Source organism: Pinus tabuliformis, chromosome 3_2 (genome assembly GCF_031772625.1).
Source record: "Pinus tabuliformis cultivar Carrire ecotype Pingquan chromosome 3_2, CPIR1, whole genome shotgun sequence".
In the NCBI taxonomy this organism is placed as follows: Eukaryota; Viridiplantae; Streptophyta; class Pinopsida; order Pinales; family Pinaceae; genus Pinus; species Pinus tabuliformis.
In genome coordinates, this window is record NC_142302.1 from 372,046,866 (window position 1) to 372,191,044 (window position 144,179).

General features: G+C 39.4%; 1 protein-coding gene across 1 annotated transcript; it reads left to right on the top strand.

Annotated features, from left to right (window-relative positions):
* The first annotated feature begins 14,071 nt into the window (after positions 1-14,071).
* On the top strand, positions 14,072-90,269 carry LOC149180969 (reticulon-like protein B21). The gene is made up of 2 exons (XM_089414044.1): positions 14,072-14,336; positions 89,629-90,269. The coding sequence occupies exons 1-2, from the start codon at positions 14,072-14,074 to the stop codon at positions 90,267-90,269; spliced, it is 906 nt and encodes a 301-aa protein (XP_089270170.1).
* Positions 90,270-144,179: the final 53,910 nt, after the last annotated feature.

The following is a 144,179-nucleotide window of genomic DNA, read 5'->3' on the forward strand; positions in this document are numbered from 1 at the left end:
GACCCTTCCTTAATGGGTACTTTTGCCCTCCTACCTCCAAGTAATCTAGCGAAAGTGGCCACAGTGAAAACCTGTCATATGATACCTTCTACATCATAAAATATTAAGAAGAACTCTGACCATTTTGATACTATGGGTAACTGAGGATGATTCTTATATTGTGTCAACCTCGTTACAAAATGAAACAAGGGTTATGAGGATAGTTTGTTTACTATGTCAACTTCATTAAAAAATGAAACAACTCCCTTTCCATATCAAGTCTTTGACTACAATCTCGTAAAATCCAAGTCGAGTCTTTCAAATATCTCGAAAGTAAACCTTCATTCCAACCCCCACATTGAATGAAATGAAGCTTGGGGGGCATGCACCTCAATTTGCGTCATTATGCTGGGGGCATGCGAACTTGTAACAAGCATAGTTTTTCGTTTTAAGCTTGTGTAAACATGAAACTGAACCTGAGCATAGTTTCTTCCAATTCAAGCTCATTAAAAAATGAATCCACCCTCAGTAAATAACTTTTGTGATTGCTATTCTATCTGCCTTTCGAACCTTGGTTGTGCTCTTTCCATCACCTCCATCCGTTTGTCTGATCATATGCTTCCACTTGATTATTTACCACTTTGAGGAACAATAGCGATGAGTGGTCCTGTTAGCCAACCTCTTCACAACACCATGTTTTGAGAAGTTCCAAGGTTACCCAGAACTAGTTCCAAGATTACCCAGAACTCATTTGCTACCCTAAACACCACTTGTTCCTCAAAAAACGGAGTCTCCTTTAAACCCTTTTTAGACTCATTAAATATTAAAAGATTGTTGAGCATTCCAGCTCATTAAAGTGTTTGCAAATAACGAGTCTACTTTAAACTCTTTTCGGACTCGTTAAATATGAAAATATTGTCAAGCAATTGGCCTCTCCAACTCGTTAAAGTGATTGGAAGTTCCATCCCTGCTATATTTTAATCTTTTTGGACCTGAGGGATTATCACACAAAAAGATCAAGCATTTGTCTTTTTCGGCTTGCTAAAGTGATCACAAAAGTCATCCCTTTCGTATTATTTTAATCTTTTTCAGAATCAAGGGACTATAATATGAAAAAGAACTACTGGAGTTTCCTTTTTGTCCCTTTTAAAACTCTCTAAACATGAAAAGGACAGAGTTATCCTTGTCGTTAAACTTGTTAAAACAATAGCGACAAACTTGTCCATCTAGACAAGAACGAGTTTCACTGTCGCTAGGCTCACTAAAACATAGCGACAGGTTTGCCCGAAGGGCAAATTATAGAACGAGCATATGTTATCCTCCTCAGGCTTGACAAAAGTAAGGGGTACTAGTCAGCAATGACTGGGGAAAAAGGGAAGAAAACTTGAAGAACTACATTGGTAGCAGGTTTCTCTTCAACATGACACTTTCACTCCATCACCATGATTGAGTCATGTTGGGTTATTCTTTTCACCGGTCACATCACCATTGGTCCTCCGTACCATCCATGGGGTTAGTGCTACCGATCCATGATAGTGTCACTGATATGTTTAAGAGAAGTCACTCAGAGAATTCACCAACCCAGCTAACGCCTCATCCACTGCAATACCTTCACTCTCCATTTTTCATGGCCTCCATTCCTGAACCTTGTATCATCAGATCGTTCTCACCTCCAGAAAATCATTTGTTTCATTTCATGTTGTAGATGTGGGATGCATTAAGGACCTCCTACGATGGGTCACTTCTTGTCGACATCAGCTCATTATCCAAGAAGTTGACTTAGAAATAACCCTTTCAGTACTTTGAAGCTTGCATGCCTCAATGGCAAGTTTGTCACTTCCGCTGACAGGTTTACATCAATGGCCTTCGACCGAAAGATTTTATGTGGTGTTTGACATCGAATCATATATTCACACCACGCGAACTGTACTGTAGTACCTTGAGGGTCATTATCATTATCGGTGATTCCTCTCATGCTTGTTAACAACTTACATCATTCGCTGGTAATCAGGTGATGTCTTTCCATGTTCGACGCCATAAAAACTTTTCACATGGATCGACTTGTACATTGAGTGAATATTGAATGAGTTTGAAGACCCCAAATTTAGTTTCATCCATTCGGGCTGTGATATATTCAGGAAAATAAATACATAAAATGTACACAGAAGCTGCACAGATGATCATCCAAGCTAAGGGATGATGACTCTACATATAAAGAATCACCAATTTGCAATAACAAACGATTATCTGTCTTATGTACATTAAAATGAATTTATAAAGCTAAGCATGGGAATGCCCACCTCAGCTAGATCATGAAAATATTATGATGATGATGTATTGTATTGTATCTTATACAGGTCACCTTCCAGTTTGAATAACTCGTATCCTCATGATAAAGCATTTCACCCGACATCAAAAGATTTATGACCTCATGCTTTAGGGGGCAACTGTTATAGAAATATTTGGGCACTTCAACCCCAGTCATATATGTCGATAAACCAAGGGCTCTTTAACCCCTAAAAGTGTTGTTTCATACCCTAAAGGATCATGGTCAACTGATTACATCATTTCCCAGAAGTTCCACCTGAAAAATCACTCAGAACTGACCGAAATTGGACAATAATAACTGCTCCATGGTCAGGGTGCGATGCATCTCACCTGCTATGCATGGGAAGTGTGATGCATACTGAAAAGGCCTTTTGTAGGGTGCGATGAGCGAGAATAGACAAATGGCAGAGACAATTTGCTAAATGGATGATCAAGGAATCTTCTAGAAACTTCTCATATGACACTTGCCTCTCAGAATTCGCCCAGGGATGAGTAAGAGATAAATAAAATCTCCAAGTGGAACCAAGAACTATCAGTGGCATGACACTAATCAAAAATCTAGAGTTGACTCACACCTCTATAAATATCTATATATGGATCCCTCATTTGAGAGATCTAGAGGCTGGAATTTTGTAATTTGTAAGGAAATGTTGTTGGTTTCTCTTTGAGACATTGTATTGTTGGGTGATCTCGCTTTTCATGAGGTGAAGAGGGCTTTCATGCTGGGAGGATGATGTTGGATCAAACAGCTGGGTTGTAATCCTCTCTTCTACTTCTACTATCAATAAATTTATTTGAGTTTTCCTCCATATACTTGCATACTTGTAAATATTGTAATGGTGAATGCAATTGTATGGTTAATGTACGTCTGATTCTGCATTGTTTATGGTATTATAGATCTCTATGCTTTGATGGTATTTTGTTGCTTTTCCTCTACGTGTGTTATTTGAAGTGGGACAAGTGAGAAAGGAGCGGCAAGCTCTATGAAAGGGGAGAGGAAACAAGCAAGGAGCCGAGCGAAAGATTGAGGTAGGGGCTCTCTACTTCTCCCTTATCTATCATCCATAAAGGAAAACAAAAGTTACTTTTAATTTTTTGTTTCTAAGATAGCTACCCATCTTAGTGGCACTACCAAATCAAATAGCAACACTAGTTTTCCCGGAAGCAATACCGCTCGCCATGTGGTGGAAATTCAGTGCTCAAAGGATAGATTGGTCTTTGATACTGGTATGCAGGATCAATTTGCTAAGTTTCAACATAAGAAATGCTAGATGGTATCCCAGATGAACAAATAGGAATAGAACATGTTGTCTTAACAGTCCCTGGGTGGACTCCATCTAATGATTGATAACTAGTTGGGATAGATGGTATACTGGCAAACATCATAGGAATAGCAGCAGGAAGTTGTATTGTGGCTGTATCAGATGACACAGTACTAGATGTTGATGGTTGCTCAGACATATTTAGTCTATCCAAAAGATTTCCTAGCTATTCGACAAGAAGTTGCGATGAAGGATGATTAAAGGAACTAACTTCAGGAGTAGAAAGATATAAGTGGATCCCAGTTCCAAAATGTAATGGGGTACTGGATTGAAGATCCTCTACTATCTCTTCTATAGAAATCAGTCCAGGTGGAAGAGGTAGACCATTAGGTCTGTTAGAGTCGGTCTAGTAGCCCTCCACCAGAGATCAAAACTCTTTGCATTTCATAATTAAGTGTCTCATCAGTGTGATCATGTTGCATCCCGTTAGGCATGCCATAACCCTGGTGGAGAAGCTTATGTCTTTTATTCCCCTCTTGTTTGGCATTGCTGGATCATGTTTTCTTGAGTAAATAAAATCTTCACAAGGTCATTTCCTTGTTTTAAATGTCAAGGTCTTAGGTCTAGGGTTGAGTCAAGATTTGTCTTGAGATGTCATAAAGGACCAGCAGGCCAGAGGGATGTCCGTCATAAAGCATCATTTTAATAACTCTTATCATTGTACAGCTAATTTTTACCTTGTTTTCAAAAACCCTGTTTTTGAAGACAAAGGTCACTATCTCATTTTTGTAAAAATTTGTAAAAAGTTCAAATTCTCCGAAAGTTGGCATGCAGCCTTGGTCTCCTTTGCCAAGACATCTCAGAAGCTATCCCTGCAAAAAATTTCAAGAGAAATCATCATTTCAACCAATTTATTTTGAAAAAAGGAAACCAGAAGTCAGCATCAATTAATTCAAAAAATTGTCATTTCAAAAACATTATAAAGTGGGTTTTGGGCAAATTAAATTCAAAAGTGAGCCTATAAAAGCCCCTCCCTCCTCATTGGTAACTCATTTGCCTCTCAACACTTCAAGAGAATACTTGTCAAGTCGATTTCAAAGTTCATTGGGCGAATTGGGCAATTACAGCGGCGCACTACGCATCAGAGGAGGCGCGCTACACGTTGGGGGCGCGCTACACATCACCGCGCATTTTCCAGTGCAAATTAACTCAGGCGCTACGCGTAGGGTTTCTTGCTCAGGAAATCGCCAGCAAGCCACCAAAACTACTTCTCTCTCAAAATCTTTTCAGCATTTAAACAAGTCAAAACAACAGTTCATTGGGTGCACAGTCAGCATTATTTTTCAGTCACTTGCCTCCAAAACCATGTCAGAAACCGAAACAGATTATGAGCAAAGTGATGACCGTGAATCAACACCAGAGGTAGAGGTGCCAAGGAGGCATCACAGGGGTGGTAAAGGTGGTCAGCATGTCAGGGAGGAGCCCACCTCTTTGGCTTATCTACAAGCTTGTCCACTTGCAGTGACATGTTTCCGATACCAATCATGTTATGAATATTGCGAGAGAATCTCCCAAATTCAACACCACAGGGAATTGATCCGCTTGTTTTTCCTACATTTGCACAATGGGCATGTGAATCTTGCAGGAGTGGACTTCACATTGTCACCCGAGATTGTTGCTCAAGCAACAGGGATACCCAATATTGGAGAAGAGTTGAACAATCGCCAACAGTTGGACAGATTTCATTATGAGCCATATATCAAACCTGTATATATGAGGCACCTAACTACTGTTTTTCCCTTCAGATTCTTAAGAGACGAGTATGCACCTTTGATGAGGATCATCATTCGCTATTTCACTTGCGAGGGCAGATTTTCACGTTTATATTCGTACCATATCCGTTTGTTGATGCATTTCACACGGGTACGAATGATGAACATTCCATTCTTCATGTGCCGAAATATAGAGAGGATGGTGCCCTTGGTGCAAAGAAAGAGCCCAGCACAACAACACAAGAGCATCTATCATTATGCACTGATCAAGATTGTGGTCATGCATCCGTTGGCACAACAGGGTATTCCATGGGAGGATTTCATTTCTCGTGACTTGTTCACAGTGCCACAGCCACCTCCTGAGGTTGTCCGTGATGAGGGAGGGCCTTCACATCAGTTTGACATTCCAGATCCCGAGCATGTCAGCTCCCCTCCATTTGTTACATATCAGAGAGGCCACAGGGCCTTATTTGCATCTACACGGCGAGTATTATCTTCACACCAGGTGAAAGGGGTCTCGCCTTCTTCATCAGCACAGCGAGTGTTATCTCCACCTCATGTGGAAGGGGCCTCGCTTTCGACAGCAGCACAGGTACTGGAGAGAGGCAAGCAGCCCATGATTGAGGAGGGACTGTCAGGTGATCCAGACATTGACATTATTGACCTTGACATCAGTTCTCTTAGCTCGGAGCTAAAGGAGATCATTCAGCGACAAAAGGCTGAAAATCGCTTGTTGCAGCAGAAGTTGGAAATGGAAAATTGGACAATCACCTACTTAGAGCAGTGCAACAAGCAACTAGAGGATGAGCACACTCTTGATGAGTTGCGAAGGATCCATGAAGACCGCAACTTGGCTCGCAAGAGACCCGGTGATTTGACACCCATTGAGCGAGAGGCTATGCTGATCCGGGTCAATACTCATTTGGAGAAGTTGCTGGCCAAGGCAAGCAGGGAAAAGGACATGCTTCGACACATGAAGAATCACTATTGGGCTCGAATGCATGTGTGTAAAGCAAGAATGAAGGTACTCAAAGGACGGTTGGCCAAGGCACTAAAACGGAGGAAAAGGCCCGATCCCCTTCATATTTTAGCTGAGGCTTCCTTGAAGGAGCATGGCACTAAATGACACACCTTTAGCTCAAATTTCAGAGAATTTGGAGCAATTTTGGTCCTTTTTGAATTTTTTTGGTCAAAAAACAGGTTTTTGCCTTCAACGCGTAGCGCGCCGCGCGCTACCCTGAAGATGGGCAAGTCCATTTCTCAAAAACTCAGCATTTTCAGATTTTTCATGAAAAATTACACTTTCTCAGCAATTTCCAAGACATTTCATCAGGTTTTGAGCACTCAAAAGGTCAAAAAACATGCAAAAAATGACTTTCTGCCACTTTTTGGACACACAGGAAGCAGTCTTGGGAGATTGCAATTTTGGAGGGGCAAATGGACACCAAATTGAGAAAATCCACTTGGGTTGGAAAGTAGACATCCAGACCTTTCCAACAAGCGCACCTAAGCCTCATTTTTATGCTGGAACGTGCCCCAAAAGTGGGCTGAAAGGCGCGCTACGCGTTGAGAAATGGCGCGCTACGCATCAGGACATTTTCTCAATTTTTCACCTTCAGCTCAGGAAAACGCAACATTTGACCAGTTTTGACTTTTTGGTGGGATTTTTCATCCTCCTTGATGTAAGTGATGTAATTTCATGTTGACATGACACTTATTTACCTATTCTAGAAGATTCATTCATAAAATGGCAAACATTTAATGAATGAATTGGTTTCCTAGCTTATAGAGGCAAGTTGTTTTGACTGCCTAGATTGTAGTGCTTTGTTTAGAATTGGTTGAAACAGCTCCTAAGATGATGAGCTCGACCCCTAGAGGCTATGGAATGGGTTGGCATGGTCTATATTATGTATTTTCTAAATCATTTTCATGGTTGGAGAGGTTGGACTCTTGAGGGATAAGCTTCTATTGTATTACACTTTGTATCTCTGCAATTTTGGTAAAGGAAAGACCAGGGTTTTGCAACCCTCTTTGGGATTCCTGTGGTTACTTGTGTTGATGGTGTGCTTCTCTTATGTACTTTTAAGTTTTATTATGTGTATCATTTTCTCACTTTTCCTTCTGCAAATTAGGCAAATGAAGTGATAAGGTAGAATTCATGATTGCTATGCTCTGCCTTTAAGTTTGCTTAATATCAATGTTTTCATCTATTTAAGGAGAACTCATGGTGATTTCTTGCTCTCCTTAGCTCCTCACCAGTCATTCCTATCCACCCAACTCTTTCAAAGGCATCAAGACAATCTCCTACCTTGCCCCAAAAAGACCTCTGCAAAATCTGTGTCCCATCCCCGCACCCAAAATTGCTTTCCCCTGTTTTCCACCAAAACCCTAAAAATCTGAAATCAAACCTTCTCTATCAGTTTACTAGCCTAAAATCAGTGTTCTTTATTGGTTATCTCTGCCCTTTGAAGATCTTTGCCGAGATAGACCCGGAGAGAGCCCTCTCCTGTCCTCGTAGGGCTAGCTACGAGGCTAAGTGGTTTGATGTTGCCTTGGATTTTGCCTTCTTCAGCCTGAGGCCATATTCGAACGCTAACAAGGTCCGTAGAATATTTCTGGAGCCGAAGAAGGAATAGATTCTGCAGTGACAAATACTTGAGGGGTGACACCTTCTGAATTCTAGAACTCAACTTCTAGATGTTTAAGTAAATGAACTTCAGTTTCTGGATCAGCCCTAGATGGAGTTGTTTCAGGTATAGAAGTGTCTACCATTACACTAGGATCAGTATTAATGTCCTCCTGTAACTGCGGAACTTCTATTTTGTCTCTCTCCTTTGTAAATCATGTCCTGATGATGAGTCTGGTCTAGACTCGAAACGTCGACAAAGCAAAAATGGAAATTGTGAAATATCTAAGTATAAATTCTAAAAAAATATTGTAGTCTCTGATGATGTTGAAACCCAAGTTTCAAATAAACCAAGAGATTTGGACTTAGTTAAATGAGATCGTTTTGCTCGGAATGGCTTCGTTTCTGGAGTCAAAGATAGTTGACTTTCTAGTCTCCACGAATGATGGGGTTTTGATTGACTTTCTTCCACGATTGCAGATTACTTGATCAACTAAAAATTAAAGGGAAAATGATGTTGTTCCAAATTAGATAAATTTTAATGACGGTTTGACACAACTTTGCTTTTTCAATTTTTAAGAGTCGAGAAGAAGCTAAAGATGACTCTAGTCCCCTTCGATTTTTAATGAGCCTGAAGTGACAAGTGCTTAGATGGACCTTTTCTTTTAAGGAGTTGAAAAGGAATGAAAGTGACTACTCTGGAAATCTAGACAGAGGGATTACCAAACCAATTGCAAAACTGCAATATACACCTTGGTGATAAATTAAAGAGAAATTACCAAGGACTTATGTATGGTAGTCAATCTTCCTGAATGTTGTGTTCAGTGCATTTCGATCGATAGGGTGGAAAACATGGCTTCCTATGGATAAAGGATATAAGCCTATTATGGTCTCCCAATATATACTCGACGGTATGGGGAGCACAAGTCCGCGCTAGCACTTATCGTATCAAAGAAGAGGAATCACCCAACCATTGATGAAAATGATAGTTACTAGATTTTATGATGTCGGAACACGTCTCTGGCCTAGAGCTCTAGATGTGTTGCGTTAGGTTCCAAAGAGTTGTTAAGTTCATTGAGATTTATTTTAGAGTTGATCTTATTTAGAAGTTTGCCTTTCAAGGTTCACCGCGTGATGTAGATGTAAAATTCATAAATATGCAATCTAAAATGATAAAAAAATCATTGTTTTCTTTTAGCAATGAAAATCCTAGCTACTAAGGAAAGAATATTACAATTATTTCAAACATAGAGCAAAGAGCACACACTAAATGCACTTTTCCTAAATCATTTTTCACACATAGTCTAAATGCAACTGCAAATGCATGTATTTGTTTTTCATTCCCTTAATGTGAATAATGCCAAAAAGGAAAACTAAGCATAGATCTGAACTATTTTCTTCAAAGCGACATTTCAACAATTTCTTTTCAAAATGAAAGGAAGACAAAATGACACTTTTCAATTTTGAATAGAAACTATTTTCTTCAAAGCCACATTTCGAAAATTTATTTTCAAAATGAAAGGAAGACTAAACGAAACTTTTCAATTTCGAATAGAAAGATTCTTTCGACACTTCAAATATTAACAATTCGAATCAAATGCATGACAAAAAGTCTAATCGACTATCTAGAGAAGGAAGACTTTATGACACTCCTCTTTTTTGACACAAAATGACAGCTATGACACTTTTGCACCAAAATGATAGTTCGATTTAAGAAACGTTTTGAAGAAGGATTGTAAATGATGGAAAGATACATAAAAACATTTACTAATCCTAATCAATGGAGGCTGAACAATGTAAAGGAAGGAGGCTTCAGCAATGAGATACTAATCATAAGTAGCTAAACAATTGAGTAGAGCTGAAAACAAAGACAAAAAACCAAAATTTCAAGAAAAGAAATAGGATTACTCAGTCATCGCACCTGTGCTTCACAAAAACAGGGATGCATCTCACCTACTGCACACAAGAGGTGTGATGCATATTGGCTTCCAGTGATAGACAGTGCGATGGGCCAGGGAGTGAAACTTAGGTGGGTTTTTGCTCAAATTTGCGGCTAAGTTCAGTGATTAAGGTTGAGATATTATGGACAGTAAAGAACAAAGTACAGGGGTATGACCTTAGGAGGTTATTGAGCTACCACAAGGGTGTTTATAATGCTTGTAATTCAAATTTTCAGTTCATAAACCAACCAAAAGATTGATTGAAACAACATTCATCTACTTTGCAATTGCATAGCAAGAGCAGTTCAAAGGCTATCTGGCTAACTTTAGGCTCTGTCTGTAGTTTATAAAGAAAACAAGAATAACAAACAAACAAACTATTCATTCGCTAGTGGAGTCACCATTTTGTTTCCAGGAAAACTAGTGTCTTTTCGATCTATTAATCCCACTAATATTGGTAGCTATCTTAGAAACAAACAATCAAAGGAATTTGTGATTTCCTTTATGTATGATAGATAAGGGAGAAGCAAAGGGACCAACCTGGATCTTCTTCTTGACTCCTTTCTTGATTCCTCTCTCTCTTGATAGAGCTTCCAACTCCTCTCCTACTATAAAGTGAGAGAACCCTTCATTCAGCATTGGTCAACCCCTTTTCCCTTGATGTTAAAGGGAGAGAGAAGCTTGGTGTTTGTAGAATGCTTGGTGACTTTGTATATCTATAGATGTGTTTACAAGTATCTACAAGTGGTGGTAACCAAACACCAAAGTGGTGGTTTCCATCAAGTCCAAAGGGGGAGATTGTTGGCATTATGACAAATGTGTTGTCCTTGATGGAAACCTACTTAATAAATTTCTCAACATGATAATAGAAAGATAAGTATGCAGGACATTACAAATGTGACAGACAAATTGGAGAAAGTAATATGACTTCAGAGATAGAGGAATGATAAATATAATGTTTCAAGTAGTATACATGGGTCCTGTGAATAGAGGCTGCATACATACATGATTATGGTGAATAAAAGTCGCATAAAATTTCTACACAATGGTGTTATAAATACGAGGGGTCTTTACCATGGTATCAAACCATAGCAATGAGTGCGACAATGGATATTTGATTTTGTCAAAGAATACCATTTCCATAACTATGGAATTGGCATAAGGTATTGGCTAAGGCCTAAGCTATATAAGGAGATGGAGATCAAAGTGCTAAGTGTGCATGCTTTTGTTTATTAATGAATTGTTTGATCTAAAATAAGTGTGCACCCAAGAGTATGATGATGGATCAAGTAGTATATATCTAAAATGACTACACATTGAATAATCTGCTTATGGGTTGATAGATTTGTGGTGATCATGTTATGATATGTGTCTTTTATACTGTGTGTCGATATTTGGGCTTGATTGATGATCTTTTTTGAATCAAAGGTATCATTTAGTACTTATTAGATTTATACACAGTTTTTCTTCACAAAGGTCGTGTACATACACGAACCAACTTTTGGTTAGGCATGTATTGATTTTGCAGTATGGATAGATCTGTACGCAGGTAATATTCTTGAAATTTTCGTACATACAATAAAGTGTCTTCTATGGGTTGCATACATAAGATAGGGTTTTTCTGTATGTGATTTCTCATCAATATTTTTTGTGTTTTCTACTATCTATCGATGAAGTCTTCCATGATGATATATGTTTGAAAGTGATGATTTATGTTGAACTGATTATGTTATGAATGATGCGACTATGAGATTATATATATTTGGTTCAAAGATATGTGATGAGGTCAGTATGCATTTTAGTGATTGATTTCATTAATACAATAATTCAGTTTCAAGGTTCAGTATTTTGAGATCAGTATGCGGGTTAGCTGAAGAGAAAGTGCATATATACACATATATGTATTATAATAATAGCATATATATTCTAACATAAGGTTAACCAGGGTTTGCAATGACAATATCTGGTTTATGTGATGAACAATAGGTGATCTAATATTCTGATGAAGAGTGTATAGTGAATTGAAATGATCTAGCTACTTTAGTTGTTTTAATTCAGTATTTGGTTTATTTAATGATTTGGTGATGAAGTTGGTTCAGTGATTTGATATAGTGTTCATTTCACTATTGTTTTCTGATATTTGGAATGGATCCATTTTGAAATATTCTGAAAAGTGATCCACAAAGAAAAAAGGGTGAGGTGAGTTGTAGCTCACTTCCAATAGAAGTTGGTGATGCAGGAGCATCTGGTTGATAGGGCAAACACAGAAGCGAGGTTGTTATGGTTTCTGAAGAGGACGAAAAAATTAATTCACTGGATGGATAGTAAACTTTTTTTTTTTTTCTTTTTTTTTTACTTTTCTTTCATTAAAGTTCCCTAAGATTAATGTAATACATTTTAATTAGGAGAAGTAGTAATTAGTTAGAGTCGTTGTTTCCAGACAGTTACGTTACTGTTGTAAAAGCATGAAAAGAAAATGTACTAGACAACCATGAAAAGTTCTGCATGAGAAATAAATGATGTAACCAACTGAATAAAGTAACAGCAGTTAGGACAGTTTGTAAACAGTGCTATTAAGAAGAGATAAAAAGAACATTAGGAGGTTAGACTGTATAAGAAAAAACAGAGAGAGAAATATAGTTTTTTTTTTCCTGTGCACACACACTCCTATAGCATCCTCAATACTGTGTAACTTTTGGTAATATTTTATCATGTGAAGATTGTCAATGTACTGCTACAGGTTCTAAGTCAAAAGAAGAAGATAACCAAAGTCGGACGAGAAGTAACAACGCCAGTTACAAGCGGCACAAATAAAAATAACCAGACATTAAATAATCGTATCAGGTATGTGAATTTATGAATGCAATCCAAATCTATTCCAGCACTAAATTTATAGAGTTACAAAATACAGTCATCCAAAATTCATTGTTCATTTACACTTTGTTCAAAGTAAAAGACCGAACCCAGTTCACAGACGTGGGGATTAAAACTAATTGCAAACAGAAGCCAAACCCCATAAGACCCCACCTCATTTCCATAACCAACGACGGTGCCTAATGACCAGAGAACCAAATACAGATAGCGGCTCAAGGCCAGCAAGAAAAGACCAACCCTACAAGTCGTAATAATCAAGCCAAGCAAACCACAAACGAACAGAGTGACACTACCCGTGTTTTGCTCGGGACAGCTGAGAGTCCAAGCGCTGAAACCCTCGAGTGGCTCCACCTGTGAAGAAAACAAACAGAACAAGATTAGAGTCCAAGGAACATGATACAGAGAACTGAAAATGAAAATGAACGAATAAAACACAGTGCATTATTTACCTGACAGGCAAGCCATAGCCGCAACTACACCTCGAATGACCCTCCTACTCACGAAAGATCCGAAGATGTTAGACTCAGGTAGAAGAGGAGTACAAGTGTCCAGCATAGAACAGGAACTTACCAGGTGAGTTGGCGGAGAAACCGACGAAGAATGCCACCATAACTCTACCGAGTTTGTGGAGGAATCAAACCAGCGCTAAAGAAAATGTCACCAAGGATCATACAGCCATCAATCAATTACAAACACTCGTGAAACACAGACAGCAAACCGATAAAAGACGCACAGAGGCGGAGACCCACTAAGGCAGACTCCAAACACACAGTAACAGTTGACATACAAGCAGAAGAACATAATAACGCAAACCTTACCAGGGTTTCAACAAATCACTGGGTGAACAGAAGATTTCCAAGCCGAGTCCCAAATGACCGAGGCTGAGAAGGCTACTAGGAGCGCATAGCTCAGGAAACCAGGCGGACAAGCCTCAGAAAAATACAAAGAAAACCACAGAAGCTACAAGGGGTCACCGAGAGCTCACAGAGCAAATGACCGGGAGAAAAAACGAATAACCAAATGAGCGTGAAGGTGTGAAACCCTATACCAAGGCAGGTTCCTAGAATTCTGAGGAGGGACAGATGTCCACCAGACAAACAACCAGCATACAATCACCGTAGCCCCACTCAATTCAATGTAGATTGAAAATCAAATAACATATATCCAAAATCTTTTTGATTATTATATTCATTTGTTGGTACACACCAAAGTAAGCGCATTGATGGCGGGACCACGTGGGCTAGCCCCATCAAGTGGTATCAGAGAAGAATTTGAAGGAAATAGAGGGAGATGGAAGTTCAAAGACGAGGACGTGGAAGAGGTGCATGCAGAGTAGCAGATGAGGGCTTGAGGGAACAGTTGAGAATCCTTACTGCTCGCTTAGAAGCGGTAGAGGCAGGTAGGAGAAGAGACCCAAAACTTGGGGATGATAGTGAAGAAGAGTCAACAACTGCTACAGACGAATCAGAGGAAGAAGCCCCGGAGTTAAGACTATTGAGTTCGATACCGTTAGCTAGCAGCAAACCCAAACCTGAGATCCCTAACTATGATGGCAGTCTGTCCGCAGATGTCTTGCTGGATTGGGTAAGTGAGTTAGATAAGTATTTTGAAAATGAAGAGATCAGTGAGGACAAAAGAGTTAGATTTGCTGCGACTAAGTTAAAAGGACACACCGCTTTATGGTGGGATAGTGTCCAAGCGGACAAGAGACGAATGAACAAGCTACCAATAAGAAAGTGGCCAAGGATGGTGGCAAAACTGAAGGGCAGATTTTTGCCTAAAGACTATCAGGTCGAACTTTATCGACGAGTGCAGAATTTAAGGCAGAAAGGTATGACCGTGAAGGAATACACAGAGGAGTTTTATCGTGTAAATTTGCGGGCTGGTTATACTGATGATACTCCAGAAAAAACAGCGAGATACGTGAATGGCTTGAGACTGGAAATACTAGATGAGATCAGTATTCTCTCTCCACGAAATATAGAAGAGGCCTTTCAGAGTGTTGTAAAGGCTGAAGAAAAAATTAACAGGAAACATAATAATAGGAGAGGGCGAGGAAATGGCAGAGGATGAGGACAGTCCTACGGCAGAGGGAGAACTGCCACTAACAGCGAAGAAGGCAACAGTTCCAGAGCTTCAGGGACAACAGAGAAGGGGGATAGCACCAGAGGAGGTCAGCCATATCAGCGGGGAAGAGGAAATGGTCATGGAAGGGGGACTAATGTCCAGTGCTACAGGTGCCATAAGTGGGGGCACAGATCCTTCAAATGCCCGGAAGGTGAGCACGCTGGCCAGAGGTGTTATAGACATTTTTGTGCCCTATAACCCCAAGCATGAAATGTCCATAAACCAAGGGCTCCTAAGTCCCTAAAAGTGTTGTTCTAATCCCTAAAGGAATAAGGTCATCAGATTACAGCTTCTCCCAGAAGTTCTCCATGAGAAACTACTCAGAATTGGTTAAAACAGGATCATTGCAGCTGCTCCACTGGCTAAGTGCATTTCATCTCACCTAAATACACTGTGACAGTGCGTTGCATTTCAAAAATCCCTTCTATGGGGTGCGATGGGCGAGAACTGACAAATGGCAGTGTCATTCCGCGAGGTGGAGAGGCAATGGAAGCTTTCAAAATCTTCTCCTGTGACACTTGCCTCACTGAATTCGACCAAGGATGAGTAAGAGGCCCTCAGTCTCCAATTGGAAGCAAGAACTATCAGAGAGAAGACACTAATCAAATCACAAGCTGACTCATCCCCCTTACAGATATCTATATATGGATCCCTCATCCCAGAGATCCAGAGGCTGGAATTTTGCATATTGTAAGGAATTGCTGTTGGTTTCTAGAGACAAACATCAGATTGTTGTGTGATCTAAGCTTTTTTTGAGGTGAAGAGGGGCTTCTTTGCTGGGAGGTTGATGCTGGGTCGGAACAACTGGTTGTAACTCCTCCTGGCTCTTTTCTTGTTTATCAATAAAAGCTATTTGAGTTTTCCTCCATGCTTTTGTATCATTGATGCTTGTTACATTTGTATGGTCAATTTACATCTGATCCTAGATTTTCTATGACTATAGATCCATGTCTTTGTATAGTGCTATGCTTCTGTGATCTTACAGGTACTTTGTGAAGCTGGGCGTGCCGGGGAGTAGGTAGCTGAGGACTATCAAAGAAGAGAGGGATCGAATCAAGGGATTAGCGCAAGACAGGGGTTGGTCTTTCTGTTCCTCTCTATCTATAATTCATAAAGGAAAAACATAAGTAGTTTTTCTCTATTTGTTTCTATGGTAGCTATCACACCTTAGTGGGATAGAGCAGTTCTTTATAGACACTTTTCCCTGTAACAAAATGGCGACCATACTGGTGAGATAATTAGTTTGTTTGTTTATCATTCTTTGTTGTTTGTTTCATAAACTTACAAGTAGCATTCGAACTTCATTTGCCATAACAAATGCAAAGTAGACAACTGCTACTTCAATCCATCTATTGGATCTGTTTATGATTTAAACAACTGATTCACAAACTATCTGATTGCCCTTGTGATATCTCTTAGATCCTCCTTAGATCTACCCCTGATTGTTGCATTACTGATTGCTTTTTACTCGGCCAAAAACCAAGAACTGAACTGCAAACTGTGACCCAAAAACCGAACAGAGTCTTGTTTCTGGCCCAGCGCAGGTACTGTTCAGAGATTTTGAATTTCAGCGCACTTCCCAAGTGGACAAGCTATGTTGCATTTCAGATTCTCTGTGTTACAGGTGCGCTGATCAGACTAGCTCTGTGCAGTTGTGGTTTCTGTGGATCATTCTTTCAGTTCTATTCCTGAATCTTGCTGCCTGTGATCAGTATATGTCTGTTTGAAACCCCTTTTCCTTACTGTTATTCTGCCTCCTTTGTACAAAAGAACTGTAGATGTTTTTGTGTGTTTGTTGAGTCGTTTACAGTTCTCCTTTGTAAAAGTAGCATAATCGTATTGTCGCCCTTTGATTTGAAACTTTCGCAAGTGTAAATTTCAGTCCTAGGAAAGAGTTTGATTGCTGTTGATGGCCAATTATCCTGTTACCGTTGCTTTTGGTCTGAATTTGTAATTTTCTAGTGTCAAGAACGAGTATTCATTTCAAAATCGTAAGGTGTTGTGATCGTCTCCATTTTTGATTTCAAAAAGAAACTTGTTTATATTTTTCGCTTGAAAAGAAATTTAGATTTGTGCATCAGCTTTCTTTTTAGCATCCATATACTAAGAAAGTCGAAAAACAAATACATGCATGTGCATTTTCATATATACAGTCTGATTGGCTTGATTTAGGAAAGTGCATTTAGAGTGTGCTCTTTGCTCTTTGTGAAAAGATTCTGTCTTTCTTTTCCCTAGTAGCTAGGATTTTCATTGCATAAAGAAGATAAAAAGTTTGTTTATCATCTTAGATTGCATTTTAGGAATTACGTCTACATCTCGTGGTGAACCCGAAAGGCAAACTTCATAAACAAGATCAACTTAAAATAAATTCAATGAATCTAACAACGCTTTGGAACTTAACGCACAACATCTAGAAGTCTAGGCTAGAGATGTATTCCGGCGTCGTAAAGCCTGGTAACTATTGTTATCACTGATGGTTGGGTGATTCCTCCACTTTGAGGCGATAAGTGCCAGTACGGACTTGTGCTCCCACATACCGTCGAGTATATTTTGGGAGACCCCAATAGGCTTAAATCCTTTATCCATAGGAAGCCGTGTCTGCCGCCCTATCGATCACAATGCACTGAACACAGCATTCGGGAAGATTGACTGCCATATCGTAAAAAATATTCTGCAGTTTTGCAATTGGTTTGGTACTCCCTCTACCTATATTTCCAGAGCAGTCCCTTTCGTTCCTTTTCAGACTCCTTAATGGAAAAGGTCCATCTGAGCACTTGTCACTTCAGGCTCATTAAAAATCGAAGGAGACTAGAGTCATCTTTTGTTTTTTCTTGACTCTTAAAAACTGAAAAAACAATTTGTGTCAAAGCGTCTAAAATTCATTTAATTCGTAAACATACTTCCCCCTTATTTTAGTTGATCAAGTAATCCACAATTGTGGAAGAAAGTCAATTGAAACCCCGTCGTTCACGGAGGCTTATGAGTCGACCGTCTTTGTCTCCAGAATCGAAGCCAGTACGGACAAAGCGAACTCGTTTAACAAGTTCGAAATATCCTATTAAAGTTAGAACAAGTGTTCCAACGACATCATAGACTCCAGTTACTCCAAACATTTCTGGAATCCCTGCCTCTACAGAAGAAGTTCAACAGCCACAAAAGGACAGTAATATTGATCCTAGTCTGAGAGTAAACACTTGTGTTACCAAACAAGTTCCACTTTCGACTGGTTCGGAGAGTCTTGCTCTTCAAACATTTGTCGCTGTCGATTCCATACCTTCTTTGGCACCAAAAATATTCTACGGACATAACGGTCTTCCCCTTCCACCTGGTTTGATTGCCATAGACGAAATTATAGAAGATCCTCCAACAAGTACTCTGTCGCAATTTGGAGTCGGGATCACTTTATATCCTTCTTCGTCAAAAGTTAGTCTACCACCAGCGGAAGCTCTTGTAGAATCGCTAGGTAATATTTTGGATAGACTACAAATCTCTAAACAACCATCAACATCTAGGACTGTGTCGTCTGACACAGCGATGGCAGAACTCCCTGCTATCACTCCGACAATGTTCGCCGGTATACCATCTGTCTCGACTAGCTCTCAACCGCTAGAAGGATCCCACTCAGGGGCCATTTCGACAGTATGGTCGGTTCCTGTTTGTTCATCCAGAATAACATCCGGAAACTCTTATGTTGAGTCTCAACAAATTGATCCATTTGGAGGTCAATTTGGGCAGTCCGGTCCCCAAGGGCAAACAATTCCCTTGAGTTCTGGATTACCACCGTATGGGGGGCAGTATACCCTTTCATTATCCCCTCTGGGAGGATTTCCATACGGGAGTTCACAACAACATTCAGGTTATACTGGAATTACCTCAAGCGGTTGGGTACCAATACTACCTCAACAACCAAGAGTTGTATACTCGATGCAACATTGCTTACCTATGTCAAATATCCCAACTACGCCAGCTATTGTGACGGTGTCGCAAGTTCAAGCGCTACCTATTGTATGCCAACCTCAGGTTTCTTAGGTTGTAATGCAACAACCCCTTGACCCTGCGACTCAACCACAATCGCCGACCGGTGGAACAACACAGGTTCAGACAGGTACAATTACCCCTCATCTTGGTCAAACTGTTAGTATCGGGCAACAGCACATGGCTTCACAACCATGGCTGGTGCAATACCAACAACCGTAATTCCAACAAGTATACCAAGGTTCTGAGCAACAAATCTTTGCTAATAGTGGACAACCGTACATTCAAAACGGTCAAAATCAACCATTTTACAATGGTCATGCCCACCAACCTTACCAAACATACCAGCATCAAATGCATTATGCCGATATGCAAAGACCAACTGCTCAGGCAATCCCATCTTATCCTGGGTATGCTTCACCTAACCTGAATCAACAGTTACCCTTTGTGGAAACTTTGGAGTTACCTGATTTAAACCGTTTAACAAATGATCCAATCGCTTATGCCCCTTGGTGGCCAGCGATTCCGCATAAACTTCCTTCAGATATTCCTAAATTTAATCGAAATCCGAGTGAAGATCCATCGAATCACATGATGACCTTTCATCTATGGTGTTCATCAAACACCCTAAATGATGATTCGTTAAGACTTCGCCTCTTTCAGAGGACGTTAATGGGTCCGGCGGCAAAATGGTACATCGAATTGCTTAGAGCTTCGTTCGACAACTTCAGCACCTTAGCCACAACCTTTTTAACCCATTTTTAGTTACCAATAAGGTACGAAACGGGAACAGAACTTCTTACCAACTTCAAACAGACAACGACCACTCACATATCTGATCATATACATGAATGGCAACGTCGTCGTAGAATGGTAAAAACGTATGTCCCCAATCAGCTCTTAGCTGAATGGTTTATCAAGTCATTACTACCTTCCATCACGAAAGATGTGGCAAAGGGGGGAGTTGTAATAGAAGAGCAAGTTATCGCTCATGCGCAATATTTGGACTTGATTTACACTCAGTCTGGCACGCTCCATGATAAAATACCTGACGCACCTAGTCCAGAATTCTCAATTCCTCCTCCTCCTAAATCGAACAATGACTCTCATGCCGACGATGGTGTGATTGGCACAACAGACACGAAATTGACAAAGGCTATATCCAAAAAGGCCCGTAAGATTTCAAGTCAAAATGAAAAAGATGAACTTCTTGCTTCAGAAGTAAATGTTGTATCGACAGATAAAGGCAAAGAAACCAAACAACCAGGAAGCAAGAAGAAAGGCAAAGGGAAGAAGAAGAAATAGGAGGAATCAATCACCTGAGAAATCTTCTTCAAACCCTCCTCGAGATAGGAAACTAAAATTTCCATGCATGATATGCGATGAGGACCATCGGACCGCAGATTGTCCACACAGAGCTGAGCTTAAAAAATTGTTCAAGAATTCAAAAACCTCCGCAGTGTTAACTGATCCGTTTCCAAATCCAGGAACAAATCTGGTTGAAAGTGGAAATGCTTCCCCATCTCAAGTGCTAATGTTATCGGTTTCAAAACAGCTAAATGATGCTTTGACATCGACAAGGAACAAATATTATGGGAATCCACAGCTGTCGAACAACAAGGATAAAGATCAACCTAGTAGTTCGACAACAACTTCGACAGAAATTGCGCCACCCATCATTCCTGAATTGACAATAAAGCCGCAAAAGGGAGTAGTACAAAAGTCGACGTTTAATCCCCCTGCTACAGCGGCATAACATTATAATATAGTGGAAGATTTGGCCCAATCACTATCCTCTATGTCGACTCTTGAAGTACTACAGAATTGCCCATCCCAAAGGTAGGCTTTATTATCAGCCATTGGTGGCGTAGACCCAAAGGATTCCAATCTTGTATCCTTCGACCATAAAGGATACGATCCTAAATTACCAGCTCAACTAGCTTTCCTTGTTCAAGTGAAAGCCCTCAACAAAAGTGTTCATCAAACAATTATCAATGAGGGAGCATCTACATGCATTATGTCGATGAGTTGCTGGAAAACTTTAGGATCTCCAACCTTGTCGCGATCTTCAACGACATTAAAAGCATTCGACGGAAGGACATATACCCCATATGGTATCCTAAGTAACTTGAAAGTTGAACTAGGAGGGAAAACGGTAGAAATAGATGTTGAAGTCATCGATGGGAATCTTGATTACAACAACCTACTAGGAAGACCATGGATATATGCTATGGCGGCTGTTGTGTCGACCTATTTTAGGAAGATTGTATTTCCCTTTCAAGGAGAGATTACAAGCGTCGATCAACAAAACCTCCTCCCCAATGGTTCTCAAGTTACAGGAAGCATTCCCATGATCCATGGAAGCCCCCATTCGCTTCAAAATATCGGAGTAGGCCTACTAAAAGATCCTATACTAATGGGAACTTTCGCCCTTCCACCTCCAATCAACCTGGCGGAAGTAGCATCGGTAGGAACCTGTAATATGATATCTTCTAAAAAGATCTCACAAAAAGATATCGACATGGATCATGCAGTGGTTTTATCCCCAAGCCCAACAAAAATATTGTAGCAATCAATGTTCTATCATGGGAGGCAAACCCAAATCAACGCTCATCAAGTGTTTGGATAGATAGGTCTAAAGAATATGGTACCCCTTCAGATCCTTGGTCGCGAGTGCATGTCACCAACGAAGGAATTTTCCACTGAATGGTAATTGAAGGGGCACCATGGAATGATTCCCACCATCGTTCCCTTCTTTCGGATTGTGAAGAAGATGCTCAAGATGACCTTTATCATCCTTCAGTCTTTGATTTCCTATCAAATACTGTAAACACGGTGGATTCAAAGCGAAACTTGTCCAACATTGAAGAGACTATCGCCATAAATATCTCGACCAAAACAGATGTTGTAGAGAATATTTATGTTGGCAAATGTTGTTCTCCTTCAGAACTGGAGATATACAATGCTCTTTTTCACGAATTCAGAGATGTCTTTGCTTGGTCATACAGTGAAATGCCAAGCATCGACTCGAGTATCGTTGAACATGAAATTAAGATGTATCCAGATGTCAAACCAGTACGACAACGGCTAAGGCAGGTGCACCCCAAGAAAGCCACTGCCATTAAGGCAGAAGTTGAAAAACGTCTCCATGCTGGTTTCATCTACCCCGTTCCTCTAACCGATTGGGTATCGAATATTGCCCCTGTTATGAAAAAAAACAAGGGACGATTAGAGTGTGCGTCGATTATAGGGATGTACATCAAGCTTGTCCAAAAGACAACTACCCTACACCCTTCATCAACCAGATAATTGATGAATGCGCCAGATGCGAAATCCTTTCATTCATGGATGGATTCTCTAGGTATAATCAAATAAATATCCGCCCACAGGACCAGTCAAAGACTGCATTTATTTGTCCATGGGGCATGTTCGCATATCGAAAATTACCCTTTGGTTTAAAGAATGCAGGGGCGACGTTTCGGAGGGCAATGAATTATGCCTTCCATGGCATCAAAAACATCGTTCAACCATACCTCGACGACCTTTCGGCTCATTCGCGAAAGCGGACTGATCACCCACAACATTTAAGAGAAATATTTCTACATTGCCGACACTACAAGATACGACTCAATCCACACAAATGTGTATTTTGCGTCAGTTCTGGTCGTTTGCTTGGCTTTGTAGTCTCGAAGGACGGGATTCGTCTCGACCCATGTAAGGTCCAGGCAATCATAAATTTGCGTCCACCTTCGAATTTGCTTCAGATTCAGAAACTCCAAGGGAAAGCGAACTTTCTAAGGAGGTTCATTCCAAATTACGCCGAACTTGCTAAAGGTTATACACGTATTTTGAAAAAGGAAGTTCCCTTTGTTTGGGATCAGGTTGTGCAAGCTTCCTTTGATGCTTTAAAAGAATCACTAGTGAAAGCATCATTAATGTACGCTCCTAATTATCAAAAATATTTTAACCTGTATCTGGCTGCAGCGGATACAACCATCGCAATGGTTTTAGTTCAAGAATTCGATGGAATAGAACATCCCATATATTATTTAAGTAAAAACTTAAATGATACAGAAAGCAAATATTCTTAAGTTGAAAAGCTAGCACTCGCAACTGTTCAAGCGATACAGAGATTTTGACACTATGTCCTCTTTCGGAAAACTACCATTCTGTCAGATTGCAACCCCATGACTTATATATTGTCGCGATAGTTGCTGGGAGGCAAATATTCAAAATGGATAGCAATCCTACAAGAGTTCGATCTAGAATTTGTAAAATCCAAATCAAAGAAAGCTCTAGTCTTCGCAGAATTATTGTGCGATCTCCCATCGTCGTCCAACGATGAAACGTCCGAAGAAACAATTATGGATGAAAGTTTGTTTCTGATATCTTCAAGCAATGAGTGGTATGGGGATATAATAATTTATCTCCAAACCCAAAAATACAGGCCAAACACCTCACACTCTGAACAAAAACGTATTCGATACCAAGCAAAAGACTACATGATCGTCGGTGAGACACTTTACCGTCGTGGTATCGATACAGTTCTGAGAAGGTGCCTCACCCATGAGGAGGCCGAAAAGTCTTGAATGATTTTCATTCAAGCGCGTGTGGGGGGCATCAGTCTGGATATGCTACAGCGCAAAAAATCTTACGAGCAGGATACTTCTGGCCAACAATGTTCAAAGATTGCATAACCGTAGTCAGATGTTGCCATGCTTGTCAAATTTCCGATAGCAAAACCAGAAGACCACCCGCACCTCTGCAGCCAATAGTTGTTTTTGGGCCATTCGCCAAATGGGGCATCGATTTCATGACATGTAACCCCACCTCGACCGGGGGGCATGGGTATATCATAGTCGCAGTTGACTATTTTACCAAATGGGCCGAGGTGATGCCTACATTAGATAATACTGGTGAAACAACTGCCCTCTTCTTTTTCAATCATGTAGTCGCTAGATTCGGCGTACCACAGACTATAGTCACAGATCATGGATTGCATTTTCGCAATCACATGATGGTTGAATTAGCTGCCAAAATAGGGTTGTCTCACGACAGCTCTACTCCATATTATCCGCAAGCCAACAGACAAGCTGAAGCAATCAACAAGGTCCTAAAGCGCATGCTGTAAAGGATGATTGGAGTTCACAAGAGAAAATGGCACCTAATCCTGTACTCAGCTTTGTGGGCTTACCGAACATCGGTAAGGAATGCAATTGGGTTTACACCTTTCCAACTGGTATACGGCCTGGAAGCAGTCTTACCAATCCAGTGTGAAATCTCGTCTCTCAAACTCACAATTGATCTCCTCCCCGGAACATCAGAAGAAGAAGCTCGTTTCTTGGAATTAATCCAATTGGATGAAACCCGTCGTGATGCCACTTTGGCTAACGAAGCCCATAAGAAATGAGTCAAGGCGCAGTTCGACAAAAATGTCAAATCCCGTGTCTTCTCAGAAGGTGACTTGGTCTTGCTTTACGACCAAGAATCCGATAAATTGGGAGCAGGTAAATTTAAGTCTTTATGGATGGGCCCCTATATTGTTAAACGAGTGTTAGCAAAAGGAGACTACAAGTTAATGGATTATGACAGAATTCCACTGGCGCAACCTTGTAATGGGTTGTACCTCAAGCGTTACTATGCGTAATGGTAACGTGTATGCTTTTGTTATGTTTTTGTTTTCGCTAAAGTGTTTATTTTGGTCAAGTAATCCACTTTTTACATTTATTGCAGATGTCAAACCTATTGGAGTCATGTGTTGGATATGCCGACGGAGCTATTCGTAGTTCGCGGAACTTATCTTCCACAGCTTGGGCCATTTTTGATCCGAGCGGTGAGTTAGTAAGTTTCAGAGGGGTATGTATTGGTCGATCAACAAATAATATCGCTGAATATAGCGTGTTGATAGAACTTCTCTCTGATGCCATCACACATGGTATACGCCGACTAATTGTCAGGCTAGACTCACAGCTCGTAATACTACAACTCAATGGTATATATTCCATCCGAAACCCAGCTATTTATCGCATGTTACTAAGGGTTAAGATTTTGGAAAGACAATTTGATTTTATTCAATATCAACATATTTCCAGAAACTTAAACACATTAACTGAATCATTAGCAAATTATGTGTTAGATAGACATTTGAAACATTTATAAAAAGAAAACATACCATCAATGTTTGCATTTGGATCATGTAACTTAACCAAAGTAAAACTCTGAAAATCAAAAATATATATAACTGTTTATGGTTTACTCATAATGTTCTGTAACCAAGACAAAATCGGTCAAATGACCCAAAAACTCAAAATGCTAGGGGGCACCCTAGTCTAGTGATGCTCGTGATAGCAAGTCACAGCCTGTGCGATCATGCGTAAGAGATGAGTCCATCGTCTGGGTACACCAGTAGTATGCCGCTGTAAGCTCAAAGGGAGCTCGTCAGTCCTCACATCTAGAATACCAAGAGTGAGGCCCTCAACCTACTCCTGTAATGCTGTGAGAGTCTCGGCCACATCGAGGTCGCGAAGGATAGCCCTTCTGACGGCCTGTCCTGCTGGGGCAGCAGCTGGTACTCTCAGGCGAACTACTAGACGAACAAGACCAACATCTGCATGTACACATGAGTTTGATTAAAGTCTTGATAGAATAAAGCACAAGGACATTATAAATGAAAAACGATAAACAAAAATATGGTCAAAGATTTTACCAATGGCGCCCCACTGTTCGCCATCCAGCAGTACTAAATCTGGATCACCCTGGAAGTCCATGCCAGCATATGGATACTCGGAATAAATCATCTCCTGATGATCAAACCACCTGAAGAAGGTATCAGAAAATGAAATCTGAGACTGACCAGCATGCTTAGACATATGGTCAACCCATCTCTGCATGCGTGGTTTAGTAGGTGAAAGTAAATCGAGTGCAATATACTGCGGCTACATCAGTGGTATCTTCTCCAAGGCAAAGGCGGTTAAAATAGAACCATACCCAAAGTTCTTCAACCTCCCGCTCTTTATCTTGGTCAACTGTTCTTTCATCACAAGAAGTACTGCGTCGCACCAGTTGAACACCTTCTGTTGGAGGCATTCCAAGGCATACTGCATATAAGATCGGTTGGCTACATGAAGAGCTGCACCACCGGCCATCCTACCAAAAGTAAACAGAATAGTCTTCAGGGACCTGTCAGTGACATCACGAATGATGATCTTGCCGTCTTTACTCGGCTGAGATCCTTCTCTGCAGTACCGGCGAACATAATCTCTCACAGAGTCGCCTCCTCGGGCCGAACCTGATAAAGAGATGGGGGCACGCCGCCTCGACAAGCCAGTCAAGAAATAGATGTCTACTACAGTCAAGGGGATAGATTTTCCCCTCATCTGGAAAACCTGGTTGGTAGGATCCCAAGCATCAAGCAAATATTGTAGTAAGTTGATCTGCTGTCTCATGCTAGAAATGCGAAAGAACTTCAGCAAGCCACAGTTCCGCAGTGCGTTCACTGTAACCGGATCATGTAGGGAAAGCATGTCCTCCTCTTCATGCTCACGTTCTCGCCGTGTAATGGTAATCTTACTCCAAAGATCTCTGAAAAGCAAACAAAAGAAGAGTTAGATCCTGATTTTGGTAAGAAACAGGCAAAATTTCCATCAAAAATTGTGCATTAAATTCCTTTTCTGCGCCCAATGCATCTGCAACAGTGTTCTAGGTGCATTGAATGTCAGATCGCCTTTAGACAGGTCAACATTCAATGCACCTTTCGATACACAGAGGGTGCGTTGAAGGCAGAACGAGTTCTTCAAACCCCAGGGGCTCAGAAAAGCTAGGAATCAAGCTCAAAATGCAAAATGGAAACCATGAAATGAAAGAGCTCAGGTTTAGCTCCTACCTGGTCCAGACTGCGCCGAGAATCGTCCATAGAATCTCCCGAAATTAGCTGATGAAAATCAAGGAGGAAAAGCACCTCCAAAGCTCCAACAAACCAAAGTTCAAATGAAATGGTAAAATGAGAGGTAAAAACGCTTTTTTCATTACTTTTTACGTAGTTCAAAGTAAAATATTAGTGTTCTAACTCGTTTTCAAACATATATTGTTCATTTCTGACTAGTTTGATGAAGCAGTTGAAGATGCAGTACAATCTTTGAAAGAACAGAGCTATTTATGGTCAAATAAAAAAGGGACCATTCAATTGAGCAGTTTTAGCACATAGTTCAAGCTCGTTAAAAAATAAACCTAAGACATGAGAAAATGTTTCCCCCCGCGTTTAAGCTCGTTAAAAAATGAACTATTCCCCGGTAAATAACCATTGTGAATGTAGTACTTCAGTCGTTAAAGCCTTGGTCGTGTTTGCACCGTCACTTCCACTTTTTCATTGGCCGATCATTCACCTCCATTTGATTGTTTATCCATTTTGAGGAACAGCTGCGAAGAGTGATTTCACTAGCCATCCTTGTGACACTGCTGTGATTGGAAAATTCCAAACCTTACCTGGAATCTACTGCTACTCGTTTTATCACTCGTTCCTCAAAAGACGAGTCTCCTTTAAGCTCTTTTCAACTGACTCGTAAAATATGAAAGGATTGTCGAGCCATTGGCCTCTCCATCTCATTAAAGGGACAGGAAGTTCTATCCCTCCTCTAGATTTTAATCTTTTTGGACCTGAGGGATTATTACACAAAAAGATCGAGCGCTTGTTTTGTTCGGCTCGTTAACAATATCAAAAATTCATCCCTTCTGTATTGTTTTATACTTTTTCGGACTTAAGGGATTAGATGACGAAAAAGGAATTTTGGAGTTACCTTTATGTTCCTTTTCAGACTCTCTAAAATTGAAAAGGACCGAGTTATCTTTGTCATTAAACTCATTAAAAAGATTAATAGCGACAAACTTGTCTATAGACGAGAACGCATTTCACTATCGCTAGGCTCGTTAAAACATAGCGATGGGTTTGCCTGAAGGGCAAATTATAGAACAAGCATATGTTATCCTCCTCAAGCTTGACAAAAATAAAGAGGTACTGGTCAGCAATGACTGGGGAAAAATTGGGAAGAAAACTCAAAGAAACTTTGTTGGTAGCAAGTCGCTCTTGAACATGACACTTTCGCTCCGTGTCCGAGTCGGGTTGGGTTGTTTCATTCACCGGTCACATCACCATGGTCACAGCATGCCATCCACATTTGGGGTTAATGCTACCAATCCATCACATCAGTGTCGCCGATATGTTTAAGAGAAGTCATTCAGAGAATTCACCTATGTCTCACCCACTACCATACATTATACTCCATTCTTTCATGACCGCCACCCTGAACCTTATATCACCAGATCGTTTTCACCTCCATTAAAATCATTTGCCCCGTTCTGTGTCATTGATGTGGGATTCATTAAGGCCCTCCTGTGACGGATCACTTCTTATCGACATCAGCTCATTATCCAAGAAGTTGATCTAGGAACACCCCACTCAGTACTTTGAAGCTTGCATGCCTCAATGGAAAGTTTCTCACTTCCGGCGACAGGTTTACATCAATGGCCTTCGACCGAAAGATTTTGTGTGGTGTTTGATGCCAAGTCCTTTATTCGCACCACGTGAATTGTACTGCAGTACCTTGAGGATCATTATCATTATCGGTGATTCCTCTCGCGCTTGTTAACATTTTACATCATTGACTTGTAATCAAGCGATGCCTTTCCATGTTCGACTTCAGAACATTTCTCACATGGATCGACTTGTACTTCGAGTGAAGATTGGACGAGATTGAAGACCCCAGATCTAGTTTCATCCATCTGGGCTGCGATATATATTCAGGGAAATAAAGACATTAAATGTACATCATTGCCGCACAGATAATCATCCACTCAAAAGGATGATGGCTCTATCAGAATCATCAGTCTACACTCAGACGATTGTCTGTCCTATGTACATGAAAATGAATTTATAAAGCTGAGCATGGGAATGCCCGCCTCAGCTAGATCATGAAAATATTATGAAGATAATGTATTGTATTGTATCTTATTACAGGTCTCCTCCCAGCATTCAAAGAACTTCGGATCCTCATAATAAAGCATTCCACCCGACACCAAAAGGTTAACGGCCTCATACTTTAGGGGGCAACTGTTATAGACATTTTTGTGCCCTATAACCCCAAGCATGAAATGTCCATAAACCAAGGGCTCCTAAGTCCCTAAATGTGTTGTTCTAACCCCTAAAGGAACAAGGTCATCAAATTACAGCTTCTCCCAGAAGTTCTCCATGAGAAACTACTCAGAATTGGTCAAAACAGGATCATTGCAGCTGCTCCACTGGCTAAGTGCGTTGCATCTCACCTAAATACACTGTGAGGGTGCATTGCATTTCAAAAATCCCTTCTGTGGGGTGCAATGGGTGAGAAATGACAAATGGCAGTGTCATTCCGTGAGGTGGAGAGGCAATGGAAGCTTCCAGAATCTTCTCCTGTAACACTTGCCTCACTGAATTTGACCAAGGATGAGTAAGAGGCCCTCAGTCTCCAAGTGGAAGCAAGAACTATCAGAGAGAAGACACTAATCAAATCACAAGCTGACTCATCCCCCTTACAGATATCTATATATGGATCCCTCATCCCAAAGATCCAGAGGCTGAAATTTTGCATATTGTAAGGAATTGCTATTGGTTTCTAGAGACAAACATCAGATTGTTGGGTGATCTAAGCTTTGTTTGAGGTGAATAGGGGCTTCTTTGCTGGGAGGTTGATGCTGGGTCGGAACAACTAGTTGTAACTCCTCTTGGCTCTTTTCTTGTTAATCAATAAAAGCTATTTGAGTTTTCCTCCATGCTTTTGTATCATTGATGCTTGTTACATTTGTATCATCAATTTACATCTGATCCTAGATTGTTTATGATTATAGATCCATGTCTTTGTATAGTGCTATGCTTTTGTGATCTTACAGGTACTTTGTGAAGCCAGGCGTGCCAGGGAGGAGGTAGCTGAGGACTATCAAAGAAGAGAGGGATCAAATCAAGGGATTAGCGCAAGACAGAGGTTGGTCTTTCTGTTCCTCTCTATCTATAATTCATAAAGGAAAAACATAAGTAGTTTTTCTCTGTTTGTTTCTAAGGCAGCTGTCACACCTTAGTGGGATAGAGCAGTTCTATATAGACACTTTTCCCTGTAACAAGAGGGGAGCATTTGTTGTGCAGCCTGAGGAAGCTGAAGCATAGCCTCGAGAGATAGAAAATGTGGCAGAAATAGGAGAGGCTTTAGTTTTAAACAAAGTATTGTTGAAGCCGGCCAAGGAGATGGATGAACAGACCCAACGGAAGGCACTATTCCGAACAGTTTGCAAATCACAAGGAAAGTGCTGTAAATTGATCATAGACAGTGGAAGCACAGACAATTTAGTTGCCACCGATATGGTGGAAGAGCTGGGATTCAAACAACTTAAGCATCCCACACCTTACAAGGTGTCGTGGCTACAGAAAGGCCACCAACTATTAGTTGATGAACAATGCGAGGTTGAATTTCACATTGGCAAATACCAAGACACGGTGGTCTGCGATATTATGCCAATGGATGTATGCCATATACTGCTAGGGAGACCGTGGTAGTATGATCAGAAGGTGACACACGATGGGAAGACGAATTGTTACAAATTTGTGAAAGATGGGATTAAACATACGCTTGTACCCATCAAAGAGGAGGATGCAGTAGAATCAAGTGGAACAAAAGCATTGTTAATAGGATGAAAACAGTTTGTGAAGCAGATTGAGGAAAACGAGGTCAATTATGCGATTGTGAGGAGGACAAAGATGATGTTGCTGAACACAGAAAATTCAGAATTGCCTACCGAGATTTAGGAGCTGTTGGAAGAATTTAAAGACATTGTAGTTGATGATCTACCAGATAAGTTGCCTTCCAAGAGGAGCATTAGCCATCATATCGATTTTATACTTGGAGCAAGCCTACTGAATAAGGCAGCATATAGAATGAGCCCAAAAGATAATGAATAAATCCGTAAACAGGTGCAAGAGTTGCTAGGTAAGGGACTGATCAGAGAAAGTTTGAGCCCTTGTGCGGTACCAACAGTACTCGCACCGAAGAAGGGTGGACAATGGCGGATGTGCACAGATTCACGAGCTATCATAAAATCACTATTCGATACAGATTTCCCTTACCGAGAATGGATGACATGATGGATTGTCTTTGCGGAGCAGCTTATTTCACGAAGATTGATCTGAAGAGTGGGTATCATCAGATTAGGATTAGAGAAGGAGATGAGTGGAAGACAACTTTCAAGACCAATGAAGGGCTGTACGAATGGCTAGTCATGCCATTTGGATTAAGCAAGGCTCCTAGTACTTTTATGAGATTGATGAATGAGATGTTAAAAGAATTTATTGGCAAGTTTGTGATAGTTTATCTTGATGATATCTTGATTTTCAGCAGAACGAAAGGAGAACATCTTCAACATGTTCGAAGGGTGTTAGAGAAGTTACATCAGAACAAACTGCTGATAAACTTAAAGAAATGCACTTTCCCGCAAAAGAAACTGGTCTATCTGGGGTTTGTAGTTGCAGAAAATGAATTGAAGATGGACCCAGAAAAGATTAAAGTAATCATAAATTGGCCGTCGCCGAAGAGCTTATTTGAGGTATGCAGTTTTCACAGACTGGCAAGTTTTTATCAGAAATTTATTAGGAATTTCAATGAAATCTGCGCGCCGATGCTAGACACCATCAAAAAGGCCAGTCAGCCTTTTTGTTGGACCAGGGCGGCAGAAGACAGTTTTCAGCTTTTAAAGCGGAAGATTACGGAGAGGCCAATCTTGAGGCTGTCCGACTTTAATAAACTCTTTCAGGTTCGGTGTGACGCAAGTGGGACAACTATTGGCACTGTGCTCAGTCAGGAAGACAGACCGGTGGCATTCTTTAGTGAGAAATTAAATGAGAGCCGGCAGAAATACTCCTCATATGACAAGGAATTTTATGCCGTGGTCCAAGCTTTAAAACATTGGAGGCACTACCTACTGGCAATGAGTTTGTATTATTTTCTGATAATTCAGCGTTGCAATATGTAATGTAGCAACACAAATTAAACCACAAGCACGCCAAATGGGTAGAATACTTGGAGAGTTTCACTTTCATGTTAAAACACATAAGTGGGCAAGCCAATAAAGTGGCAGATGCCTTGAGCAGAAGAGCTTTGCTCTTACAAGAAAGTAGCATACAGGTGATTGGATTCAAACATCTGAAGGATTTGTACCAAACCAACACAGATTTCAAAGAAGCTTTTGAAGCCTGCCAAAATCCCGTGTTGAGGAATGCATGTCCATGGTTAGACTACAATTTGCAGGAAGGATTATTCTTCAGAGGTGGACAGTTATGTATCCCAGACTGTTCGATGAGGGAAAATATTGTACGGGATAAGCATAGTGGTGGACTAGCGGGTCATTTTGGCATCAATAAAACTTTGGAGTAACTCGGACATTTTTATTACTGGCCCAAAATGAGCAGGGACGTACAAATATATGTGAACAGGTGTAAAGTCTGCCAACTAGCGAAAGGACAAAGTCAGAATACTGGACTTTACACACCACTACCTGTTCCGAGTAGGCCATGGGACTCAGTTAGCATTGACTTTGTCTTAGGACTGCCTAGAATGCAACGGGGATATGATTCAATGATGGTGGTGGTAGATAGATTTTCAAAAATGGCTCATTTTATTCCTTGCCGGAAAACTAGCGATGCCACGTACGTAGCTCACCTTTTTTTCACGGAGGTTGTTAGATTACATGGCCTACCTAGATCTATTGTTTCAGACAGGGATGTAAAATTCACAGGACACTTTTGGCGCACCCTGTGGAAAAAGTTGGGCACGCAATTGAATTTCAGCTTTGCGTATCATTCGCAGACTGATGGACAAACGGAAGTGGTGAATAGGAGCTTGGGGAATTTATTATGAAGTTTGACTAGAGAAAATTCACGGTTATGGGATCGTGCTCTCGCTGAGGCAGAATTCGCTTATAACAATTCGCCCAATCGTAGCACCGGACACAGCCCATTCCAGATTTTGTACGACATGCATCCTCGGGGAATACATGAACTGTGAGATTTGGGAAAGTTGGAGCGGAGAAGCACAGATGGGGAAGATTTTGCCAAAGCAATGAGTGAGCTACTTGAACAGGTCAAATTAAAATTGCAGGACAGCATACAGAAGTATAAGCAAAAAGCATATTCAAAGCAAAGAGAAGTACACTTTAATGTTGGAGATGAGGTCCTCGCGAACCTGCGCAAGGAACGATTTCCTAAGGGCACGTATAATAAACTAAAATTTAAGAAAATTGGTCCCTGCAAGATCTTACGTAAATTTTCAGCCAACGCCTATGAAATTCAACTGCCACCTGATATAGGCATATCACCTATTTTCAATGTGGCAGATCTGTTCCCATATACTGCCCAAGCAGAGGAAGACAGTGTGGTACGGCCAGAATGGGACACCCAAATTGGAGATAGTTCTTGGAAGAAGAATATGCCTTCGGCTCAGTCCCATGAGATTGAAAGGATCCTCAATACCCAAGTAGCCAAGAAGACACGTAGGAAAGAATATCTACAATATCTCGTCAAGTGGAGACACCATCCAATGGAGGACAGCTCGTGGCTCGACGCAGCGCAGATATAGAAGGCTCGCTATTCGTTGGAGGAACTCATGGAACGAAGCCATGATTTTCTTTTACCCCGGGAGCCTGATGAAGGAGCATCTGGCTGATAGGGCAAAGACATAAGTGGGGTTATTATGGTTTCTGAAGAGGACGGAGAAATTAATTCATTGGATGGATAGTAAACTTGTTTTTTTTATTTTACTTTTCTTTCATTAAAGTTGCCTAAGATTAATGTAATACATTTTAATTAGGAGCAGTAGTAATTAGTTAGAGTCATTGTTTCTAGACAGTTACATTACTGTTGTAAAAGCATGAAAAGAAAATGTACTAGACAACCATGAAAAGTTCCGCATGAGGAATAACTGATGTAACCAACTGAATAAACTAACAGCAGTTAGGACAGTTTGTAAACAATGCTATTAAAAAGAGAGAAAAAGCACATTAGGAGGTTCGACTGTATAAGAAAAAAGAGAGAGAGAGAAATATAGTTTTTTTTTTCCTGTGGACACACACTCCTATAGCGTCTTCAATACTGTCTAACATTTGGTAATATTTTATCATGTGAAGATTGTCAATGTATTGCTATAGGTTCTAAGTCAAAAGAAGAAGATAACCAAAGTCGGACGAGAAGTAACAGCGCCAGTTACAAGCGGCACAAACAAAAATAACCAGACATTAAATAATCGTATCAGGTATGTGAATTTACGAATGCAATCCAAATCTATTCCAGCACTGAATTCATAGAGTTACAAAATACAGTCATCCAAAATTCATTGTTCATTTACACTTTGTTCAAAGTAAAAGACCGAACCCAGTTCACAGATGTGGGGATTAAAACTAATTGCAAACAGAAGCCAAACCCCATAAGACCCCAACTCATTTCCATAACCAACGACGGTGCCTAACGACCAGAGAACCAAATATAGACAGTGGCTCAAGGCCAGCAAGAAAAGACCAACCCTACAAGTCGTAATAATCAAGCCAAGAAAACCACAAACGAACAGAGCGACGCTACCCATGTTTTTCTCGGGACAATTGAGAGTCCAAGCGCCGAAACCCTCGAGTGGCTCCACCTGTGAAGAAAACAAACAGAACGAGATTAGACTCCAAGGAACAGAATACAGAGAACTAGAAATGGAAATGAACGAATAAAACACAGTGCATTATTTACCTGACAGGCAAGCCATAGCCGCAACTACACCTCGAATGACCCTCTTGCTCACGAAGGAGCCGAAGACGTTAGACTCAGGTAGAAGAGGAGTACAAGTGTCCAGCATAGAACAGGAACTTACCAGGTGAGTTGGCGGAGAAACCGACGAAGAACGCCACCATAACCCTGCCGAGTTTGTGGAGGAATCGAACCAGCGCTGAAGAAAATGTCACCAAGGATCATACGGCCATCAACCAACTGTAAACACTCGTGAAACACAGACAGCGAACCGATAAAAGACGCACAGAGGCGGAGACCCACTAAGGCAGACTCCAAACACACAGTAACAGTCGACATACAAGCAGAAGAACATAATAACGCAAACCTTACCAGGGTTTCAACAAATCGCCGGGTGAACAGAAGATTTCCAGGCCGAGTCCCAAACGACCGAGGCTGAGAAGGCTACCAGGAGCACGTAGCTCAGGAAACCAGGCGGACAAGCCTCAGAACAATACAAAGAAAACCACAGAAGCTGCAAGGGGTCGCCGAGAGCTCACAGAGCAAATGACCGGGAGAAACAACGAATAACCAAATGAGCGCGAAGGTGTGAAACCCTATACCAAGGCGGGTTCGTAGAATTCCGAGGAGGGACAGATGTCCACCAGACAAACAACCAACGTACAATCACCGTAACCCCACTCAATTCAGCGCAGATTGAAAATCAATTAACATATATCCAAAATCTTTTTGATTATTATATTCATTTGTTGGTACACACCAAAGTAAGCGCATTGACGGCAGGACCACGTGGGCTGGCCCCATCAACTGGAAAATGACAGAAGGTTTTAGCCTTCAACAGGTGGGTGCCTACGTACTGGTATGAGTCTGCACTAGTACCATTATTGTAATAAGTTTTTCTTTATAACAAAGGAAGAAGACAGAGATGACAACAACGATGGTTTTTCCCCACATTAGGTTTCCACCTAAAAATCTTGGTGTTCATGTGTTTATTGTGTGCGATGACTTTTTATATTATTACTATACATTAATGTTTATTGAAGTACTGATATACTAGTTCAATTTAAACATATGATGAATTAACTAAAATAGTTAGTGAACTGGATATATGTTATTTGTCTTCATCACAGTTTGTACATACGCAGGTTTACTTCATAATAGTTGCATACAAAAATATGAATAAGAAAAGAAAATTTTAAGTAGTTTAAAATATTGATTCACCCCCCTCAATGTAGTTTTCTAACAATAGGTATAGTTAAGTTATTTAAGGAGTGGACTTATCATTAGCATGTTGTGTTATTGGAAATGTAAATTTTGATCAACTGTAAACTTTTTTTTATATCAATAGATATCCAATGAGGAATTTAAAAAATATATATATTTGATAGAAAAATAAGTAATTTTTTATGTCATGTATTAAATTAAAGGTTATCATAATTAGATATAATTTAAATATGTTTCATCAAAAATACCAAAACACGTGTATTATTTTATAAGCATTTATTCCCAATTTTGATGTGATTAAATCTTGAATACAATACTTATATGCAACATGATTTTAGTACCATTATTAGTGATTCAACTATGCCTTTCTAAAGTAATCATTTAAATTACCTCCCCTCTATATTCTTGTCATCACCCATAATCTACTTTCCTTACTATGGTGTAGGCCACCATCTCTAGGAAAACTACAAGTTCTATGGAGGTGATTATGAAACTAAGAATGGGACAATCATCATAATATTTCATGTCTTAGACTACCATTGCATGGATTCAGTGTCTGGTTCAATCACATAACTCATTCTTTGAGCCTACAAGATACAAAAATGTTTAGATTTTCACTCTAATGCCTTCGACTCTAGGTTCTTAAATTGCTAATGCCTTGTGGCCTTATGTTGGAACCACAAAATTAAATCACCATGGTGGTGAATATTGTGTTTAGGTATTTTTTAACAGTGACACTGTACCCATCATCTAGATTACCGAATGCCCAAATTTTCTGTTCATCACCCATTTTGGTTGTAGGTGTTAAAAAATGACTTTCCATGAATCCATTCTATAAACATGGTCTTGATCGATTCTAATAAATCTCAAGTCCAGGTTGTTGGCAACGTTGGCATTGATATTAAATGGTCATGGTCATGGCTTGATGTTGATGATGTGGTTTTCTTCTTAAGGTTGATTGTGTTGATTGATTGATGTGCAAAGGTTGATCAAAGCAATGTGCAAGAAAAGGATGATTAAGTGATGTGATGTGCTAAGGATTTTATGATTAAAAATTGATTATGATATTGATTATTGATTTCTTTTTTATTCTTAGAAGAAAATTAAGACATAACAACACATGAGAGCCAAAACAAGAATTTTTATAGTCGAAAAACTCTATATTTTCATTAAATATATATGTTGAATTTACATCTGAAAGCCATATAGTGCAGTCATTTTTGTTGACTTATATTAGTTCAAATTTAGTCAATATTACAAAACCCTTGAACTGAAATTCATATTTGGAAATCAAGGGATAAATTGGAAACAACTCTATAAGACCAGGTGACAATTCTCCAATTCAAATTCTTGCATGGAATACAAACAGTCAATAACTCTTCGTATATGAAAATTCCCTATTGAATTAACAGTAGAAGTTTTTGTGACTTGAGTATTTTGTATGAGAGAGTTTGTGAACAACATGGTAAGGAGAGAAGGAAAGAGTATCATAAAAGAAGAAAATTTTAAGAAGAGCAACAGAGAGGTTAAGCAACATAAGAGATGACATAAATCTATTTCAGAATAAAGAAAAAGACGAGATAACCAACAAATCTACTTTGTAATCTAGTTAAGATATTATTGTTCCATTTCAAGTTGTAGCTTGATAAACAATAGGTTGTAGCCTACTGAGATAGTAGCCTCCTGTGGATTGTAGCATGCAGAAAATTTGTGGGAGTTAGAGCTTCCTTGAGGTAGAAGCATCCTGTAGGTTGGAGCCTACAAAAAATTGATGTAATAGCGGAGTAGGATATTTCCTTCACATCACTCTGAACCAAACATTTTGTATTTTCTCCCTTTATGGGATTCCACTTATAACTGGTGTCTGCATGTGTTTCTTGTTGAATGTACCGCTTGTGTTTACTCTTGAATTCTGAATATGTACAATGAAAATTTATCTCTCTAATAATTGCAAAAAATATATTAATAATTGAATATAAACATAAGATATTAATTTCATAAGAAGTTATTTTAAAATGGAAATTAATTTTAGCTAAATAATTGATGAAAGATACAATTTCTTATTCATCCCCATCTTAGTATTTTCTAAACATTTATCAATTGGTATTAGAGAAAGTTACTTTAACATTAGTTTAATGAGTGAAAATACCTCCTAAATCATTAAAACGGCTACTCATCAATTATGCTAAAAATAAATAAATACCCTTTTTTGACTCACACAAATTATGCCTTCTAGAAAGTGATAATGAAGACATATTTAATGTCTCTTGGAGTAAAAATTTGTGTTTTTGTGTTGATGGGGTGTGAAGAGCTAACGTAGAGGCAAAGATGACAAACTAAAATTTCAAGCTAATGAAAAATCTATGAATACACTTCTTAGTGGATTAAGTGAATTAAAATTTATTAAGGGGATGCATTGTAAAACAACTAAATAAATATGAGATAAACTACAAAATATTCATGAAGGAGTTACAAAGTTAAGATGGCCAAATTACAAGTATATAGAATGCAATTTGAGATATAAAAAAAAATGAAAATGAAAATATTGCTAAGTTATTTCTAATAGTAGATGAAGTTGTTAATGTTATAGTGGGTATAGGAGAAACAATAAAAAATAAGTGTAATAGTCCAAAAAATACTGAGGTCATTACCTCCAATGTTTAATCCTAGGTTTTGGCTATAGAAGAGACTACCAACTTTGAGACTCTAAATAGTGATCAACTACTTGGTTATTTCACGACATACATGATGAGAATTTCAAAAGGAAATTTATATACTAGAGATACAACTGATCCTGACGAAGAAGAGCTGAAATTTGTGAGAAGATTGAAGAAAGGTATGGGTAAGTACAAAGGAAAACTCCCATTTAAGTGTTTCAATTGTGGAAGAGTGGGGCATTATTATTCCAAATTTCCTTACAAGAAAGAATAAAATCAATCTAGAGGGAAAGAAAAGAACAAGTTTAATAAAATGTAGAAAGATAATTTTTTTAAAAAAGAAGTCTCTCCGTGCAAGAAGATAGTAGTACATTTGTAGATTTTAGTGAATCCTCTAGTGAAGATGTAGGTGGTAAGTTTGAGTTTATCGAGATGCCTCTAGAAAACCTATAAAAAGAACTTAATTAATATGAAGAATAAGAAGGAGGTGAGGTAGACCTTGAGGGGGAGTTGATCAGTGCCCTAGAGGAAATAGATGGACTAAAAGAGAGGATTAAGAAACAAAAAGATATTTTGTTAAAATATGTTAAAAAAGAGTCAAATTCATAAGATATTATCGAGTTGAAAGTTTAACTAGAGGAAGCAAAGAACGCGAAGGACATTATGTTTAAACAAATAAAGGAGAAAAACGGAGAGTATGAAAGTCTAGAAGAAGAAATAATATCCTTGAAGAAGAATCTCGAGAAGGCACAAAATGAATTAAATATGAACCTTCAACATATAAAAAGATCTGAAAAATTTGATGTGATATTAAATGCTCATTGGTCTCCACTTATGCAAGTTGGGTTAGACTATAAAGGAGAATCCATTGAAGGTAAGACAATGGACAAAAAGACAATTAGTTTCGTAAAAGATGTTAAGGGAGACAATCACACTCCACAATAATATAAGAACAATAATTTGAGTAAAAAATCTAATCCACAACAAAGAAACATTGCACCTAATCAGAAACAAAAAATAATCACTCCTAGAAAATTGTAATAAACAAAAGTAGTGGAAAACAAACTATGAGCTAGTAGAGGATGTACTTCTTCAAGATACAATATTATCAAATTCCAAGAAGGTTATATCCTCAAGTATCATCCATTACCATGTATGGAAACCTTTTATATGGATATTGTTACTATTTCAAAAAATTTGGACACAAAGCTATGAATTGCAGATATTATGTCAAAAGAAATGAATTGAGGAACCCTAGAAGAAGTCAAGTAAACAATAGATCTACAAACATCAAAACAAACATGAATATATACAAGAATCCATTTCATCCTCTCTTTAATATCACTGATTGTTTTTATTGTCACACTTTCAGGCATAAATCATTTGAATGCTAGCTCAAGAATAGTAATTCACAACCCTAGAACAAATGTAATTCAAAATAACCTAAGCAGTGGAGAAAGAAGAAACAAGAAAAGAAGGCTAATAAGTGTGGTCTAGTTTTGTATGCTCAAAAATAGAATAGTCAATGTTATGTGGATAGTGATTGTTTTAGACATATGACATGGGATAAAAGTAAGTTTGAATCCTTACATGTAAAAAAAAAGGAGGAAATGTGACATTTGGAATTGATGCAACACAAAGAATGAGAGGAAAGGGTACAATTATGTTGAATAATGGGAAAGGAAATCATGAGGATGTATTGGTTGTTGAAGGACTTAAACATAGTTTGTTGAGCATTAGTAACATGTGTGATAATGGTTGTGATGTTCTCTTCAGAGATCAAGATTGCGATATCATATCAACAAAAATAGGGAAAGGAGTTCAAACAAAGAATAATGTATACATATTGAAGGAAGATAATGAAGACATATCAACAAAAATAGGGAAGGTGTTGGCTAAAGGAGTTCAAACAAAGAATAATGTATACATATTGAAGGAAGATAATGAAGACTGCTACATTAGCAAACAAGATGAGCCTTGGATAAGATATAGAATATTGGGGCATCTCAATTTTGATCACATCATTAGGATTGGTAAAAATAAATAAGTTAGAGATCTACCAAAGATAAGGATACCTTAAAACCTTATTTACAAGTCATGTGAAATGGTAAAATAGGGTTGAACTTCATTCAAAGTCAAGGATAAGTTATAAAGTAGTAATCCTCTATAGTTAGCACATATGGATTTGTGTAGTCATTCTAGAACAAAATTACTAGGAGGATAAAAATATTTTATGTTGGTAATTGAAGACTATTCTAGACTGACATGGGTGGCATTTCTTAAAAATAAGTTAGAAGCATGTAAGAAGTTCAAAATATTCAAGACATTAGCAGAAAAAAAATAGGGTGCAAGATAAAGTGTATAAGGTTAGATGGAGGAGGTTAATTTAATTCAGATGAATTTACATACTTTGTGATGAACATGGCATAAAAATCTAGTACACTATTGTGGACACACCACAACAAAATGGAGTTTCATAGAGACAGAATAGGTCTATTCAAAAAATGGCGAAAGCCATGATGCAAGAGATAGAAATTCCTAAAACCTATTGGGTATAAGTAGTACACACTATAGTTCATATTCTGAAAAAGGCTCATCTCCAACCAAATTTCTACAAGACACCATATGCACTATGGCATAGTAAGAAAACATCTATCAAACATCTTAAAGTGTTTTGAAGTAAGTGCTACATAAAAAATAATGATTAAAAGTTAGAAAATTTTGATTCAAGTTGAGATGAAGGAATATTTTTCGATACTTGTCAAAACTTAAAGGACACAAGTGTTATAATAAGAGATTGCATAAGATTGTGGATTGTATAGATATATAGTTTGATGAGGAGTTGCTTGACAAGAACAAGAACACAAGTTTTATCAATCCTATAGATCATCACCATGATAATGAAGAAAATGAAATATAGGATGAAGAATTAGAAAAGAAAAAGACTCATTCAAGGGGCCCCTCAACGAATATACTAAAGAAGCACCCTGACAGTAAAATTATAGGAGATAAAAATGGAGTTCAAACAAGGAGGAAACTTGGAGAGAAAATAGATTATGCTCAAATTTCCATGTTAACAAAGATTGAATCAAGAAACTTTTGATGAAGCAAGGAGAGACAAACATTGGCTAGATGTTATGAACAAGGAGCTAGATCAGATTGAAAAGAAAAAGACCTAGGAACTCACACCAAGACAAATAGGAAAGAACGTCATAGGTACAAAATGGGTATTCAAAAATAATATGAATGAATATGGACAAATTATAAGAAATAAGGAAAGAATGGTATGCGAGGGTTACTCATAGGTAGAAGGTCTTGAATCTGAATAAACATTTGCACCAATTGTATGATTAGAGGCAATCAATTTTTTTCTTGCCTTTGAGTGTTATAAATACTTTAAAATGTACCAAATGGATGTGAAATCTTCTTTTTTGAATCGAAAACTTGAGGAGGGAATATATATATCACAATCTGAGCTCCTATTATTGTGAGATAATCCTTATAATGTATGCAGATTAAAGAATGAAATATATGGACTTAAACAAGAAACATGGGCATGATACTCTAGGTTGGACAAGTATCTACAAAAGGATGTTTCTAAGTGAAGTCCAGCTGATAGTAACATGTACATAAAGGTCAATGAAGATGAAATCCTAATTATGGTTGTGTATGTGGATGATATTATGTTTGGAAGAAATAAAGATCACCTAGTAAAATGGTTTCCCAAAGAAATGAAGTCTAAGTTCTAGATGTCAATGATTGGAGAACTTACCTTTTACCTAGGGCTGCAAATCCTACAAAATTTAGGAGGTATATCCATTTCTCAAGAGAATTACCTAAATAGTGTCATCTACTAGCAACAAAAAGGGTTTTGAAATACTTGAAAGGGACTACAGACTATGGACTATGGTACAAAACTTCACATTGACAACATACACAAATACAGACTCGGCAATTGTGTGCATGACAAGGAAAGTATGTGTTGTGGTGCATTTTACTTAGGAGAAAAATTGGTTACATGGCTAAGAAAAATGTAATCGTCAGTATATTTATCTACATAAGACGCCAAATACAAAGCATATGTTGCGTGTTTCACACAAGTGTTGTGGATGAAATAAACTATGTAGCACATGAAGGTAACCTTCAGCGAACCAGTATCTATTAAATGTGACAATACTGATGCATTAGTCAAAAAATTAAGTTCTTCATTCAAATACTAAAAATATACCTATAAACTAACACTTTCTCAAAGAACAAGTGGGTGAGTAAATTGTGAATATGGAAAACATATCAACAAAAGAGTAGATAACAAACATATTTACAAAGCCAATAACACGAGAACCATTTGAATATTTAAGGAACAAGTTGGGAATAGTCCGTACTCCCTCTTCTCACTAGTTTGAATTTGAAGAGGAATCTCACATACTGTATCGAATATGGAAAGGCATGCATTATCTAAGAGGTATACTCTACAAGAGTATCATGAAGAATATGATCAAAATCAAAAATTATATTAATAACAACAATGTTTAAGTGTCAATACTTTGAGGTAGATAGAGAAGCAACAAGAAAGGTACCAACTTATGTTTACAGAACAAGGCCATATTCAACTTCATTCATCATCAAAGGTTTATTGTTTGATATAAATTTTGTGCAAATGTTTATATATATGACAAGTAAATAAGTATTTTCAAAATTTACAATGTCATATTTCCATATCTAGTCAAAACATTTTGAATATGAGCCTAGTTCATAATATATTTGTACATCCTTAAAACTTTTAAAAATTATTCGGTCTTATTTCTCTATATATATATGACCTATGCATCAAAATATATTTTATTACTCATGTTACTCAATTAATAACCTCTGAGCTATGAAGAAAGCAAAACCAAAAATTTCTTCAAATATATAATGTGCAAGAAAATGTACTAACTTCAAGCGTGGAGGAGTTGATTATATACATCTTTATGTTTGGTTTCTAGAAGCTTTCATCATGAAGTACCATGCTATTGACATCACAACCACATTATTTTCAAGTTCCAAATAAAGACATATATATGCCCAAGTTGTGTCATCTAAAGATATCTATTCTTTGTCCAACATATAAACTATTAGAATACTAGTGTAAGTGATTATTTTGTCTAGATATCAATCAAGAAATAAACCAAAGTTAGAGATGAAGCCAAAGCACAATTATGGATCAACTTCTATAATGAAGAAAACCATCAAGTTGGTTCTATGTTCAAAAGGACAACATTTGATACAATTATAAAGTTTCATTGAAATCAAAATTTGTGCAAGAACTATGTATCTGCGAAAATGAGTAATCATATATATATTCAAAGAATTTCAATGCATCCCTAGGATTCTTCTACATCTTTCAGATTTTTTATTATGATTACAAAGAATTAAAATCTATATCTATTATGCTACATTTATGACCTATACTCATGTATACAAATGATGAATGTAAAAAGTGTTGAAGTGCAATTTCTATAAAATGAATAAGGCCCTTCAATCTCTTTAACAACATGCTTGGACACAATCAAAATTTAAACAAATGAAAGGGAACTGCCTGATAAAATAAAATAGATAGCCTAAAAAATAACCTTATGTAAATTACTAAGACAAAGACAAAGAAATACTTCAAGCACATAGGCAGAGGCATACTCAGAAATAAAATGCAGGAAATGCAATATCAAATGCATTGAAAAGAAATACTATCAGATGCAGTCTAAAGTATTCATTAAAATTCATTATCATGTAATGATAAAATGGGTCAGCTAGCAGTGCATATCCAATGTGCTAGAGACAACAATAAAAAAATGCATTGAAATGGAAAATAAGAAACATGCAACATTTTAAAAGGAATGGTTATTGTGTTAAAAGGAATAAACAAAATGCAGAAGTATAATATTCAAAAATATCTTAGCTAACAAAAGGAAATCACTTGTGCATACTATTGAAAGAGGTATAGCTAAGGCTGAGATGATGAGTAACTACACTTGAAAATAAAATCCAAATCCTAAAGATCAAGAACTGATCCACATTTTGTGAATTGATCACTAGGTCCAAAAAATATCATAAACTAAAAAATGCTTCAATAAGAAAATGAAAACCCAAAGAGAGTTAAGCCTTCAAAAGAATACCTATTTGTAATACTAAGTGAATGAATGATGGCAGGAAAATCAAGACAAAGAAGAGTAACTACCATGAGACCATAAGTATAATTATGATTATGCAGAATTGACTAGAGGCATAGAGTAGAGATGAAAGAAAATGTGACAGGATATAGAGAGATAAATAAAGAGATAGAAAGATAAATAATGAATGTTGAGAGTGTCGTACATAATATTGAAAATTATTGGGTTAGGCTGGATGTGATATTTATTATATAATCATATTGGAAGCATTTAATTATTGACATATCAGTGAATGTTGTGCATTGTAAATATCACTGGTGTTTGGTTATTCGATTATATCCTATGCATTATGGTGTTACAAAAAAATATATGCCATTATGGCGTTATGAAGAAAATACAAAGCGTTATGAAGTCTGGTGAATTGGTATCCAATGGTAAATTCCATAGGAATGGCCATACATTGATATATATGTAAAATTATTTATATACAATATACTAAAACAGATATTAACACATTCGACATATAATTATTAATATAAATTGACGTATTGCTACCTTATGGTGGCATGCGACATACTATGGTGGCATTCGATATACTAACACATTGATAATATATTACAGGCGTTCATATATATTGTGCAGTGTTCACATTCGTATATTGTGCAACGTTCACTTTCATATATTATGCAACTTATATATTGTGGCAACATTGATATATTGATATTGTGCAGCGTTCATATATTAATAGTGGCAATGTTCATAATAGTGTTACCCATCTTCCGAAAGACCGTGGTTTACATGATATGTTGCAGAGGTTGGCAGAAATATTGCATGAAGGATGATTGGTACCCATCTTTAAAAGGATACGAGGCTTTCATGAATTTCTAGCTTGCTGAGATCTGCTTACATTTACTGACTACGAATATGGTTCTTGTATGAGCCTACTCAATAAAAGCTAGAAAGACAATCGCTGATACCCTCTTACTGAAGTGAAAACGAATTGTTTGTTGATAGGAAGATTTTAATAAGTGGATCCAGTGATTTTGTAGTATAAGTTTTATTGTTGGAGAAATATTATGTCAAGTGTATTTATATTGGAGGATATATATTGAAAAAGAAATGGAATAATACATTGGAGATATATAGAGGGTAAGGGTTTTTATATTGGGTATAAATATAAAGGGTGTAAAAAATATTAATGAACAAATGGATACTTACCTCAAGTAGGGGTTTTTTAATGAAAGTATGAGTTTTTTAAATGAAATAAGGGTTTTTTTAAATTAGAAATGTGTAACCTTAAATAATTGATTTTTAGAAGTATTTTCCAATATATAGTCAAAAATATTTTTTAGAAGTTTCATTGAGTGAAACCCCAAACTTTATACATAAAAACAATTTACAAACAATGTCCCAGGAATAATTCTTATTAAAAAACCACATTTCTTATTGTTTTTGTAGTTATATTAGTGCACACACTGACTCTAAGTCAGAAATTCACAGCTCTGGTCTGGGCTTTTTACAATTTTCCAATTTATGTCAACAATTTGGTGATCTATTCTGGGCTTCCTGAAATTGTGCAATTCTCAGACATAAATTTGGTGATCTATTCTGGGCTTCCTGAAATTGTGCAATTCTCATCTAGGGTATTGTGTAGATTTCGTATTACTAGGATTTCGTATTACTAGGGTATTGTGTAGGTCGGAATTATAATGGTCGAAAGTGTTGAGAAAATTCATTAACATTAACAATGTGGTGGTTCTTATACAATGCGTTCTTATTAACAATGCATTGGTTCTTATTATAATGAATGCATTCTTATACAGTGTGTTCTTAGTAACAATGAGTTGATACAAGTGTGTTCTTATTACAAACGTTAACAATGCGTTAATACATCATGGAGTCAATATAATGGTGGCAAATTTAAATGCACGGTGGCTTTGGTATATATATTTACGCGTTGAATTTAGGGTTTTATGGCATAATTTACCAAAGGTGTCGCTTCCCTAATTTCCTCCAAGTTTCTTATGCTCCAATAGTTTTGGGGAGAAATGAATGAAACTGCAATTATTACGATCTTGTTTTCCACTTAGAAGATTTGAGAAACATTGGGTTCAAAGGAAGTGAATTTGAATCAACTCTCGTGGCATAATATGGAAGATAATGCATGCCTCTTACAAAAAATCTAAAAACCTTTGGTTCACTTGAAAATACTATTGAGACAGGGGATGTCTTGTTTTACAAGGAAAATTTTATTCCCTACACCATATTAATTCCGTTGAAAATATTGAAAATTGAAGGCATATGGAACAATTAAAGGCATTCCATAAATAAAAGTCATATGGAAAATATATTTGAAAAAAAGTACTAGTTCATGAACTCTCGGCGGACTTGTGTGAACAATTGAGTTGACTTGATATGCATAGGGTTGGGGAAGCTAAACCATATTTTATAATATATTGGCTTATATATATATATATATATATAGTCAAACAATTGAACATTGATGTTGACAATATTAACACTTAGCCTAAGCTTGGAAACAAATCTCAAAAACTTACAAGAGGGAAGGAATTTGTGAACAATCATTCATCCGAGAATGTTCAATTAATAGAAACTCGAAAGAAGTGTTTGGGTGTTGATAGACGTCTCAGTGGTTAGAGTCTTGGATTTTTATTCTCTAGTCTTAAAACCCCTTGCTATTGATGTCAAATGGGGAGGGAAGCAAAGGCATGGAGGATAACCTATTTTTCTCTCAACAAACAAAAGGAGGAACACCATGTTTCCATTAATGGCAAAGGGGGAGAATGTTGGCATTGAATTCAAATGGCCATGATCGTTGCTTGATGTTGATGATGTGGTTTGCTTGTTAAGGATGATTGTGTTGATTACTCCATGTGCAAAGCCTAATTGAAGTGTTAAGTTTTCTTAGGGTAGTATTGTTCTTTTCTTTAGATAATTGCATTAACAAACTTTCAATCATTAACAATGCATTCACCCCATAACATTATAACATCAACAATAATTATGTAGAAAAAAATAGTATCAACTATGTAGAAGAATAATAAAAGGAATATCATAAGAAAACTAGGGGAAAACATGCACACATAGAGACACCATGATTTGGTCGAAGAAGAGGGGAAGAACTTTCAAATTCTTCTTCTTATTAGATTCTCATAAAATTTTCAGTAAAGAGAGAGTATAATGACCCAATTCTTCAATCAAAAGACTACTCAAGAAAACCAACCAAAAAATATCTGAGAGATGATCCCAATAAACATATTTCCTTCATATCGAAGTTTTCCAGCCTATGGTCAACGATCAAAATTTTTCGACAACTCTTACGAAAACTATAGGTCACAGTTGCACGAAGCTAGTGACCATGCATGTGGTTGCAACTCTCCAGTAGTAGGTAGAAGCCTATCTTACGTGCGAATACAACAAAGATTTCCCTGTTCCAACCCTACAACACCATACAAAAAAACTTAATTCACACGTGTGACCTTGGACCTTTTAATTTCGAACCTATACAAATGAATTCCAAAAACCAATCTCACACCTGTGCCAACCAAATCAAAGAAGAGAGAAGGAGAAGATTCCTGATGATGATGACCAAAAGAATTGCACTTGAATTGTATTTATAGGCTTCCAAAGGTGTTCAATTTGTCTTTGGGATGACCTATTGTTGTGTTGGTTTAATCATTGTTTAATTTGACTGAACCACAAACATTTAATTGTCAACCAGGGTAAGTCTGTTTATTTCAAAGGTGTTTGCACTATCTGTGCCGATATATAACAGGGAGGGTAAGAAATGAAGAAAATGTCATTGAACACAATTGCAGAACTTAAAGCACTGATGGAGAAATTAAAAAGAAATTCTACAGGAATGAAATTCATTCATCACACTTCATGTTTTTCTAAAAGAACAGGCACGGCACATATCATTAGTAAAATTGTATCGGTTGATTAAATATTATAGTTCTAACCAACCTCGTGTAATAGCATATAATGAATCTGGAAACAAAAGTGCATCAGTACTACAATTCATACAACAACATTAATAAATTCACACTTGAAAGAAAGATAAAACAAATAGCTAATCTACTACTACTACAATCCCTGCTAAAGAGGAGGACCCTTCCTCCCTAGCAGGGCGGAGGGATGCAATCGAAACAAGTTAAAAACTCAACACGAAATTTCTATGAACATCACCAGAAGTGTTTTGTCTTCAAAATGACTTGAAATTAAAAGATGAAAATGTTGATGTTGTTCCTGTGTTGTCATTCCCTTTTCATGGAACAAAAGCTTTTTATAAATTTTACAAGCCCAAAAAATTAGGGAACGGATGAGTCTTGAGAATCTCATGATTCTCATGTTGATCAATATTAAAAGAAAAATAGTAAGCGTTACAAACAATTTTCTAATAGAAGGTCAATTCAAGTTACAGTATCTCCACAATCATAACCACTGAGATCTTTTGACCATCCGTAGATATATCATGATTCTTGACAACTGTCTTTGAAGACAACAACCACAGTCTTTGTTAGCTGTGGTGTAACAACAAGTCGAGATGTAACAACAACTCGAGGTGTAACAACAATATTTCAGATTGTAACAACAAATCCTCAAAGTGTAACAATAATTAATGGCAGTAGCTACTCATCTTGAGTCCTTAGTTGTATGAAACACCTCAAAGAAAACAACGAGAAAACTTCTTCCATAATTACCTTGGTTAACCATCTAAAAAAGAAATCAATTCATTCCATATTTAACGAAATATGGAAAAATAATATGTTGAGAAAGGATTGCTCTTATAAACAGGGAAAAGGGAAATTGGGACCTAAAGCTCATAGGTTTGTAGAGAGACAATGATCAAAATGGGGAAAGAGGTGTCTAAGATATGCTTAAAAATTACACTCAACATCTCCCCTCAACTAAAGAAATTTCGTGTCCTCATGCAGAATCTTGAGGTACTGTTGTTGTATCGCTGATGTAAATATGTCAAGTTATAAGCACCAATAGTATCTTCTTCAACTGCTCTGTAACCCCAATTAGCTATTAGTTGATGCAACCATTATTCCTCTTCATAATCACATAATCGTTAATGGGGCTGGTATTCTTCAACCGATATCCTAATCAAGGGATACTTAAAGCTAAGCCCTATCTAGAAGGCTTCCATTGAACTCACAATCCTGGCATATTCTCAAACTCGTGTAACAACAACCACAAAATTAGGAAACCCAATAGGGTCACCCTCCTATCAGGCTTGCACTACTAGCCTCTATATGTTTAAGGCATGCAGTCAATGCTTGACTCTTCATCTAGGTAAAGAGGTTTAGGAAAAATCAACAATCCTCCTCCTGTAGATGGTTTATTGTTCTCTTATATCGGGGGTACTCAAAAAATTCCTAAATTCACACCTAAATTTAGTAGCCATGCCTGGTTCTTCTCTTATCCACAAGTCTACCTTATCTTCATTGTTGTTAGATGACTTCATGGCTAGATTCCATTCTACTTTATTTCTTATGAAAGATATGAAGGTGTGCAAATGAAATTCCTCCATGTAGGAGAAAATACGCACAATCATATGCAAGCTAACATATTCACAAATCATATTATGTAGAAAAATATCACAAAGTAAGGTTTGCTCATCAAAATTACATGCACAAAAAACATCTAAAAAAGTCTAGATAGAATTAGCTAGATAAGGTTTATTCTCATAAACAACTTTTAACTGAAACAAATAAAATCTTTCCCAAAGAAATATTAGATGAGATGGGGAAGGCCTTCTACACCCCAACAGGTTCAGCGCAAGTCTATACATTTTATTTTTATCATCTGTTATGTTCTGAATTTCATGTTGTAAATGATGCACTTGTTCCTCATTTTCCTTCTCAATTTTCTTCCTTCCTCATCTTGTCCACTCCTCCGTCAACTTCCTCTTAGCCCACTATGCTATGAGAGTATCTATAAATTTTCGATTCTCCTCCAGCGAGATCACTTCCTTTTGCAAAGAGAGTGTCAGTTGCTTCCATTTCTGTAATTTTGATATCAACAAAAGTTATTCTGAACACAATCCTGCTTTAGGATCTCATGTTCTCTCATATGCAACATCAATAGGTGGTGTAACAACATCTCGAGATTTAAGTTGTTCTCTTCACCTATTGGTTCTTGTGTAACAAGAAATTCATCAACAAGTTCTTGTGGATCAACTCTTCTTCTTCCTGAGGGACCTCTGCCGCAACTATTCATTCTTGTGTAACAACAGTATCATCGGTAAGATTTCATGTTTGGGTTCCTGGTCGATCACTGTGGGATGATCCATTTCAGTTGTTGGTTCTTGTGTAACAACATCATCATCAATGGGTTCTTGTGTATCATATTCCTACGGTTCAGTTTGTGTTTCTATCAAGATGGTATTTGTAGCACAAACTTTATAGCCAGTTGTTGGTAAAATATTAGAAAATGAAGAACATACAAAACCTCGTGTAGTTGATGTTCTCATCTTATCAAAAAACTCTGCCAAAGTATCTAGACTCAGGACCCTTGTTTCTACTTTACTCGCCTCTAATTGTTGCCTTACTTATTTATTTTCTTTTTCTAATTCTTCAATTTTATGCAATAGGGTTTGGGTCTCATCCTTACTTGATAAAGGAACCTCTTTAGGATGGGCCAGTTCTTCTTCTTTTTTGTCCCCTGCGTCCTTATGTCTACTTGACCTCTTTCTAGATGGAGGTGGGGGGCTCTGGCTGGGTGATGACTCTGACCCTCCTAATAGGTATCTTGCCACCAATTTGCTTTTCCATTGATCTTTCCTTGATTCTGCTTCTAGAGGATTGCTCTTTCTCTTCAGTCGCCCTAGCTTCCTTTGGAGTGTCAGTGAGGGTTTCAACTTTCTTTCAGCATGAATTCCTCATATTTCTGCTCATAAATTATTCCCAACTCTAGCCTTGGTGTTCTACGATGTCAATTATTATTAATTTTATAAGGTCATGATTGGTTACACAAGTTTTCAAATGCGAAGCAACTTTCACAATAATAGACATATGCTTTAGGTTCGCCAACAAGAAATATGGGCGGCTAACTAATTGCATGTGCCAGAGATGGTTTAACAAATGATAATTAAGCACTATTGGCACCCGTTATTCACAAGTATTGTATTTGATAATGTATAAGGAAACATATCCCCATGGCCAAGGAAGTAACAATCGTTCAATTCCCCTTCTCTTCTTCTCCAATTGTTCCTCCCCTTGCGGAAATTCCACCTTGAGGGAAGGATCGTTGATTTTCCGGTTAAACCATATTTTTCCTTTAGAGTGCAATGCCAGTACTCTGGCAATTAATTTTTGAGTGACTTCTAGCTTCAACCCCCTGACCTACATCTGATTCCTATTCAAGTTCTTGGAATAATCCAGGGCAACAATTTCTTCTGACACTTTCAGTCGTTCGAAGAATTCAAAACATCCTACCATGGAAATTGTTATGCATTATATACTTTATTCCATGCATTAAAAGAAAAATCTTGAGACATACCTGGTGGTCATGGCTTCCAAGGCTTCTTGGACCCAATGAAGTAGGAGGACTGGACTTCCTCACTTTATTCCTTAAGCACTTCTTTTAGTCTGTGAAGTTCTAGACAATAGCCTGTAGAATCCTCCAAATCACAAATGATGGAAAAGATGATGTTGTCGACCTTACAATCCCTCAGGGAATGTTTATCCTTACATTTTAGGTAAAATATAGGAAAATATTTCTCAACTTCATATTGCGCCTTTTTTAATTGTGCAATTGTTAGTTGGGCAGGTAAATCACTTAGTAGGTTAGTATTCATATTCTTGAACGGGTTCCTGATCTCAGTTCTGGTCACACCTCCATTTGAAGCTTTTTGTTTTTGAACGAAGGCATTTGTGTCATGCTTATTCCTCATGATGATCCTCTCAAGCATCTTAAGCAGAGCTTTATTATCTCCTCAAATTATTCTTGAGATATATCTCCCTTCCCCGGTAGATTCAATGTATCTAGGAAGTCATCTCTCATTCCATGTATGAATATAGGTTTCAAGATCTCCAGATCCAAATTGGTATGTTTAGAGCTCTTTATATTATAGTGGAATCACTCCACATAATCCTCCAAGCTTTCTTCTTCTTTTTGTGTCATCATGAATATTTCTTCCGTCGAGTCCTTGGTCTGACAATAGTCTTGATATTTTGACAGAAAGGCAGTTTTCATATCTCCCCATATCCGAATAGTAGCAGAGCCCAGTCCAATGAACCATCTTAATGCTACTCCCTTTAGAGTAGTAGGGAATAATTTCAGCTTCTAAGCATCCGAGGTATAATCATATCTCCCGCACAGGACATCAAATTCAAACAAGAATGTATTAGGATCTTCTATATCCATTCCTTCCAAAGCTGGAAGAGTTGATAAGGGAATGTTTTTCATGAAAGCTTCACCCCTTATATCAATTATTGGGAATTAAAAGGTGGTACTAGTGCCATAATTCCTTGTATTTTCATTGTTATTATTGTTATTGTCTTCCATTGTAGATTCCTTTGTTTCTTGTTTTCATGAATCCTCTCCCAAAGATGATGATTGTATAGGTTTCTTTGGGGCTGGTTGTTTCACAACATTGCCTGAATCTGGGTATTGATAAGTAAAAGAATGGTTTTCCAATTCTAGTTCTAAGTGCTCCCCACTAGTTTCCCCTTGGCCTTTAGATCCAAAATCCTAGCCACTATTTTCTCCATACTATTATCGAGATGAATCTACAGTCTCGAGAGTATGTATAATAGTTTGAGGGTGATGAGGTCCTAAGATGAAGGAAACAGATGATTCTATATGGGAGCAACAGCTTTCTGTGGTCCTATTTTTCTCGTATCCTTCTCTAAATTTGACGGTTCTTTCTATGATTTTGAAATTAATTCATGAATGAATCTTTTCCTCCCTAAATCTGCCCTTTTCTTGTTCTTTTTATCACCCTTTTTTCCTGTAGGTTTATTACAGTTATTATGTTTCGTGTATCTTCCATTCATACACTCTACACATGGACCCTATAGGTAATTATTTCAATCTCCAAGTGCCTAAGTCCTTACAGTGGTGAGGCTGCTCAGGAATGTCAGAGCGATGCGTAGGTTCTTACCTCTCATCTTACCACCCAACGTCTATAAGACTGAGGACACTTATAGAAAAACAAATTCAAAAGTTAATACACCCTAAGTATTCTAATGATAACATTGGTGAGCCCACTCACATATGTTAGAGTGATGCATAGGTTCTTAGCTCTCATCTTACTGCCCAACATCTGTGGACTAGAAACACTTATACTAACAAAACACACTGGCTGACTGTATCTTCAACTGGCTTCCCCAACAACGGCGCAAAAATGTTGTCTAGGTTTAATCACTGTTTAATTTGACTAAACCGAAAGCATTTAATTTTCAGCTAGGGTAGGTATGTTAATTTCAAATGTGTCTTCACTATCTGTGCCGATACATAACAAGGAGGGAATGAAATGAAATAAAATGTCATTGAACACAATTGTAGAACTTAAAGAACTAATGCAGAAATTAAAAATACATTCTACAGGAATGAAATTCACTCATCACACTTCATGTTTTCTTGAAGGAATAGGCACACCACCCATCATTAGTAAAATTGTATCAACTGATTAAATATTATAGTTCTAACCAGCCCTATGTAACAACATATAATGAATCTAGAAACATAAGTGCATCAGTACTACAATTCATACAACAACATTAATAAATTCACAGTTAAAAGAAAGATAAACCAAAAAGCTAATCTACTACTACTGGAATCCCTGCTAAAGAGGAGCGCCCTTCCTCCCTAGCAAGGTGCATGGATGAAATGGAAACTAGTTAAATCTTAACACAAAATCTATATGAACATCACCAGAAGCATTCAGTATTCAAAATGACTGAAAATTACAAGATCAAATTTCAATGATGTTCCTGTGTTGTTTTTCATTTGTTGGTGTTCCCTTTTCATCAAACCGAACCTTTTTATAATTTTTAAAAGCCCCAGAAACTAGGGAACATATCAGTCATGAGAATCTCACAATTCTCATGCTAATAAATAGTAAGAGAAAAACAGAAAGTGTGAAAACAATTTTCCAATAAAAGATGAATTCAAGTTACACTGTTGGGAATGGGATCCACCAAAGGACAGTTTTGGGGCTAAAAGCCCATGTTTTGGGTAGAATTTTGTAATAAAATAGTAAAGTCTCTGCATTTTGTGGTCACGGAGTGTGAAGGTGTCATAAGTCATAAAGGGTTGTTGACCCTTAGTTTTGTAAAGTAAAGTAGGCTGTAAAAGACCTATCCATGGTCTGTGGACCATGGATTATATAAGAAGAGCTAAGCTCTAAGTAGTTTGAGAGTCATGGGTTGAAGTCTTAGCTAGTCATAGCTCTGAAGAAAGAAGTCTAAACTTCGGGTCGTAGCATAGGTAGAGGCTCTGTAGCTGAGTGCGCAGAGGCCTAGGGTCGAAATCCGCAGCTGAGTGTGTGGACCCCTACAGCTGTGTCCGCAAGGTGGATATAGTTTGTAATCACTTGAAGATATCAATAAAGAGAAGTATTCTGCAAATTTTGTGTCTTCGTTATGATTAATGCATCTTGTCATTTTATGTATGAATTTCCTTTAAAATGCTTATGTGATGCGCGAATGTGTATAATTATGTTGGTTAACTGAATGAAAATAAGAATATATGTTTACACGGTGCTAACTGTGAGTATATAATAAGAAAAGTAAGACACTTACACTAGTTTGGGAATCTACACAGTACATTGCCCTAATAACCGGAAGCACCTAAGTTGTAGGTTAGGGCTACACGAAGGTTGATCATACCTTTTCGTGGAGGTACTAATGGCCGGAGTAGAGGGCTAGTCTGGCAAGCCCTAGAACAAAGTGACCTCCGCGATGGTAGTAATTGAAGGAATAAAATGACATGACGTCCATCTTAGTGCGCGGAAACTTGGTTCCAGCATCCCCCCATACTACTTCAGGTGAGACTTCAGTCTGCGCTCCGCGGACTGATGCCGAAACGGCCAGTAGTGTAGGTATTTGTTTGGCTAATTAATGTTGAAATTGGGTGAGATCCCTTCAATCCAACAAATGGTTCCATTGCCGGGACCGGAATCTACATAAGAGATGTGTGATGTCGTATCACTGGAATCTAACTAAAAAAGAGATTGGAGACTGGTAACAGAAGTTCGTGATTGACAAAGGAACAGTGGCTGGATAGGTACCTATATACGGAAATACATGAGACCTTTTTCTAATCCTTTCCAGTTGAGCTATACAATTGGATCGTGAAGCCAACAGATAGCCAAAGAAGGTGGAAACTTGACAGTCCTATTATTTGGACCTCGGAGCTAGTACAAAAATTGGAAGCATCGAGGGATAAGATCGCTCGCGCTATTGATCATTGACTCAATCATGTCATAGGAGGATTTGCAACTGAATTTGCATTTGATACCTCAATTGGCTACAGCGAGGTGGTGCTTGTTCAAAGGATCGCGAGTTAAGTACTTGAAATCTATGAATACCTAGTTTAAAATGTTATTGTGCGAAAAGAGGGGTATGCAGCTACCTTGATGTTCAGAGCTACACGAAGCGGAAAAAATTACAGGAACAAAGAAAAAAAGGGTCCTAAATATAGTTCATTAACTTCATCTCCACAAGGTGATGAAGAGGGAATAGCGCAAGTTTCTTCACAAAGTGCTATTCAGTTAATAAGACAAGGATTCTTGTGACTACCACCTCCACCCACTCCACCTCCAACTTCACCACCCTCACCGGCAACTTCACCGGTACCACCTTTGCCTCCACCGTAGTTTAGTATGGAAAATTCAGTGAAGCTTCCTTTGTTCAAAGGGTTAGGAAATGAGGACTTGGACCAGTTTTGGTTCGTGGTGAAAGATGTATGGGAAGCTCAGGGAGTTACAGATGATAACATGAATAAGGCAACACTGGTTAGTGTGCTGAAGGATTGCGCGCTAACCTGGTACATAAAGTACTCTAATGATAACCCAAATGCTAAAGTGGTAAACATCTAGACAACACTGAATAAAAAATTTAATAGGCCTAAGTCAGAGGCACGGTTGATTGTGGGGTTAAAATAAATCGCGATGCAACCAGGAGAGACACCTTGGGAACTAGATCATAGGTTGAAGTGTAAAATCTGCAAAGTTAACATGAACTTAACAGACAGACAACATCGCGAGTTGTTTGTTGCTTCGCTCTTGCCACACCTAAGGGTTTCACTGTCAAATAGAAGATAACGACTAAGGGAGAGGCCTTGGAGATTGCAATGAGACTGCATGAAACACCTATGCAAGATACAAATCTAGGGGTTCAACAGATCCACGGGAAGTCAATAAATATTTTCCTTGAGAAGCGAGGTTTGAAATCGAACAGAACAATTCGACCAGAGTTGCGTGAAGAGGTATGGTGCCTAAAATGCAAGTCTCAGGGGCATGACAAAAACCATTGCCTGGTATTTGCGAACTACCTGGCAGGAGGAGGGTTGATGCCCTTAAGGTCGGAATCTCAGGAAGGACCAAGCACGGGGCCTGCATTGTGGTGTGCTATACATTAGGTAGCAAGATAACATGCCACGGATAGCCGTCATTTGTTGCAGAGGTTTATACAGACACCACAACAGTTGTTCTGCAACTTCTCTAGGTTGGTGCGGCATGATGACCGCGACTGTAGAAGATATGAGTTGATGATGGATAGAATACCCGCCCATAGGGTATAGGCAGAAATGCACCCCTTGACTAGAGCATGGGATGGCGCGGACAGGATTTCAGTGGTGCGTACGAGGCCGAGGCAGAGGAGGACATGGAAGAGGTTGGGGAGAGTTGATATGCTACAAATGTTGAGGACTAGGACATTATGCCCATGATTTCACTAACCCAACACATTTGTCATGAAAGTATTGCACTCTGTTTGGTCATGAAACAAAGGATTGTCTTACGTTAACAGCAAGGATACGTGGCAAAGGGGTGTTACCATCTTAACTAACTCAGAATCTGCAAATTATGAGGTCTGAGTCACGCGAAGAAGAGCCAAATGTAAATATAGTGCTCTGAAGCAGAATCACAATAGGAGATGATAAGGGGAAATAGCTCGAAGACAGCGCATGGGTTCATAAAGCCCCAGCAAAGGAGGATGAGTTAGATTTGGAGCATACACGCGAAACATTCATGGAGGTGAAGAAGAGCTTCGTTGATGCCTCCACATCAAGAAGCAAGGATAAGCCTGATCAGGAGATGGACCCTACTATGCTTAAAACCTTCCTGGAGACCTGTATGAAGTTACTGTGTGATAGCAAGGCTGTGAAGGGGCTACATGAGCTTATAAACAGATGCACTGGAAATACCCCTAGTGAGCCATGCATAGTAAGAAATCTTGGTAACCATAAAACAAGGATGGTATGGGAAATCAGATTAACCGTGTAGATAGGACAATATGAGATGGATTAGGTTATCTTGGACCTAGGTTTAGACGTGAATTTCTTACCAAAACAGACTTGGGAATGGATGGGAAGACCTGCGCTGCAGTGGTCTGTGATTCAGCTAAGGATGGTGAATCAACAGAAGATTGTCCCCATGGGACGGCTGCAGGGGGTGACTATAGATATTGAAGGTGCAAGCATGTTGGCTAACTTTGAAGTAAAAGAAATTGTGGATGATAGTAACCCCTCTCCTGCACTCCTTGAAATTTATTGGGCTATTGATATGAATGGGGTAATCAATCTAATGAAGCAAAAGATGATATTTGAGAAGAAATTGCTTCGTGTGATAGTACTCCTAGATCCTACTCAAGGGTCATTCTATACTAAACCAATCCGCGATTATGAGGGTGATGACGATCTGCACTGTATTTATAAGATAACAACGCGAGAGAAAGATTGGGTGAATCCAATAGTGGATGGACGAATTACATGGGATCGCGAGAGCTCATACACCTCGGACTCTGATGAAGAATTAGAGCACTGACAGAATCGGTTGCATGAAGTAACTACGTTGAATTGTAACATGATGACCCGGTCGCTGCGCTGTGTGTCGTCAAAGGTAAGAAATCTGCCTACTTGTGATGGCCTGAATGATGTAGATATGTTTTTAGATACATTTGAGAGGGAGGTACGAGAAAAGAAGTGCTTCTAGGCATTGGACTGGGCATTGCCTACTACGCTCCCAAGATGGTGGGGTATGCACAAGGGAATCTTTGATGATTGGTGTGAATGTAGGAAGATGATGAGAACTCACTTTGGGAAGCTGAAGGTATGAATGATAGACAGGTATGATGGGCAGGATGATTCGCACATGCACTTGGCCAAATGGGCTCAGGCTTATGGAGAGAAGCCCCAACCTGAATGGGTGCACTTGTTCTGTCACACCCTGGATGTCGTCCCGATGAACTGGTATGTAGAAACAAAGCTTCGCCATGGTACAGGTGAATGAGATATTTTGTGTGAAGCATTCATAATGACATTCAGTTTTGAATATGGGTTTGACTATATTGATGGAGCACTACAAGAGGTGAAAGCAACAATCTTTAGGATACCATAGGATCCTTTGGACTTGATTCAGCCTGAGTGGGGTATTCGACTGAGCCACACACTGGAATGTGTTGGGAGTGGGATCCCTCAAGGGATGTTTTGGGGCTAAAATCCCATGTTTGAGTCAAATTTTGTAATAAAATTGTAAATTCTCTGCATTTTGTGGTCATGGAGCGCAAAGGTGTCATGTGTCATGAAGGGTAATCCGCCCTTAGTTTTTTAAAGTAAAGTCAGTTGTAAGAGATCTACCCATGGTCCATGGACTTTGGGATTGTATTAAAAATAGCTAAGATCTAAGTAGTTTTAGAGACTTATAATGTAAGAGAGTCGTAGCTCTGAAGTAAGAAGCCTAAGTCTTGGGTTGTAGTGTAAGTAGAGGCTTTGCAGCTGAGTGCGCAGAGGCCTAGGGTAGAAATCTGCAGATGAATGGACAGACCCCTGCGGTTGTGTGCGTAAGGCAGACAGAGTTTGTAAACACTTGGAAGATATGAATAAAGAGAAATATTTGACAACTCTTGTGTCTTTGTTCTATTAATACATATTGATATGTTATGTATGAACTTCCTTTATTATGCTTATGTGATACACAAATGAATATAATTATGTTGAATAATGGAACGCAATTTTGATTATCTGTTTGTGCAGTGTTAACTATAATTATTTGGTAAGATAAGTAGGTCACTTAGATATTGGGGAATATGCATGGCATGTTGCCATAACAACGCGAAAGTACCTAAGTAGCAGGCTAGGGCTGTGCGAAGGTTGATCATACCCTTTCATGAAGGTATTGAGGGACAGAATAAAGTGTTCATCTTGCCAAACCTAAAGCGAAGCGACCTACACGAAGGTAGGGATTGAGGGAATCAAATGACATTACAACCATCTCAGGGTGCGGAAACCTGTTTCCATCATCCCCCCATACTTCTTCGAGTGAGAATTCAGTCTGTGCTCTGCGAGCTGATGTTGAAAGGGCTAGTAATGTATGAATTTGTTTGGCTAATTAATGTTGAACCTAGGTCAAGCCCCCTCAAGAAAACATTATGCTATAATGTAACCGCTGAAGAAGAATATGAGGATCCGTGAAATATTTACATCCCTGAAGCAGAAGGCCACCGCGAGGTTGAAGGACTACAACTTGAGAATCCAGATATAACCGTGCCACTTAAAACAAAACAGGTAAACATTGGTATGGAGGCAAAGCCCAAATTCGCAAATATTGGAGACTACTAGGATGATGTGATAGTGGATAAGGTCGCTGAATTACTCCACGAATACTAGGATTTATTTCATACCAAGTCTACGGATCTAAAAGAGATAGTTAGGGACCTAGGTGTTATGAAGATCACGTTGAAGCCTGAAGCAAACAAAGACCTTATCGTCTCAATCCAAAGTATAAGGAGAAGCCCGCTTAGATCTAGACAAGATGCTCGTGGCAAGCATCATTGAGCCTGCGGAAGAATCTGATTAGGTAAGCCCAATGGTGGTATAGGAGAAGAAGCAGAAGGATGAAATAAGGATATGTGTGGATCTTATAAATTTGAATGATGCTTGTACACATGATCCTTTCCCGACTCTGTTCACTGATGAAGTGTTGGAAAATGTAGGTGGCCAAGAAGCATATTCCTTCACCGATGGGTTCTCGGGGTACCACCAAATCAAAATTGTGCCGGAGGATAGGAGCAAGACAACCTCATGATTGAGTGGGGTTATTTCTAGTACACTATAATTACATTTGGGTTGAAGAATGCACCTTCAATTTTCCCGTGCGTAATCATTGATGCGTTCAAGGAATTTATTCATAAGCTCCTGGAAGTGTACTTTGATTACTAGACTGTGTTTGGGCTGGTGAAATGCCATGTAGCAAGCCTGAGCTTGATGTTGGATACCTATCGAAGATACCAACTTGCGCTCAATCTGAGGAAGTGTCTGTTTTGTGTTCCTTTTGGGACCCTGCTGGGTCATGTGGTTTGCAGATAGGGACTGATTGTAGACCCTGTGAAGATCGCAGTGATACTGAACTTTGAGGCACCAAGGAGTGTGAAATAGTTCCGCGCTACACTAGGACATACAGGATATTACAGAAAGTTTATCAAAGGCTATGCCCAGATCATTGCACCTATGGAAAAGCTGTTGAAGAAGGATGTCACATTCTATTTGTTGTGGGGAAAAATGCCTATGCAGGACGATCCTATCCACCTAAGGTGTGACAGTGCCTTAGCAACAAACGAGTACAGCTATACTGGTTTCTTCCTTTATGAAATGTGAAAGAGAGGAGATCGATAGACTTACCGTTGTCTTCCGTTTGTCCCTCGATCTAGATCCTCTTCTCTTTGGGTGTTCACAGCTACTTGCCTCCTCGCTTGCTCAAGAGAACATCTACTTCATTCCCACGAGATCACAAGAGAATAGCTACCTGTGACAAGAGAACAGCTACTTGCGACAAGAGAAGAACACAACACAAAGGAAGATATTCATATTCATAAATGATTCAGGATTAGAAGTAAATCAAATACACTAATGCAATCATACAAATACACTAGTATATAGGAGAAAACCAAGATAGCTTTATTGATTGATAACAAGGTTCAGGAAGAGATACAACCCAGAGGGCTCCAATCCAGCATCTCCTTCCCAGGAGAATGGAATTCCTTCTTCAGCTCCCTTCAAAGCATTAAGCACCCAATAGTTCCAGTCTCAAACCAACAGCAATTCTTTGCAATAACAAAATTCCAGCCTCTAGATCTCATGGAGGTGAGATCCATATATAGATGTTTGGAGAGAGGATGAGTCAGCTTGAGATCTAACTAGTGTCCTCTCCCTCCCTCAGTTCTTGAGTCCACTTGGAGGTTCTTGCTTCCATTTGGAGATTTGGAACCTCTTACTCATCACCAGTTGAATTCCCTGAGGCAAGTGTCATTTTGGAAGCTTCCTGAGCATTGACACATTCAGGAATGATCCTGCCACTTGTCCAATCTCGCTCAGCGCAGGTAGCCTTTGTTGGAGTTGACATTCAACGCAGGTAGATAGTGGAGCAGTTGACATTCAGCGCAGATGCTCAGTGGAGCAGTTGACATGATCCTTAATTGACTTGTTTTTGAGTGGTTTCAGGTGGAGAACTTCTGTGAATTGTTGTGGTTAGTTAGCCTTGTTCCTCTAGGGGTAGGAACAACATGTTTAGGGACTTTGGATCCCTTAGATTATGGACATTTCATGCTCAATGCTGTAAGGCACAAAAATGTATGAGGCCATTTATCGGGTGAAATGCTTTATCCAGGAGGGTCCGAAGTTCATCCATTTGCTGGGAGGAGACCTGTAATAAGATACAATACAATACATTATGATTCATACTGCTTTCATGATCTAGCTGAGGCGGGCATTCCCATGCTCAGCTTTATAAATTCATTTTTTGTACATAGAACAGACGATCGTCTGATGGTAGACTGATAATTTTGGCGAAATTATCATCCTTTGAGTAGGATGATCATCTGCTGCAATGATGTACATGTCAAATGTTTTTATTTCTCCTGAATATATATCGCAGCCTAGATGGATGAAACTAGATCCGGGGTCTTCAAACTCGTTCGATCTTCACTCTAAGTACAGGTCGATCCATGTGAGAACTGCGCTGAAGTCAAACATGGAAAGACATCGCTTGATTACCGGTCAATGATGTAAACCGTTAACAAGCGCGAGAGGAATCACCGATAATGATAATGACCCTCAAGGTACTGCAGTACAATTCATGTGGTGTGAATAAAGGACTTGGCGTCGAACACCACGCAAAATCTTCTGGTCGAAGGTCATTGATGTATACCTGTCGCCGGAAGTGAGAAACTTGCCATTGAGGCATGCAAGCTTCAAAGTACTGAAGGGGATGTTCCTAGATCAACTTCTTGGATAATGAGCTGATGTCGACAAGAAGCGATCCGTCAAAGGAGGGCCTTAATGAATCCCACATCAGTGACACGGAACGGAGCTAATGATTTTAGTGGAGGTGAAAACGATCTGTGACACATGATTCAGGGTGGCGGTCATGAATGGATGAAGGATAATGTATGGCAGTGGATGGGACCCGGTTGACTCTTTCTGAATGACTTCTCTTGAACATATGGCGACACTGATGCGATGGATCGGTAGCATTACCCCAAATATGGATGGTATGGCGAGACCATGGTGATGTGACCGGTGAATGAAACAACCCAACCCGATTGTGGTACGGAGGAAAAGTGTCATGTTCAAGAGTGACTTGCTACCATCAAAGTTTTCTTGATTTTCTCCCAATTTTTCCCCAGTCATTGCTGACCAGTACCTCTTTATTTTTGTCAAGCTTGAGGAGGATAACATATGCTTGTTCTATAACCTGCCCTTCGGGCAAGCCCATCGCTATGTTTTAACGAGCCTAGCGATAGTGAAACTCGTTCTCGTCTAAAGACAAGTTTGTCGCTATTTAGTGATTTTAACGAGTCTAACGACAAGGATAACTCGGTTCTTTTCATTTTTAGAGAGTCTGAAAAGATACATAAAGTCAACTCCAAAATTCCTTTTTCGTCATCTAATCCCTTAAGTCCGAAAAAGTATAAAACAATACAGAAGGGATGAGTTTTCGATAGTTTTAACGAGCCGAACAAAACAAGCGCTCGATCTTTTTGTGTAATAATCCCTCAGGTCCAAAAAGATTAAAATCTAGAGGAGGGATAGCTCTTCCGGTCGCTTTAACGAGCTGGAAGGCCAAGACTCGGCAATCTTTTCATATTTTACGAGTCAGTTGAAAAGAGCTTAAAGAAGACTCGTCTTTTGAGGAACGAGTTATAAACAGGGATAGCAGCTGATTCCAGGTACAGGTTGGAATTTTCCAATCACGGCAGTGTCACAAGGATGGCTAGGTGAAATCACTCTTCATAGCTGTTCCTCAAAATGGGTAAACAATCATATGGAGGTAAACGATCGGCCAAATGAAAAGTGGAGGTGACGGTGCAAACACGACCAAGGCTTTTATGGCTGATATGGTTACGTACACAATGGTTATTTTATCGGTAATGGGTTCATTTTTTAAAGAGCTTGAATGCGCCAAAACACTGCTCAAGCTTATGTTTATTTTTTAACGAGCATGAATTCCGCGTTAAAACTGCTCGGATCTTGCGTTTATTTTTTAACGAGCATGAACGTTATGCTAAAACTGCTCGATTATACCAGTCATATGATAAGAGTGTCTCATTGGAGATGCTATTTTTTATGGAGCTTCATCTCACGTAAGCTTTGCCCCGGATCCTTTCGTTATGCAAGTTCGGAAACGACTAATCCTACGAGTTTAAAGGGTTAGAGGTCCTAAAAATTTAAAAAATAAATAGCCGCCCCTTGCTTGCACTCCAAAAGGTTTGCATGCCCCCAGGTATAAAACAGAGTTTCAAGGTTACCTCTACTTCACTTTTGCCAAAACATTTGTTTTAACGAGAGAGGCTTACCTCTTTCAGGTTACCCAAAGATTGTCTCGTTAGTAGTTTAAACAAAACACTTCCTCGGCAATGTCCACCGAAATAGACAAAGGTGAGTGAAAAATAGTTTATTTCACTCACATAACTTTGACAAAAGAATCTTATTCTAGAACAACCCTCTTCCTAGACGGACGGGGTACGGACTAGTCATATTCTCCCGCGGAAACCTACCCTATACCCAAAGTTTCCCTGCCGAAGCAGGCCAGGACGCATGCCCCCTGGGTTCTAGTCATATCTTCCCGGATTACTCGCGCTCATCAGGGGGACGGACCGTGCGTTGAGACACTTCTTGCGTGAATAGACCATTTAGGGATGGTATATGACTATTTGCGATGTGTGATCCGGGGAATGAAAGTTGGTCCACGAGCCTGACCATTCTTCCTTCTTGCGGAAAACACATTACTCTAAAGAGTGATGAGACGATGGCTCCCATGCAATATATATAGTCTCCTCCAAGGAGTAGGTTATAATCCAAGGGTCCTTGAACGACCATCATGTCCATTTGAACGGTCTTCCCTTTCAATGTTATGGGCACATTGGGGAGGATCCCTAAAGGTAGACTGGTTCCCTTATCAAAGCCTGATAGATTTCTCATTTCAGGCAAAAGCGCAGGTGAACCGAGCGCTTTCCAAGCAATAGAGGAAAGGATACTCACAGATGCCCCTTCATCAATAACTGTGCCAGCCATTACCATTCTGTATATTTGGACAATGATTCTGAATGGTATGCTAGCTGCAAGCGGGGTCTGCCTAGTTGGTTCCAGTCAAAGGACACAACCAGGTTACTTGGTGGTGGGACCGAGTATACGGCCGGATAGCGCTCTGATGAACTTCCTTCCTGCGATAAAGGAATGGATGCATTGCCCCCTTGATCATCAGAGTCAGTGCTGATGAAGAGAATTTGGACGGTGTCATCTTTATTCTCTTCTGTGATGGTGTCATTCGAAGATAGAGCCTCTGAAGGCAAAACCGGGTCAACTGCCATTTCAACCTTTAGACTTTCGTTAGGTATGGATTCAGACGGTTCATCTTCAATGACAGGTGCTTCGGCTGACCACCTAGGCGGGTCAGCCGGGTTCTCAACTAGCGAGGGGCTTGGCAGGAGTCTTTGATATCCAGGAGGAAGTTGCGTTCGTAAAATCGGGCGATCTTCCAGAACTCTTTTTGCCTTGTCTAAGAAGGGACAATGGTGGATGGCGTGATCGCCTTCACACAGTCTGCAGGGAAATTTAGCTTTGCCGCTCTGTCCTGGGGCTTCACTCCCACTAGTCGACGGTGAGCAGTTGACATGGCTATTAGAGGTCGATGCTACCGAATTGTGCAAACGGGGGGACCAGTCTCTTAGTATCCGGGGGATACAGGGACAATCTCTATGGAAGTGGTCTCCCTTGCATATGACGCATGGCGATTTAGGCCTTGCGAGTGTTGTGTGTGGATTTTTGTCATATGACACTTGTTTGCCCCCAGTCGCCTTAGGCTCCTTCTTCTTCTTCTCTTTCTTCTTCTTCTCCTTCTTCTCCTTAGGAACTCGATTTTTTGATTTACCAGTTCCGTCAAGCAAAGAGGAAGGAGGAGAGGGAGATGAAGTAGAAGGCTGGGAGGCAACTCTTGTCTGATCTAACTGTTGACTCGACTGTTCAGGAACGGTGGTGTTCTGAATGACATTGGTTGAAAAGAGCCAGACTGGTAGGCCAATTGTCAGCCCTAGAAGCGACAATGTGGCCATGTGGGGCGCACCGACATCTCCCCAAGAGGAGAAGGGACTAGGATCTCCACCAAGGGGAATTCCTTGGTTGGTGTGCTCCATCTTTTCAACCTAAAGATCAACGTGGGAATAAAGGGTGATTGTTCCATTTAAAATAAATTGTTAATGACGCTTTAGACACAACTTGCTTTTTCACTTTTAAAGAGTCGAGAAAAAGCTAAAGATGACTCTAGTCTCCTTCGATGTTTTAACGAGCCCAAAGTGACAAATGCTCGGATGGACATTTTCTGTTATAGAGCCTGAAAAAGGTCAAAAGAAACTGCTCTGGAGATCTAGGCAGAGGGTGTGCCAAACTTTTCGCAAAACCGCAGAATACTTTTTAAGGTACGGGCGGTCGATCTTCGTGAATGCTGTGTTCACTGCATTGCGATCAGTAGGGCGGCCGACACGGCTTCCTAAGGATAAAGGATATATGCCTATAGGGGTCTCCCAATATATACGCGACGGTACGTGGGAGCACAATCCGTACTAGCGCTATCGTCCCTCAGGAGGAATCACCCACCTTCCACGAGATCGACAGTCACTAGGCTTAACGACGCCAGAACACGTCTCTAGCCTAGACGTCTATGTTGTGTGTTATGTTACAAAGCGTTGTTAGGTTCATTCAGTTTATTTTAGGTTGATATTTTTAAAGTTTGCCTTTCAAGGTTCACCACGAGATGTATGATACAAATTCCTAAATGTAGTCTAAAGATGATAAGCAAGCTTTTATAATCTTTTCAACTTTGAAAATCCTAGCTACTAAGGGAAAAGAAAGACACCATCTTTTCTCAAAGAGCAATCAGCACACTCTAATGCACTTTTCCTAAATCCAACATGCAAACTTATCAAATGCAAATGCACAATGCAGGTGTTTGTTTTCCGCTTTCTTAGTATTGATGCCTACAAAGAAAGCTTTTTGTACAACTTTGAATTTGCTTTTAAATGATCAATACAAACAAGTTCACTTTTTCGAAATCAGAGAGGGTAGAAGAGATTACACTACTTAACGATTTTCGAAATAAAGACTTGTTTTGACACTTAAAAGAGACAAATTCAAACCAATAAGCAAAAGTAAATGTATAATCAATCTGCAAACAGCCAATGAACTCTCTTCTAAGATCACAATCAATCAGATCTGAATCAAAGGCTACAGGATGACTACTTTACTCATGCAAAGGAAAACTGTAAATGATGCCACAAACACATAAAAACACTCACAGTCTTTTTGTACAAAAGGAGGCGGAATCTAAGCAAAGAAAAGGAGTTATCAGACTGGTACTTATGCTGGTTAAAGGCTGCAAAAAACAGAGATCAAAACAGGGCAATAGACAGCAGAGAACCCCAGCTGCATAAGGCTAAACTGGTTCAGCGCAAGTCCAACACTGTGGAGTTGACATTCAGCGCAAGTAACCTTCACGGGACCTGCATTGAAATGCAGACTGCCTTCACAGTGTCTGCGCTGAAGGAGAAACTCTCGTTTGCCCTGGGTTATGGGTCACAAAATGCTCAAAAATCAACTGTTTCAGGCCAAATCAGAAACACAAGCAAGGTATAATCAGAGGGATGCTTTGAGAGGGTACTAAAGACTATCACAAAGGATCATCAAGTCATTTGTGAGTCCATTGTTCAGATCATAGACAAAATCCAGTGAAGGATCAAGGCAGCAACAGTCTACTTTGCAGAAGCAGTTCGATTGTTGCTGTTGAGTCTATGAAGCAAACAATGATGTAAACACAAATAAAATGACTAAAGCAATCTCCCCAGTGGAGTCGCCAATTTGTTGTGGGGAAAAATGCCTATGCAGGACGATCCTATCCACCTAAGGTGTGAGAGTGCCTTAGCAACAAACGAGTACAGCTATACTGGTTTCTTCCTTTATGAAATGTGAAAGAGAGGAGATAAATAGACTTACCGTTGTCTTCCGTTTGTCCCTCGATCTAGATCCTCTTCTCTTTGGGTGTTCACAGCTACTTGCCTCCTTGCTTGCTCAAGAGAATAGCTACTTGATTCCCACGAGATCACAAGAGAACAGCTACCTGTGACAAGAGAACAGCTACTTGCGACAAGAGAAGAACACAACACAAAGGCAGATATTCATATTCATAAATGATTCAGGATTAGAAGTAAATCAAATACACTAATGCAATCATACAAATACACCAGTATATAGGAGAAAACCAAGATAGCTTTATTGATTGATAACAAGGTTCAGGAAGAGATACAACCCAGAGGGCTCCAATCCAGCATCTCCTTCCCAGCAGAGTGGAATTCCTTCTTCAGCTCCCTTCAAAGCATTAAGCACCCAATAGTTCCAGTCTCAAACCAACAGCAATTCTTTGCAATAACAAAATTCCAGCCTCTAGATCTCATGGAGGTGAGATCCATATATATATGTTTGGAGAGAGGATGAGTCAGCTTGAGATCTGACTAGTTTCCTCTCCCTCCCTCAGTTCTTGAGTCCACTTGGAGGTTCTTACTTCCATTTGGAGATTTGGAACCTCTTACTCATCACCAATTGAATTCCCTGAGGCAAGTGTCATTTTGGAAGCTTCCTGAGCATTGACACATTGAGGAAAGAGCCTGCCACTTGTCCAATCTCGCTCAGCGCAGGTAGCCTTTGTTGGAGTTGACATTCAACGCAGGTAGACAGTGGAGCAGTTGACATTCAGCGCAGATGCTCAGTGGAGCAGTTGACATGATCCTGAATTGACTTGTTTTTGAGTGGTTTCAGGTGGAGAACTTCTGTGAATTGTCGTGGTTAGTTAGCCTTGTTCCTCTAGGGGTAGGACCAACATGTTTAGGGACTTTGGATCCCTTAGATTATGGACATTTCATGCTCAATGCTGTAAGGCACAAAAATGTCTATAACACTATTGGAACAAGGACTGTAAGAAGAGCTTGGATGTATTGAAAGAAAAGATCGTCATCGTGCCAATTTTAGTCTTCCCGGATTGGAAGAAGGAGTTTCATGTATAGGTCGACGCGTCATGTATAGTGCTAGTAGCAGTACTGACACGGGCTAGTGGAGAAGACTTGGACCATCCTATAGCATTCGCAAGAAGAAGGTTATCTAAGGCAGAAAAGAACTATTCCACCACCGAGCGCGAAGGGTTAGCCATGGTATACATGCTCCAGAAGTGTAGACACTACTTACTGGGAGCCCATTTTAAGATGTACATAGATCATTCTGCGTTGAAGTACATGGTCAATAAGCCTGTGTTTGGGGGCAGAATCTATAGGAGGCTGTTATTGTTCTAAGAATATGATTTTGAAGTTATTGTGAAGCTTGGACGACTGAATGCGGGACCAGACCATCTGTCGCGCATCAAAATAGGGGAAGAGCCCACTAACTTGGAGGAGGGATTGCCTGATGCATAGATATTTGCAATGAACGTTATGGATTGTCATTTTGAGGACATCATGCACTTACTAAGGACAAGAACTACCCTGGAGGGATACACTGTCCAACAGAAGGAGTTAGTGGTGCGTGCAACATATTTTTCTATCGTTTCTAGGCATCTGTACAAAATGGGATCTGATGAGATATTCTATTGGGGTGCCACGCGAGGACATTATGTAGGGACAACAACTGCACAAAATATTTTATGTATAGGGTTGTGGTGGACAACCTACCATTAGGATTCAAAAGCATATTGCAAAGCGTGCGATGTATGTCAAAGGACTGGCAGACCATCATGTAGGGATGACATGCCTCTAAGTCCATAGATGATGTTACAACCCTTTGAGAAATGGGTGATAGATTTCGTGGGACCCATTCAACCCCAAGGAAAAATGGGAGCAAGGTACATTGTCACCACGACGGAGTATTTGACTCGTTGGGTGGAGGCATAGCCTATGAAGGATTGCATGGGCATGACTGTTGCAAAGTTACTCTTTGAGTATGTACTAACATGATTTGGTTGTGCGAAGATTTTGATGAGTGATCACGGTACGCATTTTTTGAATGAGGCGATCAGCGCGCTAATGGAGGAATTTCAGGTATATCACCAGAAGAGGACACCTTATCACTCGTAGGCTAACAGGATGGCGGAAGCATTCAATAAAGTGCTAGAGAACGTGCTGACCAAGGTTTGCAATGCTCAGTGAAGTGATTGGGACCTACGCATACCTGCAGTACCATGGGCTTATCTGATGACATGAAAGAAGTTGACTAGACAAACTCCCTTTAGGCTTGTCTATGGTGTTGAAGCGGTAATGCTTATGGAATATATTGTTCCTAATCTACGCATAGCGGCACTTACAGGTATGACATATGATAGAGCCCTCAAGGAAAGACTCACACAACTAGATGAGCTTGAGGAAGAAAGATTTCTACCTGGATTTCACCAATAGGCCCAAAAGCAGCACAAAAAAGCATGGCATGATCGGCACATTAAGTTGTGCACCTTGAAGGTAAATTACCTCGTTTTGCTTTTCCCTTGGAAAAAGGTTGTAATTTCCATTAATAATAAGAAATTACATATTTTAGATTCAGTGGCATATGCATAATGTGGCTATATAGCCAGTCAGACGAGTGATACAAAAATGATACAAAAACATGGTATCCTCGCAGGGAGCAGTGTAAAACATCCCAAAAAATGGTGGTTGTATCTTCACAGAGAGAAACCTCATTTTTTTATATGAAAGTAAGTTTGATAAATTTCCATTGAAGTTCAGGATCCACTCTTTTGGGCCCTATGTCATTAAGGAGATTACCGATAGAGGGGTAGTACAGCTGGTCAAGTTGAATGGAGATCCCTTCCTAGGAAAGGTGGATGGCATTCGATTAAAGCCATACACCGGTGGTCTAGCCATGTGACTAAATGAAGGTAGCACATTCTTAGCACTCCAAGAAGTTGAAAGGAGGTACCGGCCTCTAAACTACACTGCCCAAGTTTGGGAACTATGCGATTGGAGGATTGTGCAAAGAAAAGAAGTGTCACAGGGTTCACGATAGCATGAAGGAAGCTGCACTACCCACGGAGAAATCACAGTGGTCAGCTGGAAAGTGACAGTTAAAGTCATTGTTCATGATTTTACGATAGAAATGTAGTGAAATGGAGTGGGAAGCCAACATTTAAGACAAAATTTATGGCTCAAATATTTTAAAATCTATCGCCAATCTGGCATCAATGAATCAAATTTGAGGGGAATATTTGGATTTGAATTCAAAATGACCTATAAACTACAAGTGGCTACCTAGCAAAAAACACTTGGCATTTTGAGAATTGAGTTGTTGAGATCTCAGGCACTCATGAATCGAGAATTCCTCGAGGCTTTGAAAGAGACCCCAGCATTTGCAAACTTACTAGAGACGTCACGAGCACTGTTGGAAAGTCTTATGCCATCACCCGTAGAAACTATACATATCAAAGAAGTAGCAGAGGAGTTGACACCAGAAATGGAGATAGAGGTAGACGTAGCTGCTCCAGAAGTAGCCGAAGTATTATCAGAAGTCCATAAATCACTGAGGATGCCAAGACCAAAGGTGACCCCAACCAAGCAATCCACCAATGATCAAAAGGGCAAGTAGCTTGCCATACCGGTGCGCGCACTGAAAATGAGAAACACACCAAAACCCACTACGTAGGAGAAAGGCAAGGCCATGTATTTGGAGCCAGAGGAGGAAGACATTGAAGATGTTAGAGTTGGTGTTGTCAGTCCTCCGTCATAGATCAAAACTCTTTTTGCATTTCATTTTTAGGTGTCTCGGTCAATTCACCCAGTTGCATTTCGCTAGGGGCATGCCATTATCTGACAGAAGGGTCTCTTCACTTGTTTCCCTCATGTTTGTACCTGCTGGGTTGGTCAAAAATTTCTCATGAATCAACAAAGTTCATTTCACGTCATTTGCAGTCATAGATGCTATTTTGGTCCAGAAAAGAGTCATTTCACTTTTTAGGTCTAGGGTTTGTCTTCAGAATGTTGGATAATGTCCGCAGGCCATGAGGATGTTTTCAATAAGTTTTCAGCTCAAGATTTTTGTCATTAAGAATGTTGAAGGATATTTCTTCTTCAAAACTCTGTTTTGAAGAAGAAATCATCAAGTTTGTTTAATATATGATTGTTAAGGTTTTTCAAGTTCTGCAGTTTTTCAGGTAGCTTTGGTCATCTTGCCAGGTTTCATCAGCTCCTATCCCTGCAGAAAATCAACCAAGAAAAGTCACCATTTCAAGCCAAAATCAGATGGAAATGAAAAACAAAGTTCAGATTCGAAAAGTTCGAAGTGCCAAAGTTCTACATTATTGGAAAAAGAATTTTCCAAATGAAAACAAAATAAAAAGCCCATGTCATAAAGATATTTCTTGTGTCCTCGTGTATCTTTCTCATACCAATAGTTATGCAAAGGGTCAAAGTCTGCAACAATGGAAAGTGTGCTATTTTAAACCAAAGATCAAAGTTTAGGTCATAATATTCATTATTTCTACAATCCATTTGCACGCAAGAATCATCAGTTAAGCCAAGAGGAAAATTGTGAAGGGTGAAAACAAAGTTTTGGAACCGGACTGTTGGTGAGTTTGGCTGCGCAGCGCATGGGGAGCACGCACAGCGCATAGGCCCAATGCGGCGCACTGGGCTCCCTGGAACAGTGTTATTTTTAATGGGCGCGGTGCACATGGTGCGCCCGCGACGCACATAGCCTCCCAAAGCAGAATTGTGCCACAAACATTACAATGAATCCAATTCTCTTGTTGCAGTTCCAGATGGAAAATCTAATCAGAAAGGAACAAACTGGCTTCAGTATATGACTGATCTGGTCATGTGGAGTAATCCTCCAAAATCTGCTTTTGTATTTGGGTAAGTCTCTTTTTGCATCCTATCATCATGTTTCACACGGGATTTTCCCTTCAGTTTTCTGACCATTCTCTCATAATCTGCCTTATCTTATCTGGCAGTAGTGTTCTTTTATAAGTCATTTATTCACGGGGGGCAATCAACTTGGACACTAGTTCCACAAACTATGAGCTAAGTGAAGCAGACGTTCTTCGTGTCATTCGAATGATTCTTCTGCCAGTCAATGCCTTGTTTGCAAAAATCAGAGATCTGTTTTCTGGGGACCCATCTACCACTTAGAAGTTGGCATCTGTTCTGTGGTTACTAGCTCAATGTGGCCACATGATGACAATATGGACTCTGATCAGGCTTGCATTTTTTCTCATCTTCACCATCCCCAAACTTTATTCCTGCTTTTCTGCCCAATTGCATGGATATGGTCAAAGCTTATTGCTTCGTCGTTGGGAAATATGGAATGCTTGTTCCCACAAGAAAGCAGTGTTATTTTCATCAGCTGCTCTTGCTTGGAACTTATCCTCAGCTGCAGTATTGCTTCATGTATGAAAATGGCTATGAATCTGGAAATTAATGTCACTATTTTTCGTTCAATCACAGACTTATTCCAAGGAGTGTCAGTTGTTATCTGGGATGGGATTGGCAGATTCCGTTTCCTTTCACTAAAGGTTCACACGAATCTCAACGTGGATCAAGCAAATTCCCCAGTTACATCGAAACTCTTAATCAACAACAGAGTCAGATAGTTATATGGCGCTCTCTGTTGAATGGCTTCTTGAAAAATCCAAATTCGGCGGATTACAAATAATGGAATCATTTCGAATTATTAAAGCAAAAGCCAATTAAAATGAGCATCTATAAGCTTGATCTCAAACCAAGCACCAGATCCGGAGATTTCATTGCAACTGTAACAATTCACTAGGTATCAAGGCTGAGAATCTACAATGGAGTGTTTTGATAAACAAATAAACAAACATCAATTAACGGGATTCCGATGGAATGCCAGGGAAGGTGAATAGTCAAAGACCGACAAGCCAAAATTAGAACGCAGAATATCTACCACGGCAGAGAGATAGGAAACAGATAGCCTATTTTTGTCTTTAGTCATGATTCAATGAGATTCACGCTACAATTGTCGCATTTTCATTGGTCATCAGAAATTTTCAAGTAAAATAATGGAATGTTGTTCCTGTTTAGAACAGATGGCTGGCTCTTCATCTTCAGTCTATTAAGGATGATTAAACAGTCCCTTATTTTTTGGTCGATATGTTTGCTCATAGCAGAGTTTATTTATTGTATGAAAAATCATTTGTAAAGCGTTGGAATTTCTGGGAAATGGTAGGAGAGAAAACTCAGCTATTCACTGTACAGTTTGGCCAGGAGATTAATAAAAATGATGCAGCTCTGATTCATGAGATCCTTGTGGTGTGAGTTTAGCAAATGTGTTTTTTTCTCTGTTTCATATGTATCCTGTTATGTTTACATTTCATTCATGATCATTTCCAGTTGAATGTTTTTAAGTAAGAAAGGTAGAATCCATTTTATTGCTCTGCCTTGGAAAAGCATTCATCCTCTGTGTGACTTCTTCTGTTTGAAAAGGATTCATCAGTTATGCCCTTTTCAACCTCTCAAACAGTATTTCCACTCCATATTAGTTCAATCTAATTGATAAACCTCCTGCCTATCTTGCCTCATGAAATATTGTATGTCTTTGATTTAATTTCCCAGCTCAGGCAGTCCTTTGGTCCCATATAGCCTAGAACATTTAGTCATTCAATCAATTATCTCTTTCATATTTATTTACTAGCCTAAAATCAGTATTCATCTTAAGTCATCTCAGACCCTATTGTGTATTTTTACTGAGTGTGACCCAGAGAGAGCCCTCTCCTGTCCTTGTAGGGCTAGCTACGAGGCTAAGCGTGGTTTGATGTGGACCTAGAACCTTGTCTTTTCATCCTGAGACAAATCTAGGCTCTAACATAGTGTCGACTCCGCTATGGGAGACGAAAATGTTTTGCTTGTAGATTGTCTTGTCCCAGTACAAGTATCAAGTTCAGAGCTAATTTTTGATGGTGGACAATGATCAGAAATAAGACGGCTGAAATCATTCACCTCGCGACTTCATTCATTGAAAAATTCAGAAATCAATGCTTCATGGTGACTCCACTGCAGAGAGATCAGTAGCTTTGAGATTTTCAAGATTGAATGGGTTGCAAGAAGATACGCTCCCATGAGCCGAGATCACATTCTAGGCTTCCCAAATAAAATTCCTAAGGTAGATTGGTTAAGGAATTTTCCTACATTTAGAGATGATGGTAGGAAGGATGCTGCTTTACACCTGGTTAGATTTCACATACATATTCGCAAGTTCAAGGTTGATTTTCCTGAAGATTTCTTGATGAAGATATTCCTGGCCACTCTAGAAGGTGAAGCCCAATCTTGGTATGAAAGTTTGCCACCTGCTTGTATTTCCTGTTCAAACGATTTTCATGCCATGTTCATTGAAAGATTTAAAGAATCTTACCCATCATTAAATTTAGTTCATGACTGTTGCAAGCATGCTTATGGTTTTATTAAAATTCTTGAGAAATATTATGAAGATGATAATTTCATGGATGATGAGAACATGGAAGCCCTGTATGAAAATCCATTTTAGCAGCATAAAGACGATCATGAAAATTTGCAGCAGGATCAAGATTTTAGTACAGTGGAAAATGAAGGAATTTTGCATCTTGACAGTCAACGGAAATTACATGAAATGGATCAACTATATGAGGAAAATTTGCGTACTCCTTCACTTGAAATTAATGAAGACGATCACTGTTTGAGAAGAAGAAAACAAAAAGTATTATCTCCTCTATCTGAAGATGAGATAGATCAACTCTTAAACGGTCATGTTCCAGCTCAATTTAACACAGATCTGTAGTGTGCACATGGTCAAGAGGGTGATGGTGGAACTTCTTCCTCTTCTTAAAAGGATGAGAGTCCTATCAGTAGTTTTATAGATCAACAGTTTGAAGATTTCCATACGGCTAAAAGTGATGAGAGAAAAAGTGTCGTTTCAGATCTGTCCATAGAAGAAGACAGCATGCAGGGAAGTCTAGTTCTAATTGATAATGTCAAGACAGTCATTTCAGATCTAGATTCAGATTGTGATGACCAAGAATACCTTGTACTGAATCCCATGAAGGAGAAATCTGCTGTTGAAATCATATGGAATGAAGAATATAGAGTTATGGATCCAAATGTTCTCATGCCATCAGAACAAGGCCTTCATAAAGAGGTAATGCAGTCAGTTCGTAAACAACAAGACGAGATCTTCGTTCAAGTAAGTGAAAAAGTTTCCTTAGATGAAATGTTGGTAGATGATAGAAATGTCATGCTTGAGTTTCACGAAACATCTGAAGTTTCTTTTCTTATGATTGACGAATGTAATGAGAATCTAGCTATCATACCATATGAAGATGACCTACCATATATTCAAACTTCAGAAGATCAGACCATTCGGGATTCTCTTTCAGATTCTTCTTCCTATGTCTCATGTTTTGAAAAGTTCTTCGAAGAGGAAATTTGCTCATCTACTTCTTCAGAATTTTTTGGGGACCAGGAACATACTGAAGAAAGACCAGAATCAAAAGCAATGGACACCTTGTTTCTTCAGCAGGAGGTAAATCTTCATGTTTTTCAGGATCCAATGGCAGATTTTTTGTAGTCAACAGTGAAGGTGATTATTGCAGTATTCATTGATGAAGGAGATCATGGTCAATTATATTTTTGGATGCCCAATTACCAGTATCTGTGGTTGACCAAAAGATCTGATCAGGAGAATCAATCAAGAAGGCATCTGCTTGATTGGTTACATTGGCATTCTGATATAGTTTGATCATATATTTCTTTGTAAGAAACACAGGTGGTCATGTACTGTTAGAGTCGGTCTAATAGCCCTCCATCAGCGATCAAAACTCTTTGCATTTGCTTAAGTAGGTGTCTCATCAGTGTCAATTTTTGCATTCCATTAGGCATGCCATAACCCTGATGGAGGAGCTGGTGTCTTTGTCCCCCTCTTGGCATTGCTGGATCAAAGTCATTTCAGTCCTTAATCTCTTTCAAGCTTGTCTTGTCTTGTCTTTAGGTCAAATTCCTAGGTATAGGGTTCTGGTCAAGTTTGTCTTCAAGGTCATGCCTCTGAAAGTCAATAAGTGCTCAGCAAGCCAAAGGGATGATTTTCAAAGTGTTTTTTCGAAAATTTCTATCTTGTGCAGTTAACTTTCACCTTGGATTTAAAAACCCTGTTTTTAAAGCCAAGGTCATTTTTCAAATTTTTGTAAAAAAATGGGAAAATTTCAAAAGGCTTCCAAAGAGAGCATGTAACCCTGGCTCCCTTGCCAAGATCCCTCAGATGCTATCCCTCCAAAAAGCATCAAAGAAAACCATCAAATCAGTCAATTTCAGGACAAAGGAAACCAAGAAAAAGTCAAGTTTATAAAGTGTCAAAGAAAAACATTATAAAGTGGGTTTGGGCATGAAATTAATTCAAATCAAAGTTATAAAAGCCCAATCTCCCTCCATCGACCCTCATTGTGTATCCAAGTCGTTGAGCAAGTGCTTGCAAGTGATTTCGAGTTGAGTTTGGGAGCTTGACAGGCGCGCGACCCGTCAGACCAGGCGCGCGACCCGTCAGAGGCGCGCGACCCGTCAAGCGCCTTCCAGCAGTGTTAATTTCTAACGGGCGCGACCCGTCAGTGGCGCGCGACCCGTTGGGTGAGGCGCGCGACCCGTCAGCGCCCTCCTTATAAAATCGCCTGCAAATTCATCCAAGGAGCCAACAAAATCGCCAAATTGCCTAAGGTAGGCCCTCCAACTTACAAATTGCTGCTTGTTATGGTTAAAGACATCATGAATACATTTTTAAAGATCTCATTGTGCAAGAGAAAAATCTCTATGTGGTTGTGGTTTAAAATTGTAAAATATGCCTAGGGTTTTATGTTGTTTTAGGGTATTCCCTTGTAATCATTTTTCCCCATTTCCCATTTCATTTTCCTTGTCTTCCTATGTAAATTTCCCCTTTAAATTTGTGAAGAAAAACTAAACCCTACCCCTCTTCCCTAAAAAAAAATTAAAAATCAAGCCCTAATCCTACCTCTCATAATACCCATGTAAACAAATTTATATAATGATGCATATGCAATGATTTTGTAATGATTTCTCCCAAAATCCCTGTTTTATATATTTATTCCCATTTTCCCTTTAAAGTGTCCCTCCCCTAACATTCCCCTCATGCTCCTTGTCCCCTTGAAACAACATTTTAATCAGCATTTTATCAAGCAGAAACAACAGTACATTTCAGCCACTTTGCTCCTTAAACAATGTCAGAAACCGAAACCAATTACGAGCAAAGTGATGACTAGGCATCAGCTTCAGAGTTTGAGGTACAGAGGAGGCCTCATAAGGGTGGAAAGGGTGGTCATCACAAGAGAGAGGAGCCCACTTCTTTGAAGAATTTACAGGCTTGTCCTATGGCAGTTTCATGTTTCTAGTATATGTCTTGTTATGAGTTTTGCGAGAGGATCTCTCGGATTCAGCATCACAGAGAGTTAGCTCACCTATTTGTTTTACATTTGCATGATGGACATGTCAACCTTGCCGGGGTGGACTTTACATTGACACCCGAGATGATTGCACAGGCCACAGGGATACCTAATGTCAGAGAGGTATGGAATAAGCGCAAGGTGTTGGACAGTGTTCATTTTGAGCCTTTCGTTAGACCAGCACTCATGAGACACTTGACAGGTGTGTTTCCCTTCAGATTTCTCAGGAGTGAGTATGCTCCCATGATGAGGCTCATCATGCTCTATTTTACCTATGAGGGCAGATTTTCACAAGTATATTCGTACCATATTCGCCTATTGATGCATTTCACACGGGTACGGATGATGAACATCCATATTTTCTTCTATCAGAACATTGAGAGGATGGTGTCCATGATGCAGAGGAAGAGCCTGGCATAGCAATATAGGAGCCTTTACCATTATGGTTTGATTCAGCTTGTGGTATTACATCAGTTGGCTCAGCAGGGCATCTCATGGGAGGAGTTTATCTCTCGTGAGCTTTTCACAGCACCACCACCGCCACATCCTGAGGTTATTCACGAGGAGGGAGGACCATCACAGCAGCATGACATCCCCGTGACAAGACATGTCAGCTCCTCACCATTGGTCACTTATCAGAGAGGCCAAAGGGCCTTATTTGCAGCAGCTCGACGAGTACTTTCTCCACAACATGTGGAAGGGGTCTCGCCTTCTTCATCGGCTCAGTGAGTTTTATCTCCACATCAGGTGGAAGGGGCCTCACTTTCTTCAGCAGCACAGGCAGCACAGAGGGGCAAGCAGCCCAAGATTGATGAGGGACCATCAGGTGTTCCAGATATAGAGCTTATTGATCTTGATGTCAGTTCTCCTAGCCGAGAGTCAAAGGAGATCATTCAGCACCTTAGAGCTGAAAATGATGCATTGCAGAGGAGATTAGAGGGGGCACAATGGACAATCTCATATCTAGAGCAGCGCAACAAATAGTTGGAGGATGAGCAAGCTCTTGATGAGTTGTGGAGGATCCGTAGTGACCGCAACTTGAATCGAAGAAGACCCGGTGATCCATTGCCCGCTGAGCGAGAGTCTCTGCTTATCCAGCTCAATGCTCACTTGGAGAGGCTGTTGGCTAACGCCAACCAAGATAAGAAATTGTTGAGAAACATGAAGAACCATTATTGGGCGCCGATACACGTGTGCAAGGCGAAGATGAAGATGTTCCAAAGGCGGTTGGCCAAGGCACAAAAAAGAAGAAAGAGGTTCGATCCCCTCCACATTTTGGCCGAGGCTTCCTTGAAGGAGAAAGACACTAAATAGCTCAGCCACAGCACAAATCCCAAGAAATTTTGAGCATTTTGGGTCAATTTTGGTTTTTTCAGGCAATTTACAGGTTTTGTCCCTTTAACGGGTCTCACCCCCCACGCGACCCTTTCTCTTGGCAACTTCATTTTGCAAAAACTCAGTATTTCCAGATTTCTCGTGAAAAGTTACATATGCTCATCCATTGCCAAGAGATTTTATGAAGTTTTGGGCCTCCGGAAGGTAAAAAAACAAGCAAAAAATGACTTTCTGCCACATTTTTGAGACACAGAAAGCAGTCCTGGGAGATTGCAATTTTGGAGGGGCAAATGACCACCAAATTCAGAAATTCTAGTTGGGTTGGAAAGTAGACTCACAGACCTTTCCAACAAGCCTACTCTTGCTCAATGTGGACACCTGGAAGTGCCCCAAAAGTGCCCTCAAAGGCGCGCGACCCGTCAGGCAGAGGCGCGCGACCTATCAGGCAATTTTCTCAAAATTTCACTGTACAGCTCAGAAAAACGTAGATTTGACCATGTTTGACTTTTTGGAGTGGATCGTTATCCTCCTTGATGTAAATAATGTAATTTTTTGATACTTTTACACTTATGTATTTCTTCTAGAAGATTCATTCATGAAATAGGTGAAAATTAAATGAATGAATTGGTTTCCTAGCTTATAGAGGCAAGTTGTTTTGACTGCCTAGTTTTCAGTGCTTAGTTTAGAAGTGGTTGAAACAGCTCCTAGGATAGTGAGCTCGACCCCTTGAGGCAGGGAAAGATGTTAGAGGATCTATATTATGTACTTTCTTGCTCATTTTCATGGTTGGACTCTTGAGGGAGAAGCTATCATTGTATTATTCACTGTATCTCTGCAATTTTTGGCAAAGGACAACCAGGGTTTTGCAGTCCCTTTTGGGATTCTTGTGGTTACATGTATTGATGGTGTGTTTCTCTAGGTACTTGTAAGTTTGTTATGTGAATCATTTCCTTTCTTTTCCTTCTGCACATTAAACAAATGAAGTGTTAAAGTAGAATTCATGACTGTCATGCTCTGCTTTTAAGTTTGTTTAATTTCAATGTTTTCTACTGTTTAAGGAGAATTCAAAGTTATTGTTTTCTCTCCTTAGCTCCTCACCTGTCTTTCTCATCCATTCACCTCAATTCAAGGCATCAATACTGTCTCCTATCTCGCCCCAAAGAACCCCCTGTAGAAACTGTGTCCAATCCCCGCAACCAAAATTGCCATCTCCTCAATTTGCCACCAAAAACCCTAAAAACCCTAAATCAACCCATTTGATCAGTTTACTAGCCTAAAATCAGTGTTACCCTATTGGTCATCTCACCAATTGAAGATCTTTACCGAGATAGACCGGAGAGAGCCCTCTCTCGCCCCGTAGGGCTAGCTACGAGGCTAAGTGGTTTGATGTTGCCTTGAGGTTTACCTTTCTCAGCCTGAGGTGAAATTTCAAGCGCTAACATACTGGCAACCATACTGGGGAGAACAACTTGTTTGTCGGTTGATGTGTTTGTTTCATAAGTCTTAGACGGAGCCTGAAGTTATGCCAGGTAGCCTTCGAAATGCTTTTGCTTTGCATTAGCGGAAGTAGATAAACGCTGCTTCAGTCCATCTCCATGAGCTTGTGAATACATCACTTCATTTGCATTTCACCCCAGTACATGTATCAAGTTCAGATCTGATTGTTGATGGTGAACAACGATCAGACACTTGAAAGGCTGAAATCATTCACTGGCGACTCCTTCACTGAAAACTCAATGCTTCATGGTGAATTCACTGCAGAGAGATCAGTAGCTTTGAGCTTTTCAAGATGGATCGGATTGCAAGAAGATACGCTCCCCTGAGCCGAGATCACATTCCAGGATTTCCGAATAAAATTCCGAAGGTAGATTGGTTAAGGAATCTGCCTATATTTAATGATGATGGTAAGAAGGATGCTGCTCTACATCTGGTTAGATTTCACATGCATATTCGCAAGTTGAAGGTGGATTTTCTGGAAGATTGCTTGATGAAGATATTCCTGGCCACTCTGGAAGGTAAAGCCCAATCTTGGTATGAAAGTTTTCCGCCTGCTTGTATTTATTGTCTAAAGGATTTTCATGCCTTGTTTATTGAAAGATATCAAGCATCTTATCCATCATTAAATTTAGTTCAAGACTGTTGCAAGCATGCTTACAGTTTTATTGAAAGCCTTGAGAAATATTATGAAGATGATAATTTTATGGATGTTGAGATCATGGAGGCTCTGTATGAGAATCCATTTCAGCAGCATAAAGAAAAATTAGAGAATTCCCATCAAGATGATCAGGACATGTTGCAGCAGAATCAAGATCAGCAGGCTGAAGATGGTCATATAGTGGAAGATGATGAAAGAGAAGAACTTGTTTCAGATCTGCCCACAGAAGAAGACCAGATTGCAGAATGTGATAATGTTAGGACAGCTACTTCAGAACAACATTTAGATTATGATGACCAGGAATATCTTGTGCTGAAGCCCATCAAAGAGAGCTTTACTGTTGAGATCATAGACAGAGTTTTGGATTCAGATGTTCATGAACAACAAGGCGAGACCTTTGTGCAAGTAAGTGATGAATCTCCTTTCAATAGCTCAGTAATAAATGATAGTTTGAGTGCCCTATCGTATGAAGATAATTACTGTTCAAGCAGAAGAAAACAAAAGGCATTGTCTCCTTTGTCTGAAGAGGAGATAGATCAGCTCTTGAAAGGTCTTGTTACAGCCCAACCTACAGCAGATTTGCAGTGCACACATAGTCAGGAAAGTGTTGGGAAAAATTCTTCCTCTGTTGAAAAAGATGATTGTCTTGTAGATCAGCAAATAGATAATGTTTTCCATCACAAAGATGATAATCCGGCTGTCATATCATTTGAAGATGACCCACCATATTGTCAAACTACAGAAGATCAGAGCATACAGGATTATCTTTTAGATTCTTCATATGTTTCATGTGTTGAAATGTTTTTCCAAGAAGAGATCTGCTCATCCATTTATTCAGAGGTTTTTGAAGCCCATGAGCATACTTTTACTGAAGCACATGATGAAGGCAGATCAGAATTTGAAACAAAGGACACCTTGATCTTTCAGCAGGAGGTGGCAGTGGCAAAACTTCATGTTTTTCAAGATCCAATGGCAGTCCTATTGCAGCCAGCAGTGATAGTGTTTATTGCAGTGTTCAGTGATGAAGGAGATCATGGTCAGCTATGTTTTTGGATGCCCAGTTACCAGTATCTATTGTTGATCATGAGATCTGATTGGGAGAATCAATCAAGAAGCCATCTGCTTGATTGGTTGCATTGGCATTTTGATACAGTTTGATGGTGTATCGTCTTGTAAGAAACAAGGTGGTTGTCATCATGATTTCAAATCTTGATGGACTTCTGCCCTTCTATAAGCTTTGTAAGTTCTTGTTTTAGTTAAGTCAGTCATGAGTCATTTGTGAGTTAGTTTTCAGTCATGTAGGTTCCATAATTGAGTCGGTTTGAATCAAGTTTCAGTCAATAAATGAGTCAAAGTCTTGTATTGTTTGTCAAATATTGACTCCATTGCCCAATAATGATAAGGCACTGGTCTGCTCTCCGAGAGGTCTAAGGTTCTTGGTACCTCCAAGGAGCTACCATCCCCATTGGAGCCAATGTTAGAGTCGGTCTAGTAGCCCTCCATCAGCGATCAAAACTCTTTGCATTTGCATAAGTAGGTGTCTCATCAGTGTCAATTTTTGCATTCCATTAGGCATGCCATAACCCTGATGGAGGAGCTGGTGTCTTTGTCCCCCTCTTGGCATTGCTGGATCAAAGTCATTTCAGTCCTTAATCTCTTTCAAGCTTGTCTTGTCTTGTCTTGAGGTCAAATTCCTAGGTATAGGGTTCTGGTCAAGTTTGTCTTCAAGGTCATGCCTCTGAAGGTCAATAAGTGCTCAGCAAGCCAGAGGGATGATTTTCAAAGTGTTTCTTCGAAAATTTCTATCTTGTGCAGTTAAATTTCACCTTGGATATAAAAACCCTATTTTTAAAGCCAAGGTCATTTTTCAAATTTTTGTAAAAAAATGGGAAATTTTCAAAAGGCTTCCAAAGACAGCATGTAACCCTGTCTCCCTTGCCAAGATCCCTCAGATGCTATCCCTGCAAAAAGCATCAAAGAAGAGCATCAAATCAGTCAATTTCAGGACAAAGGAAACCAAGAAAAAGTCAAGTTTATAAAGTGTCAAAGAAAAACATTATGAAGTGGGTTTGGGCATGAAATTAATTCAAATCAAAGTTATAAAAGCCCAATCTCCCTCCATCGACCCTCATTGTGTATCCAAGTCGTTGAGCAAGTGCTTGCAAGTGATTTCGAGCTGAGTTTGGGAGCTTGACAGGCGCGCGACCCGTCAAGCGCCTTCCAGCAGTGTTAATTTCTAACGGGCGCGACCCGTCAGTGGCGCGCGACCCGTTGGGTGAGGCGCACGACCCGTGAGCGCCCTCCTTATAAAATCGCCTGCAAATTCATCAAAGGAGCCAAAAAAATCGCCAAATTGCCTAAGGTAGGCCCTCCAACTTACAAATTGCTGCTTGTTATGGTTAAAGACATCATGAATACATTTTTAAAGATCTCATTGTGCAAGAGAAAAAGATCTATGTGGCTGTGGTTTAAAATTGTAAAATATGCCTAGGGTTTTATGCTGTTTTAGGGTATTCCCTTGTAATCATTTTTGCCCATTTCGCATTTCATTTTCCTTGTCTTCCTATGTAAATTTCCCTTTTAAATTTGTGAAGAAAAACTAAACCCTACCCCTCTTCCCTAAAAAATAAAAAAAATCAAGCCCTAATCCTACCTCTCATAATACCCATGTAAACAAATTTATATAATGATGCATATGCAATGATTTTGTAATGATTTTTCCCAAAATCCCTGTTTTATATATTTATTCCCATTTTCCCTTTAAAGTGTCCCTCCCCTAACATTCCCCTCATGCTCCTTGTCCCCTTGAAACAACATTTTAATCAGCATTTTATCAAGCAGAAACAGCAGTACATTTCAGCCACTTTGCTCCTTAAACAATGTCAGAAACCGAAACCAATTACGAGCAAAGTGATGACCAGGCATCAGCTTCAGAGTTTGAGGTACAGAGGAGGCCTCATAAGGGTGGAAAGGGTGGTCATCATAAGAGAGAGGAGCCCACTTCTTTGACAGATTTACAGGCTTGTCCTATGGCAGTTTCATGTTTCCAGTATATGTCTTGTTATGAGTTTTGCGAGAGGATCTCTCGGATTCAGCATCACAGAGAGTTAGCTCGCCTATTTGTTTTACATTTGCATGATGGACATGTCAACCTTGCCGGGGTGGACTTTACATTGACACCCGAGATGATTGCACAGGCCACAGGGATACCTAATGTCGGAGAGGCATGGAATAAGCGCAAGGTGTTGGACAGTGTTCATTTTGAGCCTTTCGTTAGACCATCACTCATGAGACACTTGACAGGTGTGTTTCCCTTCAGATTTCCCAGGAGTGAGTATGCTCCCATGATGAGGCTCATCATGCTCTATTTTACCTGTGAGGGCAGATTTTCACAGGTATATTCATACCATATTCGCCTATTGATGCATTTCACACGGGTACGGATGATGAACATCCCTGTTTTCTTCTATCAGAACATTGAGAGGATGGTGTCCATGATGCAGAGGAAGAGCCCGGCACAGCAGTATAGGAGCCTTTACCATTATGGTTTGATTCAGCTTGTGGTATTACATCAGTTGGCTCAGCAGGGTATCTCATGGGAGGAGTTTATCTCTCATGAGCTTTTCACAGCACCACCACCGCCACATCCTGAGGTTATTCACGAGGAGGGAGGACCATCACAGCAGCATGACATCCCCGTGACAAGACATGTCAGCTCCTCACCATTGGTCACTTATCAGAGAGGCCAAAGGGCCTTATTTGCAGCAGCTCGGCGAGTACTTTCTCCACAGCATGTGGAAGGGGTCTCGCCTTCTTCATCGGCTCAGCGAGTGTTATCTCCACATCAGGTGGAAGGGGCCTCGCTTTCTTCAGCAGCACAGGCAGCACAGAGGGGCAAGCAGCCCAAGATTGATGAGGGACCATCAGGTGTTCCAGATATAGAGCTTATTGATCTTGATGTCAGTTCTCCTAGCCGAGAGTCAAAGGAGATCATTCAGCACCTTAGAGCTGAAAATGATGCATTGCAGAGGAGATTAGAGGGGGCACAATGGACAATCTCATATCGAGAGCAGCGCAGCAAATAGTTGGAGGATGAGCAAGCTCTTGATGAGTTGTGGAGGATCCGTAGTGACCGCAACTTGAATCGAAGAAGACCCGGTGATCCATTGCCTGCTGAGCGAGAGTCTATGCTTATCCAGCTCAATGCTCACTTGGAGAGGCTGTTGGCTAAGGCCAACCAAGATAAGAAATTGTTGAGAAACATGAAGAACCATTATTGGGCGCGGATGCACGTGTGCAAGGCGAAGATGAAGATGTTCCAAAGGCGGTTGGCCAAGGCACAAAAAAGAAGAAAGAGGCCCGATCCCCTCCACATTTTGGCCGAGGCTTCCTTGAAGGAGCAAGGCACTAAATAGCTCAGCCACAGCACAAATCCCAAGAAATTTTGAGCATTTTGGGTCAATTTTGGTTTTTTCAGGCAATTTACAGGTTTTGTCCCTTTAACGGGTCTCACCCCCCACGCGACCCTTTCTCTTGGCAACTTCATTTTGAAAAAACTCAGCATTTCCAGATTTTTCATGAAAAGTTACATATGCTCATCCATTGCCAAGAGATTTTATGAAGTTTTGGGCCTCCAGAAGGTCAAAAAACAAGCAAAAAATGACTTTTTGCCACATTTTTGAGACACAGAAAGCAGTCTTGGGAGATTGCAATTTTGGAGGGGAAAATGACCACCAAATTCAGAAATTCCAGTTGGGTTGGAAAGTCGACTCACAGACCTTTCTAGCAAGCCTACGTTTGCTCAATTTGCACACCTGGAAGTGCCCCAAAAGTGCCCTCAAAGGCGCGCGACCCGTCAGGCAGAGGCGCGCGACCTATCAGGCAATTTTCTCAAAATTTCACTGTACAGCTCAGAAAAACGCAGATTTGACCATGTTTGACTTTTTGGAGTGGATTGTTATCCTCCTTGATGTAAATAATGTAATTTTTTGATACTTTTACACTTATGTATCTCTTTTAGAAGATTCATTCATGAAATAGGTGAAAATTAAATGAATGAATTGGTTTCCTAGCTTATAGAGGCAAGTTGTTTTGACTGCCTAGTTTTCAGTGTCTAGTTTAGAAGTGGTTGAAACAACTCCTAGGATAGTGAGCTCGACCCCTAGAGGTAGGGAAATATGTTAGAGGATCTATATTATGTACTTTCTTGCTCATTTTCATGGTTGGACTCTTGAGGCAGAAGCTATCATTGTATTATTCACTGTATCTCTGCAATTTTTGGCAAAGGAAGACCAGGGTTTTGCAGTCCTTTATGGGATTCTTGTGGTTACATGTATTGATGGTGTGTTTCTCTATGTACTTGTAAGTGTGTTATGTGAATCATTTCCTTTCTTTTCGTTCTGCACATTAAACAAATGAAGTGTTAAAGTAGAATTCATGACTGTCATGCTCTGCTTTTAAGTTTGTTTAATTTCAATGTTTTCTACTGTTTAAGGAGAATTCAAAGTTATTGTTTGCTTGTTTAATTTCAATGTTTTCTACTGTTTAAGGAGAATTCAAAGTTATTGTTTGCTCTCCTTAGCTCCTCACCTGTCTTTCTCATCCATTCACCTCAATTTAAGGCATCAATACTCTCTCCTATCTCGCCCCAAAGAACCCCCTGCAGAAACTGTGTCCAATCCCCGCACCCAAAATTGCCATCTCCTCAATTTGCCACCAAAAACCCTAAAAACCCCAAATCAACCCATTTGATCAGTTTACTAGCCTAAAATCAGTGTTACCCTATTGGTCATCTCACCAATTGAAGATCTTTACCGAGATAGACTGGAGAGAGCCCTCTCCCGCCCCGTAGGGCTAGCTACGAGGCTAAGTGGTTTGATGTTGCCTTGAGGTTTACCTTTCTCAGCCTAAGGTGAAATTTCAAGCACTAACATGTACTACCACCAAGGTTTAAGTTTTAAGTTCAGGTCTTAGTTATTTTTAGTTAGTTTGTTAAAGTCAAGTTTTTTCAGTCATTTCAGTAGTCATTTTAGTTTAAAGTTGAGTTAGTTTGAGTCAAAGTCTTATGTCGATTTTTCAAAATAATGGACTCCATGGCCCAATGAATGTAGGCACTGTCTGCACTCCCAGAGATCTGCCATTCTTGGCACCTCCAAGGAGCTACCATCCCCATTGGAGCCAGTGTTAGAGTCGGTCTTGTCAGTCCTCCGTCAGAGATCAAAACTCTTTCTGCATTTCATTTTTAGGTGTCTCGCTCAATTCACCCAGTTGCATTTCGCTAGGGGCATGCCATTATCTAACGGAAGGGTCTCTTCACTTGTTTCCCTCATGTTTGTACCTGCTGGGTTGGTCAAAAATTTCTCAAAGTTCATCAAAGTTCATTTCACGTCATTTGCAGTCATAGATGCTATTTTGGTCCAGAAAAGAGTCATTTCACTTTCTAGGTCTAGGGTTTGTCTTCAGAATGTTGAATAATGCCCGCAGGCCATGAGGATGTTTTCAATAAGTTTTCAGCTCAAGATTTTCATCATTAATAATGCTGAAGGATATTTCTTCTTCAAAACTCTGTTTTGAAGAAGAAATCATCAAGTTTGTTTAATACATGATTGTTAAGGTTTTTCAAGTTCTGCAGTTTTTCAGGCAGCCCTGGTCATCTTGCCAGGTTTCAACAGCTCCTATCCCTGTAGAAAATCAACCAAGAAAAGTCATCATTTCAAGCCAAAATCAGATGGAAATGAAAAACAAAATTCACATTTGAAAATTTCAAAGTGCCAAAGTTCTACATTATTGGAAAGAGAATTTGCCAAATGAAAACAAAATAAAAAGCCCATGTCATAACGATATTTCTTGTGTCTTCGTGTATCTTTCCCATACCAAGAGTTATGCAAAGGGTCAAAGTCTGCAACAATGGAAAGTGTACTATTTTAAACCAAAGATCAAAGTTCAGGTCATAATATTCATTATTTCTACAATCCATTTGCATGCAAGAATCATCAGTTAAGCCAAGAGGAAAATTGTGAAGGGTGAAAACAAAGTTTTGGATCTAGATTGTTGGTGAGTTTGGCTTTGCGGTGCATGGGGAGCATGCGTGGTGCATAGGCCTAGCACGGCACACTGGGCTTCCTGCCATAGTGTTATTTTTAATGGATGCAGCGGGCGTGCTCGCGACGCACATAGCCTCCCAAAGCAGAATTGTGCCACAAACATTACAATGAATCCAATTCTCTTGCTGCAGTTCCAGATGGCAAAGCTACTCAGAAAGGAACAAACTGGCTTCAGTATATGACTGATTTGGTCATGTGGAGTGATCCTCCAAAATCTGCTTTTGTATTTGGGTCAGGCTCTTTTTGCATCCTATCATCATGTTTCACACGGGATTTTCCCTTCAGTTTGGTGACCATTCTCTCATACTCTACCTTATCTTATTTGGCAGTAGTGTTCTTTTATAAGTCATTTATTCTTATGGGCGAAATCGACTTGGACACTAGTTCCACAAACTATGAGCTAAGTGAAGCAGACGTTCTTTGTGTCATTCGAGTGATTCTTCCGCCAGTCAATGCCTTGTTTGAAAAAATCAAAGATCTGTTTTCTGGGGACCCATCTACGACTTTGAAGTTGGAATTTTTTATGTGGTTACTAGCTCAATGTGGCCACATGATGACAATATGGACTTTGATCAGGCTTGCATTTTTTCTCATCTTCACCATCCCCAAACTTTATTCCTGCTTTTCTGTCCAATTGCATGGATATGTTCAAAGCTTATTGCTTCATCGTTGGGAAATATGGAATGCTTGTTCCCACAAGAAAGCAGTGTTATTTCCATCAGCTTCTCTTGCTTGGAACTTATCTTCAGCTGCAGTACTACTTCATGTATGAAAATGGCAATGAATCTAGAAATTAATGTCATTGTTTTTCGTTCAATCACAGACTTATTCCAAGGAGTGTCAGTTGTTATCTGGGATGGGATTCGCGGATTCCATTTCCTTTCACTAAAGGTTCACACGAATCTCAATGTGGATCAAGAAAATTCCCCGGTTACATCGAAACTCTTAATCAAAAATAGAGTCGGATAGTTATATGGCGCTCTCTATTGAATGGCTTCTTGAAAAATCCAAATTCGGCAGATTACTTACAAATAATGGAATCATTTCGAATTATTAAAGAAAAATCCAATTAAAATGAGCATCTATAAGCTTAATCTCAAACCAAGCACCAGATCCGGAGATTTCATTGCAACTGTAACAATTCACCAGGTATCAAGGCTGAGAATCTGCAATGGAGTGTTTTGATAAACAAATAAACAAACATCAATTAAGGGGATTCCGATGGAACGCCAGGGAAGGTGAACAGTCAAAGACCGACAAGCCAAAATTAGAATGCAAAATATCTACCACGATAGAGAGATAGGAAACGGATAGCCTATTTTTGTCTTTAGTCATGATTCAATGAGATTCATGCTACAATTGTCGCCTTTTCATTGGTCATCAGAAATTTTCAAGTAAAATAATGGAACGTTGTTCCTGTTCAGAATAGATGGCTGGCTCTTCATATTCAGTCTGTTAAGGATGATTAAACAGTCCCTTATTTTTTGGCTGATCTGTTTGCTCATAGCAGAGTTTATTTATTGTATGAAAAATCATTTGTAAAACGTTGGAATTTATGGGAAACGGTGAGAGAGAAAACTCAGCTATTCACTATACAGTGTGGCCAGGAGATTAATAAAAATGATGCAGCTCTGATTCATGAGATCCCTGTGGTGTGAGTTTAGAAAATGTGTTTTTTTCTTTGTTTCATATGTATCATGTTATGTTTACATTTCATTCGTGATCATTTTCAGTTGAATGTTTTTGAGTAAGAAGGTAGAATCCATTTTATTGCTCTTCCTTGGAAAAGCGTTCATCCTCTGTGTGACTTCTTTTGTTTGAAAAGGATTCATCAGTTATGCCCTTTTCAACCTCTCAACAGTCTTTCCACTCCATATTACTTCAATCTGATTGCTAAACCTCCTGCCTATCTTGCCTCACGAAATATTCTATGTCTTTGATTTAATTTCCCAGCTCAGGCGGTCCTTTGGTCCCATACAGCCCAGAAAATTTAGTCATTCAATCAATTATCTCTTTCATATTTATTTACTAGCCTAAAATCAGTATTCATCTTGAGTCATCTCAGACCCTACTGTGTATTTTTACTGAGTGTGACCTGGAGAGAGCCCTTTCCTCTCCTCGTAGGGCTAGCTACGAGGCTGAGTGTGGTTTGATGTGGACCTAGAACCTTGTCTTTTCAGCCTGGGACAAATCTAGGCTCTAGTAGAAGACATCCCGATGGACGATGATGATGTGGGAGTTGAAGTAGAGGAGGTTGATGACCACGGTGCGGACCGTATTACTCGATTGTCTGAGTATGTCCCTCTACGCAAGCCCAAGACCAAGGTGTTGAAAGAAATTGATGAAAGCAAGCCCCCCTTGCAAATGCCTCTACTGTCGGATGATATTTTTTTCGATGGACCACACTTGGTGTGGGTGCTGCTGCTAAAACTTGACGACTGGGACCTGCTTGATCATGAGAAGTTCCCACACCTAGAGATTAAGCAACTGATGCACTGCATCATTGATAAAAATACCAGAATGACTGCATTGGAGCCGTGGAGGTGGCTCAGAGGAGTAGACAAGGCAGGGTTACTTAACCTGCTTTGTGTGCTGCGCACCTCGGTGACTTAAATTGGTCATCAGGTAGCTCCTATGCCTGGTGCATGATGGGTGCCTATGGCTGGAGGAGAAAATACCCATCATAGATAGACTGATTCACAGGATAACATGATTTTTGTATACAAGAGATAATCCTACCATGATGTTTGGTGGAAAAGGTGGAGAACAGGCCCTTGTGGAGTCTATGAAAGAAAAGTTTAAACTGGTGAAGAAGCCACATGGATATTCTATATCTAGCATCTGCGACCCTGCTGTGAAGGTAGCCACATAGATCTTAGCAGGGAAGGTGATGAGGAAGTGTCGTGCTGATGAGGTGTTGGTGCCTGTCGTCGCGCTAACAGCCGAGTGCATTGAAGAAGTCCAGTTCAACTGGTTGGACTACCTTTACGGAGAGTTCTTGGTGAATTGTCGCGAATCACAAGAGCTTAGAAAGACATTCCAATATGTGTGGCTCTTGCTGTTAATTGTCCTGGTAGAGTGGGAGCTGCTAGAGGAAAGTCAGTTCCCTTCGGTTGCACCAGACCTCCCAGAAGTAGAGAAGTACACTTTGTTGTGGGCGACCAAGGATGCACAGCAAGTCAAGGACAAGATCTTCTGGATCTTGATGGAGATGAATATCCGCATGGCTATCAATAAAAAACCACAGTTGTCACCTACAGTGTATGCCAACCTGCAGGACTATGCAGAATTTAAAGCAGACTTCCATCATATATCCATCATGGTGTGGAAGGACCCTCCACAGAAATGCTATGACTTACCTTACCTGGCAACGGATGAGGCCATTGATGCAGTACTTGATCAATGGCTGGAAGAATGGTGCTCTACCACAGACTTGATGGTGGGAGGAAGTACGTCCGCCGCACAAAAAAAGGAGGAGGCCAAGCCAAAGACAACTCAGCTGATCGAAAAGTGAAAGAGGGAGGCTGCTAAAAATGCCCAGGTGGAGCGCGAGGCCACGCAACAGACAGTGAAGTAGACAATTGGGGACAGAGTGAGGCTATGACAAAGGAATGAGATCCCCTTCACATGAGGCAAAGGAGGAAACAAAACAACATGGCACGGACCCTCAGGAGATGTCTGCCACATCAAGCGCCCAAGGGAGTTGGAGAAGGGAGGGTCTAGAAATAAATGGAAGGATACCAAGACATCACTAGTCCCTATCACGTTAACAAAAGGCGACTTGCATGATATCGGTGACACAGTGAGGGATGTCACCACAGAGGCCGCGCAACAATTTGAGCAGCAACAACAGACAATCTTGGGGGCTATCAGACAGGGTTGTTGGAGCTGCAAACCCATGCATTGCAGGCTAGTACAGTGTCTACCAGTCTTGTGATCTTCACTTCAGAGGTTTCTGAGATGTTGTTCGCAAAGGCCTCCAGTGCAATAGTATTTCCTGATGGAGCACTGACCGCAGAGAATGATGCTGACATTCCCACTGTCAGTGCCCTAAAGGGAGTAGGCTTGAATCTGGCAGTGCTCCTCTATGAAGCACTCCATCTCTTGTAGGATGGAGTGATTGCAGAGCTAAGGGCCCGTGAGCACCTCACCCTCCAAGTGACCAGTGAACATCGAATCAACAACAAGCAGATGGCACTATAGTGAGATGCTTCCATCACCACAGAGATTGAGGTGGCCAATAAGAGCAAGTGTATTATGCAGGATGTCAAGGAGGCATGTTGAATGGTCCCAGAATTGGCCATCCCGAAGGAGGAGCCAGTTGAGGTGTGCATCCACAAGCTAGCCATAGGGGTAAATGACACTCGTACTGAGATGGAGAGGGTTCAGTTCGAGTTGAACCTGCAGATCATAGAGTTGCAGTTGAATGCCCATCCTTCAACTCTTCAAGGAGTGAAGCAACAGTGGGTGACCATTGTCACAAAAGTAGTAGCAGTGGTGGATAGTGCAGTATTAGAGCACATGTAGCTTTTGAGCAATCGTTTGAGGTCTTGACAAGCTTGTAGGAGGACCCCAATGTCCAGCGACTAGAGACAGAAGCGCGCGAGCTACAACAATGCTATGATGAGGTTAGAGGCACAGCATGAACCATCGCACTGACACAAAGACTAGAAAAGCTCCAGGAGGCCAAGCAGCTGAAGGACCATGTGGATGCGGCACTAGATAAGGAAGCCATGTTGAATGCAAGAGTGAAGCCCTGGCTGGATGAGGCTTACACAGTGACAAGACCTATTGAAGGCAAGCTTACGACTCTGCAAGCAATGTAACAAAAGCTTCAGGGCAACAGTGCAGGAGTAGTGATCGAGCAGATGGTCAAAGATGAGAAGCAGGCGGTAGCCCAATGCACTGTCGAGGTTGCAGTCATATGGGTTAAGCTGGGCTTCGCGCAAAGATCTCTGTGCCTACCGAGTGACTCGAGAATGAGTCATGATGTTTGTGTTGGGGGTTTGTTAGGAATGAAATCCCCCAAAGGACAGTTTTGGGGCTAAAAGCCCATGTTTTGGGTCGAATTTTGTAATAAAATAGTAAAGTCTCCGCATTTTGTGGTAGCAGAGCGCAAAGGTTTCATAAGTCATAAAGGGTTGTCTTCCCTTTGATTGGTAAAGTAAAGTCAGCTGTAAAAGACCTACCCATGTTCCACAGACCATGGATTGTATAAAAATAGCTAAGCTCTAAGTAGTTTGAGAGTCATGGGTTGAAGTCTTAGCCAGTCATAGCTCTGAAGAAAGAAGTCTAAGTTTCGGGTCATAGCATAGGTAGAGCCTTTGCAGCTGAGTGCAAAGAGGCCTAAGGTGGATGTCCGCAACTGAGTGTGTGGACCCCTGCAACTGTGTGCATAGGGCGAATAGAGTTTGTAGTCACTTGAAGATATCAATAAGGAGAAGTATTCTGCAAATTCCTATCTTGGTTTCGTTTAATGCATCTTATCATTCTATGTATGAATTTCCTTTATAATTCTTATGTGATGCACAAATGTTTGTAATTATGTTGGTTAACTAAATGCAAATAAGAATATCTATTTATGCGGTTATAACTGTGAGTATCTAATAAGATAAGAAAGACACTTAGACTAGCTTGGGAATATGCGTGGTACGCTGCCCTAGCAGTGTGGAAGTACCTAAGCCACAAGTTAGGGCTGCGCGAAGGCTAATCATACCTTTTCTTGAATGTACTGATGACCAGAGTAGAGGGCTAATCTGGGAAGCCCTAGAACTAAGTGACTTGCGTGAAGGTAAGAATAGAAGGAATAAAACAAAATCACAAGCATCTCATGGTGCAAAATCTTGGTTTGAGCACCCCCCCATACTACTTCAGGTGAGAGTTTGGTCCACGCTCTGCGGACTGATGCCAAAAGACCTAGTAGTGTATGGATTTTTTTGGTTGATTAATGTTGAACTTGGGTCAGGCCCCCTCAAGCCAACATACACCATCTCCACAATCATAATTGGTGATATCATTTGACCGTACGTAGATAATTGATGATTCTTGACAACTGTCTTTGAAGACAACAACCATGATCTTTGGCAGTTGTGGTGTAACAACAACTCGAGATGTAACATCAACTCGAGGTGTAACGACAAAAATTCAGACTGTAACAAAAAATCCTTGAAGTGTAACAACAAGTAACAACAACAATTGCACATATTGAGTCCCTAGTTGTAGGCAACACCTCAAAGAAAAATAACCAAGAAACTTCTTCTACAATTACATTAGTTAGCCATTTCAAAAAGACATCACTCCATTCAATATTTAATGAAATATGGAAAAATAATATGTTGAGAAAGGATTTCTCCTATAACTAGGGAAAATCGTAATTGGGACACAAAGTTCATAGGTTTGTAGAGAAAGAATGATCAAAAATGGGGAAAGAGGTTTCTAAGATATGCTTAAAAACTACACCCAACACCTATCCTTTTGTGCACATGTAGGTTTCCATGTTAAAAATATATTTTTTCCTTAACCAAATTAAATTCTTCGAAGGGATAAGAGGGGTATTCCTTGATGAGGAAGACTATCCAAAGGAGGGAATTTGTCTTTGAACCTCCAAATTAGCACTCCCTCTCATTTATAAAGAAATTAACACTGCAACATATGTTCCATCTCAAATATCAATGTTTGACACTAGTCATCTCTGTTCGACCCAACTCATCTTTTCTCGTCTATTGAAAACTCTCGAATCCAAAAGAATAAGAATTTGACATCATAAGGGAGCTCAAATGATCACCCTCTATCTATCAGGGAGCTAATGCTACCACCCAGACTTGCTAGCGGGGAGCTAATGCTACAATGTAGAAATCATCTGCTAACAGGGAGCTAATGTTACTACCCAGGAATCATCTTCTAGTAGGAAACCCAATGCTACTACCCTCTATCCAATGACAATATTCGAGATACAACTTACCAGGAAATATTGCAACCATCCTATTGCCTAATGATAATATGGAAGATACGACTTCTTATGAGAGCTAAGGATCACATATTCAATCCTATCACCTAGTAAAAATGGGACATATACATCTACCAACAAGTATCACATCCATCCTCTTGCTTAGTCAATGGGTGAGATACAAATTTGCATATAGGGTATAGAAAATGACCATCTAAATGTCTTCTAAGCTTCCCATGTTGACCCTCAAGAGTCAAGCGGTAGAGCACTTGCATCCTGTATAATTGAGTAAGATACCACTTGATATACAACGCTGACACCATCTCAAATCATCTCAACCCATTGGTCATATGGTGAGGCAATCATGCATACTAGGTGTACTATACTAATCATGATAGGGGGAGATACCCAACTTTTCATAAATGAAAATTATCACGCACACCCTATGGTGAGAATAGGTGAGATAGTGCTTACCACAACAATAAGAATTGCAAACACCATATTGTCTAGAGATACCTCAACCCCACGAGCCCTCAACGCTCTATTCCTTCATTGGGAGCCCAAACAAGGGGTAAGATATATGCCCAATATTCTCAATCAATTGAGGTCCTTACCTGAGAGAGTCACATCCATCAATCCATGCTTCTCTTTGAAGATACGAGACATATCAAAGTTCTCATATATACTACTATCTCAAAAAACTCACTAAAGAGTTCAATCTAATGCATTACCAAGAGAAGTAGTCCTTTGTTTTCCTATTCATACATGACATCAAAGAAAATATTATGTTAGAAAAAATATATGTCATAAAAGGAGATCGTATTCATCATTTATCCCTCTCACGAAGGAAGCAACCACAAGCCTAAAATTGTCTCATATAGCAACATTGTCTCAATACATGAAGATATCCCTTTCCTGGCTATATACAAGATTCTCTACCAATCATATCACACTCTCATTTTCACAATATATCAAGAACCTACTTAAATAACTATCCAAATATCTTCTTTAACCAAATTGCGTCACAAATAGCCATGCTAGCAACAATGTACTACCTCATCCATGATTAAGGCTTCAAAATTTAATTTATTTCTCATCGAAGATATCATGGAAGATCCCAAAATAATGTACAATCCTGGTGTTATCAATAAAATTTCCAACCTAGTTAGCATCAGTGCATCCATATCATTGGTAGACTATTTGAGACCAAAGTTAACCATCCCATGCAAATATCTCAGTATGTGTTTCACAGTAACCCAATGTGCATGAAGGGCCTTATTCATAAATTGACTCAAAGTGTTAATTGTTGTTAAACACACATGGGCAACAAGAATAATCTAAAGGATAAAACATGAGAGTACATTTTTATTAACAAATGATTTACATTTATAGTACATGTTGTGACCGTTGGGTTTCACGTCCCAAGGTCTCCTGGACTGCTTTTGTCTATTCGTCTTCCACACTAACCCATTGAGGATTAGGTGTCCAACATTCACCCCCTTAATCCAAAGGGTTATGTATGAGTCCAAGAAGAGAGCTATAATACAAATTGTGCAAAAATGCATGGCAGCACTAGGCTGAATGTGCTCTCTTAAATGTTGGTATAAAGGGCGGTGGTTTAAGGATGACCACCAACACTGGAACGCTTAATGCAGTTCCCGAAACTCTTCCAAAACTGGCAAGAAGTTGAAGTCTTCTACTAGAGGAAGTGCTTCTATTGTTTTGAAGAGGGAAACCTTCAACCATAAAAGGGAGGTCTCACCCCGCATAAAAGGGAAAACTTCAACCTAAAGAGGGAAGTCTCAACCTGTGATGGTTTAAGGATGACCAGCAACTCTGGAATGCTTAATGCAATTCTTGGAACTCTTCCAAAATTGGAAAGAAGCTGGAGTCTTATGCTAGAGGAAGTGTTCTCAATTTTGTTTCTGGAATTCTTCTTAAACTGGTAAGAAGCTAAAGTCTTCTGCTAGAGGAAGTGTCCTAGATTACCAACTGAAGGCATGCTCAGGGGCATCTTTGTCTCTGGCTACAACTCTGAAACTCGTGTGGCAGGTTGTGGCTCAGGCTCTCTTGATGTGACTTTGAAGCTTGTAGATGACCATCATTTCCCCCCTGCCAGATACAAGGTGAGATGATGGAGAAAAATCAACTGCAAGACTGTTCAATAATCTGGAACAAGTTCTGACATGTGTTTGGAATATCTTCTTGGCTGTTGATGTCCATTGCCAAGAAGTGATCCATGCAATATGAATCTTTGTTATTGCAGGACGTTTGTTTTTAAAGCATCTATGTTAAGAATGACTGGTTTTATGATAGTGCTTACATGGATGAAGATCAAAACAATGATCTTTCAAATGGCCAACTCGGTTACAGTGTTGGCATTTCACAATCTGTTGTTGTTGTTGTTGCTAAGGAAGAGGGGCAGAATCTAGAACAACTGGATGTGAACTGTCATGAATGAATCCATTACTCTGAAACTGAATGTGCTTTGAGTAGTTTGGAATATGACAGGACAAGTCCTTGTCATATCCAAGACCAGTTTTGTGCTTGTTGTGGACAAGCTGTTCCCAAGGTCTGATGATGGGCTTGGGAAGTGCAGACTAAGTTTCTACATCTGCATGTACAACTGCTGCTTTATTGGGTACTGGATTTGAATCAATTTGTTTCTTATGGGAGTCTATTTCAATGTTCTGAACAGAAACAAGTTTAGAATGATGACTCCACTGTTATAATTCTTCTTGCTGGAATTGAGATTCAAGTCGTAAAAAATCAATATTTTCATGTACATCTTGTAAACAACTATGAATATCGGTGAGAAAATCTTTGCTGATTTTGACTGTATTATCTATAGTAGAGAGTATTAGATTGTCTAGTAACTCTAATATTTCATCAATTGGAACCATTTTTCTTCAGCAAAATTTTACTCCCTTTTGCAAAATGACTTTCTTGTCCAACAAATATCTTTGCCCAAATATGCTCCTTGTAGAGCTTTCAAAACCTTTAAAAGAATTCTAGCTCTACTCTGCGAGGATCTCAAAACAATATCAATAAAGACAATAAAAACTCCAAACAATATCACTGCCAATTACTCTTGTTACTCAACCCTCCAATTGTTTGAGACACAAGGAAAGTCGATAAGCATAAAATGATACGACTAAGGAAATGGTTATTGAAAAGGCAATACCCTTGTTGATTATCTTCCTTCAGAGTTATAGAAATGCAAGTATCGAAATTAATAAAATAATTATTTGAAGTACGTGGGAGTAATTATCTGAAGAATGGCATTTTGAATGCAGAATTGACAGTATGACAATGCGCTTAGAGTAATACGATAACAGGTATTCTGATCGGTATAGACTGATTTTCTGTGGATTGTTCTTCGATTTTGTATCCTCTATGAATTCTTAAGCCCTGATTTGACAACAAGATTTCAATGACGAATAAAGAAGATGAACAGAGGCAATAGCTTCTTCAATCTGATTACACAGGCAAAGCCAGAACAGCTGTTGGAGAAACGTAGCTGATTGTTTATCCGAAGCTGGATGCCGAGGGTCCAACCACCCCGGAGGCTGTTATAATGCTCCACCTTCCACACAGGGTTATAAACAGGTGGCAGAGGACTGGCGCTCAACTATGTTATTCCTGTAGAGGACCAAGCATTTACCGAAGACCGTTAATATATATGGAATCAGCCTCCAAACTCGACTACGCAAGCATGGGCACTTGCGAGGCTAGTGACTTGAAAACCTCTCAACTACAACGTTGTCATCCAATGTGAATACCACAGAAAACATTACTTTTATGACACCTCTGGAATAACACGTGTAGCAAGCATTATACCTACGTTAATTAGCAAGCGCTATACCTATTGATTTTGGCATAAGGTGCGATTGTAGACTCCTCTTTGTGGAGGTGTTCTGAAATTTTGGGGGTTCCATTGCCTTTTCTCTGCTCATAATATTGCTGCTTGACAACATGTCTGGAAACATATTATCAACATCTCATAACTATGATGGAAATGATAAAAACCCCGTGGACTCATCTCATGATGAACACAAGTGGTCACCTATAGTTTTAAAGAATCAACTTTCTTTCAAAGACTAGACCAATGGTAGTACTGAGACGAGCAGCACTAGATGCTCCAGCTGGTAGAAAAGATCTCAGGGTATGATATATTTCCCTTTACAAAGATTCTCCCTATCAAGCATGGACTGATTCCAATGATTCGATGAGGTTTGTTCGGAGCGTCAACTGTTCATGAAGTCGTGAGTGGCCGTGAGGCCGAGGTTGATGTGTATGGAGGCCGACTGATGTATAGACTCGACCCGTCTATCCGCATTCAAATCCGCCAGATCCTCTCTCTACCCTGGAATTATACATTTGGTGGCATAGAGTCTCAGAACCTCACCTACGAAATTGGTGACCTCAGGAACGTGGGCGCCAATCCGGAGTAGGTATAATGCACCAAAAATAAACTAGCACACTTGAAAGAATTCCTCTGATTTATGGAACGCACAACGCTTCCTTTATGAAACATTTATGAAACCATGTCAGGACAGCATGGACAACGCTAGACAGTGGGGCAGCATGGTCAGTGAGTCAGAGACCAAAAATAGAGACTAGGCACAGGGACGTTCAAAACATTTTGAATTCCTTTGACCGGCGTACAGAGACACGACACAGGGAAAATCAACTGTCCATTCCAACACATGGAGATATATGCATTCAAATGCCATGAACTACGCTCAAACTTCAAGCTCAACGCCAATGCATGAATCAACGAGCAATATGATTGCACCACTTCACAATGCACATAACATCAATGGTTAGAGTAGGTAGCTTGAACAAAAATGAGCCAATGCGCCAGGACTTTTAACTCTCAACGTTTTTGTACGACCTTCAACACATAGTAAAAGTCATATTTATAACCACATTTCATAGTCCAATGCATATGCTGCATATTTAAATATGGACCAACGCATCTGCCTCACACTATTTCAATGCTTTCCATACACCACATTTTTGTATTCATTTAACGCACCAAAAATTATACATATGCCAGCACAAATATATACAATGAATTCAATCATATATAAATATCTAGACCAACACGTATATAGAGTTTTTATTAGGAGCAGGCATATAAACTTCAAAATGTGTAGCACTATTTCAATGCTCTATTCCGAGTAAAGCTTCAACACCAGCGCATGAATTAATCAACCAGCAATATCACTGCACCGAGAGTTCACGACACACATAACATTAATGGTCAATGCATAGGTTTGGTGAAAGAAGCACAAAAAAAGGCAACAGGAAAACAGTGACTCAAATATGAGCAGGGCTAGAATTCACCCACTCTGATACCATGTTAAACACACATGGGCAACAAGAATAATCCAAAGGATAAAACATGAGAGTACATTTTTATTAAAAAATGATTTACATTTATAGTGCATGTTGTGACCATTGGGTGTTCACAATGGGTGTAAATCATATATCTGAATGGGTGTTCACAAGGAACATCAATGCTCCAACCAATTGATGATGCTAGGAAGGGTTAGTCAAGATAGGTCCCAAAAAATATCCACATAAATTCTTCAAATTCATCTCCATCAAAGTGGCCATGGATTTTCATTATGTCATTCCAAATATCTCTAATAACTTTACAAGATACTCTCCTTGAGAAAGGAAAATATATCTAGGTCTTTGCCGAATTTCTAGTCCCACAATGTAATGCATCATACCAAGATCCTTCATCTTGAACTTAGAGGCGAACTCCCTCTACCACTCGATCATTAGAGGCTCAATACCTATCAAGAATATATTGTCAACATAAAACAAAAACCAAAGGCATACCTTGAACCACTTTGAAATAGGGGTTGGAGACAATGCTACTTCTTGTGAATCCAATCTTCACCAAGTAATTGTCAATACAGGAATATCATACTTGAGGATCTTTCTTCAAACCATACAATTTTTTCTTCAATCGGCAAACATGAGTCTTCTTATCCTTTACTTCAAATCCCTGAGACTACTCCATCTATACTTTTTCCTGTAGCATTCCATGAAGAAATGTCTCCTCTACGTCCATCTAGTAAAGTGTCCATGCTTGACTAGCAACAATGGAAACAATCGATCTAATAGTATTATAGTGTGAAACAAGAGAAAATATGTCATCATTGTCTTCTCCCTCTTTCTAAGAGAATCATCTAGCTAAGAAGCTTTCCTTGTACTTTTCAATCAACCATTTTTAAGTTACAACATAATTTCCTTTAGGTCTTATAACAACATGCCTTATGTCATTCTTCACAATTGATTCATATTCTTCAGCCATGGAATCCTTCCAAACTTATTATTTCATAGCTTCCTGAAATATACGATGTTCAACATAAATGATGGAGCTTATTGCTACAATGTCTCCTTGGTATTGACATGGCTTATTTATTTCTCTAAAGGGCCTTTTGGAATGAACATGACTCTAAGCATCCTGTATGATGAAGCCACTATGGTCTCTTCCTTAAACAACATCAAATGATCATTTATTCATGTCCAAAAGACTTTCTTTATTCTATAGTAATCCATCACAAATAATAATAGTTGTTGGGATCTTATCAAGATTCTCTCCCTCGGAATGGGAAGCCTTTTTAATCAGCAATCCATACATCAACATGTCTATTATAATACTATCACACATCGACAAAATTGTGAGATCACAGAGTTAGGTCATCATCAATAGCTTCATCAAAGGTTAGTGTTATATAATTAGGGAAACTAACAAGTGTATTTTCATACTTCAAGGATCATAATCACAAAATCACTTATTTATCACATTACTCAAACAATTTTCTTCAGAATACTAACATCACCAAGTCAAGGCATTCTTTTTTCGTCACATTGTCAAATTTACTATGTTTTTAAGTTATCATAACTTATCAAAACCGTATCAACATCAACAAGAAGATATTTAGAAAATCCAAAGTTTCAATCTTACTGCCACATTATTACTATCAACGTTAAAATGCTTATCGTAGGAATTGACAATAGTATCAAGTTACCATATAACAAAATTAATGTTTCTATCCTGCTTTGTAAAATAAAGAAGTCCACAATGTCTGAAATGTAAGATACTTGCCAAATATCAAGTGCACCAATATATTACATGTATCAAAAATCAAACTTAATTTCATGTGTATATGCATGAGTCTCATCATACCTTACGACTTGACTTGCCATTCAACATTACAGCTAAATCATAACAATGAAACAATATGCTATACATACCTTGTAACAATCAAATACCTTAGAACTTATTTGTCATTGGAAATTGTAGCACTTCCATACTGTAACTTTTGGATTTTATGCTACTTTTCCAACTTTGCAAAAGCTTTCATCAGGTACCTCTTCTTGTTGCAACACCATCTTTTATCTTCCAACACTAGCTCTCTTTTTCGTACATTGTATATGATTCTCAAGAAGGATATGCTTATCACATCTCACCTAGAGGTTAGTAGTTATCAAATACTCAAATATTTATGCATGGGGGATGAAAACAATAAATCTAAACAAGAATAGTCTCATGAAGAAATAAATATAAAAGGTACTTATCTTTAATGGAAGGTGATCAAATATTTCTTGAACTAGATTTGAAGAGTCATTATTATCCATTATCCATATAAAAAATTTTCCTTAAATATTTTCAATTGTCTTCATCAACAACTAACCCATCTAGGGTTATGTTTTAGTGGCTACAACACCCTCCAAAATTGTATCCTGAATTCAATTTTGGAGCCTTCCTTGGAATTTTCCTTGATATTTGCAAGAACTGAGGCTCATCCCATGAGCTCGTGTTGAGTCTTTTCATCCTCCTCACTTGATCGTTCACCGGACAACTTTTTTCATGTTGGTCACAATGTCATGCTTGCAACTATGTTCTGGCTATGCATAAGGTTCGTCTTCATTTGTACAAGTTGTATTCTCTATGTAAACATCGATCACACTCACACACAAAATTGTATGCACTGACATGCAAGTTGTTGTAGCATTTTTTGGTTTTGGTAAGTTAGCATCAATTAGTCAAAAAATGAAAATATATTTCAAAAAATGTTATCTTAGGATATGGAGAAAAAGAATATTTAATCAAAAAATGTTAGGCATATTTTGATGAATAAGTCCATATAAAATAAAATGTTAGATTAGAAATAAAAGAAAAAAACAATAAATTCTATAAGTGTTGCAAATCCAAATGCCACTACTCTTATTGATGTTTATTTTGCAAATAAAAGTTGTGTGGAGACTGTTTAAATTCCACACTAGTTCATACAATCCAATTATACAGTTTAATTGTGATTGGATTTGATTTAAATTTTTGTCAATAGGTAGCAAATAAAATTGGCTCAACAGTTTAATCGAAGCCAATTGGCTCAACTACATTTCCCCCATCCTATTTATTCGAGACTTAAAATCCAGAAATAGCTTACCACTCCAACTTACTCCCGAACACGGTCTTCATGCAGCTATTTACCCCCACTCCTACATCATCATCCACGTCTGCTCCCATGTCACTTACTATGTCCAATCAGCTACTGTCTGTTTGCTCGTTATCCATTAATTCGGCACCCTTCACACATTAATATTCCTCTTAACCGTTTATCAACCCCGTTGGAGAATTAATGAGGATTTAACCATTTAATAACGAACCCACTCCATCTTATTCATTATAAGCCCTAATTTTCATAAAAAGCATTACACGGTGCATTCCCATAATTCACCAGATACTTGTTGTTTGCAGCCAAAATGACAAATTCATCATTCAATTAAATTTTCAATTCTGTTGAGAAGCAAGCTGACATCCAGGTCAACCTATTCCATTTTCACTTACACTGTTATTCTATTATCACTGTGTTTCAACCCAATTCTTCCAATTTCTGTCACTTTCAGCTTTGAATTCAATTAACAGAATGCCTCCTAAAGGAAAACAAGTTGCAGAGACCCCAAATCCAGTCATTCATCCACAAGTTGACTTCATTCATACTCCCCTAGTCGACAGAGACTATAAAATCAATGAGTCATTGTCTGAATTCGATTTGTTTGAAATCTACTGCTAGATGTGTTAGTGTCAGTACTTGTAGCCATCCACCAAGGATCAAACATGCTCTTACAAAGTGGTCTTAGGGTGACAAAGTCAAATTTTTTCATTTCAGTGAGTCTTCAAGTAAAAATTTGGCCATTGGGTATTAGGTCTAGGATTGTTTTCACTCCTTCCAAAGTTTTCCAAGTACTGGTCCATGTCACCCCTTAGCTGAGTGTACAATCATTAAAAGAGTTGTCATCATTATTATAGGTTCCAAACTATCATTTGTAAGTGAGTGGGTCATCTTATACCTTGTTGCCTCAGTTGTGCCTTTAAGGCTTATTTCCCTCTCCTAGGATTTTGAGTGCATTTTTCTTGGTTCCATGAATCCCATGATAAAAAAAATTAACAAAACTTGTATTTAAATGCTCATATGCCTTCCCCTACCCTTCATAGACCCTTTTAAACACTTCCCATCACTAATATCCCTCAAATTTACCATTTTCCCATAAACCCTAGCCTAATGTTACAATTTGACATTTTTTTAGGCTAGGCCTGTGTTTTTCCCTTTTGGACACCTTACCCTTACTAAATATTTGAAATTACACTTTCCCTTATTTCCTAACATCCCTCCCTACCTCCCAAAACTTTCCTAATAATTTAGAATTCCCCCATCCCCTTCATTTCCCTTCATTTCTAAAAATCCCTTGTTTTTCCTTCACTGAACCCTAATTTCCTCTATCACTGAGCTAGGGTTTGCTATGGAATTAGATATATTTGAGTAGAAGAGGCATAATGGATATCAGTAGGTACGATTCCATTTCATATCAGCAACATCATGTCTCCATCCTTTGTCAAGAATTCATTGGAAGGGACAAGTCATTCGCCATACATAAGTGCCGATTTTTCTTCAAACTATGTTTCTGACCAAGAAAATATGAATTTAACAAAAGTGAGAGAGGTTTTTGTCCATCATATAACCAGGAAGAATCACCTCCTTAATGGTTTACACAAGTGTCATGGTTTTGGATATATGTCAAAAATACAGGTGCCACAGGAGAGTTGCTGCACTTCTAGAGTGACCTTGGGAAAATCAAGTCTTCACCTAGCTGGAATGTCCAAATGACTTTCTTGATAAGTAAAATGACAACTATACTGGGATATATTTCCAATGAACTATCATGAGCTCAATTTGAAGTTTAGGGAGATCTCCAAAAGTTGCCTGCAACAACACTATACATTTTTTCACCCTCATTCTGCATGTTTTGACCAGTTTTCAGAGATTGACACTTTGAAACGTGAAATGAGCTCTGAATTGAAAACTAAAGGCGGATATGGAAAATAGACTCGATAAGATTTCCATTGAGCTATCCCAAAGTGTAGCTAAACTTGAAGGGCACACCTGGAATTGGTGCTGCATGCCTAGCACTGGCGATGCACGTTTGACACTTTGTCCGGATTTTCACTGTTTCATCCCAGTTTTCACTTTCACCTTGGAAAATAATGAATTTATATATGTAAATGATGAGTTAAATGTAATTATGATGTTTATATTACTTACTGGGGTAAATAAATTAGGTAAATCAAGTCCATAAGGTGTAATGAATCAGTTTGCTTGGATTAGGGATGAGTCACTTTGACCACCCTATTCTCTTGTTATCAGTTTAGCCTTTCTTGGATCTTTCCCTCTTCTCATGGATTTGACCCGCTGAGGTTAGGATGGATGGTTTGAAGCCTATATTATGTATTTCCCTAGTCATTTTTAGAGGTTGGTGTTGGGCATGGAATCCCCCCACAGCAGGTTTTGGGGCTCAAAGCCCACGTTTTGGTCAAAGATGGTGTAGAACTCCATGAATTACAGGCGCGGAGCATGAAGTGTACAATTGAGTCATAGGGTTGTTCGCCCTAAGAATTTTATTGTAAATTAGAGTAAAGTTGGCCTACCCATGGTTCGCGAACCATGAGATTGTGTAAATAGAGCAAGGCTCTAAGTTGTAATGTCAATCAATGATAGAAAGAGTAGCGAAGAAATGGTTCGAGCTTAGAGTAGAAGTATAATTGTCTTGGGTTGTAGTAGTAGGAAGAGGCTCTATAGCTGAGTATGTAGAGGCCTAGTAGAGTCCGCAGCTAAGTGCGTGGACCCCTATAGCTGAGTCTATAATTGGGACAGAAACCTAATAAAGAGAAGTTGATTCCTAATTCTCTGTAATTGTTGGGCTTACCTTCTTTATGTTTATGTTGATTTATGTATCACGCGCACTGATGTAAATGCTGGATATGTTGTAATAACCATAAATATTACACACATAAGCTAAGTAATTGGTTAATAAGCGAGGAAATTGGGTATTATACGAGTCGCACTCTGAGCTGGGCTGCGCGGAAGCTGCACCGCAGGTCACGAAGGGATCGCAAATGCGCGCAGCAATAGGTCAGACTTCGGACCTCCAAAACCCCATTAGACATCCCAAGGGTGTAGAAACCTAGTTCTAGCTCCCTCCCATACTACTTCAGGTGAGACCTCAGTCTGCACTTCTCAGACTATTTCCGAAAGGGCCAGTAGTATCGGGATTTGCTTGGCTAAATCACCTTTGAACATGGGTCAGGCCTCACTAAGCCAACAAATGGTTCCGTTGCCAGGACTGGGATCTGCATAAAGGATGTCTAATGCCATACCACTAGAACGCTATGAAGAAAGGAATTGAAGAGTGGTTGGACAAGAATATTCATGAGTTCGCAATGCAGGAAAACAGAAATCCGCGAGTACCTAAGGAGTAGTGGTTGGATCGCTACTTGTACACTAAAATACACAAAATATTATTTGCATATTTTCCATCTGAGCTATATGAGTTGATCGTAAAGTTAACAGACAGCCAAGGAAGGTGTAGGCTCGACCATCCAATAGTTTGGGCTCCAGAACTAGTGCGCAGACTAGAAGTCTAAGAAGATAAAATAGCGCGAGCTGTGGACCACTGGCTCGACCAAATAATAGGAGGATTTATCACTGAGTTCGCGGTAGAAACGACCGTCAGCTACAGTGAGGCAGAGTGACATTTGCTAAAGGGACCACGAGGTAAGTACATTAAATCTTTGACCACTTGGATTAAGATGCTATTGTGTGAAAAGCAGGTTATGTGAATAAATCAATTTTTGGGACTACGTAGAGCGGAAAGATCTATAGAAGTGGAAGTAGTGAATAATTAGAAAATAATCCCTTAATTTCACCCTCACAGGAGAGTGAGGACGAGCTCGCAAAGGTTTCTCCGAGAAGCATGGTCAGTTTGATAAGGCAGCGAATTTTTCATTTACCACCTCAACCCACGTCGCCACCCGCTTCACCCCCCTCACCTCCATCTCCACCCACTCTACCTCCACCACCTCCACAGTTTAGTATGGTGAGCATGATTAAACTACCAGTATTCAAAGGAGTAGGGAATGAAAATCTGAACCAATTCTGGTTCGTAGTAAGAGAAGTATGGGAAGCACAGGGTGTGGTGGATGATAATATCGAAAAGGCTACGCTGGTGAGCGCGCTGCAGGATCACACATTAATGTGGTATATCAAGCATTCTAATTACCACCCAAACGCAGGAATTATAGAGATCCAGAATGCATTGAACATGGAATTTAACAGACCAAAATCAGAGACACTGTCAATCATCGGGTTTAAAGAGATCACGATTCTCCTGGGCGAGACCCCCTGGGATCTGGACCAAAGGATGAAAAGTACGATCCGTGAAGCCAATATGAAGTTAACAGATGTGCAGCATCATGCATAGTTTGTGGCCTCACTTACGCCACACTTAGGGATGATGTTGTGACAGCAAAAACCTTCCACCCAGGCCGAAGCGTTGGAGCTAGAAATGAGGTTGCATGATACCCCTATACAAGACCCTGGATTGGGAGTCCAACAGATTCAAGCACAGCTACAGAATCTATGTCTAGAAATGCAGAGTTTGAGACAAGATAGGGCACCTCGACCAAAAGTTTGCGAGGAAGTATGGTGCATAAAATGCAAGGGCCAGGGCCACGACAAAGATCACTGTCCAATATTAGCGAACTACTTGGCAGGAGGTGGGCCAATGCCATTAAGATCGAAGGCACAGGTGGGGCCAAGCACAACGTCTGAATTATGGTGCGTGATCTCCAAAATAGGAGGGAAAAATACCATGGATAATTGTCATTTGTTGCAGAAGTATGCACAAACATCCTAGCAGTTGTTTTGTAATTTCTGTAGGTGGGTAGGCCATGATGAACGCACCTGCCGAAGCTATGAACTAATGATGGATCAAACTCTTGCCTACAGGTTGCAGGCCGAAATGCGAGCCCTCAACTCAAATGCAGGGATGGTGCACACTGGGTTTCACGGGTGTGGTTGAGGTCGAGGTGGAATGGGACCACGAAGGGGTTGTAGTCAGGTAATTTGCTACAATTGTGGAGGGTCAGGGAATTATGCCCGTGATTGTATGAACCCGAGTAGGATATCATGTTGGTATTGTAGTTAGTATGATCATGAGGCAGAAGATTACCCTTTGCTAATTGCAAAGATGCATGAAAAGGGGGTACTCCAGCCCCCTACAACCCAGAATTTACAGATGATGAGGTCAGAACTGTAGGAAGAAGACCCAAATATAAACATGACTTTTAGGAGTGGTGTGATAACGGGAGATGATAAAGGGAAGCAGCCAGAAGAAAGCATGTGGGTTCACAAGGCTCCTACAAAGGAAACAAAGTTTGATTCAGAACGGACAAAGGAGACATTCATGGAAGATAAGAAGAGCTTCACGGAGGCCTCCACTTCAGGTACTAAGAATCAACTAGAACCAAGGATGTATCCTTCCATGATCATTACCTTTCCGGAGGCATGCTTGAAACTACTACGCAATAGCAAGACAGTCAAAGGGCTACACGAACTAAGCACTAAGTGCACGGGGTCAGTAGAACTGCACGTGGTCTGAAAATTGGGAAAGCATGCATTACGCACAGGAAGGTAAATGAGGTTGACTGAGCAAATAGACGAGTATGAAATGGATAAGGTAATCCTAGGTCTAGGTTTTGACATGAATGTACTACCAAAGCAAACATGAGAATGCATGGGTAGACCCACATTGCAATGGTCCCCTATTAAGTTACGAATGGAGAACCAGCAGAAGATTTTTCCCATGGGAAGATTGCAAGGAGTGATAGTCGATATTGAAGGCACGAGCGTCCAGGCAGATTTTGAAGTGATAGAGACTGTCGATGATAGCAATCCCTATCCTGCACTACTAGGAATAGACCACTAGCCCTTTGAATAGACAGAGGGCTACTTGTTAACATTCACATTTGAAGTTCGTTGGTCAGATACTGTGGATGATGCACTAGAAGCAGTGAAAGCCGCTACCTTTAGAATACCACAAGAGCCAATGGAAGTATTTTAGCCAGAATGGGCGATGCAGTTCAGTAGCGCACTGGAGTGTTATAATGCGAATGTTGAAGAAGATGATGAGGACCCACGGAACATTAACATTTTAGAAACAGAAGACTCTCGCGAAGTTTACGGACCATCACTTGAAGACCCCAACATCACCGCGCCGCTAAAGACGAAGCAGGTCAGCATTGGAACGAAGGTAGAACCAAAATACGCAATGCTTGGTGACTATTGGAATGATGCCACGGTCGATAAGGTCGCTGAGTTACTTCGAGAATACCAAGACTTGTTCCTGACAAAAATTACGGACTTAAAAGGGATTTTGGGCGATTTAGTGACAATAAGGATCACCCTAAAACCCGACGTGAACCCAGTTAAGCAGTGGCTTTACCGCTTGAATCCAAAGTATAAAGAAAAGGTCCATGATGAATCAGACAAAACCTCACAACTGGAATTATTGAACCAGTGGAAGAATCCGACTGGGTGAGTCCTATGGTGGTACAGGAAAAAAAACAGAAGGGTGAAATAAGAATATGCATAAACATCAGGAATCTAAATGATGCCTGCGTACACGATCCATTCCCAACACCATTCACAGATGAAGTACTAGAGAATGTTGGTGGTCAAGAAGCATACTCGTTCACGGATGGGTTCTCGGGATACCATCAGATCAAGATTGCACCCAAAGATAGGAGCAAGATTACCTTCACGACAGAATGGGGATGATTTCAATACAACATAATGTTGTTTGGACTGAAGAATGCACCACTATATTTTTGCACATCGTAGTAGCTGCGTTCAAAGAATACATCGACAAATTTTTGGAGGTCTGTCTGGATGATTGGACTGTTTTTGGATTATTTAAGCACCATGTAGCAAGCTTACGTTTTATGTTGAATACTTGGCGCCAACACCAGATTGTGTTGAACCTAAAGAACTGCACATTCCTCGTTCGCTTTGGAAATCTATTGGGACATGTAGTCTGCAAACAAGGGCTGATGGTGGACCCTGTAAAGATTATCGTTATCCTCAATTTGGAAGCACTGCGAAGTGTTAAACAACTACGTGCTACCCTGGGATACACTGGATACTTTATGAAGTTCATCAAAAGTTATGCCTAAATAACCGTGCCAATGGAAAAACTATTGAAACAAGATGTTACATATTGCTGGAATGATGATTGCAAGAAGAGTTTGGATGTCCTAAAGGGAAAACAGGCCTCCACGCTAATCTTGGTCTTCCCTAAATGAGACGTGGAATTTCAAGTACACGTTGATGCATCGTATATCGCGTTAGGAGCCGTACTCACACAAGATGGCGCAGAGGGTGTGAATCACTGGATTGCGTTTGCGAGTCGAACACTATCCAAACTAGAAAAGAACTACTCTACCACTGAATGTGAGGGGTTGGTTAGTGTATGTGCTCCAAAAATACCGACACTATTTACTGGGAGGACATTTCAAGATGTATACCAACCATTCCACATTGAAATACCTATTGAACAAGCCTGTGTTGGGGGGGCGCATATGCAAATGACTTTTAGTGTTTCAAGAATATGATTTTGAGGTCATAGCCAAGACAGGACACTTGAAAGCAGGACTAGACCACTTGTCACGAATTGAGACAGGCGAGGAACCAACAAATTTGGAGGAGGAACTACTTGATGCACAACCCTTTGCAGTGCGCATCGCGGATGAGCTCTTCGAAGATATAATCCATTTTCTAACAATAGGAACTGCACCAAAGGAGTACTCAATCCAACAGAAGAAGGAATTGGTGGTGTGTGCAATAGACTTTTCTGTCATCGTGGGGCACCTCTACAAGATGGGAAATGATGAGATATTGTGAAGATAAGTACCTAAATTTGAAGGATGTCAGATCCTCGTGGAAGCACATGGGGGCGTTGCAGGAGGATACTATGCAAGACGTGCAACCACACAAAAGATTCTTCGTGCAGGGCTATGGTGGCTGACCCTACGCTAGGATTCAAAAGCGCACTGTAAGGCCTGCAATATATGTTAAAGGACAGGGAAACCATCATGAAGGACGAGATCCCACTAAATCCCCAAAACACTACATCCATTTGAGAAGTTGGAAATCGACTTTGTGGGCCCAATCAAACCTCATGGAAAGAGAGGGGCGTGCTACATCATCACCGTGATGGAGTACCTAACACGATGGGTGGAAGCACAACTGGTCAAGGACTACACAGCTGCTACGACTGAATTTTTTTCTTGAAAATTTGTTGACATGATTTGGCTATTTGGAAATCTTAATGAGTGATCACAGGACACATGAAATCATCAGCGCGCTCACAAAAGAGTTCCAGGTCTATCACCAGAAAAATCCACCGCACCACCCACAGGCCAATGGAACAGTAGAAGCATTCAATAAAAGACTGGAGACTGCACTAACCAAAGTATCTAACACGCAATGGGACGACTGGGACTTACACGTACCCACTGTGTTGGGCGTATAGGACAACATGCAAGAAATTAACGGGACAAACACCACTTCGGTTGGTCTATGGTACAGAAGGAGTCATGACAATGGAATACATCATCCCTAGTCTTCGAATAGTAGCACTCACAGGCCTGATTGACCGCAAAGCTCTAGAAGAAAGGCTCGTGCAATTAGAAGAGCTTGAGGAAGAATGATTTCTGTCCGGATTTCACCAGCAGGTACAAAAGCAATGTGAAAAATCCTGGCACGATGGCCATATCAAGTTGCGCACCTTCAAGGTAAATGACCTGGTACTACTGTATGATAGAAAGTTTGAGAAATTTTCAAGAAACTTCAGAATGCATTGGGGGGGAACATATGTGGTAAAAGAGGTCACCGATGGAGGCCTGGTCCAGCTAGTCAAACTCAATGGAGAACCTTTCCCAGGGAAGGTCAACGACAACCACTTGAAACCCTACACAAGTGGGCCAACTCTCTGACTAATCGACCAAAGCACAGTCTTTGTGGCCCAAGGCGCCGGAAGATGGTGTGGGACTAAAAACACAAGCACCAGAAGCTGGTACTAGAGAAGAGACACAAGTTAGACGCGGATGACTCAGAAGCAGAAATGTAGCAGATTCAGTAGAATGCAGATCAGTGCATTGCAGACCTCAGGGAAGCAAAGGAACGGTTGGAAGGGCTCTGTTCCAAGATCATCGCACCAGCAGAGTGACTTGGGAGTGTTGTGGGGAAAAGTATCCGATGCGGATGACACTAACCCTTTCTAAAGGTGACAGACTTTAGCAACAACTGAATGACAAAGTTTTCATGTTCATCTTTATGAAAGCACAGAGAGAATAGAAAGAGGATCAACCAACCTGGTGTCTTGCGCTTAGTCGATCCTTGTCCTTCTCGCTTTGTATCCCGTTCCCAGCTCTTTACTCTCCAAGCCGATCCAGCTACACACAGAATCTGCACAACAAAAGGGAGCAAACTACGAGATACAAGCAATCATAATTGAAGCATGGATTAGGTTGCATCAAATATACATGTAAACACAAAAGCATCTATGTAAAACAAGTATATAGAAGAACATGCAAACTTTATTGATAGAAAGTAACAGGGTTCCAGAGGAAGTTACAACCAATGATGTTGGCCCCAATCCAGCAGCACCTCCTCGGCAAAAAGAACTCTCTTCTTCACCTCTAGTAAAACAATCACCCAATAATCCTGGCAGTATACCAACAGCACCTCCTTGCTTATACAAAATTCCAGCCTCCTTAGACCTCATAGAAGAGCTCTATATATAGGAGAGAAGAAGAGAGGATGAGTCAGCTTGAGGCTGGCATAGAGCTGACTAGTGTCCTTTCCCTCTTCAGTTAATCTTCAGTTCTTGAGTCCACTTGGAGATCCTTGGTTATACATGGTGATCAAGTACCTCTTACTCATCACAAGGCGAATCTGATGAACCAAGTGTCAGTTTGGAAGCTTCCTGGGCAATTGACACCTTGCAGGAGGACTGTGCCACTTGGCCGATCTCGCCCAGCGCAGGTAGGCTTCATTGTTTTTGAGTTCCAGCGCAGGTACAGAGTGGGACAGTTGCAATACAGCGCAGAAGCTCAGTTAAGCAGCTGACATGATCCAAAATAAGCCTGTTCTGAAGTGTTTTCAGGTGGAGAACTGATTGGAAGTGCTGTTGATTGATGACCTTGTTCTTTTAGGGGTAAGAACAACATGTTTAGGGACTGAGGATCCCTGTAATTATCGACATTTCCTGCTCCTTGACGCGAGGCACAAAAATGTCTATAACAGGGAGGAGTCATGATGATTGTGTTACGGGCCTGTTGGGCATGGAATCCCCCCACAGTAGGTTTTGGGGTTCAAAGCCCATGTTTTGGTCAAAGATGGTGTAGAACTCTGTGAATTACGGGTGCGGAGCGCAAAGTGTACAATTGAGTCATAGGGTTGTCTGCCCTAAGCATTGTATTGTAAATTAGTGTAAAGTTGGCAGACCATGGGATTGTATAAATAGAGAGAGGCTCTAAGTTGTAAAGTCAGTCGATGATAGGAAGAGTAGCAAAGGAATGGTTTGAGCTTAGAGTAGAAGTCTAAGTGTCTTGGGTTGTAGTAGTAGGAAGAGGCTCTGCAGCTGAGTGCATAGAGGCCTAGTATAGTCTGCAACTGAGTGCACAGGGCTGAGCCAAGTCTATAATTGGGACAAAAAGCTAATAAAGAGAAGTTGATTCCTAATTCTTTGTAATTGTTGTGCTTATCTTCTTTATGTTTATGTCCATTTATGTATCGCGCACACTGATATAAATTTTGGATATGCTGTGATAACCATAAATATTACACACATAAGCTAAGTAATCAGTTAATAAGCGAGGAACTTGGGTATTATATGGGTAGGGCCCCAAGCCGAGTTGTGTGAAGGCATCACAAGTGCACGCAGTGATAGGTCAGACCGCGGACCTCTAGAAGCCCATCAAACATCCCAAGGGTGCAAAAACCTGGTTCTAGCACCCTCCCATACTACTTCGGGTGAGACCTCAGTCCACGCTCCATGGACTGTTGCCGAAAGGGCTAGTAGTACTAGGATTTGCTTGGCTAAATCACCTTTAAACCTGGGTCAGGCCCCACTAAGCCAATAGTTGGATTCAATGGGATTGCTTAGGCTTTGATAGACATCATTTTGTACCCGTTACAGTAGGAGATTAATGAAAAATTACAGCTATTTCTTTGGTATCCATGTGGTATAATGCTCAACTCAGTTTTTCTTATGCTTTTGTGTGTTAAGATGTATTGTTGACTCCATTTCATTATTTCATTCTCTTTATGTTAATGTATACAAGTCTGAAAAGAAAAATCCATAACTTTTATGCTCTGTTTTGGGTAGACATTTCACAGTCTGTGTTTTCTTCAATTTAGGAAGAATCCATGAGGTTTACATGCTCTTCCTAGCTCCCTCCCTATCTTTTCACCTCATCCATAAAACCTTAAGGTTTTAATCCTTGTACCTGCCTTGCCCCATCGAACACCCTACACTTTTGACCTAATTTCCTTGCCTTAACTGTTTGGCTCCCCTGATGCAGCAAAACCCTTCAAAATCAAATCAAGCCTTCTGCTACTATAACTAGCCTAATATCAGTTTCTAGATCCATTCAATTTGGCTGAGAGCCTTATGGAGAGGGCCCTCTCCTGGCCTAGTAGGGAGAGATACTTGGCTAAGCATGGTTTGTGGTTACCCTGGCATTGCCTTCCTTTAGCCTAAGGTTCAATCTAGGTGATAACAGGATGGAGGATCAATTAGTTGATCAAACACATAAAATAAGACTTTGGGACTCCCAGCTTCCTCATTACATTTTCCCTCAGATACACAAAGCACCTGAGTTTGTCAAGAAATTCCAAGAATCCTATGACCCCATTCAAAGAGCTATCATCTCACCTATAGGATAAATTATGTGCTCAATCAATGCTCAGTCCATTCAACAGATGTTGCAGGCCCCAACTATTGCTCCAACCCATCTTTTTTCTCACGAAAGCCTAATAAAATCCTATCAAAATCTAGATTTCACTTAAAGAGCTCAAACTATAGATCTTTTCCTAGCTGTAGATATCCCTCTGCCTAAAAGAAACCCTCCTTATGATTCATCTATATTCCTAGACAAAACCAAGAAAATTACCACCATTCTTTCTTATCTTCTTGGTTACAATTCTAATCAATATGTAAATGAAGCCATCATTGGTTTCTTATCTATCTTTTCTACTGGTTCCAAACCCACATTTCGTTATAATTTTAGCCAATTTCTAACTGAGGACATTCATGAACAATTTGTCTAGTTCAATACTAAAGAGGTATTCAAGTATGCTTCAGTACTTGTATATCTTTTTATATATTTTCAAGGATACAAGTTTCCATTCACCTTGTAGAAGCTAGATGAAGAAGGAAACCAACAATTAGCGATCTTTTGGACTTCTATGGGAATGAAGGAGAAGGAATAATTTACATATAAACAATTCATAGAATTGTTTGTTCATCCAACCATTAATATTATGTAGCACTCCAGTACCAAGAATAAGTGATGAAATTGTGAAATTGTTACAGTTGGTTGATCAAGCCACACTAGGACATTGATATCTTTACGAAAATTATATAGAGATCAAAGTCTATGGCTGTCGGCTTCCACCCTACAAGCTTGCTAAGTACCTCCGTATAAAAAAAAAAATCATTAGAATATATTAGGTAGAGGTTAAATGCAGATGAAGTACATTTTATGCTGCAAAGAAGAAATCACACTTCAAGAGAAAGGCTCAAGTTGGTCCATTCATCTATAATACTAGAGCAACAGGAGAAGAAGCAGACAGGTTATTGAAGGAAATGAAGTTTAGCCTCAAATTCACTTGGTCTTATGACCTAATGGGAGTGATTTCTAGGCTCAGGGTTGAAAACAAATTCAATGCGCACCATCATACTGCCAGGCCTGAAATAGAGTAGTACAAAAATCAGTTAGAGTGGAAGGAGAACAACCTTCAAGAAGATGAAGAACAAGCAGTCTCTACTTTCAATATACAAACTCCACTTGCACAAGAAAAGACAACTAAACGAGGGACGGAAGAATAGTCATCCCCTACAACTGAAGCATCAAGTCAAAGGTTTTAGAATTGTACATATGAAGAAGAGACCTAAGATCTCTTCGAAGGTCAATGGAACCATTGAGTTACAGAAAACAACATTTGATGGACTTGTAGAAACCCGTCTTTTCACACAGTCTGGTGGACATACTATTTAGTGTCCCACTCATTCCACCACATCTAATGAATAGTAGGTGATTCAAACTAGTGAAGGTATTCAGAAGGATAAAGATGATGAAATTTTTCATGTTTTCAACAAAAATAGAAAGAAGAATGAGGATTTAAAGTTGAATACTTATACTCAATTCTAGAAACATTCTTCCAGATCTCAAGTCAGGATTCTTTCAGTCTTTGACTCTAAGAAAGGTAAAATGTAGATGGCTTTCTAACAAGCTCAAATTCCATAGACCAGGACTATTGCACATTACCAGAAGCAAACCTACTTTCAATTGGATGTTAAAGATGTACATCCAATTGACCAAATTCAAATGCACAAACAGGTTGGCCAAATGATTGCTTGTAGTTTAATTAACACTACCATGAGTCTGTCAAAAATGCAGGTTACCTTGGCTAATATATAGTCACAGCTTAAGCTTCGGAAAGTTTCCTTATTGGCCAAAGACACCAAGATCAAAGCTTTGGAAGATTTGGTGCTGAAGATGGGATACGATCCCTCTGATATAAAGGCTGCTGAAGAAATTGTCAAGAAAAAAAATACAGAGATTTCAGCATTAAGGAAGCAGCTAAAATTTCCAGCTTCGAAGGACCCAATGACTAAAGAGATTGAAGAAACTGAAACTCAGAAATCTGACATGATGAAGCTCATCATGGAACAAAATCTACAAATAAAACATATGGAGGAGAAAATGGAGAAACTTGTCAAAGAGAAAGAGGAAACTATAAAAAGGGCCAATATTCCAATGGATGTAGTTCCTCTTACAACAGTCTCTATAACTACAGCTTCTGCCTCAGGCACATCAGGAACTATAGGAACAATAGTAGGAGTTGAACAACTTGGTGAATCTGTTTAGAATCTGTCTATTCAGACAGAGGAAATGAATAAATTGCAAGATCAACTGAAGACACTACAACACATGAAAGCAGTTGCAGAAAGTTCACATGCAATTGAGTTGCAGAGGGAAAAAAGTCAAATAGAGGTATTACAGAAAGAAATCAAAGAATCTTACCTTGGAAATAAACTGGGTTTGGTAAAGGAAATGTTATGGGAAGAGATTATTGAATCAATCAAAGATATATAGCCTTATATCAGGATAATCTTTGATCAAAAGGACTTGTTGGAGAAAGCTTAGGAAGCTATTGAAACCATCTCCAAGGAACTTGAGGACATGCCAGAAGTTTCCACTGAAATAATCAAGTTTTTGAATTCTAAAGACAACTATGAGCTTGGAGAATTATGTATTTATACACGAAAACTACCATTGGGAGTGAAGAAGAATATTACAAAGAAAAATATCTTTATTCAGTTAGAGGAGAAATGAAGCAGTGTTAATGTCATAGTTCAACATTTTTTCAGCGGGTTGGAACCCTTAACTAGCAAAGGTTTGCCCTCTATGTTGGTGATAAATGGTATTAATGCCCATTGAAGACAATGTTTGAAAACTTGCAGAAGTTAGTACCAATGCAGCTATAGTTTCAAACATAAGAGGTGTAGCAACACCAAGGGTTGTGCTAAATGCACTCAGAGATACCTTTTTCATCCTAAATGAAATCAAACAAATATTTTTAGTGGAACCCACTTTTACTAAATATACAAAAATGGATGAGGTTTATCAAAGGGTGACTAAGTTATCTATCCCAGATAAGAAACGTTGGGAACAATTAACTGATTTACTTGACTAAAAGGAGGATCAAACAACATTCAGCATTTCCAGGGACAGTCATCAATAGCTCAACATCATTCATCGTTTCTAGGAATAGTCATCAACATTTCAACACCAAAATAGAGACAAATCGACTATTAGTTCATATTCCTAATTTTGTATTAATCTATTTCTGTAAATTTGTTTAAGATATTTTCATAGCTCTAAGATTGTATAAATAACTCTCCTTAATGAGTTATTAAGGTTTTCGCACTTGGAGAAACATTTGTAAGCACTAAATGTACTCAGCTTTTTCTGAATCATTAATACGAAAGCAAAGGATCCTAAATTTTATTCATACAGTTTTGTATTCCTTGTAAGTTTTCCAGTTTTCATTCACTGTGTTTTCTTCATATTCTTAAGTTTTACAAAGATAACCAGATAGGAGTAGTTGAGTTTCAATTCACTCTTATAAGCTTATGAAGTGATCATCTTTAAAGAGAATGAATTATAAAAGCTGTTTGTTTAAGTAATTCCATCTAAATCATAAAATCATCAGTATATTTGTAATCTTAGGCATATTTTGTCAAACTTTCTTAACATTGTTTGAAGTTTTTCTTACTTATGGATATTTAATTTTCTTTTGAAAATTGTAACAGTCATATCATCTCCCTATTTCTACTCATCACCAAATAAGCTAAATCATTATGTAGATTGTAATAGCAGCCCTTTATTTAATATTAGTATTATTCAAGAAGGTTAGTCATCACTGTTTTGAAACTGTTTCATACATTGGTCCTGCAAAAAATAAAACAAAACCGCCCAAAACAAATATCTTATATGCCCTGGCATGATAGCTGACCATTATCATCTTAGAGATACAAAATCAATCTGGCGTCGTTGTATGTTAGGAGATTCATCGTTGAATAGTGAATGCTTGAGAAGCATACTGGCTGGATCCTCTGAGAAAGCTTGCAATATCAAGACTTGGTTGTAAGCTTGCTCTTATTTCATTATTAATATAATCAGTGATGTTTTCCTATGTCTTGTATGTAATTTACTTGATAGCTCATGACTTCTAGACTTTGTGAGTAAATAGATCATTTTTGTTTTCCAGTTACGTGCTTTGTTGTATTTCCTTTGCATTGTTTCAGGATGATCACTCATTGAGGAGAAGGAAGCGGAAGTTGGAGTAGCACAACAGAACTTCATTGACCACCAGTTGAGGTAGGCCTCCAATGATGGCTATTTAAGGAAATCAATTGTTTATCTATCTTTGCTATGACTAGACCCACTCTAGGGCTAGAGGGGTTGCCTCTGTCCGCAGAGGGAACACTTTCGTACATCACACTAGCCACTTTCGTTGGTTTAGCAATATTTAAAGGACAAGTGCTTGATGATGTTTTCAAGTTTAAGGAATCAAGAAAGATCTAAATGACTACTCAAGATACTCTAGGTAAAAGGGAGTGCCAAGTAACCATGAATTACAATATACACCTTAGAAAATAAATTTACTAAGGACTTGACGTACGCATAGGTAATCTCCCTGAATGTTGTTTTCGGTGTATCACATTTAGAAGGAGGCAGACTCAACCTCCTATGGATAAAGGTTTGCAACCTATGAAGGTCTCCCTTTACATACTTGATGGTACAGGGAGCACAAGTCCATGCCAGCGCTATCTAATGCAAGAGCGAATGACAGCTACTGAGTTTTATAGACATCATAACATGTCTCTAGCCTAGACCACTAACTATGAACGTTAATGTTTCAAATGCTCCTTAGATTAATTGATATATTTTAAGGTTAATCTTGAAACTATGTTTCGATTTCAAGGCCTTAACGATGCCACATGTTCCTAAAATTCAGATAAATGATGAAATTGAAATCCTTTCATTCAATGAAGGCTACCTATTTAGGGAAGAGAAACACTGAAATCATGCATCAAACAAGAAACAATGCATCAATGACAATTTTCTAATGCTAAATGTAAAACATGAAATATAATCTTTCATTTCATAAGCAAATGCAATGCTAAAACAAAATCTTAAATTGATCTTTCTTAAGATATAATGATGATTTCCTTTTCAGTTTAATGCAATCAATGTAATCTAGTGAAAAAGAGAAAAAGAGAATGCCAACAACTCAATAATACTGAAAATCTCTTTCAAATTAATGATTTTGAATGCAACAAATTCTTTGAAAACTACTTAAAATATAAACAATTTCATTTTCGCTTTTTGAAACACAAAATTCAAAGAGAATACTTCCTTTCAGTTCAACCAAAATAAACAATTTTGTAATATATTGGTTTCCAAATGGAACTAAAGTGACTTCAAAGAATCTACTCAATTCAACACTAATGAAAACAACTTAATACCCAAGAACCAAAAGTGATTTGCAAAGGACGTCCAAACACAAAAAGACTCTTTGAACAAGGGTAATTGATCTTTGAAAAGAAGACCAATGAGTCAATGAAGGACGACTTAGAAGTCCTAAAAACCCTAGAAGGCAAATCAAGGTATAAACACACTTAAACCAAATCAAGAGGTAATTTTAATTAGAAAAACATGTCAAGCAAGACAAGGACACTAAAATCACAATGGTAAGCCACTAACAAAAGGAAAAATACTAAAAACAAGAAGACAAACCCTAATTCTCTTTAACCTCTAATATCATCACACCTGTTAAAATAAAATCAGAGATCATCACTACTGTAACCAAAATATCCACGATGTCATTGCGACTGCCAGGGAAAAAACCGTGATGGTCGAGAAAGATAAAGAAAAACAAAAATTCTTCAAGAGCAGCACAAATTAAGAACCCTCGAGCAATTACTAGAAAGTGAAAATAGTTAAAAACAATCAAACAAGTCTCGGAATGGATGGTTGGTCAAACTCATCACAAAAAAAAGGTGAAGGATTGAACGGAAAGGATCATAGGCTCCCCAGTGGAGTCGCAATTTTTTCACTTAAATCTCTAAGATGCAACTATATGAGAAGAGGAAAAATTATGTTTCAATGAAAGCTAGAATAATCAAGGGAATAAATTTCAACCAATAATGCATCAAACAAAACGCAACATGAAAAATGTTTCCATTAACTTTCACTTTCATCTTCCAAATGCAATGCCAAAAGTAAAAATGATTTTCACTTTTCACTATCCTAAATGCAACTTTTTAGAAAGAAAAATGGCTTTAGTTTACAAAGATGCACTTATATGAATTATGCTTTTCTTTTGTTTTGGAATAATTTGATGCACCTAACATAGTTTTAGCTTTCAATCATTGAAAAATGTGATCTATTCTCAATGAAGAATCTCAAAATATAACTTTTCAATGCAACTAATCTAATACATTTTCACGAAAAGTAAATTTTGAAACATAAGCTAAAACAAATGAAAAACGATGTTTTCAATGATTTCCACAGAAAACAACACTCAATCAATTAGAAAAAGAAACATCTCAATGACACCAACAAGCAAAAAGTGATGACCAATTGACTAGAAACATTATAACTCAATCAGATTTCACTTCAAAGCCAATGAGACAAATTTTACAACTTAATCAAAACAATCAATCAAAACTGACAAATCCAAGCATACAGGATAGAAAAAGACCTTATGTGCCAAGACACATTGTTTTCTAAGGAAGAAAACTTAAAAATTCTCACATTCAAGGATCATCGCTACTTTACATACCCAAATCCATGATGATTTGTTTATCATCGGTACTATGCATAGCTAGACCCGTGATGGTCGGAGTCATCATCACTACTTTGTATAGCAAAAGTAGGGATGATTTTAGCATGACCAAACAGTGAAGAAATTTTTTCCATCGCGACTATAAAGGTAAAAACTCACAATGCCATCGCGATTGTTAGAGCTAAACCCGTGATGGGTGAGGAATATGAGAAAAAAAAATCCAAGAAATAATCTAAACTTAGCACTCTAAGGCAGTAATCAATGATGGTATAAACCCAGATTGAAGCAGACAAGCCGAAAAATCGAAGGTTGGTCTAACTAGTCATAGAATCTGATTAAAGGAATGGATGGAAAGGGTTATAGCTTCCCCAGTGGGGTCACAATTTTTTTGTCTAGGTAAATCCTCTTTGCAGACAGAGATGATCCCTCTAGTGTGTCTAGAAACTGAACTGACAATCTACGAGACACTCCCCTAAGTTACAATTGAAAAGAGATACGAAGAAGATGGCCTACCTCGTTCTTATGCTATATCGATCTCCTTTGTTGAAGACCTTGAATCAATTGCGTCATGGGCTCTTTCCTGCTGCTCTCAGCGTTTATGAACCTACATAAGACATCAATACACAATAAGGCATGCATATACAAATATAATATTCAAAAGAAACCTACTTAACTGATCAAGTAATGTTAAGCTAAATGATACATGAGTATAGACATTTAGGGAAAATGAACCAACAATTGTATATTAATAGAAAATAAGGGGAAGCGTACAACCAAGCCTTGATGTTGATAGGCTCTCCCTGAATGAATATCCAAGTCCAAGCTAAATTCTCCAAGCACTCCTTCTCCAAGACAAATGAGTAGGATATAGGTACAATCTTAGCATAAGGGTGCCAATAGACATAGAACAACCATTTGGGAATGGGAGAGGATAAATATATGCTGGGAAAGGGAGTTAGGATCTCTCCAAAGATAGGAGTAGGCCATTATGTCAAGGAGGTAGCTCATAGGTATAAGACAAAGAGGCCAAACAACCTCTAGCTCGTTGCTCTGGAAGCTTCTATAACACGAAGTTTCTCATGCTCTTTGGGAAAATTTCCCTTTTGGGATCATCGCGGGTATACAAATGAAAACAATGATTCCATCGTGGGTCAAGTGCAGTGTAACAGGTGATCATCATTGTTTTTAGTCTCATAAGTGCGATGATTCTTAAATTACAGTTTTATAGTTATTTCTTTCAGGGAAAGCTCAAGGCATTTTCCAATCAATTTCTTAGGAAGTATCACAGATGCATATATGAATGAGTACACTACATGTTACACAAAATATTGTCACCATGACTATTTGCAGTCAGTATGGGTCTATCATCATTCATACTATCCTCCTAAGCAAGTCTCAAACCTCAGCTCTTCATGTCAAGCTTTGAAAATGAGAGAAAGACCTTAAAAATCAATAAAGCTCTGGTTCCGCACTTTCTCTCACTATTTCATGTGGTCCCGCATCCCCTGTTCATGTTACCTGTGAACCTTCCCACTCTGTCGCTAAAGGAGTGGGTGCGGACCCCTGTGAAAGTCAAAAAGGTGCAAGTTTATTCTTAAAAACTCACTTTGGGTCAATTCTAGATGATTCTAGAAGGAATCCTGACATGGATGGTTCGCTCCTAGGTGGTTCATGCCTCCCAAAAGTGAAGGAGATAATCCCTTGATGAGAGGAGCTATCCCTTTCAAGGAGGGCTTTATCCCTTTGAAGGTGGACCTAGTAACTTCCCTCCATTGCACTATAAATTAAGGCATTGGGCTAGTTGCTAGGGAAGTTAGAAGTTGAACATTTTTTAGGGTAAATGCTGGTGGAATTGAGACTTCCTAGTTAAGCTTGAGAAGAGAGATCACATACCTTTTGGCTTCATTGGGAAGAGAGTGAAACTTGTCAAAGTAGAGGAGACTTCTTGCTAGACCCTGGGAGGAGCTTGTACAGCATCAAGGCACAAATTGTAAAGTTCTTCTTTGATTTAAATTAATACAATCTGATTCATTTTTCTCAAAAATTGTCTTTTGTGATTTATTTCATGAATTCCTTGATCATCATGATAAGTATGCTTTATTATATTGGCTTTTTAGGTGCTATTTAATTTGTGTGCTTGTTTGTGTTTGCAGATTCTATACAAAGGAGCTCATTTGGATCAACGGAGCGAGGCTTCCACAAACTTGCATTGGACCAAAGGTAGGCCTAAAACACTTGTTTGCCTTTATTTATGAATTGCATATTTAGAGAAAGATAGAATTTGATTGGTTTGTCTGTCGCTAGATATCATTAGATACTAGGGAGGTCAGTCTTGTCTACAAGAACGACTCATTCCGTTTGACAAAATGGCGACTCCACTGGGGACTTGATTTTTTGATTTGCTTTACTTTGACTTGAGAAATTGTGTTTTTGTTTCTGTTTTTGGCTTGTTGTGTGTGGAATTGGGTAGGTTTAGTAGATCTTGAATTTTTTTTTGTTTTTCATACTTTTGAGAGAGGACCACACCCTTTGCTTGTAACACAATGTGGACCTAGCCGCACTTTTGTCTTACACACAGAGCGGTACTGCACCTGTGTGGACTGTGGGCCTCCGGACCTTGTCGAAATTTTGAAAAACTTAAGATTTTCTCTTTTAGTCAGCTTAGGATTTGTGTAGGTGTTTTCGACCCCTGCCCAAACTTGCATGTGACTTGTTAGGAACTTTTCTTAGGTTAATTCCATTGGCATTAGGGTTTTAGGTGAAATTCCTAGAAGTTTTCGTTACCGGGCTTGGTTTTCATTTTGGTCTTGTAGTAGCTCAGAGCTTATAAGCCTTAGAAGCCTCAGATCACCTTGGTTTTTATTGGCCTTCTTATGAGTCTAACCGTTTGAAAAATCTGCCTTTGTTGAGGAATCCATCTTGTGTTTCTCTTTGCGAAACTTCGAAAAGACTTGTGTTAAAAGTTTTGGATTTCATTTTTAGAAAAGAAAACAAAAATTGGTTGTTTTTTGACTGATTTTTGATTCTGGACAAATTAGTCCTTAGTTTGTTTATAGCTAAGTGAAACATCCTTGAAAAGAAATCTTGTAAGCTTTTACTTCAAATACTTCTTAGAATTTATAGACCTCAAGATTAGATTTTTCCATAGTTTTGAGTGTTTTATGAAAATAAAAAAAAATCTCTTTTTGAAAAATGTTTGTTTTTGTAGTATTTGAGTGTTTGAAAGAAAAGGGAAATTTTCGTGAGCATAACTAGTTGTCTCGTTTTGAGTGTATTGGAAAAGACAAGGAACTCTTCTTTTGATTTGTTTGTTAAGGAAAATATTTGTTTTTACAAGCGTTTGCATTCTCAACTCTTTCCAAGCTAGAAATTCATTGAAGGGAAAAGATTGCTTATCATCTTAAGTGCATTTTTTAGTGATTTCGAGTCGAGTCTTCACACAATAAGTTTCATCTCCGCACCTCTTGAATTAAAGAAAAAACCAATAAAAATAACGCTTAAAGTAAAATCTATCTAGTAATCTTTTTATTTCTAGGGATCTATATCACCAACATAGCTTAGGCTAGTATCTTAGAGCAGGGAGTAATTAACTCTCCAAGATAGTAAAACAAACAAGTAGTTGTATCTTGCAGTAGGAGATAAAATCCAATTGTTACATCTATGCTTTGGGAAAGCTCCTCTTAAAGGAGAAGCACGAGATCATATCTGAACCAGTTTGGGATTCAATCCTTCCTCATTGGGAACGATAGAAGATATTCACATATTAAAAACGGTAAACCTTAGATTAACCATTGTCGAGGAGCCTGGGGTCACCTGTTGGTAAACCTTGGATTATGTCAAGGAGCCTTCAAGGGGATTGAGCTTGTTACTCTACCCTTGCTTGCGTATCAGATCGTAGATTGTTCCCCCAGGTATATTTGTTTCCGTTGGTAGCCATAGTCACCATATTCTATAGGATTCTTTCCTAAGGTGATGGTGGAGCGAAGATCCCACTATACCTGGAGCAGACGTCGACTAGACTCACTTGGATTTTCTGGGGGGTTCTCTTCACTCGAGACGGTTTAGTGGAGAAACTTGTGCCAGACTATTCATTAAGCAGGTTGCCGGGGTAACTATTCCAATCGCCATTTCTGTATTGAACTCTGTGACGTTGGATTTCATCACCAAATAGTGTTTTCAGTACGGAAAGTTACTATTTGTGTGTTGTTTGATCTCCTAGATTCTTTAGGCATGTGATTCAAAATTGTTTGGTTCTTTAGAGGCTTTAGGTGGTTTTCATTGAGATTTTTCTTTGTTTGCATGTGAAGTAGTTAAAATATTTAATCGTGGCTGAATTACCGAGGAAGTCCCGTAGACTTCGGGGCCAACCTCCTGAGTTTTCACCGAGCTAGCCTGAAGGGCTATGAGCACTTGTAACTCCTAGAGACAGTAGAGTTGGGTCACCTGAAGAAGGAGAGTCTTCTTTAGTGGTACATCCTAGTTATCAAGCTCTAGTAGCAGATTATAATCCACAATATGTTTCTGTCTCCGAAGTTACTGGTAGTTTTTCATCTAGTAGTGATTTAGGTGAGGAACCTGAAATATCTGAACCTGAAACTAAATTTTCTGCTACGCCGACATCAGGATTTGCCTCTCCAACTTCTAGTGGTCTCGGTTCACCTAGGGTAGAAAGAATAATTACCCAAAATCTTCCTTCTGGACTTATAGCTATTGAAGAACTTGCTACTCCGGAAGAAGAAAATATCCCTATCCCTGAAAATCAACCAGTTGTAGAACTTAGGGAGCGTGAATCGATCTTTAACAGTTCACCTAGGAGCAACACTTGGTATCTTTCATTGACCATTTTTTTGGAAAACCTGGGACTAAGTTTTTCACAACCTCGCATTCCTTTTCACCCAACACCTAGGGGTTATTATCCTTCGTTAAATATGTCAAGAGAGTCGTCCATGTTTTCTCAATCTCCAGAAACGTTTTTATACGGTGGTCCTTCTGTTCCCTCTGGGTATCAGTCACTTCCTGGTACTTTTTCGGGAGCATCTCCTGTTGTGTGTGGAGCATGATTGTTTAGAGGTCTTTGTTTCAGCCAGATGTATACCCCAGGAAGTTTTGTACACCCCTCCACGCGGGGGGGTGCGGGGGGGACTTGTCAATCTGGGCCGTTCATTAGGCGGATGATCTGACGGTAGAACTTATGTTTAGTTTAGGGTTTTTTTTCCCTAGAAGGCAACCCCTCTATTTGTATGAGGGTATTGTATTTGAGGCTGTGAAATAGATATGTATTCTATGAGCGAGAAACAGAGAGGTGAGACTGAGAGAGAAAATAGAGGATATTACAGCGGATTTGCTGTAAGTTGTGTCTCTTCATTTTGCTGGATAATAGAAAGGAAGGACTGGCTGTTCGGGGTGGACGTAGCCCAAACTGGGTGAACCACATATATCTGTGTCTCTCTTGTTTTTTGCGTTCTCTGTGTTTATATTTCTGGAATATTTTATGTGTTCCATTGCTCCGTAATATATAATTTTCTAACATCTCCTCAACCTATTGAACAAGGGTTATTAACTGGAAATAATGTAACTAAACCGTTGAGTGTAGAAGATATTCTTATGATGTCAGGTACTATTCCTAATCCTCAACCTCAAGGTGGCCAATTACTGCCTAGGGGGCACCCTCAAAGTCCTCAAGTATCGCCTGGGGGGCAACCTCAAGGTACCCAATTTCCACCTGGGGGGCAACCTCAAGGACAGTACATACCTACGGGACAGTACGTTCCTCAAGGTCAACCCCAGACTTAGTATGTACTTCAAGGTCAACCTCAGTATCAATATGTACCTCAAGGTCAACCCTAGTATCAGTACATACCTCAAGGTTATCAACCTCAAGGTCAGTACCCAACCCAAGGTTTCCAACCACCTTCCGGTCAATCATATGTCCAAGGAGCTAGAAATGTACCTTTGAATTATCAACCCTATCCTCAACATGATTACGGTCCTCAATATTCTCAACCTGTTATGGGTCCGTACCCCGGAATGAGTTTAGTGTGGCATCCATCTCAATCTCAACAGATCTTGCAACCGAATGTGCAGTTGTCATCTCAATCTGGACAACCCTTGGTTTCTAGTTCACCCCAACAACTTGTCCAGTCTACTGTTCAAACTTCTGCACCTTCTGTAGTTTCTCAGTCTAGGCCTAGTACGCCTCGTACTCCACCTCAAACGACTTCTGCAACTGTTGCAACATCTATTCAATCTACCCCACCTACTTCTGGAGTATCCATAGCTCCGGTTTCTACTGTTCCTATATCAACTCCTCAGACATCTTTACCTCAGTCTGGATCCATAATTCAGACTTCGGTTCAAATGCCTGTAGGACAACCTGGTCCAAGTACGGTTGTCACAAGTCAACCTCAATTTACTTATCAACCGTACGAGGGATAGTACCAATTCGATCCTGCTATGCAGTAGCCAGTCTATCAGTATCAACCATACCCTGGATATACATATCAACAACCTCAACAACCCCAGTATGGTCAGGTTAATCCTGGTTTTTCGGGAGGATATAATATCCCAAATGCAATTCCAATTCCTAGTTATCCTGGATATCCTCCTCCTAGGGCTGGTCTCATGACCCAGGGTTTTAGGGACCCTAATCGACAGTTATCATTTATTGTAACTTTGGACTTGCCTGACTTGTTGCACCTTACGAACGATCCAATTAACTATCTTCCATTTTGGCCGCCAATGCCGAATAAGTTGCCTAGTGATATTCCTAAGTTTGAAGGCAAATCAAGAGAGGACCTGTCGAACCATGTGATGACTTATCACCTCTGGTGTGCGTCTAATTCCATTTCAGATGATTCAATCCATTTAAGGTTTTTCCAGTGCACTCTATTGGTCTTGGGGCCAAGTGGTACATTGAGTTACCGTGAGCAACTTTTTATAATTTTAGTCAGTTAGCTACTTCGTTTTTAACTCATTTTCAGTTGCCAGTCAGATATGACAATGGCACGGAATTATTAACTTCATTAAAACAGTCAACATCCACTTACATTTCAAATCAAATTCATGAATAGAGACGTCAACGGCGTTTAGTGAAAGTTTTTATTCTAGATCAAATCTTAGTTGAATGGTTTGTAAAGTCTTCATTACCGAAGATCACTGAGGATGTAACTAAGGCAGGAGTCGTTACTGAAGAGCAAGTAATTACTCAAGCTCAGTACCTTGACTTAGTTTATATGCAGTCAAGTACGTTACACGAGAAAATCCCCGACCTTCCTAAACAAAATCAAATAACTGCAGCTCCTTCAGGGTCTCATGCCGCCGATGGTATGATTGGTATGATTAAAACCAAAAGTAAGAAGAAATCTTCTAAGAATTCTTCTCCTATCATAACTTTACCATATTCCTCGACATGAGGTTCTTCCATGGAAATCTCCGCCGATATTCAAGTTGTAGAGTCATCTACAGCCAAACCAAAATTCGGCGGTAAGAAGAAAGGGAAGAAGAAAAATAAAACATATAAAAATTCGAAAGAGAAACCAGAAAAAACGGAATCAACTGATGAGAAATGCAAATCTCGTTATCCTTGTCTCATTTGTGATGAAGCAAATTTTACAAGAGACTGCCCTCATCGTGCAGAGGTTGTGAAAATTGTCAAAGGTTCCCAAACCCCTGCTGTTTTGAAGGATCCTTTTCCTAGTCAAGATAGTAAGATGATAGGTTCTTCCTCAAATGCCTCTAAAGAACCCATAATGATGATGTCCCATGTTAGGATTGTGACTCGATCGCATGATTATGGAAGTAAAAGTCCTGTTGATGGTAAAGAAGCAGAATCTTCTCATTCGAACCCATCAACTTCAACTCATGGTTCCGATCCACTACAGATCGAGAAATCTAACCCATACTTAGTAATCAAACCGCCGGCCAAGGGTATACTTCGAAAGTCAGCTTTCAATCCACATGCGAGAGCGACTCAGAACTATAACATTGTTGAAGATTTGGCTATTTCACCTTCAGTAATGTTGGCTTTGGAAGTGCTGCAATCATGCCTAGCACAACGTAAATTGCTATTGTTGGCTATAGGAGCTGTTGATGTTCAGGACTCGAACCTTATAATTTTCGATCTAGAAAATAGTACACTACGCTTACCGCATCAAATGGCTTTCTAGATCCTAGTGTTAGTCAAAAACAGACCTTGTTATAGGACTGTGATTGATGAGGGAGCCTCAATCCCCGACGATTCTAAAGGCCTTTGATGGCCGTGGGTTTCATCCTTTTGGAATTCTACAGGATTTACCTATAGGGGTTGAAGGCAAAACTGTTAATCTAGATGTGGAGGTGGTTGATGCCCCTCTAGATTACAACCTTCTCTTGGGTCATAGTTGGTCTTATGCTATGACAACTGTCGTTTCATCGGTCTTTCAACTTATAAAGTTCCCTCATAATGGAAAGATCATAACTATAGACCAGCTGACTTACTTTTCATCCGACCCAGCCTCTTCTGAAAGTATTCAGCATGTCGGCAAAACAACTATCCCGTATAAGGATGTTGGAGTAGGACTAGTTAAAGATTCTGGTTTACTAGGAACTTTTCCTTTTCCTCCTATCAACGCATCGTCTTCTACTGCAACCATTCATATGATTTCATCAGAAACTGTTGTTTATGATGATCCTTAGATCGTACCTTCTGAATCTGAGATAGACTCATTTGGTGATGTTATGCCTTTGAGTCCATATGAAATTGCGTATCAGGCCGTGCAGTCATTTTCCGACCCTTCTTGAACCAAAATCGACTTAATGAATATGGTCCATGAGGAATCACTTTCAACATCAAACTCGGATTCAACAAAGTTTTTCGAACTTGTTCACACTGATGAGCAAATTCGTGAAATCCTATGTGTCGATGATTTACCATGGGAAGATCTTCATCATAGATCTTCTTTTTTACCTGAGATTGATCGCTTTGAAAATGATTTTTCATCTATTTTTACGGCTGAATATGTCAACGAACCTCAGAATCCAATGAAAAATCCTGATTCTGAGTTAAATTTGGGAAACATTTCTAGAACTATTCCTATTGATATTTCGGTTAAGCATGGAATTGTTGAAAACATTCATATAGGTGCCTCTTGTATGGAAGATGAAATTCAAACATATAAGGCCCTATTTCAAGAATTCCGTGACGTGTTTTCCTGGTCATATGAGGAAATTCCAGGGATTGACCCAACAATTGTTGTTCATGAAATCAAAACTTACCTAGATGCTAAACCCATTCGGCAACGTTTGCGTCAGATCCACCCGCAAAAAGCTACTACTATTAAAGCAGAAGTTGAAAAATTACTCAAAGCAGGTTTCATTTATCCGATTATGTTAACGGATTGGGTATCGAATATTGTTCCTGTTAACAAAAAGCAAGGGACAATAAGAATATTTATCGATTATAGGGACATTAATTGAGCCTGTCCAAAAGACAATTACCCAACTCCCTATATCGATCAAATCATTGATGATTGTGCCGGCAGTGAAATATTCTCCTTCATGGATGGTTTTTCTGGATACAATCAAATCAATATTCTACCTGCTGATCAACCAAACACGACTTTCATTTTTCCATGGGGGACATTTGCTTATTGCAAATTACCTTTTGGGCTCAAGAACGTCAGGGAAACTTTTCAAAGAGCCATGTCTTACGCGTTTCATGACATCAAGCACATTGTGAAACCCTATCTCGAAGATTTACCTGCTCATTCATTACATCGAGCTTATCATCTCATCCATTTACGAGCAATCTTTATGAGGTGTAGGCATTATCGAATTAGGTTGAATCCACACAAGTGTGTTTTCTGTATAGAAATGGGTCGGTTACTCGGGTTTGTTGTTTCGAAAGCCGACATTCGCGTGAATCCCTCGAAGGTTGAATCTATTGTCAAATTTCCTCCTCCTTCGAGTCGTCACCAACTCCAAATTTTGCAAGGGAAAGCAAACATTTTATGTTTGTTCATTCCTAACTACACTGAGATCACAAAGGGGTTTACCCAGTTGTTGAAAGAGAATACTACATTCTTTTGGGATGAGATAGCTGATAAATCTTTTGATGCACTAAAACACGCGTTGAGCCATGCACCGTTATTGCATCCTCCCAACTACAACCAGGACTACTTCTTCTATCTCGCCGCCTCGCATTCCACCATTGGAATGGTGTTAGTTCAGGAAGACAAATTCGGTACTGAACATGTGATATATTACCTTAGTCGAACTTTAAATCCAACTGAGCTAAAATACTCACATGTGGAGAAATTGGCATTGGCAGTTGTTCAAGCTGTCCAACGTTTTCGTCATTACATTTTACTACGCAAAACTACAGTAATTTCTAATTGCAACCCTATGATCTATATTTTGACCAAACAATTGCTAGGGGGAAAGTACTCCAAATGGATTGTGATCCTGCAGGAGTTCGACTTGGAATTTGAAAAGTCTAAGTCGAAGAAATCTTTAGTTTTTGCGGAGTTAGTGTGTGACTTCCCGCGTGCTGATAGGGAAACTGTGGCGGAGGAGCCCATTGCAGACGAATCCTTGTTTCTAATCAGCACTTTAGATCCATGGTATGGGGATATCATTGTTTATCTCCAGACCCAATCCTTTCGGCCAGAAATTTCAAGGTCAGAACGTCGAAAAATACGATTCCAGTCCCAACAATTCAAAATTATTGGAGATACACTTTATCGTCATGGGGTGGACTCTGTTTTTCGATGTTGTTTAACTCATGAGGAATCTGAAAGGGTTCTAAATGACTATCACTCTGGAGCATGTGGCAGTCATATGTCTGGATTTGCCACAACCCAAAAGATATTGCGCGCTGGCTATTTCTGGCCGTTTTTGTTTAAAGATTGTATTAACGCGGTCCAAAAATGCCACAACTACCAAATTTTTGATCAAAAGATGCGTGCTCCACCTACTCCTCTCCACCCTATAATTGCCGTCAATCCTTTTGCGAAATGGGGTATCAATTTTATTACATGTAACCCTCACTCAGCTGGGGGGCATGCGTATATCATCCTTGCAGTAGATTATTTTACCAAGTGGGCCGAGGCGATGCCTACATTTGAGGCAGACAACAAAACTGCTGTGATTTTTGTGTTCAATCATATAATTGCTAGATTTTATGTTCCACAAGAGATTATCACTGATCATGGGCGTCATTTTCGAAACATTATGATGACTGAACTTACAGGCCAACTTGGCTTGCGTCACGATAGTTCAACTCCATATTATCCACAGGCTAATGGTCTAGTTGAAGCCATCAACAAAGTTCTAGTCATCATGATCCGACGAATCATTGGGATTCATAGGTCGAATTTCCATAACATGCTATTTTCAGTGCTTTGGGCATATCGAACCTCAGTAAAAATGTCAACCGGGTTCACTCCTTTCCAACTAGTTTATGGTCTGGAAGTTGTGTTGCCCATTGAATGTGAAATCCCGTCATTGCAAATGGCCATCGAATTACTTCCAGCCAGTTCCGAAGAGGAAAATTGTTTGTTATACTTGGCTTAGCTAGATGAGAATTGACATGATGCTGCATTAGCAATCAAAACTCATGCCAAACATATTAAAGCTCAGTATGATTGAAATGTTACCCCTCGGAATTTTTCGGAAGGAGACCTAGTCTTATTGTACGATCAAGCAAACGATAAATTAGGTGCTGGAAAATTCGTACCCATGTGGCATGGTCCTTATGTTGTTAAGCGAAAGCTAGTGAAAGGGGCCTATGAATTGGTAGACTTTGATGGGGTCTCTTTAGGTAAACCCAGAAATGGTATTTACCTGAAAAGGTATTATGCTTAAATCTGGGTGTGGAGGTTTTTAGTTAGGGTTAGTTTTCTTTCTAGCTGGTGTGTTTTAGTTTAAAAAGTGTGCTTAGCTTAGAGAGTGTTTTTCGTCATTATTCCTGCTTATCTTGGTTTTACTCTTGATATTGCAGATGTCGATGCCTCACCAAACATACATTGGTTTTGCTGATGGTGCTTGTCATAATACATGGAACATTTCTTCTGCAGCTTGGGTTATCTATTCGCCCTCTGACGAGTTGGTATCTATGCATGGGGTAGGCCTCGGTCAAAGAAAAAACAATATTGCAGAGTATAGTGCAATGACTAAGTTATTATCTTAATCTATTTCATTTGGGATTCAGAGTTTGATAGTGAGGTTAGATTCTGAACTCGTTGTATTACAGTTTAATAGAGTATATGCCATTAGAAATCCAGTGTTATTGAGATTATTTTTGAGAGTTCATCTCTTGGAATGTGAATTTGACTATATCGAATATCAGCAATTCCAAGATAATTAAATACATTAGCAGATGCAATTGCTTCTCGGATGTTAAGTAGACATTTGCAATAATCATACAAGTAAATTTAAAAACATTCCATTACATGTTTTACAAGATAAGATGGTAATAGTGATATAGTATAACATAGGAGTGTGTCAAATATACATCGTCTTCGATCATAGGTTGAAAAACACCTTATGATCGGCAAAAATGATAGTACAAAAAGTAAAAAATGTCATATGTGTCTACAACAGACGATCATCCTATCACTGGTGATGATCTTGATAAGAAACCACTGTACGGGCCACCCTGCAAAGGAACCTCCTGAAAGGTCCTGGGACACCAATCACATAGCGTTGTAGCCTAAGAGGAATGTCATCTATGCTGGTCTCCAGAATGTCTGCTGTCAAACGCTCTAGATTACTCTCCAATTCGGCCAAGGTCTCTGCTGATTTGTCCTATGGGACTGGTGCTGTTGCAGCTGGTTGTTTCCTCTCATAGGGCCGGAGAGCGGCTGGTCACCATGGACCTACATCTGCATTTGAAACTTTTACTATCAATTTTGGGACGAGATAAAAACAAAAAAAATAATAAAATTACAAAATGTTGAAAATGATTTTACCTGAATCATCCCATTGCTCTCCTGGTGGAAGAGCCATGTCTGGGTCACCACGAAAATCTACCCCAGCGTAAGGAAAGTCCTGAATAGCAAAAACTTGGTTCTCCAACCAATGGAAATACTTAGGAGTGAATCGAACGACCTCTGTCCCCTCCTCAGGATGACGGGCCATAACTGCAACCCATCACATTAGTTTGGGCTCTCGGGGAAGTCCAGCTCCAACAGTGAGGTGTTGTGGGACCAACATTGGCACCCTCTCCAGACCAAAGCTCATGAATAAAGCACCATATCCAAAGGTCTTTAGTTTTCCGTTCTTTGCTCTAGTCGGTTTGCCTTTCACATTAGCCAACAAAACATCGCACTAGTTGAAGATGGTGCCTCGAAAGTAGTCTACTGCCATCCACATCTGGGATCCAGTGGATATATGTAGTGCTGCGCTCCCACAGAGTCTGGTAACAGTAAATGAAATCACTTTCAATTCCGGAAGGGATATGGTTTTCATATCTATCCCTTCGTCTGTAGTCTGGTCGTTGCAAAACTCTAGCCGGAGGCTATCGACAGACTGGCCACCTAGCCTAGTCCCGAATAGAATCAAGCATTCACCTCTCTTAGCCAAACCAGTCAAAAAATAAATATATGCCGGCTCCATTTCGAGCTGGTGACCACCAATGAAGAAGCATTGGTCCTGTGTGCTTCACTTGTCTACCAGCCACTACAAAATGTCCACCTGGGCCCTCATGCCAGGTATGGCCCAGAATTTGTATAAGCCACATGCCTTCAATGCATCAATTGAAGGTTGATGATTTATAGCGGTGAGATCTACATCCTCATGCTCCCATTCTCGCCAATCAAGCATGATGTATACTCTACATTAAAAAAAAAGGCAAATTAGAATATCTAAAAGCAAAGTTTTCGGGTGAAATTTGAGAAATTTAGGTTTAAAAACCCTTGCTGCGGGGCCCGCACCCTCTCTGTTAGAGACAGTGCATGGGTCCGCACTTTGCCTTCACGACAGGTGCGGACCCTGACTTTTTTCCCTTTACGAAAAAGTCGGGGTCCATAGGTTACCTGTGCTATGCCTGCGGACCCCCGTGCGCGGGTTTTGAACCTAAAAATCCGTTAAAAAATGAAATCAAAACCTAAAAACAACTTTGAAATGGATGAAATTAAAGAGTAGGATGATGTAGATTACCTGGAGGAGACAACGTTCAATTCCAACAGACGGATTTTCCGCAATATTCACAGGAAGTTTCTGACCAAAAGCTCTATTTTCTCACCCAGAACTCAAACGGTAAAAATGAATTTACAAAAGCCCTTTTTATAATTTTTTTGAATAAATGAGTTTTTAATTTGTTTATGTTTCATTTTAAAGAGGTAAATTTTGAAGCATTTTTATCCATTTTAAACAGGTATGCGTAATGTTTGAGTTTTTGTTCAAGATAACAGATTTTTCAGGCAAAATCAGTCATTTTCGACGAAAAAACATTAGAGTCACCTTTAAGCTCTTTTCTGACTCCTAAAACATGAAAAGATCGCCGAGTTTTTCTTTTTAAACTCGTTAAAATGGAACTAAAAATACGGTCCACTTACAGCCCTTTTCTGACCGTAAAAACATGAAAAGAGTGCCCGATTTTTGTCATTTCAAATTCGATATTGGTTATAAAACGACGTGTCATTGATCGCTTTTTTACCTTTTCGGATCAAAGGCACTAACTATGAAAAGTAATCCTTGGTCGTAATGATCAAGCGGTTCTCTCAAGTACTATTTTATACTTTTCGGGCTTGGGAGACACAAATTTACGAAAAAGGACAAACATGGAGTCTTCTTAAGAAAAACGTCGAGTTTCTCCTATACTGGACTCGTTAAAATTTAACAGTAAAGGACTTGTTCAATTACAAATAGGAATGGACCACTCCTTATTAGGGTTCGAATTTAAACTAAGTTGGACTCATCCAAAGGATGAGCTTATAATCAAGCAAATGTTATCCTCCTCAAGCTTGTCAAAAATAAAGAGGTACTTGCCAGAAATGGTGGGGGAAAAGAGAGAAAAATGAGCTTGTTTGTCATACTTTGTAACCACTCTTGAACACGACACTTTTATTCACCTGGGTTGGGAAATCCTTTGCCTAACATTTGATCAAACCATATTTAAAGTCTTCAGCTGGTTTTTGGGTATTAACTTTGGGTCAATTGTCACCAAACCATCTGCTGTGTCGTTATGTGTTCAAGAGGTCAGTGCAAATAAGCCATTCATCTGTGAAATATCTGTCATCCATCTTGACCATCCCTGAGTCAGTCCTTGGAACTAAATTTCTTCAAACTTGATCTATGATTTCATGTTGTGGGCTTGCCTATGACGGATCGCTTTCTATCGACTTCAGCTCATTATCTAGAAGGATGATCTAGAAATCGTCAGTACCTTGGGATCTACATGCCTCAATGGCATGTTTCTTGCCTTCGATGATAGGTTGCATCATTGACCTTTGATCAAAGGATTCTGTGACATGTTCGACATCAACACATCTATTCACATCTCATGGATTATGCTCAGTACTTTGAGAGCCATTGACATTATTGGTGGTTTCTCTCACACTTGTTAACAGTTTGCATCATTGACTGGTAATCAAGTGGTTTCTACCATGTTCGACTTTGACACATTCATTCGCATAGATAGAATCATACTATTTCGAGAAGTGGAAATCAAGACCCTGGATCTAGTTTCCACCATCCAGGCTGCGAGGAATTTTGTATTCATTATACAGTGGACTATTCATAAACAGATGGTTGCGTTCATACTGTGTCTACATGTGTCTATACTTGTGATGTATTACAAGATCATTCCTATATCAGAGCAGTAGTTAGTTTTCTAGTCAGTTTTGATCTGAGTATGGGAATGCCTACCTCAGCAATGATATGATCTCATATATATATTTTGCATTGAATGTTTTTACAGGTTCCAACCGGGCTCTCCAGAAGATGATCCTCGAAATGATAAAGTACTTCATTCTTCCTAGATGATAAATGAAATCCTCATCTACTACAGACTTCGCACTTTAGGGGGCAATCTGTTACAAAAAATATTGTCACCATGAGTAATTTGCAGTCAGTATGGGTCTATCATCATTCATACTATCCTCCTAAGCAAGTCTCAAACCTCAGCTCTTCATGTCAAGCTTTGAAAACGAGAGAAAGACCTTAAAAATCAATAAAGCTCTGGTTCCGCACTTTCTCTCACTGTTGCCTGTGGTCCCGCATCCCCTGTTCATGTTACCTGCGAACCTTCCCACTCTGTCGCTAAAGGAGTGGGTGCGGACCCCTGTGAAAGTCAAAAAGGCGCAAGTTTATTCTTAAAAACTCACTTTGAGTTAATTCTAGATGATTCTAGAAGGAATCCTGACATGGATGGTTCGCTCCTAGGTGGTTCATGCATCCCAAAAGTGAAGGAGATAATCCCTTGATGAGAGGAGCTATCCCTTTCAAGGAGGGCTTTATCCCTTTGAAGGTGGACCTAGTAACTTCCCTCCATTGCACTATAAATTAAGGCATTGGGCTAGTTGCTAGGGAAGTTAGAAGTTGAACATTTTTTAGGGTAAATGTTGGTGGAATTGAGACTTCCTAGTTAAGCTTGAGAGGAGAGATCACATACCTTTTGGCTTCATTGGGAAGAGAGTGAAACTTGTCAAAGTAGAGGAGACTTCTTGCTGGACCCTGGGAGGAGCTTGTACAGCATCAAGGCACAGGTTGTAAAGTTCTTCTTTGATTTAAATTAATACAATCAGATTCATTTTTCTCAACAAATTGTCTAATGTGATTTGTTTCATGAATTCCTTGATCATCATGATAAGTATGCTTTATTATATTGGCTTTTCAGGTGCTATTTAATTTGTGTTCTTGTTTGTGTTTGTAGATTCTCTACAAAGGAGCTCATTTGGATCAACGGAGCGAGGCTTCCACAAACTTGCATTGGACCCAAGGTAGGCCTAAAACACTTGTTTGCCTTTATTTATGAATTGCATATTTAGAGAAAGATAGAACTTTATTGGTTTGTTTATCGCTAGATATCATTAGATACTAGGGAGGTCAGTCTTGTCCGCAAGAACGACTCATTCCGTGTGACACTACATAATGGTCATGTTTCAGGCACTTCTGGGTATGCCATAGGGAAGTGCAGGAGGTGTGACAACTGTGTAACAAATGCCCCCTAAAGCATGAAGGATAAATGAGGATTGATGGCTGAGATGCTTTACGAGCTTTTCCAAGGATGAGGAGAAACACTATCAGAAGACCTACAAGTCAAGAACGCATATAAATATACATATCTGATATCAAAACATGAATCCATGGTATGGATGTAGTCATCTAGATAATAAGCACTATATGAAAGGATCCATGGTATGGGTGCAGCCATCCTAATGAGAGGGATCATCTGTGAATCTAAGATATAAGTTGTAGTCGTAGCCATCTGATATAGAAGGATCACCACAAATGTAAAGTCCCACGCTATGGTCACAACCATCTGTATAGATGAAACATGTGTACAATCATGAATAACATTTAACTCCATGTAGCCTAAGTCATATCAGATAAGACTCTAGGTTTGCTCTCCATCCCGGCCCGATAAAAGTACAAATTCTAACATGCGAATAAATGTGTTGAAGTCAAACATGCTAGAAAACCACTTGATTACCGGCGAATGATGTCGACCATTAACAGGTACAAGAGAAACCACAAATAATGACAATGGATCTCAAGGTACGACAATACAATCCATTAATGTGGAAAAAGAATCTGAAGTTGAACACTCATGGAATCACACAATCAAAGGCCAATGGTGAAAAACTGTTGTCAGATGCGAAGAATTTCCAATTAAGGCATGCAAGCTCTAAGGTACTTAGAGGGGGTTTCTAACTCATCTTCCTGGATAATGAGATGAAGTCAACAAGAAGTGACTCATCGAAGGAGGGCCATAATGATTCCCTCATCATTGAGATGAAACAAGGGATAAAGTGGAATGAAATTAGTAGGACCCAAGACTGTAGTAAAGAGTGAGACAATGTATAGGTAATAGACTACAGATAGGACTTCTCTTGAACATATTGGCGACACGACTCCCAACTATGGAAGCATTTGACTCAACATAGGACCATGGTTCATGATGACGAAGTGGAATAGTCATACCAGAGGCAAAATGAATAACCCAAACCTGGAAGGACAAGTGACTGGGTGAGGATATCCCAAACCGAACACGAGAAATAGATGAGTGACGTGTTCAAGAACCACATGCTACCAATACAAGAGATGTTTCACTTTGACTTTTTCCCCACTATTTCTAGTGAGCACCTCTTTATTTTTACAAAATATTGAAGAGGATACCATATGCTTGCTGTATAAGTTCACGCTTCAGATTAATCCATCCTAGTATGTTTTACGAGTCTTAGAAAGGAGAAACTCGGGCTTGTCATGGCAACAAGTCTTTTTTCATTTAATTTTTTATGAGTCTGACAAAAGAGTAAATAGGTATATTTTTCATATTTAGAGAGTTTGAAAAAGAGATGAAAAAGAAAAGTCCATCGTCCCTTTTCGTAATTTTTCCCTCGAACCTTAAAAGGTAGAAAACAATATTCGAGAGAACCTCTTGACCATCTCGACCAAGGTGTAGCTTTTTCGTAAATAGTCAATCCCAACTTGAAAAAGGGGTAAATGTATACTAAGATGACATCAATTCATTTAATTTAATGCGTTCAAAAAGAAAAGTACTCGACGATCTTTTCGTTTTTCGAGAGTCAAAAAGAACTTAGAGATTACTCCTTCTGGAGGAACGAGTGTTATAAAAGGATAACAATTGGTTTTGGTGATGATGGAACTTCTCAAAACATGTAAAGGTCAAGAGGTTGGCTAATAAGACCACTCATCATAGATTTACCTAGTAAAAGGTAAAACAACCAAGTGAAAGTATATGATTGGCCAAAAATATGGTGATGATGGAATGAAAAAACCAAAGCTCATATGGAAAAATAGGCTGATACAAATGGCAATCACCACACATAAAATGAGAATGGTTTCATTTTTACACAATCTTAAAACATGGGTGTTTGTGGGAAAAATAGTGTCTTTTCGATCTGCTAGTCCCACTAAGATGAGTAGATATTTTAGAAACAAACAATTCAAAGCGCTTCAAGATTTCCTTTATGTATGATAGATAAGAGAGAAGCAAAGAGAACCAACCTGTATCTTCCGCTTGGCTCCTTGCTCGTTTCCTCTCTCCCTTGATAGAGCTTGCCACTCTTCTTCTACTTGTCCCACTTTAGAGAATACCTGTAGAGGCAAAGCAACAAAACACTATCACAACATCTCGATCTATGATATCATAAAAAATGCAAAATCAAAAATACATTGACCATACAATTGCATCTACAAATAACAAGATTCACAAACACACAATTATATGGAGGAAAACTCAAAGACCTTTCTTGATAGTAGAAATAGAAGAGAGGATTACAAACTAACTATCTACTCCAACATCATCCTCCCAGCATCGAAGCCCTCTTCACCTCATGAAAAGAAACATCACCCAACAATACAATGTCTATTCTCAAAGAGAAACCAATAGCACTTCCTTGCAAATTACAAAATTCCAGCCTTTAGATCTGTTAGATGAGGGATCCATTTATAGATATTTGTAGAGGGGTGAGTCAGCTTCTGGGTTTTTGATTAGTGTCATTTCACTGATAGTTCTTGGTTCCACTTGGAGATTTCATTGATCTCTTACTCATCCTTGGGCGAATTTAGAGAGGCAAGTGTCATATGAGAAGTTTCTAGAAGATTCTCTAGGTTTCCACTTAGCAAACTGTCTCTGCCATTTGTCTGCTCTCACTCATCGCAGCCCACAGAAGGCTTTTTCAGTATGCATCACACCTAGCTAGTGTAGCAGCTAGTATGCATTGCACCTTGACTATGGAGCAGTCTATATGCTCCAGTTTTGGCCAGTTCTGAGTGGTTTTTCAGGTGGAACTTGTGGGAAATGATGTAATCAATTGACCATGATTCTTTAGGGTGTGAAACAACACTTTTAGGGGTTTGAGATCCCTTGGCTTATTGACATATTTGATTGGGGTTGCAGTGCCAAAATATGTCTATAACAGTTGCCCCCTAAAGCATGAGGTCGTAAATCTTCTGATGTCGAGTGAAATGCTTTATCATGGGGATCCGAGGTATTCGAACTGGAAGGTGACCTGTATAAAATACAATACAATGCATCATCTTAATGTTATTTTCATGATCTAGCTAAGGCGGGCATTCCCATGCTTAGCTCTATAAATTCACTTTCATATACATAGGACAAATAATTCTCTGCTGCTGCAGACTGGTGATTCTTGTAGAGTCATCATCCCTTAGCTTGGATGATCATCTGTGCAACTTCTGTGTACATTTGATGTCTTTATTTTCCTAAATATATCGCATCCTGGATGGATGAAACTAGATCCGGGGTCTTCAAACTTGTTCAATCCTCGCCCAATGTACAAGTCGATCCATGTGAAATGATGCTCTGAAGTCGAACATGGAAAGCCATCGCCTGATTACCAGCCAATGATGTAAATTGTTAACAGGCACGAGAGGAATCAACGATAATGGTAATGACCGTCAAGGTACTGTAGTACAATTCACATGGTGTGAATATATGATTTGATGTCGAACACCACACAAAATATTTCAATCGAAG

Coding starts and splice junctions, on each gene's coding strand:
- LOC149180969 (XM_089414044.1), top strand. CDS start 14,072: ATGGAAGTTCAAAGACGAGGACGTGGAAGAGGTGCATGCAGAGTAGCA. Junction 14,337..89,628: donor GATCCCTAACTATGATGGCA/GTCTGTCCGCAG, acceptor CTCTTGCTGCAG/TTCCAGATGGCAAAGCTACT.